Source organism: Cyrtonyx montezumae, unplaced genomic scaffold, assembly GCF_038088225.1.
Source record: "Cyrtonyx montezumae isolate F1298 unplaced genomic scaffold, pur_monq_1.0 scaffold_2, whole genome shotgun sequence".
NCBI lineage: Eukaryota > Metazoa > Chordata > Aves > Galliformes > Odontophoridae > Cyrtonyx > Cyrtonyx montezumae.
This window is the reverse complement of record NW_027071936.1, coordinates 43,173,013-43,285,971: the sequence shown is the minus strand read 5'-3', so window position 1 is coordinate 43,285,971 and position 112,959 is coordinate 43,173,013. Positions and strand designations below refer to the sequence as shown.

General features: G+C 37.1%; 3 protein-coding genes across 6 annotated transcripts; all 3 read left to right on the top strand.

Moving 5' to 3' along the window:
* The first annotated feature begins 20,584 nt into the window (after positions 1-20,584).
* Positions 20,585-26,333, top strand: EXOC1L (exocyst complex component 1 like). 2 transcript variants are annotated; one of them, XM_065736122.1, is made up of 4 exons: positions 20,585-20,705; positions 23,789-23,878; positions 24,099-24,226; positions 26,070-26,333. In XM_065736122.1, exons 1-4 carry the CDS (start codon positions 20,585-20,587, stop codon positions 26,331-26,333), a joined length of 603 nt encoding a protein of 200 aa, XP_065592194.1. The 2 variants fall into 2 exon arrangements, with proteins under 2 accessions (XP_065592194.1, XP_065592195.1); XM_065736123.1 differs by lacking the exon at positions 23,789-23,878.
* A 4,327-nt stretch (positions 26,334-30,660) lies between these two features.
* Positions 30,661-57,236, top strand: EXOC1 (exocyst complex component 1). Of its 2 annotated transcripts, XM_065737012.1 has the most exons (21): positions 32,812-32,926; positions 33,219-33,352; positions 33,932-34,062; positions 34,980-35,139; positions 36,037-36,057; positions 36,799-36,986; positions 37,349-37,576; positions 37,827-37,959; positions 38,150-38,259; positions 38,750-38,803; positions 42,829-42,978; positions 44,220-44,325; positions 47,559-47,603; positions 48,722-48,885; positions 50,226-50,336; positions 50,781-50,857; positions 51,352-51,580; positions 52,745-52,928; positions 54,343-54,542; positions 55,931-56,125; positions 56,696-57,236. In XM_065737012.1, exons 2-21 carry the CDS (start codon positions 33,229-33,231, stop codon positions 56,846-56,848), a joined length of 2,763 nt encoding a protein of 920 aa, XP_065593084.1. In that variant the 5' UTR covers positions 32,812-32,926; positions 33,219-33,228; the 3' UTR covers positions 56,849-57,236. The 2 variants fall into 2 exon arrangements, with proteins under 2 accessions (XP_065593085.1, XP_065593084.1); XM_065737013.1 differs by lacking the exons at positions 32,812-32,926; positions 36,037-36,057; positions 38,750-38,803; positions 47,559-47,603 and adding an exon at positions 30,661-30,691.
* Positions 57,237-59,658: 2,422 nt separating this feature from the next.
* Positions 59,659-88,257, top strand: CEP135 (centrosomal protein 135). 2 transcript variants are annotated; one of them, XM_065737010.1, is made up of 25 exons: positions 59,659-59,773; positions 60,964-61,154; positions 61,622-61,789; positions 63,490-63,631; positions 64,783-64,867; positions 65,779-65,907; positions 66,975-67,190; positions 67,768-67,833; positions 68,377-68,527; positions 69,492-69,685; positions 70,154-70,297; positions 70,815-70,958; positions 71,562-71,639; positions 71,800-71,951; positions 73,533-73,648; positions 73,718-73,872; positions 74,324-74,379; positions 75,117-75,285; positions 77,548-77,658; positions 79,448-79,633; positions 80,529-80,738; positions 81,687-81,889; positions 85,310-85,414; positions 85,762-85,908; positions 87,557-88,257. In XM_065737010.1, exons 1-25 carry the CDS (start codon positions 59,661-59,663, stop codon positions 87,576-87,578), a joined length of 3,453 nt encoding a protein of 1,150 aa, XP_065593082.1. In that variant the 5' UTR covers positions 59,659-59,660; the 3' UTR covers positions 87,579-88,257. The 2 variants fall into 2 exon arrangements, with proteins under 2 accessions (XP_065593082.1, XP_065593083.1); XM_065737011.1 differs by lacking the exons at positions 85,310-85,414; positions 85,762-85,908; positions 87,557-88,257 and adding an exon at positions 82,343-83,044.
* Positions 88,258-112,959: the final 24,702 nt, after the last annotated feature.

Sequence of the window (112,959 nt, the reverse complement as noted above, 5' to 3'; positions counted from 1 at the left end):
TGTTTAGCAAAAAAAAAAAAAAAAAAATCTGGAAAGACTCACATGTTTTCCAAGACATAAGAAACATGCCACTGTTACATTAAAATGACTAAAATTGTGAGAAGTGAATATCTCTGCTGGAATGAGAATGACGAGAAAGGTTGAGAAACTGCTATGCACCAATCCATGCCATAAACCCAGGTCCTTCTGCTCAAACATCCCTGGATGTACCAGCAGGGATAAAGCTGCTGTACTTTTTGGTGTGTCTTAAGCATTCTGGGCTACGTGATATAGTAGAGACCAAGCACTGGGTAGCAACTGTCCACAAACTAGATGTACCTCAGAAGGGCTTGTGAGAAATTAGTTTTCCCAGAGAACACCAACCACTTCCTATTACAGAAGGTGAAGCAGACATACAGGGCTAAAAGGCTTGTTAAGGATGACTGTATAATGGCAGGGTTCAAGTTGATGTTCCTGGATGTCCAGTCCACTTTCATTCTGTTTTGTTAATTTCCTGCCTTATTTCATTTGTAACCACTGCTGTAATGTTTTTACCTGTGGCACAGAACAATACTGAGCACTGACTGATGCAATAAAATACACCTGTAACTACATCTCTGCTCCTAGTTTTTATTAAAAAGCACCCAAGTAAGAGAAAGGGTTTTCACACATGATTTAGAGTTCGTTTGCAAGGATGCTGTAACCAGAGCATATGACTGGGTTTGAATCTTGCTGGTCAAAGTCTACAGTGGTCACACACTCTGGAGTTGGAAGAAGACCTATTCCAGATAGGAGGGGAACTGATCCTTGCTAGGAGACCACTGTACAGGAGTGTTAGTGATTCACATAGTATTAACCTGACTTGGTAGCTGACCTGCTGCACCCAGGCTGTGCTATGCAGCATGTATCCCTGGTGCAGGAAAGCCCCAGCCAGCTCATGACCTGCACACAGCTCCCTTATGGTAACAGTAATTTGCTTCTACTGCATGGCTTTGCATTCCTCCAGAAGTCCAGAAAGAAGTTGTCACGTGATCATCCTCTTTGAGAAAGATATTATCTTGTAAGACAGTCTCATAATAGATTGAATGAAACCAGGAAGGAAGAACTTCACACCACAGAGGGAATCTGCACAGTAAGCTGTAGGAAAATCCATCTGGTGTCCATCTGATGTTGCACAAGTGTGCGGTGGCCAACATCTGAAAGTGATTTACTCATGTTCTACAATCTCCTTTTTATTGAATACCATCCAACATCTATTTCATTTAACCATTTGTTGTCAGGTCAGTTTCTTACTGAGATCCAGAAAGAATGCTGCACCATTTATCTCCTACCTCTTCATGTGCTCTGATGCAGAACTGAGGAGTTATAAACAAGTTTGCATTGATTAGAATAAAATTACAAGTTGATGTGGATTTTTTGTCTCAACTTGTGTCAAGAACTCTTTAACACAAATTTTACCTCTGAAGCTGCTATCTAACTCATTGTACCTTCCACTGCCACTTTGTTCCAGCCAATGAGAGGGAGTTACCTGCCTAAAAAGGTATTGTGAAGAAAAATCCCAAGACTGCCCCAAATGCGAGGCACTAAGAAGTGCAAAAACATTGCCTTGAAAATACCTAGGACACATATGTCTGGAAATTGCTGCTCAACAACCCAATGAAGCAATAAGTGAAGCATCATGCTGCCTCCTGAATGCTGGAGCCAACTCATACCTTTAGAAGACCCTCAAGCCCCTCACACTTAGCTCACTTTTCCAGGTATAAACTTATTCAAATTAAATATATACCACAGGTAAAAGCACTGGGCAGAGTAATTAAAGGACAAAAACTGAGAATAAAAGAAAAAGCAAGTGGAAAGTCCTTCTCTACCTTTGCCTTGACAGCCTACATGCCTGGCAGCAAGGCATGCCTTTAGTAAGACAGAACCTTTACTTTAAATATGTGCCATCAGGTCTATTAGGGAAAGCATCAATAATTAAAGTTAATGCCTGGAAACTGGCAGCAACTACGGGCATGATGACTCAACCTCTTGGAGATCCATTCATTACATTCAACTACAAAAGCAAGAAGTTATAAAAAATGCATGAATAAATCCTTTAAGTATTAACACACTACTTCTTTAAATGTTTGTCCTGACCCAGGTGGCACTGCTCTGACTTTTTTCACTTAAATGACCTTAGATTATTGCAAATGTCTCTTGGGATTAAACAAATTACTCTCTGAAAATGTATTACTGAAGGTTCTCACTTTGTAAGAGAGACAGTACTCTCTGGTATCCTGTCTTCAAACTCATCACAAAATGTTTTATTTCAGAGCTAAGAATAAAATCTTAGATTTAAGTATTTTGAGATAGATATCTAATTTGTTAACTTCACATCTAGGCTGAGTAGAATGAAGTAAGAACAGCCCAAGAACGCAGAAGAGTCTCCTATTGGGTGCCTATAAATGTCACCAAGCTGAAGCTGGTAGACATGGTTTCGCAGTGGATCTTTCAGCCAGAGGTGCTAGCACTCAAAAATCTTCAACATTAAATCAACAGCAGTAATAAATAAAAACAATTTTATGGGTAAAAAAAAGTAATCAAAATAGTTACAGCTCTAATATATTACTCAATCCAAATTAAAAATTGAAATCTGGACATTGAAGGAAATACATGCTTTGGATTAGGAGGTATAAAACATAACTCTTACTTCTGAAACTTGATGCCATTCTTAAACTGCTACCAAGTTTCCTAAGTATCCAGTTCAGCTCACACATTGCTGCTGTTGTCCTAGATTTTATAGGCCACCTGCATATTATGCATCTCATGCTCAAGAATTCCTAACAGCCACTGTCATACCAGCAATATGCTGCAGGATATTTTTGTTTTCCATTATTCCCTCAATCACTACAAAACAGGTGGGTTTTTTGTAGCATGAATGTAATGGTTTGGATATGTAAATGCCATTTAAATCTTTCTCTGCAAAGTTACAAAGCTGAATCCTATGATACCTGGAGAAAGGCTCACCAGCTCCGCAAGCACCGAATTCTGTTTCCATTGAAACAAATGATGGCTGAAAAGTACCCAGCACATTCCTCCCTCTTAGAATCAGGTCATCAAGAAAATGCAGGGGGAATTCCTCTTAGCAGAGCATATAACCTAAGGGGTTCCTGTGGTGATTTAATAATCCACTTCTTCTGGTAACAGCAGAAAGAATTGCATCAGAGTTAATTTTAAGAAAGGCGAGTGTAGCAATATGCTGTCTAGCTCAAAGCCACTTGATGAAATTGCATTACTGCTTCCAGCAAACGGGGAAATGCTTAAAGAGCAGTTATTGTCAGAAGAGTGGCTATGTAAGAATGACATTTTTGTGTCCCATAACATTCATTTCATGTGCCAACTCGGGCACTTCCAACACCCTGCCCACAGCCCTCACACATCCTGGCTACACCTGCCCTGCAGCTGCCCCCTGCTCCATGCCATCACTGTGGCAGCTTTTCCTGCCAAGCAGCACAGCCCAGCCCAGCCCTGCATGTGCACCCATGGCCCAGCAGCAGCCATTGCACTATCAACACTGCCTGGACTGAAACCTGGGCACGGGGTGGGTGTGGAGCAATGCTAATTTGAGTGATGCATATGCATTTTGCTACATTTTCTAAACACAGTCCTATGAAGAGCAAAAAATTGTATTTGAGAACATATTTCAAGACTGACAATAAAATCATCTTTTTTTTTTTAATTTGTGACTCCCATTTTCAGTTGACATAAATACATTACATGCACATTTTCAAATGGAATGTGTATGCTTGCAATCAAAAATCTGACAACGTGTCTTTACCAGACTTCTATCAGTACTCTCACCAGAGAGAAGTACCCCTCACTTCACAGTCACGCCTTATTCATGTCACTTCTCTTTGACAGTATATATGTTTGTGAGCACCTTGAGAGCTCACTGAGGATTGTTACCACCGCCGTTGAACTCACTGGACTGGCTTCATCAAAACAAGGTCACATATCCCACTGGTTTTATGATTTCTTGCCTTCTTTTATTTGTTTGTTTTAATTTAAAAAAATAAGCTTTGTTAAATATGTACATTAACTACATTGCATATTTTCTGAGGGCCACTCTAAAAGTAATGCCTCCTATTTTATTATATTGGCCAACAACATTAAATGCAGGTGGTGCTAGTATTGCAGCAGAGGTGGAACCTTGCCACCAGTATCCCATTCTATTTTGTTGCTGTGTGACAGATGGCAGCAGAGGGGGAGTCTAAAAAATGCTGTCTGACATGGAAGTGAGTATGAGGGAAAGCTGTGACACTGAATTCCTGCATGTGGAAAAAATGTCACCCTCCGACATTCACTGATGCTTGGTGTGTGTTGATGGAGACCTAACAGTGGATGTGAGCACAGTGAGGTGGTGGGTAATGTGTTTCTGCAGTGGCAACAGTGACAGTGGGTCACATCTGCTGGCACATGTATTTATAAGCACTGTTTGGTGACTGTACTCTTTGTATCGGCTTTAGTTTCAATATAAATAAACAGGAGGCATCACTTTCAGAGCAACTTTCATAGATGCAGCCCAAGACAATTGCCTCTCAAACATGCCACTAATAAATTTGTGAAGAAAATTTACGATAGAGCAGAATAAAGACTACAGGCATGAAGAAACCAATCCCCAAATTGTTGCTACATATTTATTTATGAACCATATGAAGCTATATAGCATCATTTTATCTAGCATAATGATGCACATACTGTTTTCTCAAATGAAAAGTTTTGGTCAGCCTCGCTCATGAAAAGTGTAACAGAATTATATACAGAATAATCTGCTATGTTACATGAAAAGAGCAACTATATAATGATGGTAGGATATCAAACTTTGTATAATTTTGTTTCACAAAGCCTTAGTACGAAAGAACCCAAATTTGAAGACTGTAATTTGTATCTGCTGTTACTAGAAATGTTGAGAATTATATAGCAAAATACCTAAAAATAGAGAATTTACAGCAATTGCCACTGCTTTGGGATGTTGGAATCTTTCTTTTGATTGTAACTGTCATCACTAATATATTGCCCATGGTGTTCATTGCTGGTATTTATTCATGCAAGAATTGAGAAAAGAAAGCACTTACAAAAGCCTCCAAATCCCAAGAGCTGAGAAGGTTCTTAGATTTTTCTTCTGTATTCCATTACTCATTTTATGGTAAGTAGACAAATTCTCATGTAGTCTAAATGCCAATCTCTTTCTTTGTGAAAGAAACCACAAGCACTGCTGACTCTACGAAGTTAATACACACAAAGGTAGATGGGCATCTACCATGTGATAAGAAGATACCACTCCCTGTTTTGAGGGCATCTCCACAGTCAAAATGTACATAATGAAACTCATAAGGAGCAGAGAAAGGAGGCACATCCCTTTGAAATGGCTAAGCTACTCTGTCTAGGTATGGACATAGTAAACATCTTGATAATATAACAGAAAGTGGTATTGTGAAAGTATGTTATTTTATTCATACATTTGTCAGCACTATGAGAGCTACAAAGAAGATAGAAGATAGGCTTCAAGGTTCTGGAGGATTGCCACTCTCCCAGAATGGGACTCTTAGTACACAGATGCCTTCTAAGTACAGAATGAAATAACTATGTTGTTAGGAAGGGATAGAAATGTTAAGGAGATGGATTAGCTTCTCATTATAGTTAGTGTGAACTCATATCTTTTAGTTAGTTATTGAGACATATCTTCCAAACATAAAGATTTACTTTGTCTTTTGAGGAAACTGATTTCCACATGGAACAATATCTTGGCTTTTGAGCTACTCTGTGCCTCTCAAATTCAAAGTAGCTTCCTCCTGGAAGCTACAGTATTGTAAGTTGGGTAAAAGATTGTAGAGGCAATGAGCCCCTAGGCTCTTTCAGTGTTAACAGTGGTGTGCTGTATGAGAGCAGATGCCTACCCTCTTCACCTGTAAAAGAAATCTAGGTGAATTCTCTTGTCTTCCAGATTATTTTCTCATTCACACTACCCAGTTTTCCAAGGTATTAGATGTTTCTTTCCATGGATGATCACACAACGATTCTGACACTCAGATCATAGAACCAGAAATGCTACTCACCTTTGAAGTAGCTAATACTAAGGGAGTTGATCTGTAACAATATGATCCTTTATCTCAGAAGACTGGATGCTCTCTGCTAGTCATTCTTTTTACATGGTTAAATAGGATGATACTTTATCCTCATCTCCTTTGAGAAACTGTCTCAAACAGCCCTTTAAAATCAGAAATTAATCCAACAAATTTGAATCTTAGAGTAAAACACTGCAGAGTTTCTTCTGGTTGAGTAAAAATGATATTAACTGAAATTCAAATTCATTTTTTAAAAAAGGGGAAGAGAGAAGGAAAAATATAGTTTACTTGCATTGTGCCTCAAGGTCTGTACAGCTTTTCCATTATCTCTTCTCAAGCTTTTTCCCTGCCTGGATGTAGCTTATTCTTTCATTTCTGCATGTATATGTTTATTTCCTTCCCATATATGTTCATACACGTGAAAACTAACAGCACTGAAAAATGTGAACTATGTTGAATAAGCTGAAAATTTAAAACAGAAGCAACATACGTTGTGTTTCTATACAAATGATTACTTCCTTGGGATGCTGTAGTCTCCCAGCATATAAAACATGAAGTCTGTATATGCAATACTAACTCTTTGAACACATAAATATCCACTGAAACCAAGAGCAAATCTTTTGATAAGACTAAATAATAAAAGTGTCTAGGAAATGGCAGACATAACTCACATCAGCATCATTTCATCCATTGTCTTCACTAGTAGTGGAATATCTGGAATATCCTCCTTAGTGAAGAAAAGTCAGTGGATCAATTTTGTTACCTCTCCTCCTGCCTAAAATATTTATATATGGAACAACAATTACTATAGTACAAGAGATTATCATAGCACATTTAGTACTCTCATAGTTTTCTCAAGAACAAGAAACTGGATTTCTTGTTTTGTGTAAGTTCTCTTTTTAAAAAATCCACAAAACCATGAAAATCACGAAGACATTGCTAAAACATGCAGAATATTTTCTTTGACATTTACAAATTGAGTTGCATTATTGTAATGTAGCTTGGCCATTACTTGGAGCTTGATTTATCTTTGCATATATTAAATATTGACTTTTATTTGCTTAGTATTGACAGAAGAGTCCAATTCAAAATACTTAACCTTTTATACCCATCTAGAACCACTATTTGATTCCATTAAATAATTCTGTGAAGTCTTTCCTTGCCTTCCTGTGCATGTCATTAAACACACCAATAACCAAATGTACTTCTGGGCTATCACTGAATACCACAAAGTGTCCTACAGATACTCTGCAGTGTTCTAATAGGGTCAGTAAGTTCCCCCATTTCTCCATTGTCAATAGAGATGAATCAGGTTTCTTACTTCAAAGTTCCCTACAGAGAACATAATTGATTATCTCTGGTACCTGGCACGTCAATATATAAAAACTACAACTTTCATTTGAACAAGAATACGGTTGGTAAACAGCATCAGAAATTTACTTAGAGGGACTTCTGTGCTCAGGGACTCATCCTTTGATTGAAGATTAGGTGATTTAGAAATAGAGAAAGTATCATAGAATGGACAGTAAGCCTTGCTCCTTGTTTGTAATATATGTGTAAGAATTTATATAAAATCTTTTCCCTTACCACTAAAAAGATTTCCATGTCAAATTGTAGTGCAGTTGCCATACAAACTAGACCTTAGCTTGTCTGCTATAACACAGTCATTTATATATTTATATTCTGTTTCATAATACACAGAGTGCAAGGTATTGTGGAAGAGAACAGAGCACACAAGAGCCACCTCAAAGTACATTGTGATGACAGTGAAGTTGAACCCTACCTGCAGGCACTCACTGGCAGAAAAGAATGCAAACTTTTTTTTTTGGCACAGCAGCATTAAACTTCCACTATAATGTAAGAGTCAGTTGGTGTTCTATCATTCAGCACTTTTTTTTCCCCTTGTTAGATCAGCCACTGCTTAAGGAATTCAATTTGCTGCTATGCCCACTTCATTGCCTTCTGGCTCACAGTTTGCTACACCCAATCTAGACCATTTTATTGATAGTAAAGTGGTCAGAAGAGTATTTGTGTGTTCGAAAATCTAAATGGTCCTTAAGAGCAGCCTACCACTAACACTCCAGGTGCTGAGCTGGAAGCTACCACATCAGTGTGAGCCTTGTAGTGGACACATGAATACATTTGCAAGATTAAGAAAGGCTTGGTAGAACAGTACTTTTATGGTCAGTTCAGTGTACTGAAGGAAAAAATGGCTTGTGAAAACTCTTAACTTGGTGCATAATGGAAGTGATATTTAGTTTATCATTCATTTTTCTGATGAGTGAGATAGTCAGTGCTACAATCTCTTAAAGGATCAGTATTTGTCAAATGGCGTAGAACAAGCTCATGCTTACAGAAAAGATTTATCCTGTTTGTGCAACTAAACTGAAATTTGCTAACTCTAAAATGCCTGTTTACTTTGTATCCATTAAAAAAATGATTTAGATTTCTTTGGTCATCATTGTATAAGAAGATCAGGAGTTGGACTCGTTGTTCATTATGGGACCCTTCCAACTCAAGAAGTTCTATGATTCTACGATTCTAAGGTTACTCCTTTTAAATGAAGATATTAAAACATTAAATAGTGCAGAAAAATATCTTGTCCTGCATAACTGGGAGAAAATACTCCGTAACCCTCTGGAGACTGTCTTTGAATTAATTTGAAACACAAAACCCTCATGTATTCAAAAATAAATCTTCCATCTTGAATGTTCATTGCCCTAATTTCTAAGAACTGTTTTCATATGTGCTTAATCATATCATTTCACCTTTGCTTTTCATGTTTCCCCTCTGCAGAATGCTTTTCCCCAGTAAAACAGGAGCAAACACTCAACCTGCTTTGCTACTTCAATAAAAGTAGCTACAATTATCACAATGTACCAACATATTTTAGTTCTGCAGTATTTATGCTTGATAATATATACTGAAGCACCAAGTTTCCCCTGAGTACCCATATTGCCAGTGATCAATACTGTCATATTCTCTTCTCTCATACCACAACAAATACTGCCAAGTGCAGGTCCCTCAATATCAGGAAACTGGTCTCAGCTGGATCAGCACTCCTAAACTCAAGGCAGAAAAGACAGCTTCAAGTGAAACAGTCTGAAATGTCAGAGATATTATTAATGTTGCACACTGCAAGCAAAAACTCTTTCTTCTTCTAAATGATATTTGCATAAATGCCATGGTTATGAATATCAGTATTATCAGATAAATTATTTATCAGTAGAAATCTATTTTACTTACCTGCTTGCAGTCTTGTTGGCTACTTTGCTTAAAGCAACCATTCAGTAAATACTAAAGCTTTTCAAAATCGTTGTTCAGAAACAAACAATATGCAAATTTTATGTGGATTGTATCTCGCCTCTCCCTATGGGCATTTAAGGATTCTACAGCAGCTGTGGGGAAACATCTTAAATAAGAGCTTTGCTTCAGAAAAAATACTGAAATGTATCTTAATTTATAGAACAGATTATTTACAAAATACTGTGAAATACAGGTTGTGAAAGGCAAAGAGTGTCTTCTTCAACAGATAAAAACAACAAACACCTACAATCTTCCACAATGGGCATCTGCTTTACACAGTAGCAGATTTGTTATCTGCTTGGTCCACCGTACAGTTCAGGTCTGAAATGTGTTCACTGAACAACAAGTTGAAACGAACGGTTGAGACAATCTCCTTTTTTTCCCCCCTAATAGTGGAGGTAGTTGAACTCCTGTCTTAGACTAACTGAGGCATTATATTTTCAATTACCCTAACTTAAAATTTGTTTCCATAATCTGTGCTACTGACTTAACGTCACTGAGTTCTACAATAATTAATCATTTTAGATAGGACAAAGATCATCATTTTACAGTGCTATAAATTCTCACTAGGAGTTCAATAGCAATTATTTTGAGCTGTTTTCTCATGCATATATTCTGATGAAATATTCTGCAGGATTTTTTTATTTCAAGGGTACAGAAAAAGGTAAGAAGAATGTGAAATGATCTATCTAGACAGAGAGCAAAAGGTAGAAATAAATGGTCAGTTTTCAAAGGGAAAAACACTGCATCAGGTCCTTCAGGAATCTGCATTGTGACCTGAGCCGTCCAAAATAAGGTCAGATGAACTGGATAAAAGGGGATAAATAATGAGGTAGCAAAATGTATTGACAAAACAAACATTTTTCAAATTGGTCAAACCTGGAACTGAAGGTGAGTAACAAACAGGTGGAATTTTGCCTTACTGCTATGCTCGTTTGAGTAGCAGAAAAAGAAAATAAAGTTGAGAGAAACATGGCGATGTGTCAAGACTGATCACTTACACAAGAAGTGGTTAAAAAGATTAGGTCTTTCTGTTTAAAAATTAAATGATTTAGAGGCAGAATAAAAGCCTAGAAAATCCCAAACAGATTGGAATCGGAAAATAACTATTTCATATTTCTTATAATATAAGAACTAGGCTATATCCAAAGATATTATCAGACAGCAGGTTTAAAATGAACATGAGGGAATACTCTTTTTATCCAACATATTAACTGAATTACAGAACTCACTGCCACAGGATGCTATGGAGGACAAAAGTATAAATCACTTTAAAATGAAATTAGATCATTTCATTAAAGACAAGTCTAGTGGTGGCTACTGAACATAATGGACTGAACACAGTTTCAGTCTTAGAAAATCCCTAAGACACTGATTGCCAGGAGCCAGCTACAGCTTAGAGAAGGCCACTCTACATGGGAGTGTAATGTAGAAAATAATCTAACCTTTTGGATAATTTTTGTGATAATACTCTGTGTCACACAGAAAGCAGGATACTATAAATCAGAGGAAATCTCAGTTTTGGTCTAATCTGGCTGTTCTATCTTTTTGGTATCAGAGCTAGTGATACTATGTACTGTGCATTCTTACTATGTGGAATACATGGACGTTATAAATAATATCCATGTTACCTGTAAAATAATCACTGGTTTTGAATAATAGACCTCTTCCCAAATGCATGTGCTATATTTTAAATATGAGAACAGTTAATCCAGTGACATTATTCATATGTTTCAAAAATAAGCAGCTGGAGGGGACTGCAGCAAAGCAATGAAAAGCTAATACGCGCCAAGGAAGCAGGAGCACACGTGTTGCTGTGCGTACATTATTTAAAACATGTATTTATAATTTAAACCATTGTAATAATCTGAAACATTATAGCCTAGAAAACATGACATCTCCTCTTGTACAGAACACAAGCATGGAAGTGCTCACAATCACTATTCCCACATATCTATTTTTTTCATCTCTTGATTAACATTGCTGGAAACCATTGCAAAGCAGCTGCCCCCAGTGGGCACTGAGCAACTCAAAATTCATAAAAACAGGCTGCTAAAGACATAAGTGGTCCCCTGGAGGAAATATGCAGGGAAGTATTGCAGCCACTTGAAAATCTACACAAGAGCAAATGCACCCACGCAAGTAAAAGCAATAGTTTGGAGCTTTATCAGAGCTCTTCTCCAGAAGAAAATAAAACTGAGGTGTGGATTCTCTGGTGTCCAATAAGGCATTAATTACAATCACAACTTTTCCTGTGGTGAGGACATTCACAATAGCTCTCACAGGCTTGGTCTGATGTCTGAGCAGGGAATAGCTGCCACACATCCGGAGTGCAACTCTGCTATGAAATGAACCAGACGGCAGACAGAAGCTCTGTGGAAACTAAGTTTAATTAGTTCCAGAATTAATTAATTATTTAATTAGTTCGATGGAACAACTTGATTCTGAAATGTTTTAGGATCTGGCAGATACAGTGACACTTCATTATCCCGCTGCAATATGCTTCAATCGTGTAAGGGGAAAATGTTTTTGTTACTTTTACTCAGTGTTGTTTCCAGACTATTAAGAAAATGTTAAAAAAAACAACAACAAGTAAACAGAAAAAAAAGGCAGTCTCTAGCTTGGATTTACAGTCACTTTGAATGAATTTTCTAATCAAAATGACTAATTTGTGGAAATGTTGTACCTTCTGACTAATGTAAATGATGCCTTCTTTTTTTCCTCCTGAAGACTAATTCGGTCTTTTGTAGATTTTGCAAAAAGTGTGCTAGAATAAAAGATGTTGTTGAGCCTTCTGATTCAGCCATTCATCTCTGAAAATATTTTTAAATGTGACAAATTTGAATCACTGTGTATTCCAAGAGGTTAAGTAGCAGAAATTTTGTATTTATATCATTACTGTATTATGCATACAGGTTTTGCTACCAGTTTTTCTGTACCAATTACTCATATGGTCACAATACTTGGACTTTTTGATTCGATCTTTGCTTTTTAAAGGAATTTTGATTCAATCTTTGCTTCTTAAACAATAAAATATTAGTAATTTATTTACAAGTTTCATATAATGTGGTTGTATCAGTTTGCACACGTATTTTCAACTTGAAAGAACTATAGCACTTGTCTCCAAAAATTCCTTTAGATAACAGCTCTTCCAAAAATCTCACGTAAAATAGTGTTTTAAAAAGATATTGCCATAAATCCAGGTACAGCATATACTGCATATGATAGAAATAGAAATGTCATTGTCATTTAACAGTACAGCACCAGGAATTCACACTGCCAGTGTAGTCAAAATAAGCCTACGCTTGTTTTATAATTTTATATATAGAGGAGCAAGTGTAAAAGCACAGAATTTTTAATTTAATTTAATCCTTAATTTAAGATCTAATTTTACAATAGTAGAAAGGAAATCACTTGAGTTTGGCAATCATCAAGTCTGGAATAAAAACAACCTTTACCAGTGTTATTCTGTGTGACTGACTTTAGACAAAAAATCAGAGGGACATTAACCATGATATTAATGATAAATATGAATTTGAGCAAGTTAACATGCAACCTCAGTGAGGCATGTACACAGCAAAAATAAAAGCTAGAAAGCCTGTCAGTTTTTCAGACTAATGTGACTAAGAACTCTGCACTCATCCTTAACAGTGATATTTATTTTATCATACTTAAAATAAACACTACAGAACCAAAGTAACTATTTTAATTACAAGAAGAAGTTCAAGCTTCTTACAAAAAAGATGGCCTTCTTTGTTTCTAATTTAACTACTACAGATGTATGTATTCTAATGGAAGCAAAGTGATTGCAGCATAAACAACTTCCCTGCAGATGCTACATGAAAACATCAGTGTGTTTTTAAGACCTGTCATAATGAAAATAAATAAAAAAGAGTTCAAATATCTTTGCTGTAGAATTCAGAGTTGTAGACATAGCTAGCTGGTCATATGGTTCCTGAAGGGCAAATCGGGAAAATTTGTATCTCCACTGTTACAGCTACTTTTCTAATAGCAGCTTAAAATATGTTTGTTGAAATTGGCTTAAAGAGTGACTCTGCAGATTCATCTATTTTCACACAGCAAATGGTGCAGGTGCAACAGACATTTCAATTGAAAGAACTTGTGATTTTCTTCTCACAGATCACCAGGCCAGCAGTAGTCAACTGATTTGGTTCCATGCCTTCTGTGATATCCACTCACTGGCAAATATCAACACACCAAATCACGTGCAGACCTGCTCTCCATTTCTATGGAGCATGGATATTCCTGTCTTCATCCAGATCTTTACCAAGATGCTAATGAGAAGAAAAAAAAAAAGACATTGTGATGTCTGTCTACAGAAGGAGAGAAAAGGTCACTATGGAAAGCAATTATAGGAAAATGCTAACTATACATGTAAAGTAACATTAGTTCACTGAAAAATATTATTCAGACAGTCAAGACTCTTCTTTGTCATGAGAAGAGAAATGGGGATGGGTGAAGTTAGTGTGATCTGGGTTATGAACGGTATGGAAAGGACCTAAGGAGGTTGGGCTACACTTTTCCAATCTTTTTGCCATCATTTCTAGTTCTAGATCAAAATTCTGACAAGAAAATAAGTACCTTATAGTTTTTTTTTTTGTTTTTTTTTTTAATTTTATCATTAGCATGCAACTTTTTAAATTAAGGGGTGAAATGTAAGAATTAAATGAAGACTAACATAAATATTAAGGCACTCCCACGTCAAAAATCTCAGAACTTTTCCCTGGATGCCTATTCATTTCTCAGAGGAGCCAGAGAATCCTAAAGAAGTCAGGTGGGCAAGGCAAACTGCACTGGCAAGAGTTCTTCCATGGCTGCAATTTAATACGATAGATTTGAGACTTTATGAGACCATTGTAGAAGGTGTAGATGTGATTAAGAGCAGACCAATGGCCTAGATAGAATTGATCCTGCCTTAAAAAAGACAAATGACCTACTGTCCCTGTGAGATTTCTTTCAGATCCAAGTAGTTTCTTCCATGCTCAGAACTCCCATGAAACTGAACAATTCAGAACTGCCACTTGCCTTAATAATCACAAAATGTTTTGGCTCCACAGAGTTTAAGATCAGGTCGTGTAATCTGTAATTGCTAGGTCATTACATTTCTGTTAATCATCCTTAGACTGAAAATCTATAGCTTATAACTGACTAAAGTTACTCTTTTACAATGGCAGGCACCTCTGAAAGCATTTGGAGTTGTGTCCATCATTCCCTAAGATTTTCTGTAATGAATTAAATTCACTCTCAACAATGTTGTGTTGTATTTCTCCTCTAAATGTATTTGACATCAACCTTTTTGAGTAACTGACACAATAAGAACTTATAAATATCTATGTAGAATAAAATGCATTTTATGCCACACAGCTGTCAAATATGTGCTCATCTCCTAAATACAATATCTATACAAATTATGTAGCTGTACATATTCCCAGCTCCTTATGAATTTTTAAAAAATGGATTAGATATCCAGCAAAAGCTTATAGTGTTTTAAGAGTGCCTTGCATCACATTGGTGCATTGATTTTAAATATAAATCCACATTAATCTGAAGTAATTGACTATCTACATTAATAATAATGTTCAATTTTCATGAGGGAAGAGAATGGTTCATGTGCCAAGACAAATGAAATTTATTACTAGAGACAACAGAAGTTGAGATGAAAATCATTATTAAAAAGTATGAAGAGGCTTTTGAAAGAATATCTATTGAAGTTGCTCTGGGTAACTCTTCAAGAAAAACTGTGTTTATTAAAAAAAATACAAGTAAATGACAACATAAAAGTGCAGCTGGGTTGGCTTCATAGCCTAATTTGTTTCAAATGTATTTATCAATATACTTATTGACTTCTTGGTCAACACAATCCTCTACTGGGCTTTTTTCCTCTATATTCTTATAAAACATGCTGCCAAGAGTTACTGTTTTTAACACAGATGACAAAATCCTGCCTCCAGCTGTATGAAAACTAACAATTATTTGTACGCCTAGAGTGGCTGAAGATTATGTGTTTAATTTTCTTAACTACCTTTTTTTCTCTGCTATCTTGAGGATTTCACATCCACGAAGAAAACTGTATGATGCTGAATGGAGTATATGTGAATAGAAAAATGCTGAATCTATCATCCCAGGATTTTATGCTGTTAATTAAATGTCTCCAATTCATCACTCGATTATTATGTGCTTTCCTGAATGCAAATCAAAACTCTTACTGTATATGTTAACTTACTGAAGGTCCTCAGTTTTTAGCTCATAAATATGTAATATTCAACATGTGTAAATTTTTCACAGAATACCTTTGGATGTGCATTTTATTTTTCAACCCATGTTTTTAAATTTCATCCCTAAAACAGCATCTGTTTACTATTCTATGAAAACCTGGTTTAAAGGAAAGACACTGATGGAATTTTAGCATGCTGTTGTATTGTTTATCCAAATAACAGTCATGACTACATTTCCAGAATGATAAATTTGAAAAATTAGAGTTTTAGTTAAATAAAACCTCTAACTCCTTTTCCTTCTTTTCAAGAAAAGAGAATACTACTACTTTTTTTTTTAATTGAATAATTACACCACTAAAGAAAACAACTATATTTCAGTTTTAATGTTATTTATCAGAACTGATGAGATCTTAAGTCATCCTCTACTTGAGCATCCACATATCCTGAAGCTGGTATAGCACTCTTTTAATGGGATCACAAAAGTAATTCAGGAGAAAAGCAGTACACTTTAAACAACTGATATCTTTCCCAGTATGTATGTCTATGCTTCTACTTTAAAACCGAACTAGTGACCCTAGCTGTGCATCAGTGAATAGTACTCCAGCATGAAACAGTGTTACTGCTATTGCTTCTTACAGTTTTCTGTACAACTTAACTATTTTTATGCTTCGCTGTATGGAGATCCAAGTTTCCTGGCTATCAGAACATATGAATAAGTAGACATGGCTTGGATTCAGATCTTCCATGTGAACGTCAGTGGGAAAACAAGCCTGAGGAAAGTAAAACATTGAAAACAAGTGGGGAAAAAGTAAGGATCATTCAAAATTAATATATGTATTTTATATATATATATATATATATATTATTTTTTTTTTTAAGTCAGACTCGACTCAGAAATGTCCCTATACAATCAGGTAGGTCACTGTAGAACATCTTTCAAGATTTCCATTTTGTACTCTAAAACCTCACCTAAGATGTTAAATATGCAGTCTGGAGCCCTAAGGATGTGAAGAATACTTTTAGACAACGAACTAGGTGTTAACTGAGAAAACCACACCTGACTGAAACCTCAAACAGAAATAGCTATAGCAGTATAAATCCTAACCTAAATAAAGTGGTAAATAAGGCTTTTCAGCCTATATTTGCTTTCCTTCTTTTCTTTTGTTTGATAACATTGCCAAGTAAGGCAATGTTAACACTGCTCCAGTGAACTCTGCTGAACTCTGAACTCCAGTGAACACTGCTTTTTATAAGGGTGTGGTTGTTGCTGGGAATTTAAGATGTGAGAATAAATGTATATCCTCTGGAGTGCTTCATCGTGCAGAACACATCAAATTCTCACCTGTCTTGAGCAGAACAAGTGATATCTTTTTCATGCCTTATTCCACCTTGTTAACGTGCTTGTTTTTAATAAGAAAATGTCACCCTCAGCTCCTGAGTTGCCTTTCCTGGTAGGCAGACCTTCTGCCACTGATAACAGTAGGAATTCTTCTCCTTAGTAAAAGGTAGCAAATTGGTCTTTTCTACACTGATCTAGCCCTGTCATTATTTGCTTATTAAAATCATTTTCATATGTACTGGAAGTTTATTTGTTAAAAACAGTTGCAAACATCATTGGTAATCCTTCCATTTTTGAGGACAGAAAACATAGTGACTGTTGTGCTGCTCAACTAATGGCTACTTTGAAACCCACCAAAATTAAAGGAAATCTTATTACTGACCTAATGTGTTTTGGATCAAGCCCCAGGGCAATAATTTAGATGTATACACTAATGCACATCAGTAGATCCAAAGGAATATAAAGACTCATCATAAAAACTGTTTCTGAAGCTGTTGAATTTCTTTTTCCCAGAACAGTGTGTCTGAGAAATAACAAAGATTAAAAACTGTGAGATTTATCCTATTTTGATCTGCTACTACACCTATTAAAGTTAATGTCATGGACAAAGTAAGGAAAAATCTAAGATTGCATGGAAATGGCAGGGCACAGAAGGGAATTGGAATAAGTAATATTTGACAGAAAGGTCTAATAAATTCTCTGGAGAATATTTCATTTTGTAGAGAGGCCCTGTGTAGATCACATTTAGCCTGTGATGTGGGTGAACAGCTTTGACAAACATCTGCAATTGATCTACCTTGACAGTTATAAACAAATACAAGTTAAATTAGATTTAAGTTTGTTCATTGTGTTCATAACAAAAAGTTTAATTTATTCTATATGAGAATATGTGGGAAGAGCTCAGGTAGGGAGGATTGACAGGGGTGCTTGATACCCAGAGCAGTCCTGGACCACTACTAATGTGTCTTTACTGGGTAACTATTAGGCATCTGCTAACTGTTGGCTTTGAGTTATGAACTGTCAGGATTTTGACTTACAGTATGATAGTTAAGGTGGGACAGAAACCTCATAGCTCAACACATCTGCTTATCTTCTAGAAGACTTGCAGTGTGGCTTTTTCTACTCAGTAAATAATGACGCCAGCAAGGAGGCATATTAAGATGAAAGTTCTTAGTGACAGTTTCTGAGTAGTGTTATATTTGAGTCAAATGGGAAAGCTTTGATCTGTAGGATTTCCTATGGTAGTATGATTTGCGTATGCTTCCTCATACAAGCTGTACTCATCTGCTTTCAGCTAAACTCCAGTTTGTGTATGAGATACAAGAGATTGCATGAGTCAGATAAAAACATCCTTTAACTCCTTAAGAGTTATATGTTTCTGAATATGATAATGGGAAAAAAAGAAAAGAGAGAGAGAACAGAAAAAATAGCAGAAGAAAAGCAACAGGAAGAAACTGAACAAGGAAACAAAAACTATAGAAGAACATGTAAACAGACATTGCAGATGCTCTTTACCTTATGTAAGAATCATCCTACAAAATTTGTAATATGCTGGCAACCAGACATGGAGACATGAGAACTACCTTTGTGCATGCTGAAAAGGGAAGATTCTAAAGCCTACTGACCCCTACTTCCCTTCCACTCAAGTCAGTAAAATAGCAGAGAAATAGGAAGAAAAAGTTACTTTGTGAGTCACCTCCAAAACAGGACAGTCATTTCTCCCAATGTAATGCGAACACGGAAAAAAACCAACTATAAAGTGTACAGAAGATATGGAAAAAAAATGTTGATTGGCACTGTCCAAATGATTACAGCCACTCTCAGCTCACAAGAGCTGACCGGCTCTTGTGTTCTCATCAAGAACAGCGAATTGTGGATTTTCCTGCTTCTTATTAAAATATTCAACTTAAAATCATCATTGTAACATCTGTGTCTATACTCAGTGTGATCTCTTAGTGTCCTGGTGTAATATTTGAGAATGTATTAAAGCATACTGCAGAAGTAATTTAATCTCTATAATATTTTTTTGAAATACAATTTGATTTAAGAGAAGATGCAAAGAAAATAGTTACATCACAGCATAAGGTCTTGTAAGCACTTCTGCTTACACAAGAATGCAGGAGATAGAGCAACAGCTGTGCACTCTTCAGTACTGCTCAGTTAGCAGCTGCACAGCCCTGCCTCACCAACAGCCTGACAGCTTTCAGTAAAGAGCTGAAAAGCAGCACCTTGGTACCAGGCATGCACTGCTGACCAGAGCAGCTTGCAGAATATCCCCAAAGACAAAAATAATGTTAATGTATGAAACAAAAACAAACAAACAAACAAACAAACAAACAAAAACCAAAACACTCCTGTGCAAAACAACTTAGAGTTTGATCAAATTGTGAAATATTAAAACCTAAGTAAATGCTTCCCTGATAATCTGAGGAACATCCAGGAAGGGGAAGAGCAGAACTCCACACCACCACTGCCTCAGCTCTGTCCCCTCCAGGATGCCAGTGCCACATCACCCACCAGCAGTTTTGCTGCCATCAGCTGAACCTCTCACAAGGGAAAACTGATTAATAATTCTTCCAGAGCTGAAGACATTTTTCTAAAGGTATGTTTGCATCTCTACATCAGCTGCTTCAAAACTGCACAAGGACAACAAAGCACCTGAGATGCAACATGAGCTACAGAGTGAGGCAGAGCCAGGTTCCCATTGAGGCCTCTGGCACTTATTACCAGCACTGAGCCCTCTGGCTCTGATACTGGCAACACTGGTGGTGAGGAACCAAATTCTGCAAGCTTATGCTTTGTGATAACATACATCCCAAACCTAAAGCTTAGAGTAGCTTTACTTTCCCAAAGCAGGGATGAAAAATTAATCAATATATTCAAGAATCACAACTGTCTTTCCAAATACATGGGACCAAACAGAGTAAGAAATACAGAAGGCTAGGCTAGGTTATCCTCTCAAGTTGTAAAAACCTACATAGTTTAACTGCCTTCATGTCACTTCATGTCAGCAAAGCACCATGGATGTCTCTGGCACTGAACTATATTATTATATTGGTAAAACACATTATTATTATTTTCTTTTTTTTCACTCATTCAACTTCCACATGCATCCAGGAGTGAAAACACTAAAATAGACAATTGCAGATCCATAAATTAAGGAAAAAAATGTTCATCAGAATGCAACCCACTCACGCGAGGGCGGCAGACCTGCTATCATTTCCAAAAATGTTCCCACTGATGCACCCACCCTCTCACGCATGGCAACACACCTGGGTCCCCAGGCTGCACCCGCCCTCTGAGCACTCTCGTTGCACGGATGAGAATGCTTATGCCTGCTCACTTGCCGCTGGTAAGGAGCAGCACAAAGCGGTTTCGCCCCTAGCTGCGAACAGCTGCACCGCCGCTCTTCCAGAGGCTGTCCCGCGGCGGGAGGAGGAGGAGGAGGAGGGCGGAGGCGGGGCGGGGAGATGTGCTGCCCGGCCGCTCCCGAGCCGCGGCCTCGAGGCTCTCCCGGGGCTGCGGGCCGGCAGCGGAGCCCGCGGGGCTGCGCCCGGCGATGTCCCCGCGGTGGCAGCCTGGGCGGCCCGCGGCGCGCCGCTCGCTGCCGGGCGGGGGCCATGTCCTCGCTGGTGAAGGAGGACCTGGCCAAGAGGCTCTTCGGGCCGCGGCGGCTGCGGCTGCACGAGTTCATCGAGGTGGAGGGCTCGGGCACGGAGCGCTGCTACCTGTGCGCCGCAGGTACCGGGCTGCCCGCCGTGGGTGCGGGGCGAGGGGTGCGGGATGCCAGCGGGGAGACGCGAGGCTCTCCACACAGATGTTGGTAAATGTGCGGGACGTGGCAGCGCTCGGAGTGGTTGTTGGAAAGAGAAGTTCATCACTCTAGTAGGAATCTGGGTTGTTGGTTTTTTTTTGTAAAACAAAGCATAGCAATACGTCCAACTTGCAGCGAGCATTTGTCGTTTTCAGAGCTTTTGCGCTATCCCTTGTCATACTTTAAAGTCCTGCATTTAAGGAACAATTAACTGGGCTTGTGGCTTAAACGAATACGTCTGAATTAGTAAATAGCAAGAACTGTAATTAAAACAAGGTTGTGTGCCAGTTTAATTAATTCATTCATTACTAAATTTGATTTCAAGTGCATGTGTTTCTTCGTATGTTTAGAACATGGTCCCAGGGAAGCTTGTGTTGTGTTTTAAAGTATTACTTTAATAATACTGGAAGCTAATGGAAAAGAGAAAAACTCTCACTCATCCTGTGTTCAAGAAATGTTTAGATATTGCACCGAGGGACATGATTTAGTGGGAAATATTGGTGATAGCTGGGCAGTTGGACTGGGTGGTCTTGGAGGTCTTTTCCATAAGGAGTTAGGCTGAAGGGAATGCTTTTTGCAGTCTGTTTCCTCTGATGATCAAAACACACAGCAGATAGAAATCATTTCTGTACTTGAGATCTTCTTTGGCCAGTATGGGATGATGCCAACTGTATTCTGTGATCTTTATGTTTGTAAACATCTGGTGAATAATTTTCTTGTACAGATTAATGGAAATACTGAGCAAAATCTGTTCCCAGCACCCACATGATTTTAGTAGAAGAGATTTTGTACTTTAGAAATGAAAAAAAAAAGGCTTGCTTTTAAGAAATGGATTCCTGAGCATTGTAGATCTTCTAAATGTACAAAAATGCCAACCTGATTTATAGCCTGTGAAACAATATGGTAGAAGTGTGTTTAGATTTGTGTAGTAGAGCTAAACAGTTTGGTGTTAGTAAACTTCCAAAGAGGAGAAAAAACATTTGCTATCTATAAAGTTTTAACTAAAAATTTCTTCTTAAGGTAGAGAAGAACAAGCCATTAAGGAAAGCCTCTAATCAGCTTGACTGATTGATTGTCACTGAAGACATAAAGCAAAATGTATGTAGAGTATCCAATATTGACCTCTCTTAACATCTTCAAGGCATAGTCAAATGAGTAGTGAGTAGAGTAGCACTCTGATTCTGAACAATGTGTTGCATTCATCTTCCAGCAGTAATCTGTTGTGATTCTGTACTCTTTCTAAAATCTTATCCCCATAAGACATCCTCATTGTATTCCTTTGTATTTCAAATTAATGTAACAGAAAAAAACAGTCTAACTACACAAAGGCAAAATTTTAGAAGTTTATACCTTTTCAAATCTATATTAAAATAAACCATTGGCATGAATAACTGGAAATTATTTTTGTGCCATATGCCCCACCTTAGTTCCCTTCCTTTTTCACAAAAGTAAATCTAACTTTTTGTGTGAAGACAACAGAATCCTTCTGTTAAATGCTTTCTTTGTAAGCCCTAGAAGAATGCAAAGCTGAAGTGCAGCCATATTCAGGAACTTTCACAAGTCTGCACTGGTCTGCCTGAGAAGGATGGTAGGGCTATCATCAGATTATCCAGTGGAATAGAGAAAATCCAAAAAGGTCTTCAATCCATGGAAGACCTTAAGAGATGGTTTGTGCTCTTGAAGATATTGCATAACCTGCTGTGAGAAACTTTTTGAGAGTTTAATTAGTGAAATGGTAGATCTGAGCTCATGCTATATATAAAAAATAAAGTTGTCTTTAAATGTGTCAACTGAATTCAAGACCCAGTGATATAGCTAAAATGCAGGAAAAATAAAATTTTGTAGATGAAAATTGTTCACCCAGGTTTCACCACTGAGCAGAACATGCTCCTGGCTTCATTATTCTCATTAGAGCAGCTTCTTAACACATCTGCCTCTGCCCTTATTTTGAACAATTTCTCTACATACTTGAGTGATTGAGAAGTGGTAGTCTATGGGTCCCAAGGTGCCTAGGACATCTACTTCTATTTCTGAAAGGACTGAGGACTATTGGATTTAGATCTGTTTCCTTTTAACACGCTCTTCTCAGGACAGCAAACAAAATGGGAGAAATTGAAAGTGAGAAAAGAACTTTCTATGAGTAGCCTAGTAGATGTGTAAATGAAAACGTCGTAGCTTCTTCAGAGAAGGTAATACACCAGTGGTCCTTAGATTAAAAATCATTGAGCAACTACCACTGACAGACCCAGGGAAAAAAACAAACAAACAAAAAAAACTAGTGATGTGTATTTCCCAGCAGGCTGTTTGGGAAGACATGGGCTGAGAGAATTACAGCTAATTTAAACATTTTCCTCTATTTTAATTTGCAGTGGAAAGAAGCTACATAATCCTTTGATTGTCTTTATTTTGTAACCATTTTGTAAACAAGTCAGAAGCAAAAGATGTTTTAACAGAAATAAGATGAAGTCAGTTGAGTTTCAGGATGGATTTTCAACATTTCAGGAAGAACTTAGATAAGAAAGGATCCTGGTCCTTCATCTGCAGCATCACATTTTGATGTCAAGGGTGATGATTAGCACTTACCTCTGCTAGCCTACAAGGTGGTTTGGGGAAGTGCTCTGCCCAGCAGCTGCTGTGCTGGATGTGCAGAAGATGTTTCAGACCCCAGTGCTTTTCACACTAATTGTTTCATGTTACAGAATTCTGATCTTCCACACAGCACTCAATGTAATCAATTAATAATGGTAGTTATTACAAGGAATGTCTTCATGCTCTTTTTATTCTCATTTCCTGTCTCAGTCAGAAAATAGTAATTTCTACAAAGATAGCACTGGGCAATGTGAGGCTTTACAAAGTATTTTCAGTGTTACTTCTGTTAAGCTACTTAATTATACTTTTTATAGGGAAGTAAGTTTTGTTTAAAAAGTAATGGCTCTGTAAGAGAACTTCATCCTCAGAACAGAAAGTAATCATAGGAGCCTTGGTAGTAATTTGGCAATTCTGACTTTAGTACTCCAAAGGATTTGCCATCAAAGTAAGCAGGACATGTCCATTATCCACACAGTACCAGCGCTGGAGCTAGGCTTTCACTATAGTGTTGGTGAGCTTAAATGAGAGGTTTTATATGGATAGGATTGCATTTTCACAGGACAGGGAAGTTAAATACTTCATCTGTTTAACACAGAGAGGTTTCATAGGCTGAAAACATTAGCCTATTTTACTAACATCATCATTTGAATTATTACTAAAAATGAAGAATTTTATTATTAGAACTTTTGGGAAGTATTTTCTTGCATATCATAACTATTTTTGTATTGCAGTGACTAAAAATGAAGAAGTAGAAATATGTATGGTAAAACACTTTCGAGATCGAGAAGAGAAATATGAAGTAGTTGAAAAGTGGTTTTTAAAAGATCTGGAGATGATTGATGGAAAAGAAGCAGATACTGTAAGTGTTATGTATTATTAAATACACAGAATATACTTCTATTGTGTTGCAACTTGGAATACAAGTACCGAAATACAATTGAAGGACATTATCTGATTATTATTATTTTTTAAAGAAAACAACCTACATGTTTTTTTTAAGTTTATTGCATGTGAGAGGGTCTAGACTGCATTTATATTGCTTGGGGTGCAGGAAGAAAGAGAGATGTTCTTGTTTATTTCAATTTTTATCTCTCCTGTTGAGATCTGAGGGACAATCTGGATGTTTTATAATTTGTTCGTTGTGTAACTGGGAATAAAAATTCACAACATGCAATTCCTGGTGTAAATTTGAATTGATATGAGTGTATTTAAAAATGTGTTTTTGGAGACTCTATTCCTTCAATTTGAATTTAGGAACATGTTCTCTGTGCAACAAAGAGAATTTGTATCAATATGTAAAACATCATCTTTCACATAACTTAGATCTGGTTCACATTACTTGCATCAGTTAAATAACTGAATGAAACAGCCTTGGATAGCTATGACTGATATTCCTACTAAAATAAGTCATAATCTGTCCAATTTGATTACAGAAGGGTAAAACGAGGCTGCAAGACAATATACAATTTTACACAAAACACCAAAAGTGGAATTAAATTCTATTTTACAGAAGCTAGAAGAGTGCTTTGAAGATAATATCTTACTGTAGGTAAAGTGTTTTAACAGGCATCCATGCATATAAAATGTCATCCAGGAGAAAATGACTTTTTTACCTTCCATGTTTCAAATGTATATAAAATAGAATTCAGATTATACTGTCTTAATGACATAGAAATCAAGAGCCCACAGAAGGGGTTTCAGAGTCTTGATTCAAGGAAAATGACAGACTCCAGTTGTACTCATTCCATCCTGACAACTGTTCCCTTTTCAAAACAGTCTTCAATAGCTCCTGCATGGGCAGTCAGCCATGTTCTCTGCAGCTGTCTGCAGTCCCGTGTGTGCATTGCTCTCAACTCTAAAACTAGGAACCTATGAGACTGTGGAGGTGAGAACAGAGTATCCTCGAAATCACATGAACTCTGCATTTTAAGCCAGATTGGAAAAAAGCTAAAGCTAATAATATTTTATGTCCTCTCCAAGTTATCTTGCAGTTGGAGATGTTCCTATCCTTTTACCAGATGAGGCAGCCAGAGGATTAACTTTCTCCAATTTTTGTTTGTTTGTTTGTTTTTAACTAAAATACCCTTCAGAGTTGATTCAGCCTTCCACAGCTTGGATGATCAAAATCTTATTTTTGGTTACAGAAAAGCATACATGAGCCTCAAACTCCTCATTACAAGGTGATTAGCACTGACATAAATACACATCATATTGCTATTCGAATCTACAGAATTTAATAGAATTTAACTGTTGCTAGTATAAATTGTGCCAAGGAGCTTGAAAGCACACAAAATTACAATTTGGGCAGCAAGGGCAATCAATATTCTTCTTCTGACAGGCACATATAGTTATAGTCCAAGGCAAGTGTGTTTTAGGCATCATGACAAATTGGTTCATTTCAAAACAGCATTGTATAATCACTATAAAGTGCAATGTCTCCCTTGGACAAACTCTGGAAGTTTTACTCAAGCAAAACTCCTAATGGAAAAAAAGGGCAGCTAATTATAAACTGTTACTTTGTTAAATTTGACAAGACTCTTTGATAAGAATAGCAGAAATAGGCAAAGAACATAGCTAATACCTTTTGGAATCCAGGAAACTGAGAATTAAAAAAAAAGCATAAAAGTCGTTAAGCAGAAAACAAGAAATTGCTATTCTGATGTCTGAAATGCATGTAATAACTTTGTTCTCATTTTTTTTAGGATAATCCATATTTTGATATGCACTTCCACAAAGTCTACAGTATGGAGGCATACAGTTGTGCATCTAAATATACCTTTGCTCGAACGCTAAGCAATCTGAATGACACGTATCTTAAAAAGGACTTGAAGATTGTGAACTTTGATAGCACCTACCTAAATGATGATTCAATCTGGTCATCCAACAATAGAGATTGCTTAGTACTTATGAGAATATGCTTCTATGCTTCCAACCTTTTATGTCTCTCCTTATGTCCTTTGTCCTGAAGATGTATTTTATAACATTAAGGGAACTGGTTGACTTTTGGTAACCAGCATTTTGTAAATTATCTGATGAAAATTACAATAAGTGATATGTGGTACCTGCCTTTTAATTTTACCAAAGTCCAAAGTGGAACCTACTTTTTTGATATCCAATTGACCATTCATTTAAATCTTTTAGAAGGGCCTCGCTCTGTCAGATAGAAATATATGAGGCTTTCAACAGAAGGACAGTGATTCTTAAGTTCAGCAATGGCTGTTAATGTAAGTTAAGTTCAACATTTGCTTTATGTTTATAGAGGTATATATTATTTTTCATGAATAGCTAGAAATACTTTGAATATTTTAAAAGCATTAACAGATCATTTACATTCTAGAAGTAGAAAAATAAAGCAAACAAATGAATTCTGTACAAAAAGGATGCATGTTTCCATTTTTCAAATGTGTTGAAATACAGAACTCCTTTTAAGAGATCACACCAACATAAATACATGAATCAAATACTCATCCTGATGAATTGGAGTTTTGCATTTATGTACTATGGGACCAATTTTTTCACCTATGCACTTATAATGATTTTTCCTCCTGAATATCAAGTGCTCTCTTTAACCTTTCCATTATTCATGATATTGTCATAGAATCGTAAAATAAATGTTTTCAATCAGATACTTTTTATTTGAAGGACCTTTGAAAACTTTTTCTTCTTTTATATCACTAATGTCTCTTTCTTGCAACTTAACGTACATGAACAGACCTGGTTAGGGAACAGAAACTGTTTATGTCTCTTCTTTCCCTCAGGACCAAGAGTTAACAACATACTACTGGAGATCCTATGTAAACAGTAGTTTTTGACAGTTAGTTACACTTACTTCGTAGGCGAGTGATGGACTTCTCAAAAATCATAGGATTAGAATTATGAGATTTTCACTTGTGTCTAGCTATGTTAGCATATTCAGTGCACTACGTAAATGTGTAAAAGTACTTATGTTTGCGTTGAATGTGGGGTGGATTCTACTGAGTGGTTGGGAAGATCTCACCCATAACAGAAAATTAACAGCTGGACTTTTGACAGGATAATATTACAATAGAAATAGAGGATTAATTAAAGCTGTATTGACCAAGAGCTGAAGAGAAACAGTGTCAACAAGAAGCACACTGATATTGCTTGGTGTCAGCCAGATAAGCTAGCTGGCTGCTCCTCCCACAGTCAACAGAGAAAAAGCAATGCCATCCCAAAAGGTGATTCAGGGAAGCTTCTGGTCAGAACTTCCTTCAGGAGAACATTTGTTTTCTCTTCTGGCAGCCTAGAGAGTACAGAGAGACTAGCTCTAGACTAAGCCAGCTAGGCACCAAAGCTGATAAATGTAAATAGCTCCCAGATAATCACACACTGGTTGTCCTCTCTGAGTACCTGCCATCATGACCTTTTTGTGGAAGGATATCATGAGCTGGTCTTCACTGCTGCCTTTCGCATGGACTCCCACCTTTCAAAACATTTGTGCAAATGCACTTTAGATTTAAAATTGAAAAAAAAAGAAGTATAAGTGAGAGTATATTTGAAAAACTGTATAAAATGTACAGCTTTCTACTTTACTTTTTAAATGTTAACCTACTGCTTGTATATAGAAAGGCCGTATATTTGATTACCTTATCTTAAGAAGATACATATTTATCCGAGGCGAATGTAAATTCCATTCTAACACAAAACTTAAAAATTATGTATACCTTGATGGTTGTGAAGCAGTTTATAAGGATTAACACTCATTTTCAGCAGTTTTTGAGGCCTTATATCTTACATTTGTCACCTAACTATCGTTAAAGAGAAAGGTTGTATTTATAATTATTGGTTGTGAAATGCAGTTGTTCTTTTCAGAATGTCTTTGAGAGAACTCAGTCCAGCATTTGATCCATCCCTTCAGAAAGTTTTTGCCCAACATACAGGCTGTACAAAGACATTTTTCAATAGCAAATATAAAGCAGAATATCATTATATATTATGACACATTGTCTTGTTTGGACTGTATTATTGTAAAGTTAACAATGTTTTCTGTGAAGTCAACATACTCCTTGCCTACTAGGCACAAGGAATTATTTTATGGGTGACAGAATCTCGTTCGTATTGTAACAAAAAGTGTAGAATCTCTGAAAATAAACACCTCAGATCATTCTTTTGAAATAAAGTTGCAGGTGGTGACTTCTTCACCAATAGATGTCTGTACCATGTTAGAAAATGATTATACTGTAATGTTCAAACATATGTAATGTACTTGTGAAAATAGCATATATCTTTCTATTCTTGTACTGTGTAAACATTAAACTGTCTATGTTAAAAGACAAATAAGCCTGTATTTAATGTGGAATAATATGCAACTATGATCTGTTAGACATTTCTCCTAATATTTCAGATATTCTTCACTAAGTGATCAGACTCCACAAGAGGAAAGGACAAGGAGGAACACTGTCCATAGAAACTGTTTCACAGAGTATCGAAAGGAAATTTATTTTTAAAGTCTCTTGTAGACATAATCTAGGGCTTTTTACATTTACACAATTTCTTATAAGATGTCAAGGCACTGTGCAATTGCTAGACTGACCTGATCATGCTATGGAAGTTCTTTGTCCTCAACTGTCAGAGACTGTCTCTTTGTGGTTAGTACAGCACAGCTGCACCACAAGAAAAAAAGAATATGCTAAATTATAAATGGAAAAGACTTGACAGACTAAATAGCCCATCTTTCAATTAAGGTAAAATAGTTTTCTACATCACATTTCCTGACACTGGATGTACAGAATATAGTTTGAAATGTAATATCTGGGGATTCATTTGCTTCTCCAGGAAGTCTTAACCAAAATTGATTAGGAATAAACTTAGAGAAGTAAGGGATTATCACAGATGCATTTGTAGCATTCTTAGAAAAGGTTTCAAACAGTGAAGTGAACAAATTCTTGAGATCGTGGATATAATGTGGCATATATTCAGAACACAGGAATTATTATCAGCGAAATTAATTTGAGAGAAAATGAAAAATATAGCAGCCTGAAAATGAAGGAAAGCGATAGTGAGAAAATGAGATTTAATGCTCACTTAAGAGGCAGAGAGAGAATAAAGTCTGTCATATAAGACAGATAATGGTTTCTGTTCTAAGTGTATCTTTTTAACACTTGAACTAACATCAGAACTAAGAATACAGGGAAATGACATAAAAGAATTCAAGAATATTTTGTATGTATAATCTATTGGTCCTATATTTGTCTTTTTCTTCATACTTGAAAAATAAGATAGCTGCAGATCCATGCTACAAAAAAAAAAAAAAAAAAAAGCAAACAAATCTTCAAACAAACAAAAATTAAAATGAAAAAAGAAAAAGGCATGTTTAATATCATTCACATAACATTTTCTATATCAACAAAAAAATACACTGTTTAGGCTCCACTGGAGATCATGAACTTCAGACAATTTTTACCAAGATCCCCACAGGACTCTTTTCCTGTATGCTTATCTTACACTTGTAACTCATGTCTTCCAGCATCTTAGGTTAAATAACAGATACGAGCTGTTGCAGCTTTCTGCTCTTTCCTGTCCCCTGTTAACATGTATAAAACCAGCAAGTTACAGTCGAGAATCAAGGCAAACTTTTAAAAATCTTTTGGGAATTGAAGACCCCAGGAAGGGAAGTCCATTCTGGACTCTGTGTCCTGAGTTATTTCCCACTCCTCTCGTTCTTATTTGTACATAGGAGTCATATGTAAAGTGACAGACATCCTCGCAAAGAAACCCTGAAGTACAGCTTTCCTTCTCATTTTACCAATCCCTATACTTTCAGGCACGTTTGAATGGAGGTTGTGACGAGGTGGGAATCGGCCTCTTCAGATAATGGTGACAGGATGAGAGGCAACGATCTTAAGTTGCACCGGGGGGGGAAGGTCAGGTTGGATATTGGGAACATTCATAGAGTGGTGATGCATTGGAACGGGCTGCCCAGGGAGGCGTCACCGCCCCTGGAGGCGTTCGGGGAACGCGTGGACGTTGCATCTAGGCACGTGGTTAGCGGGCACGTGGGACTGGCTGCACTACACCTGAGAGGTCTTTCCCCTCCTTAACGATCTTGTGATCTCACGACGCTCACGGCGCGGCCCCGCCCCGCTGCGCTCGCTCCACTCACCCCCTCTGCGCGCCTCTCGGCCATTGCGGCCGTTACTCCCACGCGCCGGGAGGGGGCGCACAACTCAGCCGGGCACCCGTGCCGCGGGGTCACGTGGGCGGAAGCGGCGGCAGGGACGGGAGCGCTGCGAGTCACGTGGGCGGAAGCGGCGGGGAGGGCGGGACTGTCTGCGCAGCCGTTCCGGCCGGCTCCGGCGCTGCGGTGAGAGCGGGGCGGTTCCGTTGTCCCCCGTCTTTTCCCTGCGGCTTGGGGCGCACTCTCCTGGGCCGGGCCTCTCTGGTCAGCCCGGGGCGACTCGGCCGTGCCCGCGGGGAGTGGTGGCGGAGCGGGGAGGGTTGGGGCCTGGGCTGATTTGGTGTCTGATGTCTCGTAGAAGAGGCCTTGTTTGTAACAGCGCTAAAGAGAGAAAGATACAGCAGTGGCTAAAGAGGCGTATTAGAAGCTGGCTTGGTTACGGTTATCCTTGGGCGTTGTTTTGTGGAAGCTGCGTTATCTCCTGCTTAGTTCCGTGTTCCTCTGGGACAGCGATGCTTGTGTGTGAAGAATGCTGTGCTTGATGCCGTGAAGGTTTCGGTGGCAGTGGCTCAGGGTTAAGCTTGCAGCTTAATGGGCTGCAATGTCAGAGCACATCTTGGAGCTCGGTTTTAATGCATTCTGTTTTATGGAAAGGTGTGTACTGCAGTCTGTATGGCTGGTGTGAGTACTGAAACAGGAGGGTTTGCTGCAGCAGTCTTTGGTTGAGAACAGAAGGTAAAATCCTAAGTCAGGCGGAAAAAATGATGCTTCCAAAATGCATATGGTTGATTGTACTTTGTGTGTTCGTGTTTGGGCTCCTATTGACAAGTAAGAAAAGCATGACATGATGCAGTTTGGAAGCAGAAGCTTGGCGTGGTGCTTGATGGAGGAGAAAGTAACATAGGAATGTTATTGGCTAGCAGCTAACAAGAGTATTGCAGTGGCATAGGGGTGTCATGAATAGCATTAAGTCGAGTGCTGGCAGTACCAGTTTAGCTTGGTATATTGGCCTCTGTTTTCCCAAAGCCATTGGTTAATGATCTTTAGAATTGACAAATTCCCTGAGCTTTAAGATGTGGAGGGACAAAAAAGGCTGCAGGCGGTCCCTTTTCAGTTTCATTTGCCAAGGGAACCCTTTTTGGCTTGCTACATGTTTGTTACAAAACGAAACCTACGTATCTTAAACAGGAAAACATCTTAAAATGTAACTCTTCAGCCTTATGATGAAACAGTACATGCTGCACGCAGTGTGTGTTGTTCATATTCTTAGTATGCTAGAATTTTAGAGTGCAAGCAATATTGGAACTCTTTTGAAATAAAAGTGTTGAAACATTTTATGTTGCCTTTCTTACTCCACCTGAAGCAATCAGCATAATGTGAGGATCTGTTCTGAATCTGATGAATAGTATTAATTCCTTAATAATAAGTTCCAAAACAATATATTTTTCTTCTCCCTCAGATTCTCTAGATTCTTGTGGGGAAAAAAAGCATGCTTTGCTGGTTGTACTGGAGTCTGTTCCACTATTTCATGACTTTCTTGGGATTTTATTCCTGTTTAGTACATGGTTATTTAAGTGTCATAAAAGAACTTGCTAGAAGTACAGAGGCTTTCTTCTGAGCACGATGCATGCATACTTCTAGACATTGCTAGAGAAAATCAGAGCTACTAGTGAATGCTGTGTTTTTAAAGATTTTTTTTTTTAAAAGCAACCAAACAAAAGTTGTTGGTGCATCTCACACATCTGAACAGCTTGTTTTTCCTACATCTCCTAACCATTTTCCTTTTTCCCATTGCTGTTTTGGTAAGAGGGATTCATTTGTGTGATGGGGCAAGAAATGGGAGTGAACCCTTTGAACAGCCACTAGTGTCACCTTCTTTCTCTCCCCATCTCTTTCTGCCTCTTTTTGTGCCTCTCAGTGTGCCCCACATCAGCCAAAAAACCTGTTCTTAGGAGAAAAACTACAGAGCAAACTTTCTGCTGTTGTTAAGATGGTGAGCAGCAGCACACTTCACGTGGGCAGCCTGATGGTCTCAGTTTGTATGCAACTATATCGTTATTGTTAAGCTGTATCTGCGGTGCACCAGCAGGTGTAAAGAGCAGTCCTTCATCTCCTTGTACACTCTCCTGCATTCACTGCTGAGGCTGTGAGAATGAGTAAATGATGTCTGTTTGGTACCTTTCAGCAGAAGTCATGTTTCTTAGCATTTGAATAGAATGTAAGGTTGGAGGTAGCCACCTGATTCCTGGAAGAAATCTCTTGATTTCTTCCTTACATACACACACTTGTTTTCTTTTTGTCTTTATGGAATATCCTTTTGCTGCCTTGTCAGATTGAGGAACACCATAAATAAAAACCAAGGCATTTTCTATTTCTGAGCTTTGTTCATGTGCCAAAGAAAAAGTAGCAAACTATATAAAGGTAATAGGCTTGCTTTTTGACGTAGGTCTTCAAATGGAAATTTCTGTCAGAGTGATGCACATTATTCTTCATTGCTGTAACAATTCATTGACCCTATGTGAGGATAAAGGGGAACAAGAACCACCTGTTACATTTAATAGCATGCTCTGACAAGTGCACTGAAGCAGGACTTTGCAAAACATTAAAACCAAGACAAAGAAACCCAAAGCCCTGTTTCTAGACTTTAACAGAGACGTTGCATTAGGTGTGTTAAATGTGCTTGAATATCTTATGACTTCATAAAATCTTTCAGTTGAGAGAAAATGACTGCAATCAAGCATGCTTTACAGAGGGATATTTTCACTCCCAATGATGAACGCTTACTGAGCATTGTGAATGTATGCAAAGCAGGCAAAAAGAAGAGAAACTGCTTTTTGTGTGCCACGGGTACGTAGCAATACTGCACTGCATTGCTTGTCTTTGTCTTTTTTATTCAGCTGCATTTCTCTTGGTTTTATTTACAACGCATTGCAGTATAAATTCTCGCCCTGTGTAAATAAAGTGCCCTAGTTTCTAATGGAAGAAATCAATTGTAGCTTACACTTGTATTATTGCTTCTATTAAGAAAGGAGAAAAGCTTTGTACTTCCACTCCTAGATCTCTATATAGTTGGAATGAAAGGTTAAAAATTGTTTATGTGAAACTGGTGAGTTTTTGAAGCAGGCTTTATTTAGTGTTCAGAAGGGAGATCTGGTAGACTTCTAGGCTGATCAATGTAAATAAAGTGCAAAAAGGAGTGCTGATTAGAATTCAAGGCAGAGGGCTCTAGAAAAGCATAGGAACTGAACTTCAGAAATTGTATAGAGCATGAATGAGTTTTCAGTGGAGCTGTAGATATTGTGGAATAAACTTTCTTCCAGGAGCGTCAAATGTCTCCTACAAATAATTCTATTTGGAATTTGAAATACAGCAGAAGTGGATGCTAGTTTCTGCATTATGAAATTACTCTTGTACTTCACTTAACAGTGACAACAGAACGTCCAGTGCAAGTAAATGTGGTAAAAGTGAAAAAATCTGACAAGGGAGATTTCTACAAACGACAGACTGCGTGGGCGCTTCGAGACCTTGCTGTTGTTGATGCCAAAGATGCTGTTAAAGTACGTGTATCTTTTTTTGGGTTAGTGCTTGGCTCAGGACATCCTTTTCAAGTTAACTTCCTTGAAGCTGATTGCTCTAAAGCTTAATTTGATAACACCTTCATTTGGGATTAAGATAATGCATTCCTGTGGTTATTATACCTTCATTTTCTTCCAGGCTTCCCAAGAATATAACCCTGTTAAATCGAGTAAGTCTAGATATACCTGAACAGCAACACTATGAACATCTGCTCAGTTTACTACAGTGGTCTCTCAGTGGTTGTACAGTGTTTATGCTAAGAACCAATGCTCTTTTCTTTTTTCTGACTCATGCTGTTATGGAAACTACCATTCCATTCTTAGTTGCCCCTTAAATTATGACCACCTTCCTACTGACACTGGGCTACAGGAGCACAGAAACATTTTTAATGAGCAATATATAAATTTGCAGGTGAGCTCTTAAAGTCTCTAAATCATTAAGTTGGAAGCTTGTGGAAAGTGTATAGTTCTGACACATTAATAATCATGCTTTGCCTGCTCCCTAAGTCTCCTTGAGTTATGTTTTATGTATTGTCAGTAATTCCAGCTACCTTTTTTGGCACCAGAAGGCTAACAGAAGGCAATTAGTCATTTTGAGGACAGTGTTTCTGGACAGGCAATGCTGTCGAACTCTCACAAATCTTTGTACTGTGTTATTGTTACCTCATCGTTGTTTACCTCATTGTTACCTTGAGAAAATACTGTATTCATTACTTGTATTTTGTTGTTGGTTTTTTTTCCTTAGGTTATATCGGGGTGCAGTATTGGTGCATCAGCTCAAGGCTGGCATATGTTCAGTTTCATTTTATCTTATCATCTCAGTAATTAGATGAAGAAACAATCTGCAGCTCAGAGAATTGTTTGATTAATTGGCCAGTAACATATCTCGTCTTTTGCAGGAGAATCCTGAATTTGATTTGCATTTTGACAAAGTATACAAATGGGTTGCGAGCAGCGCAGTGGAAAAGAATACTTTCATTTCATGTATCTGGAAACTCAATCAGAGATATCTTAGAAAAAAAATCGACTTTATTAATGTTAGTTCACAACTTTTGGAAGGTAAATTTATGCGATTTCTATGATATCTGCATGTTAAATGCAAATTTTAATAATTACTAATATGAAGTGGATGTACTAAAAAAAAATCAAAACAAAGTCCTAACCCTAAATTCTTTCCTTTTCAGTTTTATTCTTTTATGGTTTTTAAGCTTTAACAAAAGCAAGAAGATTAGATAACAGGTTTTCCAGCAATTAATTAGATACCATGAATCTGTTAGCTGGGTCAAAATACTTGACTAATGAAATCCTAACATTGATGAGTTTATTGTATTCTGAGACATCATCATTCTGAACAAAATAAAATCAACCTGTGCGGGTTGGTAGTTGTAAGCACGTAAAAAATCTTTTCTTCCAGTTCTAACTTGCCTGGAATTATAAAAATGCTTTAAATTGTGATGCTTAAGTAGCATGCTGAAATTCAGGTGAAGTTTCTCATCCAGTTTCTAATTACACACTGAGACTCATATTAAATTTTGCTGGATCCTATTACAGCTGAGTGACTGGATTCTGGAAAGGCTTTGTATCATTTGCTTGTGTTGTATTTGGTATTTTTATATTCATGTTATCTTTTAATAGTTAAAGCTCTACTAACATCTAGTGAGTAGATGTATTTCGCATCGCTCCAGACAGAAGTGGTTAAGATGAAGATTGAGTTTAAGTTCTAGGCTGATTTGAGTAGAGGAATGTGAATTAGAAGTGTAAAACAGGACAGCATTTCTTTATTTTGGTGTTGTCAGAAACTTTTTTTTAAAGCTGATTGCTACCTTTTCAAGTTCTTGTGATATTAAAGCATTCAAACTTACTGCCACTTAGAAATACACACACTGTTCATGCTTTGCCTAGCTAACATTCTCTGCTTCCTTTCCCTCTGCTTTTCCATACCTTTTAATACTTCAGAACTGCCTAAAGTTGCAGAAGGTGCGTAACACCTTTTTCCTTTATTCTGCTATATAAGCTTTTTTTTCCTTGAATAATGTGCTTTTTCTCTTGCCCTCTTTGAAAACAGGGCTTTAAATAGCTTTTGAAGTCAGTAGAGATAAGAGATGCTTCAGATTGCCTGCATAGTTTCTGCCTGGACTACGTTAACATTGTATACATCATTTTGCAGTCATTAGTTGACTGTTCAAATTAAATGCTGCCATGAGAATTTTTTTCTTAGAAGGCATCATTATGTAACTTCACTTACTTCAGTACTGCTTTTCCTGCTGTTCAACTTATCTTTAGATAGAAATTGTCTTGATGCTAAGGATGTATTTAACGTAGTATATTTACCTTATGTTCAGTCTATTGAAAGAGTTGAATTTCCACCGGTCTTCTGCTAGCAATTCTAGAGTAATACTGTTACATATTCTGATGTTGATTGCCAGCATGAGAAGTGGATGAACAGAAACAATACGCCCTTTTGTACGTGCAGTAAGGGAAGCTGACTATTAGTATTTTACTTATGCTGCATCATTTGAAAAACGTTGCTATTGAGAACCAGTTCTGGAAATTTTAATGAAACTTGTGAAAGACTTTATAAAGTGTAGGTAGCAAGTGCTTGTTACAAAAGTGGTTTGATAGATTCATTTAAATGTAGTTGAACTTACATCAGTGCACTTAAAATACTTTTGACTTTTTGCTTTTGGTAACGTGTTTTACTTTCCTTCTCCACACAAGAATCAGTTCCAAGCGGAGAGAATCAAAGTGTGGCAGGAGGTGATGAAGAGGCAGTAGATGAATACCAGGAATTGAATGCAAGAGAAGAACAGGATATTGAAATAATGATGGAGGGGTGTGAATATGCTATCGCTAACGCTGAAGCCTTTGCAGAGAAGTTGTCAAGAGAGCTACAAGTTCTAGATGGGGTAAACATTTCTTCTGATGTACAGCGTGCAATCATGACGGACTCTTTTCATTGATACTATGTAGTGTTTTCTGAAAAGGTAGCTAACGTTCTGCTACGTATTTTTAAATACGTATCTTCTGCTCAGCCAAACTATTTCCTGTCATTGCTCACCTTCTAGGCCTTCTGAAATAAACTGCAGGGTTTCACATAAAGAATACAGAAGATAAAAAGGATATTCTCTCTATATATATTTCATGAAGGTGGAATAGGGAGAATAAACATTCATATTTGTGTCCATAGATGTAGATAGAAAACGGTATCAAAATGCTCTTGAGGTACAAAAACGTCTCTTGAAATCTTACGGTATAATTTTCTGTACAGGCAAATATCCAGTCAATTATGGCCTCAGAGAAACAGGTGAATATCTTGATGAAATTGCTGGATGAAGCCTTAAAGGAAGTTGACCAAATTGAGATAAAATTAAGCAGTTATGAAGAAATGCTTCAGAGCGTAAAAGAGCAAATGGATCAAATTTCAGAAAGTAATCACCTAATCCATCTCAGCTACACAAATAATGTGAAGCTACTGTCAGAGATAGAGTTCTTAGTGGTAAGTGTTTTTATGGTGTTTGCTGTGTCTGTTCGTGTTGGGTATAAATTTGTTCTAAGTTGCTACTCTCTTTGACATCTGAATGTGAAGATTCTTTAAAATAACGTCAGCTTATTTTTCTGCTTTATTATTGCACTCACTTCAGTAAGGTTTTATAATAGAGGAATTATATTTATCGTTCTTGGTTTAGGAGCATAGCAAGCTATAACCTGCTTTTGGCTTAAGGAAGGTACTATCTATTACTTTGCAGAATCACATGGATTTGGCTAAAGGTCACATAAAGGCCCTTCAGGAAGGGGATCTGACATCTTCTCGAGGCATTGAGGCTTGCACTAATGCAGCAGATGCTCTTCTGCAATGTATGAATGTAGCTCTTCGTCCAGGTAATGTTTTTGTTAGACTACAAGCTAACATAAAATTTATTGCAGTAGCACCTTTATTGTATGCGATTCTCCAACCCGTCACAGATGTTGTTTCCACACACAGAAGGAATTATCATCTATTATCCTTCTGGTTCCCACATACAACGTGTTACTGTATATTTTGTACTCTGTGAATTCTTTTTGTTTTTAGGACACGATATGCTTCATGCAGTCAAACAGCAACAGCAGCGATTTAGCGACTTGCGCGAGCAATTTGCACGGAGACTTGCCAGCCACTTGAACAGCGTATTTGTTCAGCAGGTACCATTTCCTAATATTTTATATGATATTTTCAATCCTGTACTTCTCCTGAAAAGGAAAACAACCTACAGTTGTGTGTATTTTGTGACCTAGCCACCTAACTGAATGGACTTCTGAGGTACTTTGTGCAGAGGTATTACTAAGCATGTTAAACTATGGAAATCTCTTACTTATAAAAATTCTCTGTAGTGGATTTGGTATCTGAATTAAGCAAGCTGTGTCTTATATAAAGATTTTTTTTAACTTAAGGCTTGAGTAATTGGAAAGAAAGCGTTGAGTTTCAAGGGTCATGGAGACTGCAAAGATCAGAGTACTTGTTCTCTGAACTTCAAGGGCTAAAAAAGAAGAAAGAAAATGCTTAAACCCAGATTTTTGCACCTTCACTTAGAATATTCAGAGATCACTGTTCTGATGTTTGTTTCCTAAGCGTGGATGTCTTTTCTGTCTTTTTCAATCTTTTTATCGCTTTGTTTTTTTTATCTCCAATTAGTTTACTCAGACCTTCCTTCAACTCTATAACAAGTCTTCCTATCTTTCAGTTCCAGTGAGTACATCAGGTTTGATACAAGCTTCTCCAGCTAATTTTTTTTGAGCTTGACTTACCCAACTAGCAGCTGAATCTTTGTATTTACAATAAGAAATCCTTCCTAATCCTAAATTGCAGAATATCAGACTTGCATCCTCTCTCAGTTCCAGTGTTTTCACCACCTCTTAAGCTTTGTTTATTTTCTTGTTAGGTAAACATTCCTCTGATCTCCTAAGTTTGCATACCCACATTTACTTTCAGAAAATTGTAGTATGTGTATAACTGTACAGATACTACAGTTATGTGAAACAGTATAAACAAAACGTTATCTCAGTTTTTCTACATATTAATGCAGCTGAACTTTTTGTTTTTATTATTATACCTCAGGCAGGAGATGGAATAGAGTTACGCTGGAAAATTGCATAAAATTACATGTGAGAGTACAGTCTGTTTTTTAATTATAGAAAAGTGTTTTCTGCATTTTATTCTGCTAATGAATTAGAGTTCTAGAGCATGTTAAATTTTTTATCTTTAGTTCTGTTCTTAAGAAAGTGCATTACATTTTTCCCATGACTTTTTGTATTTTGAATGGTAGTGCAGGCTGTCTGTCCTGGCCTTTAAATGATGATCAAGTAGAAATTATCCAATGTTAAGGCAATCACAAATGAAATCCGAATCTTAGATTTGCAAATGAAAGTGGCTTTTGAACAGTGTCTTTTCTGATGTTCTGTGCCAAGGATTTTATTACTAAAGGTGGTAGAGGATTACTATTTCAATGTAATGCTGTGCATATTAGATGAACTACTATAAAAAAGATTATAGCAGTGCTATTAAGAATGATTAACATTGCGAATTCACAGTTGTAAAAACAAATATAATTTAATTCTAGTACTAACTTTGCTCATATTGTCTACTGTCTAAACTTACCTTCTGTGAAGTTGTTGCCTGCTCTTTGTCATCAAGTGTTAATCAGCAGTTTAAAAAAAACACTGCTTCAAGGTTAGTCTGTAATAGTTAAATGTGATAGATGAGCCTCTGCATTAAGTTTTTGGAGGTGGAAAAAAAACAAATGTGTACCTTGTTGGAGGTATGGATTCAAGAGTTGCAGATGTAACAATTTTTATCTTCATTAAAATGATATTGTTCTGTTAATCTGATTAACAGATTGTCGCTATTTCTCAGTCCCATGGTTTTGAAACATCTAAGCAGAATATTTCAGCATGTGAAGAGTTGCATTATTTCTTTAGAATATTTATTTTAAAAAAAAGTACTAAAGGAAAGATCTAAGTAAAGACAAAAGTATCAAATTAAAATGGAAAAGGAAGATGTGAGGATGTCTAGGTAGCTGCTAGTACAAGCAGGATGTACTTCATTTCAGAACACAACAGATGAAGAAACAGTTCCACTGACATTTTGGCCTAAGTACATTCGTTTAGAAGGACAAATGTCTTTTTTATAAATTTGTAGTACGTACTTGAAGTTTATACCTACAGACTTATTGTTTATACTGAAAGTATAAACTCCATCTGATTTGACAAAGGAAACTGAGAAAGCCATCAGGTAGATTGTCTTAAATTTTAATGAATTTTAATATTAAAATGCATGCTGTTGCATACCAGAGAATAGAAGTGAGCATCATATATTTTTTCTATATCCAGTTTTCATAAAATTTTATTGAAGATCCTTGGAATATACTTGTTATTTGCATGCCCTGAAGGGATCACAGTATGAAGTAAGACCTCAGTATTCACACATTATATATTTAGTAGCTAACATGGCTAATGCTGATTCCAATTCCAAATCGTATGTTGAAGTATATACACTTCACAGAATTGGCTTTTTGCTGGAGTCTTAACTACAGGATTGTTTTCAGAAGGAATATTAGCTGTGGCTCTTCCCACTGTCTGTGAGAATAAATGAATGAAGTGTTCTGGTACTTGCTTCTTTGGGTGCCATTTGTATTTCGTTTTCTCAATTTACATAGGTAGGAGAAGAGAACTTAAAATTAGTCTACGTTTAGATTGGATATAAAAAAAAAAAAAAAAGCATTCCAGCTTTATTCAGAAATGAGATTGTTCAGATTGCCTTACTTAGTAAAGGTCAGTCTTGTACAGTGAATAACAAGACTTTATTTAATTTGAATAAATTTGTAACTGTATTGTAGAAGCCTTTAGGAATTTTTTTAACCAAAGATTCAAACTGATTAATGCCCACTGCAATGGGCATTCACAGAAGGGTGAACCAATGTTTTTTTAGTGCTGATTTTCTGATCAACTTAAAGAAAATTAAGAGCAATTTCTAAACTATACAAATTGTATTTTGTCAGCTCGTCATAGCCAAATTAGAACTGATCAGGAACGTTTTATTTTTTTTGGTTTTTTTTTTCTCTCAGGTAATAGTCATTCAAATCATTTTTAAAAATTAGGAGTAATTTGACTGACTTTCCTCAAATAACTGTCTATTTTACCAGAGGAGCTGAAAACAATTTAGGACTACTGGGACACAATGTGATGGAATCCATTGCTGTATTCATTACAAGCTGGGTAAAAATAACAATATTCTACAGAAAATGCTGAACTCATTTTGACATTAAGCCCTCTGTTCCATTAATATTGGGCAAGTGGTTGAGCTGTATAGCAGAATGCTTAGCTGTGGTGTCATCTTGTTTCTTGAATGTCCAGAAATCCTGTGAATTCAAATAAGTAAAAGCTAGAACAAGTCAAATCTTAGCTTGTTCAAGGAATGCATCTTCATTTGTAAGGTCTTATGTTTTTCAGGAAACACATCAGCAAGGAGGAGTATAAACTTAGTAATTTGCTCTTAAAATGATTGTTTTATACTGCATGTCCTAAACTGCTTAACTCTTGTAAATTGTGTGTGTGCATCAGAGACAATGATAAAATGTGTGTGAAAAGTTTTTAAGATGTGATTAAACTGGTTTTACCTGAACCTATTTCTAGAAGTGCATAAACTTACATCACGATCTCTTGACTATGGACTTGAAATGTCTTGCAGCATATGGAAAAAGACTTTTAAGAAGTAACTTCAGGATTGTTGCATTTTTATTTTTATAATTCTTAAATAATTACATTATCTTTTAGCTTTTAAATATATATATATATATATATTTATACATACATATATACAGTTGAATGCTTGGCACTAAATCTCCACTAAGGTGTACCTTGAATTCATGTGCAAAAAAAATAAATAATGCCCACCCAACTTTCCCTTAATGCAAAGTTATAAACAGCAAGAGCCTTACAAAGAACAAGCTTCGTAAGATGCATGCTGACAACCTGCCATGCTCAGTGTATTAATTTTGTATGTATTAATCTTTTCAGTCCAAGTCTGACATTTTTTCTATGTAAGATACATAGCTCACTCCAAAACTAGTGCTTCCTATTTATTTCCATGAAAACTATAACAGATACAAAGAGCACATTCTCAGCTACAAAACACTATTTTTCATAATAGGCACCATCATTTGCTTTGCATTCTCTGCATGATGAGCAAGACTGTGGTGCCACACTCGTGCACCAGAGGAGGGGACCTGCTGTTGCTGTCACTACTGATGAAACACACTACCCACTGCTTCACTGTGTTCACGTTCATTGTGTTCACATCTCTATAAATGTTCAGCAAGCATCTAGGAATGTCAGTGGGTGCCATTTTTTCCACATGGAGGAATTTGGTGTCACACCTTTGCTTCATATGCAGTTCCATGTCAGATGCCATTTTGTCAGACTCTCCCTCTGCTGCTGTCTGCACGTGGCAACAATATAGAATATTGCTGGGAAGCTTCGACTTCTACTGTCTTACTACTGACACTGCCTCTGATGTTGTGGACAAACAGAATGAAATAGGATATTAATTCACTAATTATATTCAAATATAATTCACTAATTCACTAAATACTCACTAGTATTTTGGTCTTTTTTCTGTTTCTCTGAATGGGATGCTGTCTTTTTCAAGTTTTTGAACCTCTGTAGTACATCTGTATTGTGCTTCTAGATTTATTTTAATACTTTCTCTTATTCAAGGGTCACGATCAGAGTTCTACTCTAGCTCAGCACTCTGTTGAGTTGACATTACCCAATCACCATCCATTTCACAGAGATTTGCTTCGCTATGCAAAACTCATGGAGTGGCTCAAGAACACAGATTATGGAAAATATGAAGGGTTAACAAAGGTATGTGAAGCGCTCTTTGATGCTATAGAATTTATGCAGTAGGCTGTCTTGAAATTAAAAAAAAATAAAAATCTGTGATCATGTTTGTACTCTTTTAGTATTCCTTCATGCTGATTTTGCTGTTCTCTTGTTTCTCTTTGGATTAAGAAATGTCATATTTGATATTTTTTCCCGAGATGCTATGTCTCTGTCCTGAGGTATGATTTGACATTAACCTTTGTATAAAGCAAATTTACCATTTTACAATCTAGTAAGATAAATAATTAAGCCAGTTTCTCATCAATATACTTATTCACCTTTAGGACATTTTCATCTCAATAGATTTTATTCATTTCATTTGACTATCAAAAACTTCAGAGGTTTATTGTAATGCAAAAAGCATTTTGTCTTTATGTATGTGTACCTGTTGACTGTATTGTGTAACACTGAGATGAAGAGGAAAAAGCTGTCTAGATAGAGGTCAGGGGAAGGTAGTTCCTTAACAGAACAAGTGTTCTTTTGGTTGAAGTACTGTCATTCTTAAAATTTCAATGCCAGAATATTTAAATCAGACTTCTAGAATCTTTTAAGTAGTTGTTCTTTTGCCTTCAATTTAAGGATGATGTTATATACATGGCTGACATCTTTATGGACTTCTTAAAAAATGAAAAAGTTAGAATGACTTTATGTATTATATACACTAAGTAACAAAATTCTGAAGGAAAAAAAATTGGATTTTATTTGTCCATGATTAAAAAATTACAGCCTTTGTACAAGAAAATCTAAACAGGAAACTTTCAAACTTATCTCAGTTGTTGTGCCAACTGTCTCAGTAAAACTGAAGCTTACTTTTGGCAATGTTACCAACATTTGAGTCTTTTAGTAAGCAGGCGCACCTTGCACTTCCTGAAGTTTTTCAGGTCTTTTGTTTTTGTGCTGAAGGTGTAATTAAGGAAGATGTTTAGGAGTGTCATCCTATGCTGAGACTGTGAGTAATGGAGCCAAATTCTCCCCCATTCTACTCTTGGATTAAATTCCATAATGCTCTCCCTCCTGTAATCCCGTTTGTATGTATCACACTGTAAATGTTTCTTTGCAGAGGAGCATTAGTGGTTTCTGGGACCACATGGCATACACTTGTATGGTCCAAAACAGTACAACCTGCTTTCATGCTGTTTTGTTTTATTTTAAGATCTAGGTAATTGTAATCAAAACATGTAAGTATATATTCCTGTTAACTAACTTTACATTTTTCATTTAAGAATTACATGGATTATTTATCACGTCTATATGAAAGGGAAATAAAAGATTTCTTTGAAGTTGCCAAGATCAAGATGACAGGCACAACTAAAGAAGGAAAAAAGTTTGGTAAGCTTCTAGGAGGCATATATCTTTCTTTAATTTTTATTCTTTACTTAGAAAATACTTTTTGTAGCATCTTGGGATGATTTTATAATGATCTAAAATTGTTCACTTTTTGCAAGGTAGAAGTTGGATGAAAAATATGATTGATGATATTTCTAGTTTCCCTAAGGCCAAAGAAGTACAACTGAATTCTTAGGAAATTGGGCAAGTTGAAAGGATAAGACATGATATCTCTCAAGTTTTAAATTTACACTCAAATTTTTAATAAATCATCAATTAGTTTTATTACCGTAACTATCTTATTTCATTACTGTAACAAATCCAAAAAATTAGTTCTGGCAGTTAAAGAAAGGCTGAGCAGCACATACGTGTTTATATATGTTTCTTCTGCTGTTATTAAGACTTTGGGTAGCTTTTGAAGAAGATATCTTTAGTGCTGATTCTACGTGAGCAAACTTGCATGAGATTTGCTATGTAGTCAAAAACTAGATCTCATGCTTAGTTAACTTTGTAGGCCTTCCTGTTTGAAGGAGTATGTGTTCTCATAGGAGTAAAATGTGTAGTGAATGGGAGTTTAAGCTTTAAACAAATAAAACTGAATAAGTAACAACAACAGTATAGAAGTATATATAAATTGACTGTATTGTGTTTTCAAGCACACAGGTTCGAAATATTGAAGATATTTATATATGTCATTGTTTGCCTGTTTTCAAACTCTGAATTCAAAAGTGAGGTGCAGCTTGAACTAGAAGTTATTTCAAGCCTATTTTGTGTTCTGTTGATGTTGGAGAACAGAGAAAAGTGAGAGTAAGGAAGCAGGATAGTGGTGGGCCTTTGATTAAGGGGAGAAGGTAACTGGGAAGCTGTTGGACATGGAGAACAAGTGGTGCTGTAATGTGTCAATTCCAAAAGCCTGAGTTATCTTACTGGAAGAACTGAACCCTTCTATAACTATAACCTAATATAAATTGGCTTTTAAAACATTATAACCTAGCATGTCATTTGTGATTTGTGTTTGTGATGAAATGGTTTTTGTAGCAGTTATATTCCTGATGTCTGTATATGTTGTGAAGCGTTCTTGCATTTAAGAAAGAGGTCTTTCAATTCACCAGTGCAAGAGCTGCACTTGAGAAGGCTTCTATTGCGTGTTTGTGCAAATTTCAAGCATGTTTGAACTTTGCACAGAATATTCTAGGAAGAAAGTAGCAAAGGATATTTTAACCTGCACTCTTGGTTGGATTTCTTTTGTAATGTTACATTTTCAGTCCTACAAAGCTGTCTGTGTGTTTGAGTTTTGCTGAAGACTTATTCACATGGAAAACTTTGGCCCAAGTGTGCAGTCCTCTGAATACTGGTAGGCACCAGTCACAAACTCAAAAAACAAGTGAGGATTCTCCCAGAATTCTAATGCTATGAATGGAAATTATGCCACTAAAGTAGATAGCATTGGCCATGTACTTGAGGCAACACATTCATTTGACAATGTATTAGACCAATAAAACTTCACTCCTCAGAACTAATCATGCTTTTATTGGTATCACTTGTTAAGATGGAAAAGCAAATTATCTATGTTTAAAAAGCTGTTATATTAATGTGTTTTACTGCATTTAAATATCAAGTTATGTACTTAGTTTGTAATTTAGTTTGTGTAATTTCAAAGCATTCCATGTTGAAGATAGTGATTGTAATGCTACTGGTTGTGCATTAATTCAAAATATATCACTTCGTATTAGCAAACTTTTAAAAAATAGTGTAGGTGTATAATGTTCCAGTTGTACTCAGATACTGAGGATGACCTGTTTCCAAGCTGTGTTGGTGTGTGTTCCTGCTTTTATTTATTTATTTTGCTTTGGGAGTAGCTCTTTGAATGCCTCAAACGCAGTGGGGATGCTGGGAGAATTCTGGCATTCTGTGCTAGTGCAAGGTTCTTTGTCTGCATTTCTATGGCAAAAAAAAAAAAAAATAATCTGAGTCATGAGCATTCACATTTGTCTTAAGTAGTCTTCTTTTTTCCCTTTTTCTAATGAAGCCAGGACTTTGATACCTAAATACCATAAAATCAAGTGTGGGAAAATGTGTTAATATTGTCATATGTTTACATTATGTGGCTTCTCAAAAGCTATTATGATGCCTCTTAATTGTCCTGGGCCTGATCTTTGCCTATAGGTTCTTCACATTCTGCAGTATAGTCCCATGCATTTGGAAACTGGGAACTGTGAAGAAAAGGGATTAACAAAAAACGCAAGATATAAAAACTTAAACTGGAATTAAATTCAAGTTTGACATTAGAATTGTCAGTGGTGTTGGCTACTTGAGAATATTTGTTATTTAAGACATGTTTGTGGCATTTAGAAGTATTTACTCATTCTATCACAGTAGGTTCTGTTGGCTGCTCCATTTTGAGGACTTACAGTATCCATCCTCATCAAAATCTTCTTAATACCACATGCTGCTTATAGTGTATGTATGCAAATGCCTTTTACTGGTTAGGGATTCTCTAGGTACTGCAGACGTAAGGAGATTATTGCAATGCCCATTTACTGTTAATTTCATCTTGAATTCCAGTTGAAACTGTTTTATTTGGCACAAACTATGACAATAACAAAAACTCTTGCAATTTTGAGTATAGTTACGCTGTTTTCATCCTCTTCAAATTTGAAGTCATTCGTTTTTGATGCGGCATGAATACAGATGTATCTCCTTGTAAACATCATGATTTGCTAATAGCACAAGTGGTTAACCAGTCCTACTGTCAATACAAATGGTTTTTGCAGTACTGTGTTTGTGGGTTTTTTTTAAATTGAAGAAGTAGAAAATTTCTGACTCAGTACAAAGCCACATACATTTAAATTCCTTTGTCTGATGTCAATATGATGATTGATCTTGAAAACTGAGTCCTTTTTGCAAAGTTTACTCTTATAAATAAATCCCTAATTCAATGAACTTCTCAATTTGGGACAACTTAAAGAATATTTTTAGCATTGTGTGTTTAAATACACCGCATAGACAAGAGTTTAATTCCTATAAATGTACTGTTTCCCATGTAGCTTAGATTCTCTCAATTTCTAGGATAGTATCTCTCCAACTAAATGTGTTTGCGATGTAGTTACTTGCTGCTTACAGTTCTCTGCATGTTTCTTTCCAGTTAGAGCTTAACTTGCATCTTGTGCATGGTTTGTGCAAACTGCATTTTAACTTGTCTTTGTCTTTGATGCTTGCAACCTAATCCATCCCAGCTACACTGCCTCGAAAAGAAAGTGCTGTCAAACAGGAAACTGAGAGTGAGTATAACTAGTTGCATTAGTTGGTATTGTCAGTGCATGTGTGTCAATGTCAAGATGTAGTGCTGCATCATGGAAAACCTACCTAACACTGAAGCATTCTGTTCAGAATGAAATAAGCATTAGCAGAGTCATTGTTTTTTCAAGGCAAAAATTAAGGATGGACAAGATTGCTCAAGGTAGAAGTAGGGAAGTATTGCAGGTAAAGGCAATGTCTCTTACTTTCCCATGCTAGTAGCTGATCTAAAAAAAGCGTTTGTGCCCAAGAGGTTGTCTTAGTTTCCAACTCTTTCAGCTTTTATTGGATGTACAGACTTTCATAAGCCCCTAAACCAGGAAAGTCATGTCAAGATACCAATATAGCAATTAAATGAAATGAGCAGGATTGCTTTCAAGTTCAGTTATGAGAAGTTTACATTTGGGTCAAACAGTGATGACTTCTTGTGTTTTTGTGTTTGTTGTTGTTTGTTTTGTTTTGTATTTGTTCCTGGCTTTTTCCATCCTGTTTCAACATTTCTGAAAACTTCAAACAACAACAGAAAAATGCACCTCACCTAAGGGGAAGCCCCAGAATATCAGGGAGAAATGTCTGAGCACTAATTTTGATCACAGGGATGGGAGTAACATCAGAGTAAAAGCAAAGTTCATCTGGGATTGTAGAACAGAAAACACAGCTATGTAGCCAAAAGGGTATTAAAGAAAAAAGATCAAGTTAAAAATGAAAAGTGACTGTAAGACCTTTGATTTTTATTTTTTCCCCTCTTTTGAATAAATTATTCTTTTTATGGCAGCATAGTACAAAGGTCATAACTGATCTTTGCTTTCCAGCTTTCAAGGACAGTTTCCTAGTATTCCTTTATTTGACTTTTATACCTTTTAGAGAGAGTCATTTTATACCTATTTCATAATTTACAATGTGGGAATAGATATCTAAACTGTACTAAACTTTCACTTACTTTGTAACGAGAAAATAACTGATTTATAAAAAGAGCATTTTTGGACTAGAATAGAGTTGTTTGATTTAAAACATACAAGATCATGAGTTGCTAGTAGTCCTATGTTTGGACATGAACCTAGTATTCTTTGCGTCTCTCTTTCATGATTTATTTATTTAACAGGTCTTCATGGAAGTTCTGGAAAGTTGACTGGATCTACTTCTAGCCTAAATAAACTCTCTGTTCAGAGTTCAGGAAATCGTAGGTCTCAGTCATCCTCGCTGTTGGATATGGGAAACATGTCTGCTTCTGATCTTGATGTGGCTGATAGAACAAAATTTGATAAGGTAAAGCACAAATGATGCAAAGCAATCCTGCTTATCTGTGTATTAGAACTGTCTTCCATATCCTTATCAATTATTAAAAAAGTATATATTTTTTGAACTGAGTCAGTGTGCATTTTTAAGCAAATAGGAATTCAGCTGTTTCTTTAATTGACTTTTTCTCAGTACAAGCGTTTATGAGTTCTGTTACATTTTGGCAGTAAGCAAAAGTGAAAGGTAAAAGGGCATAATCTTCTTTTAGCCAGGACTTGAGCACGATCCTAAAATCTTATACTGCTTTTACAGGAAGCTCATTGTCAGTTTTGAACTTTAACCAATTACAGTATGTTGTTCCTGGAATATCTTCAGTGTCTGTTTAAAAATATGTTGTTTTCAGCATCTGTTTTTCCATCATTATTTTTATTATTATTTTTATTTTTCCTGTCCCTGTCAAAGTGATAAAACTCACTTAGTGGAATTAACACCTCAGTGTGCGGGGGAAGGGAAGTAACAGTACTCATACTGAAAGAGAGATTATTAATTTTTTTTTAAATGAAAATACATTTTTTTTTCCTCCAACTCTCTTTAAATACTTTTTCTCTTCTGGAAGGAAATACTTTAAGTATGTAACATCTTTAAATAAAAATTATGACAACAGTAGCAGCAATTTTTCTAGAATTAAAAGGATAGGTTTTCTTAAAGCAATCTTGTATAAATGTTATGACTTTTTCCCACCCTTTGAAAAAATGCGAGCGAGGTTAATATAGACAGAGTTGTAAGCAATTGAGTTAAATTAGTGATTTTTTTCTATTACCTTTTTTAGGTGATTTCCTGAAGAGATTTATCATTGGCTTAACTTGTGTAAATTGTTCTCTTAATCCTTAAATATTCACAGAGAAATACTATGTTAAGTAAACACTATAGACTGGAAATATATCAAACACCTGAGAATTTCAGTAGCTCATACTAATTAACATTAATTATTTCCAAAATAGTACTTCATTTTAGAATAAACTTGATCATGGTGAATACTATTATTTCAGTGCAAGACCTGCTATTAGCTTCTGAAGCAATTTGTATCTAACTTGTTTTTCTTCACTGTAGCATTTTTATTTTTTTGTCTTCTTAGCAAACAGGGACCAAAAAAAAAGCACTGATTATTCACTCTCATCCATTTAAAATAAGAAAGGGAAGAACATTGTTTAAGATGCAGATAATAAGCTGTTTGCATTTCTATTAAGTTAAGATTGGCCTTCTAACATTGAAGATAAAAATAAAAGAAAGATTAAATAATGTTTAATAATGATCAAATATGGTATTTGTAACTATTATTCAGTGTTGATTAAAATATTTGATTTCTCTAGATTTTTGAGCAAGTATTAAGTGAACTAGAGCCCCTGTGTCTGGCAGAGCAGGACTTCATTAGTAAATTTTTCAAACTACAGCAACATCAGAACATCTCAGGAACAACAGCGGTATGACTCCCTTTCTTCAATGATAGAACTTAAAAATACCGAGCAAGTCTTGTAAGAGACCCATTGAAAAGTTAACTTTGGGATTTATCTGGCAACTAAGTGATCTGGGTGATGAGTAGTTTGTTTATTAGCTGGCACAATCTTTGAATTTTGGCTGACAGTACAAGTTATTTAAGATATGACAGCTTTTTTGCCATGGCCTTGTTTCCCTGTAAGCTCACACTAAGCATACAGTTTCATGTTATGTTGGAAGGTAATGGGGAGTAATTGTAGATAGTACTGGGGAACGTTACCAGAGATCTTCTTACCGGAACCATTTAAACCACTGTATTTAATTGGGGGGGGGAAGCTTATAATTCTGTTGCTTTCATCAGTCTTGCTTGTCAGTTGAACATAATTTGAGACAAACTTTCAGCTTCCTGTATATACTCTTTGTTCTTACAGAATGAAACAGAAGAAATTGATGGAGGAAATTTATCTCGTTCATACATTTCTGGTGCTCCACAGACAATATCATCTGAGTATGTGATGATGCTGTTTATTCTTTTTTTAAGCCTATGTCTGAATTTCTTTGGATTATAAAATCTATAACAAATTGTTCCCTTTTATTGAAAATGAATAGTGAACTCAAAATTTGTAAGTAGTCACTTTAATACATCAGCAAATATATATAAAAAAACCAACAAAACTTGTATACAGAATGATTGTTTCTGTCTACAGTAGAATAAATACGTAGCTGCAAATTGAAACTAGGCTCTATTATGTAAAATATACTTACCAAAATTCTGAATTTAAGTGTGTGGCAGCTTCTACACAGAAAATGTTTGGTTGGACTATTTCCTACCCGTGACTGTTGATTTTTACAGTGAGGCAGCTTTCTGAAAATCTCAAGACATGCTGGTTGCAAATGAGACTATTATATGCAATAAATTTATCCTAAAAACATGTATCAAAGAACATGTATAATGATCTAGAAAACTATCAGAGTAATATCTTTCTGATGTATTTTTCCTAGGAAGGACATGATCCGACAAATGATGACAAAAATATTTCGTTGCATTGAACCTGAGCTGAACAATCTTATAGCGCTAGGGGACAAGATTGATAGCTTTAACTCCCTTTATATGTTAGTTAAGATGAGCCATCACGTGTGGACTGCACAAAATGTGGATCCAGCTTCCTTTCTCAGCACAACACTTGGAAATGTTTTGGTGACTGTCAAAAGGAACTTTGATAAATGCATTGTAAGTTCTTTTGTTTTTTTGATTAAGCAACTATGCTATGTTAGGAAGCTCGCTCCTATTCAGTTTGATTATAGGATTTTGTAGTTAGGGCTATTTTGCTTTAATTTCAAGTGAAAATGAGCGTCTTCACTGCTACTATATTAGCCAAACTTTAAATAAATTGGCAGTTATTTCTCTCTTCCCTTTCCATACCAGTTTTCTTGAATATCCAGTTGTTTGTAAGAAGTAAAACCATTGCCCTCAAAATTTCAATTCTGTGAGCTAGCTGACTTTTGTAGTTGTTTTAAACTTTACTGATCAAGTAAAAATAATAGTGCTCTGGCTTTTTTGTTTTCCGGAAAAAAACAACCCTGAAACAACTTCATTGACTCAAGGGGAAGTCATAGTCTTTATAGTATACCAAATGGGTATCTATTCCACATGTTCAGGTATTTTTATCATTAAACAAAACAGATTTTTGTTAAACATTAAGATGTCTCTCCTACTGCCAAAAGATTTGCCAGCTTCAACCACCAAAGCAGTTTGTTATTAATACAGCATAGCTGTTTTATTAAACATGGCAAATTTTGTACAAAGTTTGTGTGACTGTTGCTTTTTTTTATTGTTGTAAGTGTAATTTGAGTCCAGGCCAGCATGTAACACTGATCATTCATTTTCAGAATAACGCTTGAGGTAGTTATAAGTTGTGGGGTTCTTTTTTTTTTGTTTGGTTGTTTTTTTTTTTTTTGTTTTTGTTTTTTAGCTTATGCTTTGAAATACATTTTCAACAGAAGATTAAAGAAGCTTTCTATGGCAAAGTGAATTGTTTGTTGAGTTGATGCTGAAAGGTGAAGTTGTGGAATGAAAGTCTTAAATATCAGTTGTTAATTGCTATGGTGGATAAGTTGTGGATAAGTTTTTGGGTTTTTTTCTTAATACTAAGTAAGCAAGCAAAGGTAAATATAAGCTGGAAGATCTTACCTTTCTTCCTTCACAGTTTTTACTTTTAACGCGTTTGTAAAGCTAGAAAGGAAAAGAACAGTAGATACAGTAATTAAAAGATAAAATGATCTCCCTGATTAAATAAACACTAGTTTTTCAGTATGTTTATTTTATTCTTTAACTAGTTATTGTATGGAGTTGTATTGTATAGAGACTAACTTTTGTATTTCTTTTTAATTCAAGAGCAATCAAATGAAACAGATGGATGAAGTAAAAATCTCAAAAAAAAGTAAAGTTGGGATCCTTCCGTTTGTTGCTGAATTTGAAGAGTTTGCAGCCCTCGCTGAATCAATTTTCAAAAACGCAGAACGACGAGGAGATCTGGATAAAGCATATACAAAACTTATCAGAGCTGTTTTTATCAGCGGTAGGTCTTCTCATTTGGTAATACTTACTAAAATTCATTCCTTCTATTTAGGTATAATTTCCTCCATTTAATTTATAATGGTAATTTTTTTAAGACTATATTGTAAGCCACATGGCCAGCATTGTGTTGATTTTTTTTTTTTTTTTAATATAGGGAAGCAAGTTGAAACATTTTGAGAAAATGTAATCTTTAAAAGCAAACTACAGATATTTCCTTTAGCACATATATGTAAAGTAACTTTTGTTTATGACTGGGGAAGTGGTTAAGGACTCAGGAAAGAGAGGGGAGATAACTGTAGTACTACACGAAGTCTGAAGTGGTATTCTGGCTTTTCTGCACCAGTGTAGCTTAAATGAGATGAGTCAGGGTGGAATCCCTGTCATTTGGATCTAATGCTGTTCAGCTTCTCAATGGTGTGTAGTCTCATTCAATCCTAATGTAGCCTTGAGTTCTGGCTATGAATTTGACTATTTCATGGTAGATGAGCTCCTTTGTGTCCTAGGCTATAGAACACAAATATATGTATATAAAGTGAGACAACCAAAATTGGCAGTAGTAGACTTTTTCTACTTGGTACTCCAGTGATCTAAGTGAAATGAATAGATGGTCTTTACTCATACCTTGGTGTCCAGGACTATGTGCTGTAAGTATTTTTTATCATGGGCTTCCAATTTGCAGCAAAATTATAGATGCGTGGGCATAGAGATTTAATTGCATTCTTGGTTGCAGCCATCCTCTCCTTGACCTGCCTGCATGCAGATGCAGTAAGGAGTCACTAAGTAGAATTTCTTACACCTGTTCTGTTTTATTTGGGAGGATTAAAAGTAAGAGACCTATGTGAAGGTCTGCCCATTTTTATTACCAAATTTGAAAAGTGACAATAATTCTGATCGCAAAACTAATAAAATAAGAAAAAAAATATTTGAGAGACTGGGAAGAAGATATTTAAAAAAAGAAAAACAAAAAACAAAAAAGCAAAACAGCAGGAGATAGGAGTTGCTATTGTGGCATTTTGTTAGCAATGGCATGAATGAGCATTTTCGTGAACAGTTCTGCCATGTGAAATTTATGAAGGATAATGAAAGCATGCTTGTAAGACTCCATAGAATGTTTTAGTAGTTTTTCATTTGCATAAATGTAGTTTCTATTTTGTATCTGATTATGTGATATATATGTATATTTATTGGTTTTTTTGCATACAGATTTCATTGTGTTAGAGCCTGTACATACCTCATGCCTCCTCTGAAGGCCCTCAAATATTTATTTAACTACTCTTATGACAATCATTCCTACACAGTTATCACTGTGATAAAATTCCTTTCTTTTTTCCTTTTTTTTCTGTTGAACAATCATGTTTTTCTGAACTTGGTTGTCCTTTGCAAGTTTTAAATAGTTTGTTACCCTTATCTTTCAGTTGAGAAAGTAGCTAATGAAAGCCAGAAAACACCCAGAGATGTGGTCATGATGGAGAATTTTCATCATATTTTTGCAACACTTTCTCGGTTGAAAATTTCTTGTCTCGAAGCTGAGAAAAAAGAAGCCAAACTGAAATATACTGAACATCTTCAGTCTTATGTAGTCTACTCACTTGGACAGCCTCTTGAGAAATTAAATGTAAGTATACTTCAATCTAGCAATATACTACCCTACACAGTTTAAAAGTACATATATAGCTATCTCTTATATGGTTAGTTTGTAATGTCTGATCTATTTATCAGTGCATATATCATAATCCCTGTCTTATTATTTTAGACCGAAGCATGGCTGCATAAAATGATCAACTTTTTCCATCACTTTTTTTTCTTTATTAATCACACAGTCAGCACTGTATATTGCTGTGAAAAATCCAGTTTTTTTCATCCACAGCTGTTACCTTGAAGAGTAGTCAGGAGCTTTGGACTGATCTCTCCCACCTTAACTGCAGTACCATTGCTCTAATTTCTGATTTATAAAACTGGAAGAAAAAATATTGGAAATTCCTGTATGTCCTAAGTTGAGTTGTGTATTCAACTTAATACTTTCCTTATTTTTTATTAGACTCGGGTCTGCCCTCTGTTTCCCATTTTTCAGTTGTTCTTTTCAATAAGCAGGACTCCAGGCTTTCGCTGCTTACAGCTGTTTATTTTCTGAATAGAAAGATGTATTCTCTTTTTGAAAATTAAGATGCTTATTATCTTTTCTAACTTCCTGTGCGTTGACCTGTCTCTGAACAACAGCTACCCTTGAGGACAAACATCAGCTCCTCTTCCTCTAGCCACACTTTTTATTGCTGAGTATTATGTTATATGCTAGAAGGGTACACTTAGGTCAGCTTCTCAGCTTTCCCAGCGGTGTCCTGTCCCAGCTTCTTGCCCATCACCAGTCTATTATGGAGAAGGCAAGAGGGGGACAGGATGTGTGTGGAAAGTCTTGATGCTGTGCAAGCACTCATAAGCTATAGCCACAAGTCCAAAGTCTACTGCCATATAGGCTGCTATGAAGAAAATGAATTCCATCCTGTCCAGAGCAACGCTTCAAATGATGTTACAGTTCTGCACGGACATTCATAAGCATATTTATTTCCATTTTTATTATGTTGATGCATGTGGTGAAGGATCTTGATAAGACAGGGCGATAGTGAACCAATATTGCTCTTGGGTAATTATGATTCAAGTAGAAATCTTCCAAGTCAAATGTTTTGTCTCTTTGTCTGAAAGATCCAATGCTTCCCCAAGCTGTGATCTCATTAACTGAGACATTTGAGACTGGCTCAGTATTAGTTAGAAGGTGGTGTTTAAAGCTTGACTGCTTCTATAAATGATTTATTTCTCTTTTACCTTATTATTTACTGAGTACTGCATTGTTGTGCCATTCTCCTACGTTTATGACTGAACACAACTTCTGTTAAAAAGAACAACTGTTGTGCATCCCCCATATTTTTGTTGAAGGTGCAGTTTGACAAGCATATATGTAGTTAATTATTTCATATTTAAGATAATCACTAATAGTATTATTGTTTTTAGCATTTTTTTGAAGGTGTTGAAGCTCGTGTGGCCCAAGGTATACGAGAAGAAGAAGTAAGCTATCAACTGGCTTTTAATAAACAAGAGCTTCGTAAAGTTATAAAGGAGTATCCTGGCAAAGAAGTCAAGAAGGGATTGGATAATCTTTACAAGAAGGTAGACAAACATCTCTGTGAAGAAGAAAACTTACTTCAGGTAAACTAAATCACGGCTTAAAAATCTCTTGTATGTTTGTAGAAAGGCCCTATTCTGCAAAACAAGATGGAAACAGAAAGAGCTAGATTTAAATGAACTGTTAACTTGGCACGTTTAGCTTGCACACTGCAGTAGAATATAGTTCAGCTAGACTTTTTCTGATGGTATATTATTCAGGTCTTCTGTTACATTCTGTAAACTTTCTGGCTGTTGTAAATGATGAGTTAAGTGTGCGTTAACAGCTTTTTAAAGTGTGAATATGAATACAGGTCTGGTTTGATTTGCTTTCTTTGAAGGAACCTCTTTAAGAGTGACTTCATTTTTATTTTCTACTTTGCCATACACTTAGTAGAAGCAATGGAAATATTAATGATCTTTAAGAAACTTAATGGGCAAAAAACTTCAAGAATTTTTAATGCAGTAGCTCACTTTACTGAACTTTGCTTTTGGCAAACTTTGGTTTTCATGTTGCCTTTAACTGAGAATAAATTAATCAGCTAATGTGTCCTGTCATTCACATTTAGTATACCGTACCACTTGTCATTTGCTGACATTTGCTTTTGTTGGCAGGTTGTGTGGCATTCAATGCAAGATGAGTTCATACGACAGTACAAGCACTTTGAAGGGCTGATAGCTCGCTGCTATCCTGGATCAGGAATTACTATGGAATTCACTATACAGGATATTTTAGACTACTGCTCCAGTATTGCACAATCTCATTAAGTTCTATAAAGGGACAGAGAAAATAGCAAAGTCTGTGCCTGTATTATAAGGGAATCAAACACTATAGACGATGTTTGTTTTTAAAAGGTATATTTCGGTATGTGTGTCTAGCTAACTGTTGTGTGTGTATATGCTTCAGTTGTCTTTCAGGGCAAAATTAAACATTTGGTCATTTATTGCTCTTCTACTGCATTGAAATACTGTTTGAAAGCATTAATTCTGTGAAACACTTTGTATACATTTTTCCCCTCCCCTAATGTTCAGATACTTTTATTTATAATCCCTCCTTTGCTAAAAGCAGCAAGCACTACCCATGTAGTACGTGAAAAGGGTACTACCCTCTCCACTAAGATTTTGCATCTTTAAAGTTATGCAAGCATTAAAGGCTGCCACATCTCTGCCCATCCTCGTTCCAGAAAGTATGGATGTGGAACTTAGCCCAGTGGGAATGCTGAATTCATGTTCTGTGATGTAATGTGAAGGTGGCTGTCATTCTCGATTAAAATCTGTTCATCGCATTCTTTACGTCTCTGTGGTGCGTTATTTCAGACAGGTGGCAATGCGGAGCTGCTTCTGCTGTGATCTCAACTGGTTTTTTTTTTATTTATTTTCCTTTCAGTAATTCAGTAAGTGTGATGTAGCACCGCTGAGAGCCCCGCTAAGCAGCAGGGAGGGCGTGCTTACGGAGTAGCGGACGTTCCCCTACTCCAGTCCGGGCAGCGTACATCAAGGCGGAGCCGGACCCGCCCGCAGCGTGAGGGCTGCCGGTCGCGCGACAAGGGGTGGGGCGTGGCGGCATGCGCGGGCGGTGATTGGCTGAGCTGGACTCCATTGTCGGTGCGTGCCACGTTGCCGTGGTGACGGGGCGGAAGTGGCTGCTGAGCCGCGCGCCATTTTCAAACGGGCGGCGGGTCCGCGGCTGGGGTCGGGGCTGGGGCCGGGGCCTGGTCTTACCGCGGGCTGCGGCGCTCCCGCCCCGTGCGCTCTGCTCGCGTGTTAGCACGGCGGCCTCTGCGCTCTTGTTTCCTCCCGGCTCTGCCGATGCCTTGGTGACGCGTCTCGGTAAGGCTGAGCCCGAGGGAGGGCGGGCAGCAAGGGGATAAAGCCGGGGGAGATGTGCTAGCAGCCGCTCGGGAGTTCGTGTGCTGCTGTGCGCTTACTCGGCCTGGTGCCCCGTTACAGAGCGCTCTGTGCATGCAGCTCGTGCTTTCTGTGTTTGTAACCGTGGTACTCACCAGAGGTACTGGGTCGTATTGAGCTCAGGTTGTGCTGAAGCTGAGCTGCCATTCTTATACGCATTTTGTATCTCCAAAAAACTTTCCTGACGGAGAGGTTGTTGAAGGCTTTTTGATGTGATAAGCTCAAGCAGCTAGCCTTAAGTTTAGGCTGTAAGGTTTGTGATGTGGTTATCTGTAAGAGAGAGGTCTGGAACTACTGGTTGTAATATCTTTCCAATGTCATTCTCCTGTGTGAAAGAGCATTCAAAGATTTTTGTCTTAAATGCTTCGGTGACTCTGGTAAGCAATGACCCCCAGCTCTTCTAGTTATTTTAATTTCTGTACATCATTTGGACCTACACCACAAATGACCTAACCCATTTCTTGGATTAATTTTGTTATCAAACTTGGCTCTAGAGAATATAAGATAATACTTTTTCTTGTTTGTGTAAAGCAGTAGTAATGAATGAGCATGGATTTCTCAGACTTAAGACTGAGAAAGATGTGACAGGGATTTATTCTGAAAGTTCTTTGTCTTTTAATCCTAGAGTACATTTAGGAACAGTACCTCACTTAAATGTCAGTTGCAGTGATGTAACAAGATCCTGTATCTTGGTCATACTGGAGCACAAACAAGCGTAGTTACTGCAGAAAAGCTTTATTCCCTTACCCACTGTAATGCAGTTTTGTTCTTGCTGTTACTGTGAAACTCTTTCAAGGTGATTAGTGGGAAAAAAAATTTTTCTTTCCAAAACATGAGCTCTTAAATTAAGGCTGATACAACTATATCAACTGTATAACTGTTAACAACTGTAATCAATCTTTTTAACTCATCCAGTTCTTAAGGAGATGGGCTCAAGAGTTATTATCTTACGTGGTGGATTTGTGAGACATGATCCTGATACAGTAGCACAATCAGTGTCATCCTAAATTCAACACAGAATGCTCAACGTTACTGTAGAAATATAAGCACTGCCTTGTAAATTCTAGAAGCAAATTTAAATATGAAAGCTAAAAAAGTATGTGTTGTTTTTTTTTCCTTTGAAAGTCTTTCATTTTGGATTGTGAAAGATGCCATGCTGATTAATGATTCAAAAACTGAGAATCTACTTTGTCCTCTCACAAAGGGATCTTTTCACAGTTCAGCTCTGTAAAGAAAACTCACATATTTCTGTACTCTTAAGATGGTAGACTCACTGAATGGTTTATGTTGGAAGGGGCCTGAAAGTTTGTACAGTTCAACCCACTTGTGTGCAGGGTTGTCACCCACTATATCAGACTCTCCATCCAACCAGGCCTTGAATGCTTTCTAATGTTAGGAAATGCTCAGAGATAAGCAGTTAATTGAGAAGGCAAATGTTAAAATAAAATAAAAATGTAAACGTTGAAAAATTTTTTGTTGCCTTATGATTCTGTTTTGTTTTACCTAAATTTTCAGAATATGCTTATGTACTTATTATGCAATAAATGACTTTTCCATTACTACTTTCTGTATTATTCCTGCTTTGAGGAACAGATGCTGTAGCAAAATATGTTTTGCGGGTGTCCTTTTTTTCCTTGAGCTTTACAAAAGCCACTTTGGAGCTGTGTTTACAATGACAACAGCAGCAGAGCGGAGATTCGTTAACCTGAGGAAACGTCTGGATCAGCTGGGTTATCGGCAGCCCTTAGGAGTGGAGAGTTTACCTTTGGTGGAAAAGCTTTTCAGGTACTCCGAAGGAGATTCTTAATTGAAACGAACAAACAGATTGTATTTAAAAACAACATTGTGTTTGAATAGTACGTATTGTTTGATTTCTTTATTTATTTTTCATGCAAGGAAAATGGCTAGAGATTATTTTCAAGCACATTTATTTCAAACCTAACATTTGGTTTCAGCATATGATGAAGTCAGATGGGTTTCTGTTATATGGACATCTTAAGATTTATTTCAAATCAATTATATCATTAAGATGGTTTCTAAGGGGCTACAATCGGGGAAATTCAGCTTTCTAACCTTGCCAGTTAGCCCAAAGCATTGCTGCTGATAATTGAAAGATAATTTATAGCTGGTTGTATAAATAATAGTCCCCATTGTCTCTGCTGTAACTGAACATAAAACATTCACAGCTCCATTTTTTGATATTCCATTTGGAGAAGTTTAAGTTTGCTGTCTTTGCTGTTTAGCAGGATAAAAGTAGAAGAAAAGCAAACTTTCTTGTCACCTTCTTTTTGTTTCTGACATTTCCTGGCTTTGATGCAATAGAAACACGATAAATTCCATAGTAATCCACTTACATGTGTCTAAACATGCAAATAAAGATGCAGTCTGTTCTGGTAATAGTTTCTAATACAGGCAGAAGAATCATATGTAGCAGATGTAGAGTTATCTGACAAGGTTGTCTCTTTCAGAGACTGATAAACAGATAGGTTTAGTCTCTCTATCAGTGACTTTAACGTTCACAGAAATGTTTGTAGCTACTTACCAGAACTCTCAGATATGGAGATTCTGATCACCATATAACAGTACTACTAACCTTCTGAGTCTTTAAATTCTTAACTATAGCTTTCTTCTGTGGTATGGAGTGCTATAGGGTATATAGCGTTTAGAGTTAAAAATAAATACATAATCTGGCCATTTTTTAATTTTTCACTTTGTGTAGAAAAGGGAGTTTTTGAATTATCAGTAGTAAATTTCTCCCTATCTTTATTTTGTATGTTTGTTCTTTCCTATATACTCTTTTTAAGTGAATGATTTCTGTCTTGCCATTTTTCTTACATTAACTTTCTCTTTGTCTTTCTTGGGACTTATATGTTCTACATTTACCATGGTCTGGTCCTGTTTCTAAGGTTTTACTTATTTAAAGCAACAGTTTAAAGGTTGATATCATTCTGATCATGTCTGGTCCTTGATTCTAGTGACCTTGTTCATACAACAGAGAGCCTGCGCAGTGCAAAGTTATCTGCTGGAAAAGCTGAAAAAGAGTGCAGCAATTATGATGCTATTATAGAACCGTATAAAACTGAGAACGCAAAACTCACCAGGGAAAATAATGAGCTGCATTTGGAAATATTAAAACTGAAAGAGCAATCTGATCATCGTATTAAAGGTACTATAAAAGTGGTGAGGATTTTTTTTGTTAAACGCTTCATTGACAGAAGTGTGAATGTATCTGCAGATTCATGTATCTGTAGTTTTACTTGTGATCATTAATTTTGGTGCCTTTAATTAAGGCTCGTGTGAAGATATTCCTTTCGTAATTAAAAGTCATCAGAAGTCCTGCAAGTCAATTTAAATTGAATGAAAAACTGTTAGAACTTTTTAACACATGCTTTCATGTTTTAAAATACTACTTTTCAATGTAAAATGAAGAAGTACTGTTGTTAAATTAGGTATAGTTTATATAAACATGTATACAAATATGTATTAGTGTTTATGTATACATCTGTATGGTATATAGCATAAACTTACCAATGGATATGTGAAAACTTTGTTATGAAAGAAGAATATAAGCATGATTTTTATACTTAAGTTAGTGAATAAAAAAGATAAAACTGCTTTTTCTCTCCCTTGAAGACTTGAAAGCTCGCTTAAGGAGGATTGAAAATGAAGCAGCTGACTTGAGATTCCTGAATAACCAATATGTGCATAAAATTAAACTGCTGGAAAAAGAGAGCAAAGCCAAGACTGAAAAAATTCAGCAGCTTCAGGAGAAGAATCTGCAAGCAGTGGTGCAAACTCCTGGTGAGTGAAAATAGTCATAGGTAATTTAACTTCTCTCTTGGGTATTTTTTTTTCTTCAGAAGATATATATATATATATAATTTCTGTATAGGAAGATAAATTACAAATTGTCAAATAACACTGTCTAATGAAATGACATTACCTTTTGAAACTTCGGGCTCTGAATTCAGTCTTCCTCTCTGTATGCAAGAAATTTCATCAGTGGTACTGTGGACAAATTTGAATGCAAACTTGAATTCATTAGAAGACTATCTAGTCTTATATATATATTTGAATGTTTTGACAGTTAACTGATGCTGTGTAAGTGAATAATTCTGCTATTTATTAACCAAGATGAAAAGGTAGCAAGAAGCAAAATATGTCTGCAGACAAATAGTCCAACCCTCTGAAAGTTTACAACATTCAAAGATTTTTTTTTATAACTTAAGATGTCAAGGATATCACTTCTTAGGTTAACTACTACTTCCTTTTTTTCATTTTTTTCATCTTGTTTCAAATTAAGGATAATAATGGAAAGTGTACTGTAAAATTAATTCTTTCCTTCAAAGTCATTTGATTTTACCTATCTTTTTGGCAACTGAGGGAAAAAATGATGTAGAGAGGTGAACTAAAAACCACTCCTTTTCATTCCTGTCTATATTCTATGTCCTTTGCTTCAAAGATGCTGTTACGCTTTTGTGTGTCTTCCTTCATACTTCACTAATGTCCATCACTCTTACAAGATTTTTCTATATTACAGCATCAAAAGCTTCATGTACTTATTTGCTTGATGAAAAATAAGTTTTCACTCTGTAAAATACTATATTTTGCTTTTTCTTTGATATAGCGCTACCGTGCAACAAATGACCTACTTTGCTTGATATGTTTATGGTATAAGTGATAGTAGAATAGAAGGGAAAGAAACATTTGTAAACATCACAGAAAATCAGGTCTTGAAATAACTCTTAAATTTGAAAACAAAATGTTTTTGTGGTGTTTTAACTTAGCTTTTTTAGTTGCTTTTTTTTAACTACTGGGGAACTACTTAACAATGCCAAATGACTGCCACTTCTATATCCTCTCTTTTGTTAGTGAATCTTCTCCCGTCCTTTGCTTCTTGATTTTCCTGCTTTCTATCTTGCTTTCTCTCTCTGTTGCTGAATGCACGTGTATTTTCTTCAAAGAGCTAAAGGCTTTATTTGTACTGTTATTATTAAAGACTCTTAATACTTATATATAGTGTTTAAACTGGAGAAGAGGGTAAATCAGTCACAGATTCAACAATTCAAGCTATTGACTACTTAGAGACTTAAGCACAGGAGCAAATTACTTGTACTAGACTTCACATAGTATTTTAAAACTGGAGTTTGGGAAAACTAGTACTAGCTGCAGAATATGTGGAAAATTTGATTAACTTGTTTCGCTGAGATTAAAATGATGCATTGTGACACTTCAGAAGCAGTGGAATAAATGCAGAATCACATTTTATATACAAGGTGAAGACTCTTTCACTTCGTGTAACAGCTATTTGACTCAGGCACTGAATGGGCTGCCCAGAGAGATGGTGGAGTCACCAACCCAGGAGATGTTCGAGGAACATTTAGACATTGTGTTGAGGGATGTGGTTGAGTGAGAACTGTTGGTGATAGGTGGACAGTTGGACTGGATGATCTTGTAGGCCTTTTCCAACCTTGGTAACTCATTTGACTGGGCTTTTTCAGGTGGCAGAAAAAGAAACATCCCATTCAGGCGTCAACGCATGCAGATAGACCAGCCTGTCCCTCCGTCAGGTGTCAGTGCCTATCCAGTGCCTCAGCCCGAGGACCCGTACATTGCAGACCTTCTTCAGGTGGCTGATAATCGGTAATCTAAAGGATATTTAAATGGTGGTTAGGTGTTAAAGATGTGCTGCTGTGATTTCAGCACCTCCTTCTGCCTTTCAAATTTGCCCGAGGAAAAAAGATCCATGGTATTTTGAGAAATCTATAGTTTCTAAATAAGATTTTACTTATTGATTGACCGTGCTGATTCTGTTGAAGTTGCAGTGATATTTAATATGCTACTTATTTCCTTAAGGGATTTCTATTAAGATTTCTGTATGGGTTTTACTCTTCCACTGAATTTTAAGTAGGGGATTCTAGAAAAAAACTAAATGTAACATTTTGTACAGGAGCAAACTGATTTTTGTGCTTATGGTGGAAGGCTAGTATATTCTTAATACTGTTTTTGGCTTGGGAACCTACATTATGAAAAGTTCAAGAAAATTTTTTCTTATTCTGTGTATGTCTGTAAGTGGATTTACTTGACAAGGTCTTGTTAGCAAGGAAGCTGTAGGGGTGGCCTCTGTGAGAGGAAATCAAGGGCTGCCCTGTGCCAGACACAGCTGGCTTCAGCTGATTCCAAAATGAACACACTGAATAGGAGGATATGCTCTGAAGGAGATTGAAATCTATGGAAAGAAAGCCACTGTAGAACAGACTCCTGTTGGGACCTGTAGCCCATGGAGAGGAGCCCACAGTGGGGCAAATTTTCTGTCAGAATCTATGATCAGTGAGGCTCCCATGCTGGAGCTGTCTGTTGTAGGTGGACTGAACCCCTTGGAAAGGATGCATGCTAGAGCAGTTTTTAAATAACAGTGTCCTGATTCTGGCTGGGATAGAATTGATTTTCTTCCTAGTTGTTATTATGGTACTGTATTATGGATTTAGGATGAAAATAATGTTGGTAACATCAGTGTTTTAGTTGTTGCTAGCAAATGAATCTTCTTCGAGTCTTTATCCCACTGTCCTGTTGAGGAGATGAAGTGAGAGAGAGTCTGAGTGAGGGTCTATCAGATCAGCCTGCGACAGGATCTCAAACAATAACTTCTGTATTAATACTTTGTATCAGCAAAACTCTTCTCTTTTGGGTAAAATATTTCCATTCAGGAGAAAAGAGAAAATACCAGTACTGAATTTTTGTGCATGTATGGCTAATTTAGAACTCTACAGAAACAGTATATTGCTACATTTCAGGATACAAGAACTTCAGTTGGAAGTAACAGAGTTACAGGAAAAACTAGAGCTATCTGAAAATGGAAAGAAAAATTATAGCAAGCAGGTATGTTTACATTTATTTGGCTGCTTTGGTTATTTTTATTATTATTTTTATTTTTCTGTAACAGCACTTGCAATAGCATTGATGATAATATTGTTTCTATTTTCATTAAATCCTTGTTATGAAACCATCATAGGTGTTATAAAATACAGTTATTGTAATTCTCTCTTTCCTGTACATTGTTTTGAATTTGTAAATTTGGAGACAGCAGCAACATTGGAATGCTTCCCCGCCGCTTTTGCTTATAGATTTTTCTACTCACAAGTTACATTAAATAAACTATAGTTGATGCTTGCAAGCTGAATTTTTGTACCTCGGGTTTTTTAGTGCAGAAGCATCCATTGGTTAAAATTAATCTTATCTATGGGGTAGGTTAGGATAATTTCATTGTTTGAACTGGTTATATTTCATTTTTATTTTTCAGAGGTTAATTCGTGGACAGCAGATCTTACAGTTCTTTAATTAGATTGGATCAAAGAAAATACACAATATAAATACACATGTAAAATTGTAAAATTCTGGGAATTGCATCAAGTGTTTGTATCTTGTTATATCTTTTAATACCTGAGAAGTAGTGGACCCAACCACAACCTCTTTTTTTTTTCACTGACACATTGGTGAATTAAATCCTTTGGTTTCTCTCCAAGAGTGTATATAATCTGTTAGGACTTGAGTTCCAGCTTCTTGGTTTTTTTATCTTTCTATCTTTCCCCATAAATATTGTTCATTTAGTTTTATTCCAGGGAAATTACTTGGTTAAAAAAAAACACCTAGAATTCAAGAAAATTGAATATTAAGTTTAAAAATTTAATTGTTAGAAACATCTCTTCTTACTGAGTGTTAGAGAGGAGCATATCAGGATAAAGGTACTGTTAAATGCTGTAGAAGATGATGGAAGTTTTCTTTCTTCAAAGGTTGAGCTTAGAGACAAGGAAATAGAGCGCCTAATGCTAGCATTGGATGGTGGTCGTTCTCATGAAGTTATATCCCTGGAATCAAGAAGTAAAAGTAATGAGAAACTTATTGAACAATTAAATTTGCAGGTAATAAATTAATTACTGTTGATTAGTCAAAACAAAAAATACTAGCAATTAAAAAAAACAATCCTCAAACAACTTAAAGATCTTTAAAAAGAAAAAAATTGCTGTTAGATGAAAATATGGTATGAACTGTGACTTGGAAGCAGTACTTCTGTTTTCAGTGATCCTGAATCAGTGAGTTGTGGTGAAGATAAATTGATTATACAGAGAGTGAGCCATACTATACTATATTTTCAAAGCTACATAAAACAGATTTGGGGTCATCAAAGCTACTTACTCAAGCTTGGTGCCAGTCTATTGCTTTTATTCCCTGACAATAAATGGATTGATGCTTATATAGCATCATTTATGACTATGGAAAGACTCAGACTGTCTTCTGTGCCTAGAACTGATCTTCTTTCTGGAGTTATGCGGAAATGGAAGTGCAGCGCCTTTGATAGGTTGTTTTCCAAGATATTTCAGGCTTTGATTTCCCCATATAGTGTAATTTATGTTCTTTTTTCTTACTCTCTTAACTAGACTTGCATGGAATAGCATAACAGTAAAAGTAATGTCTCTAGAGCAGGATTACTGGAATGTTGTGTTTAAGATGCTGATACTTTGAAGGTTAGATAGATCCTGGGAATGTAATCTGTAAAGCTTCCTTTTCTATGAAAGTAATAGTGAATCTAAACCTAGCAAAGATACTGGAAAGGTCGATAGAATAAACTGTCTTCAAATCTTGTGAAATCTGAGTAAACATTGAGTGCACCAGGTGTACTACACTAATGCCCGAGATAGGTCTCTATGCATGTATCTGCCTTTCAGTGCTTGAATTTTAGGACAAACCTCAGATTTCTGAGCCTATGTAAAGAACAATGTTATAATTAATTCCTTCACCATGCACACTTGTAAAATGATATTTTAGCATGTTGATAAGTATTCTTTTCTAAGAACAGAAAATATAGCCATTATTAACAGGATATTGCTTTTAATATATAGATACTGAGATAGCAGACACTCTAATTTTCTGAAATATACTACCTAGTTAAATGATATAAATTAATGTTTTAATGAAAAATATCTTTTAGGTTGAGTACCTTCAGCAGTCAAACAAAGAACTTGAAAGTCGCATACAAGACCTCTTGGACTCAAAAAAAAATGTGACTAGTGAAGTAGTGCACTTAAGCAATAAGAATGAAGAGCTCTGTCAAGAACTCAATGAAATAGACCATTTGGCACAGCAGTTGGAAAGACACAAGGAAATTGCACTTGAAACTGCAGATAAAGAAATAGGAGAAGCAAAGGTAATCACTAGCGTTTTACAAGTAGGGTCTTCTAAACTCTTAGGTGACATTTCTCTAGCTTGCAACAATTCTGGCTATTTTAGCTGCAACAGGATACCTAAAGGAAGACTGAAAACATTTTTTCTGATTTACTTAGAGGTATATGGAATTTCTTACTAAAAGATTAATTACAGCTATTTTGTCTTATTGCTATGTTAGGTGAGATAATTCAGTTAAGAGTCAGTTTGTCTTCTTTTTTCTGTTAGCTCAGTATAAAACAAAATTCAGAGCTGCTTAGAACTATTTATAGCTAATAGGTGATTGCAACGGTGAGGAGTGTAGGGGTAGTTTTTTTGTTTGGAGTCATGGAGTGATTAATTTAGTTGTTTTGTTCAAAATGTGTGTGTATGGTACAAGCTTTATGCACTGTTGGCTAATAGGAGCTTTAATGAGTGTGGGAACCTAAAATTTTGTGGATTACAACTAACAGATTATACTTTGTTTCTTAAAAAAATCTGATTTCCTGAACAATTCCTTTGTTATAAAAATTGTTCTGAATATGTAACTTCTTAAAAGTGAAGTTTGTTTTGGTTGACAGAAGGAAATTGAAAGAAAGGACAGTGAAATACAGGATCTTGAAGAAACAGTAACAAGGCTTAAGTCAGTGAGTATAAATTCTTCCAATTTAAATCTTCCTTGTAGTAATTTTATCATACTGTCATTCACATTTCTTTGATTCATAAAAAAAATATTAGTGCGTTATTATTTTGTTAAAAAATGAAACTTCTGTAGTATCTCAAAGTGCTATCAAACTAATGTAATGTGTGTAAGAACTGAAGAAACTAGGTTTTTTTAATAGAAATCAGGTTGTTGCGAAAATAAGCTGAAAGAAATCTCTGTAGGAAGCATACTTACTATCCTTATCATACATTTTGTTATTATTATTATTTTTGCTATCAGAAGTTGTAATTGCCATGGCAAAATCATTTTTACTAAAATTTAATAATGATATCCAAGAAGGTTTTAATATAGGATCTACTTCGTCTCGTAGTATATGAATAATTAAACATTACTTTCCTAGTCAGAAACAAAGCATAATAGCCCAGATGAAAGATGTCAGTATGACCCACTCCTTAAAGAGTACCTAACTTTTCTCCATGTGTTTCTATTGGAACTTCTAAATTTTTTGTAATATTTGTTACTTCAGGAGTTGTGCTCATGTCGTCGACAGAACGAGAGATTAAGTGAAGAACTCTTTGGCAAAGCCAATGATAAAGAGAATCTTGAAGTACTGTTAAACCAGCTTGAACAAGAGAAACAAAGGCTGACAGAAAAAGCAGAGAACTTTGAAATAAAAGGTAAATGGTGAAATGTAGATTCCTGTAAATTTTCGTCCTTTAATTTTTGAAATAGAATGTCTTATATGTTTAAGATACAGTTAATAACACTGAGAGACTAAAAACACTAATATATAAATGAAAAAGAAGCTACTACTGAAGACTTACAGACGTAAGTGAAATATATTATCACAAAGGAATGTTTGACTGTTCAACTTTCACAGCTGAATTGTAGTCCCATGGGGCATCCTAATAATAATAAGGCAATTTCTTACAAAGTAATTTCTTTTATCCCAAACTGTTTTCATTCTGAGCGAGTGACTTCAGACTGTTTAAGACCTTTGTCCAGACCTTGAAAACCTCCAAAGGCAGAGATTTCTCAGTCTTACTAGGCAGCTAATTCCAACGTTTGTTTATGCTCAGTGTAGAAATGTTTTCTTTCTGTTGCTTGTAAAAATAGCTTAATAGATTGCTTGCCTGTAGCAGTTCATCACTTTTTTTTCTTGTTTACCCACATCTGTGAAGAGACTGGTTCCATCTTACCTATAAACTCCTCTTGGTTTTGTCAGGATGCTCTTAGGGCCCTCATGAATTGTCTCTTTTCTAGGCTGAACAAACATGGTTCCCTCAACTGTTTCTCATAGAGCAAGTATTGTGCTTCTAGACTAGTTTGGAGCCCCTTCGCTGCGTTCACCCAAGTTTATCAAGATCTTTCTTGTACTACAGGGAACAAAACTGGGTATTGTAAATGTGAACAAATGAGCCCTAAGTAAAAGAAAATAACCGCATCCCTCAGTCTGCATCTCCACTGACATGGTCCACTCTACTGCTGGGCTTCAACTGACTCCAAAGCACTCTGCTGATTCATGTTTAGTCAGAAGCTGATTCATGTTTAGACCCTTGCATTGTTTTCAGCAGATCCTGTCCCCAGGCAGTTGCTGGTTGTTGGATGTTTCTGATGAAATTGTTATTTCTTTTTCTGCAGAACGAGAACTTGTCCTAGAAATAGAAAGAATGAGATTAGAATATGGTATAGCTCTAGGAGACAAATCTCCATCTCGTCTAGATGCATTTGTCAAAACTTTAGAAGATGACAGAGATTATTATAGAAGAGAATTAGAGTATCTTCAGAAAATGGTTAAACGAAGACCTAGCCCAAGTCGTTGGACTGCAGAGAAGGTAATGTCCCTATTGGCAATACAGCCTGGAAAAATAATGGAGTTACTGTAGATGAATTTAAAGAGCTATCAAATATATTTTCAGTTACAATAAATGTTTTGTAGCTTTTTTAAATTGCATTCTTAGGAAAAAAAATAAATAACTGAGTACAGCTTCAGTGAACTTGCTTTTTATTTTCTTATTCACATTTTACACTAACATTTATTTATATATTGATCAATTTGTGTAAAATAAATAGAATTATATCTTAGAGAAACAAAGTTTGAAATACTATTGTTAGGTACTTTGCTTTTTCTCTTAAACAGTTATTTCTTGTGATTAAGTCATATCAATAATGCCACATTTCTTTGAATTAATACATAGGTTTTTTTATATATATTCTAATAGCGTGAGTTTGTTCTTTCTTGTAATATTTAAATATCCAATTATTAGTATATTTTAAGCTCAATTTTATTAATCACTTTGCAGAGTGAAGATCTGAGATTGATCACTAGAGAAAGAGATGAGCTGCAGTCCATGTTAGACGGATTTGAAAAACGTACGATAGAAATTCAATCCAATGTCAAGCTACTGACTGCAGAAAGAGACAGGTTAAATATTCTTTATGAGCAGGTAAGATCTTTATAATTGACATCAAAATAATCAATTCAAACGTACTTTACTATTGCTTGTTTAAAAAGAAAAAACTTCACCTTATAATAGAACATGAGGTACAGACCTACTAGAAAATACAAAGAATAATAAAATACATACTTTTTTATTTGCTAATGAAATTGTGTGTTCTGACATTTATGTATTAACTTCAAAGTCATACTAATGTTCTACTGGCATTTGGCAATGATCAGCAAAAAATCAAAAGAAATGTTTGTGGAAGTTGGGTAAAGATACAGGCTAGGTAGAAGTTGTAACTAAGTGTGAGAAAGCAAAGTGAATTTAGTCTATACTTGGGATGGCAGAAGAATGGCAATCATGGTCATGTGTGATTTAAATAGTGTTTTTGTTATTCAGGGAAAAATAGGACTATGATAGCACTTTTATTATGATAACAGCACTGCAACTTTCTTTTTGTCAGTGTATATATTGTATTAATTGCAATCCACATATGCTAACAAGTAGTAACTTTTTGAAGTCTCAGAGTGAAATAAACAGACTGAGAAGAGAAGCAAAACATAATTTATTTTCTCAAAGTCATGTGGGAGAAGATAAAGACATTGTACTAACCGATTTCAGAAGACTGATGGCAGAAAAGGAAAGTCTAAAAGAGAAGTTAAAGGTGAGACTTTTTTAGTTGCATTGCTTACAGTGAGAAAAGGCTTTTGAAATCATGTTTGTATCTGACTATCAGTCACTTCCACTTTTCAGTAACTTCTAACCTTGTCTGATTTCAAATTCACTTTGCAGAAATGGATGAGTTTTATCCTGGTAAACTCAGTTCCTAGGTAGAGGTGGGCAGTAGAGGAAAGGGCTTGAAGTGTCAGGACAAGTATGGAATCACTTTGATTGTAGTCTGGATATCACAGAATATTTTAGTGTATGCACCGCTTTGAAGGTGGCTTTTCTAACACAAAACTATATGTGCTACATCCTTGTGACCTTTCTATTGCCTTGTACATCTGTAATGTTTCTGCAACAACTCACAAATATAAATTAAATTGGAACCAAATATAAATATGCATTGTAATTAACCAAACTCTAAAATTATTATGTTTAAAATCTAGTGTGGATATATATAACTGTAGCGGTGTATTTTCAGCTATTACTCTGTAGATTTCTATAAAACTAGGGTCATGCATCTGCGAAGTAGAGAAGGTTTTCTTAAACTATGCTTACTGAAAACCCATATCTTATTACATATAAACCAATGCTTTTACCTCAGGTTCACCAAGAAGCAGCTAACCTTGAACAATCAAAGATGCAGCATGATATTTCAGAACTGGAAAATAATATTCAACAAGTAAGTCCATTTTTAACAAACAAGTCTTTATGCTAGAATAGGATTAGATATTTTTTCCAGCAATTAAATTTTTTTAGCTGTTTTCAGTTAGATTTACTTAAAAGCCAAGTTGTGGTAGTTTTCTTCAACAGTAACGTCGTTGTTTTTTTCTTAATTGCAGTTTGAGTTGGAAAGGTGTGAACTAAAGAGTACAATCTCTATCCTGAAAGAAAGAATAAAGTCTTTGGAAAATGAATTAAAATTGAAGTCCAGTAAGCTTACCCAGACATCTGATGATTCTTCTCAATTTAAAGCTGAGCTTTGCTCGCTTCAGTAAGTCTAATACAAAATATGATCATCTTTCAAATGACGCTAACATAATTTTACTTTACAAACTTATAGCAGAGATAAGTTCTTAGGAAGGATCTTGGGATAATAATTAAAAAAAAAGCCACAAGAAAAATCACTTGGTACTGTTTTTGTCGTAAGGAAATGTAAGTATGAGTAAGGAAAACACTGGTGTAGCTTTTCATGCCAAACTCCTCCTGGATGTATATAATGACTTCAATTATTGATGCTTTTAATGGCAAATAGTGAATGAAAAATTTATCCTAATAGAACTGTTTTTTCCAATAACCATGTTTTCTGATTACAAATGTAGCAGAACAGGAAGTTCTAAAAGGTCTTAGAAATGCTGTTTGCTAAATGAAGACAGTTATGTGCAAACTGTAGGAGTAGGACCAAATCGTGCTAGTTTTACAGAGGTGTAAATAATACTGAAGATTTTATGCTAAGCATCATTAATACTTGACAGTTGAGTAGTTCATGGAGAGCCATTCTGTAATGGCATCTTGTTTGAGCTGCTTTTCTTGTGTCAGCCTCTTTCATTTACTAGTACTATCCAAAGCATACTACAGTTTCGCATGTTGGCATCTTATGATCCAGGGGAATTCAGTTTGCTCAGAAGTGCAGGGTTAAGTATACTGATGTATTTTTGAGGCCTGCTTAAACTTGCAGGATCACTACTGGTCTTTAAAATTGTTTCAGAGCTCCCATCAGGTATTTAATTCTGAAGGAATAAGAAAAGGCCTTACAGAATGTGGAAATAGAAATTTGAATAGATCTGGGCAGATGTTTGAAAATCCTGCATTTGATTTAGATAGAAATGAGAGCCTTGGAAATAAGGTTGTGCTGTAGATCTAATGTTTTGGATGTTTTGCAAGTGAAAAAAGTGTCTGTCTCCACACAACATACCCTCCCCCCCAAGAAAATACATAAGGCAAAACAGTACTATTTTGTACTGTATAACTGTAAAGAGCTGAAACTCAGAAGCAATCCTCAGAGTTTATCTAATAGTCCAAATTGCTCAAAAGCTATTTATTGGTGAAATCATTAGTGTATTTGTTTGTAGAATTGTGGCATAATTCATAGAGCAGAAATATCTTGTGGACTCCTTACAATTTTAGCAGAAAGCATCAATGCTTATGAAAAGCAGGAGATAAGGAAAAGGGCTGGAGTCATTTTAGCACTTGGTTCCACATAGTAGTTGCTCTGTGTAGAGCTCCTTTTTATCCTGTGAAGTTTCATCCTAAATAGTGTGAAAGTAACCTTTACCTGCAGCTATGCTGTATTCTGGAGTGAAAAAATGAAAAGTTTTTCTAGTAAGAAAAATCAGAGGATGTGAACGTTTCTGCTTACCAAAGTTCTGTTGCTCTGTTTTAGAATGGTGTTAAGGTGGACTTGCTGCAGGGGTCCAAAGCAAGCAAGTGTATTGGTCTTTAATTGCTATGATTCAGTCCCACCATGAGGTTACGCTGGAACTGTTCCAGTATTTTAAGCACCTTGAGAGACACAAGTTGAAGACTCCATGTTACAGTTCCAAAATGTTTTTCAACTGTACACTTGATTTTCCAGCCTCTTAAATGAACAAATTCAGAGAACTGTGGAAGACTTACAGCACCGATTGTCTGTCAAAAAGGATGAACTACAGTCAGCTCAAGAAGAAATTGTAAAGCTGGAGGAGAAAATAGGTGATCACTAGTTATTTTGACCTTTGTTTCCTCTTTTGAAGTCAAGAGTACTTACTGTTATATTTATAGATAGGTTAAACCAGAGGAGCACTTCACAGGATGAGACAGTCAATGTGCTTAGAAAAACAATTACTGTTTTGGACAAAGAAAAGGACCATCTTCAAGAAACTGTAGATGAAAAAACAGAAAGAATTGCATGCTTAGATGACAACTTGACTAACAAGGTATGTGTAGCAAAAGTACTACTCTGCCCTCTTGTATCAGGATTTTTAAAGCTGTTAAGTTTCAGGGAGACATTTTGCCTTGAAGACAAAGCCTGGGTAGAGTTCTAGGCACCACATGACTTCCATGCTTTAGACCTAGGCAATACAAATAATTTGCCAACTCATTATTGAGTTTTAATTATTATTGTTAATGTGTTTCCTAGACTTTTCAAGGAAATAAAAATATTTTTTCCTCTTTGCACTCTGAGGTATATATTGAGATCCCATCTTTTTTTGATGACAAAACAAACCTTTTTTAAAAAAGAAAGGGAACTTGGAAATGTGAACGTGCAAAGATGCAATTACTTATTGATGAGTGTTAAAAAAAGGTTTAAATATAAAGCTTTTTAACTTGAGCTATCCTCAAGTGTTGCAATAATACCTAGTACAAGTTTTGCTTTTGTTTTCATAGGAAAAGACAATTACTCACTTACGGCTAACTGTCTCTGAGCTGGAGTCATCAATGGAGTAAGTAAAAACATTCTTCAGACTGTTCCTCCAGTGATTTTGTTTTCTCCAATAAATGGTCCCTTCAGTGGTCTTAAAGTAAAAATGGATGGCAATTTTAACTACTTCGGTGAAAAGGATTTAATTCTGTTTAAGGCAAATAAAGGAATATATATGCTATGGAGTAAAATACATATAACTTTTGAAGAGACTCCACCTGCAATTAAATTGAAGGGTGCTAGGTTACTTTCAAGAGAGCAATTATAAATTTACAATTTGTCTACTCTTATTTTTCCAAATTGTTAACATTTCTTAATTCTCAGTTAAGAACTGGCTTTTTAGTATTCTAAATACTCCATTAGGTATTATTATATTAATGCAGTTAAAATTCAAGAGCTGTTCTCTCATGTTTGAGACGTTCATTATTCATGCTTAAGGTACAGTTGTTGTCATCAATAAAATATAGTTGTTTAGGTTTTAGCTGTTTCATCTGATCTTTCCATCTTGCCTCTTTTTAAGCATCACTTTTATTATTTGTACATCTTAGTGCCACACTTAGCTTGTGTTTATGTTTAGCTTATATTTGTTCGTCAGTCTTCAGAGAGCAAGAATTGTACCATTTAAAAAGAAAAGAAGGAAACAACAGCAAAAAACTTTTTGCATATGTAAAATCCACATTTGATAATTTTCAACAGTATGCAGTACAGTGTGAGTGGGGGCATCCTAAATAAGGTTTTCAAAAATCTCTCACTCAATAGTCAGCTAAAGGACATGCTGAGCAGCAGAGACCGTGAGATATCTAGCTTACGTCGCCAGCTTGATGCATCCCACACAGAGATTGCAGAAACAGGAAGACTAAAGGAAATAGCTCTGAAAGAAAATAGACGACTACAAGATGACCTAGCTACAATGACCAGAGAAAACCAGGTATGAAGGTAGTATGTACTACTGAAGAATTTAATTGCTTATTGCTTGCTTGTTGTACATGACAACTACTACTGCATCTTGAGTTTTGATGTAGTTTAATTTATTATTGGCATTTTGTGAGTGCTGGTATTTTAACAGTTACTGGGCAGAAACTGTAAAAGCAGTGAATTTAGGGATTTCTAAACATAGTCACTACAATGGGAGATAAAAGTTTAAAACAAGCCTTCCATTTAGTCGATCTTCCCCAGATGAAAAAAGAAATCTAAATAAGATAAATTGAGGACATAATTGCTTTTCTTAATATGAAATTTTGCTACTTGGTTATATCACTTTGTGGTTGCTAATTATTGCCTTAAAAAAAAAGAAAAGAAAAGATATTTATGATCAGATTATAAGTGGGAAAAAACAAAAGATCGTTAGTTCATCAGAATGCATTTTAATGCATAGTAATTTTTTTTTAATTTTATCCCTCAGCTTCCATGAAGCATTGGGTGTAGTTGGTGACTTATGCCACATTTTGAAATCAGAGTGTTTTGGAATGTAGATATTAATGTTTTTTTTCTAGGAACATTGGTGGTGGTGGCTGTAAAGAGGCATTGGCTGATGCTTAGTGTCCAGTTCTAGCAAAGTCAGTTTCCATTTTCTTGTGTTGCTCTGCAAGAGTTCTGCTTCCACTGATTAATTAGGAAAGGTGAATTTTGGAGGAGAAAATACAAGAGGGTTTAAAGGTTACAAGTTAGATTAAAGAAAACTTATTTTATGATATGATAGTCTTGAATAGTCTGAATTTGTTTCCTGATTTCAGGAATGGATAAGGATGCACAGTTGATAGAAACAGTAAAGGTTCCCTTTCCATTGTGTCAGAATAGTGTAGGGTTTTTAGGTGGTGAATTCAAAGATGCCTAAAGAAGCATTCTTATTGAAACACGCTGTCTTGTTAATCCCTCATTTAAAGTGTTGAGGAATAATTAGCTGTTTTGTGGACTGGTTGATTTCTCCTCACCGAAAGTCTCTCAGTTCCAAGTACATGAGGTAGATGTCACCATGCAATAGAATGTGTGTATGAACAATTGCTAACAAAAATAGTCAGTGTTTTCAGTGTCAGTAAAATTGTTTTATCAGGTTAAACATAGAAAATCTAGTTAGTATGCAGATTTGCTTTACAGAGCTTGCATAAAGTTTTGTTGCAACCCTTCACTGTCTGTTCAATTTGTATAACAATACAGGTATTGCTGCTCATCGTAAGATTCAAAGACTTTGTACAATTTTGTTGCTGAGATGCAAATGCTTGTGTGAAATTACTGTAAATGCCTTGCCTGTTAAATCATATGTTTCCGTTCAATCAACTCTTCTGAGTCTGAAGCTAAAATGTAAATTACAGAAAGATGTTTTAAGTGATATGTTACACTGAATCATTCCTGTGTTACACTATCAAGATATATGGGTATGTTATTGAAATCAGAAATGCCTCCACAGGTATCTAATAGGATGAAGTGTTAAATATCAAACTACAATGACTAAAGCTTTCCCAGGGAGCTGTGGAAAAGCAACCTGAATTCAGCATACTGGAAGTAAGGCACACAGTAGAAAGGCAGCCATTAATATTAATGTACCATGAAAAGAAACACTTTTGATAGTCAGGAGAGAAGGTAGTTGACTTTTTAGCACTCCTAGCTTGAGGGCACAGAGCTGAACCTCAGAGAGTGCCAGAGTTAGCAGTTCCAACATCTCAAATGAATTCCATGGAGCGTATTTGATGTTTAAATATGGTCTTAATGATACTTTTAGTTCATTTACCTTGCAATTTGACTTTAAAGTAATGTTCTGTTATTATAAAGTTGTTTGGGTTTTTTTTGTACTGATTTGGTGATTTGGCACACAAAACCTTCCTTTACCAGGAATGGTGAATCTCATGACTAAAAAAAAATTCCCAGCTCTCAGATATCAAGTTTTACAAACAGTGTCACCAGAGAAGCTGTAGATTTCATGAATTGATATGATATTCGTTGTTCACCATTGTTCTTATATAATTGTGATTCTTAATAATTGTGATTATCCTTGCCTGGAAAACATTTTGATATAGCTAAGGTAATAAGGGGATGTTTTTAAACCCAACAAATCCAAAGGATTTTGACTAAGCTACTTAAAATTGAGTAAGAATAAAATTTAGGGTGAATGTAATTACTTTGATTGTCTTATATGGTGATATATAGTGATTAATTTCCTGTAATGCACTATTTTGCCTTTATATAATTATTTTAGGCTGTCAGTTCTGAGCTTGAAGATGCCATACGTGAAAAGGAAGAAATGAAAACTAGAGTTCATAATTATATAACTGAAGTTTCCAGATTTGAGAGTCTGATATCTTCAAAGGTAAAGATACCAAAAACAGCAATGAGTGCCTACAGATTGTAAATTCATTAGGTTCAGAATGCAGCACGGTCTTGTTAGGATATTGTAAACAAATTAAGAAATGTGGAATTTTGTGTCCTGTTCTCTCCTTACCTACTATCTCTCCTTTTTTACTTCTTCCCCCTGCGTTTTTAGGTTAGTAGTTAAATTAAATTCTGGTGCATCACAATTTCATTGGTGTTTCAGTTCTCCATGACACTGGTGAATGACAAACAAATATTTGAATGTTGTTGTACCTTTTGAGTTTTGTGTGCCTTAATAAGGCAACAAGTAAAATATCTATTACTATATTATAATTATAGCCAGCAAACAAGCATGAATTATAGTTTTCCATATTTGAAAAAAAAATGTTAAAAGAAATTTTATATGTAGTTCCTCTGTTTAAAAAAAGAAAAAAGCATATTGAAATGTTTTCTCTATGATTGATAAGATTTCAGTCTTTTTGCTGTCTTATCAAAACAGTGTTCTTGCCAAATGCATTTTATTCTGATACTTTGATTCAAAAGTGTGAAGTGTGTGAACTAAATGTTACATGTATTTAAAATAAGTAGACTTCCTGTCTTGATTCTGTATGAATCAATAATGAATGAGTAGTCAAGACAACATGAACTGGTAAATTTATATGACATTGGCTATAAAAGAATGAGTTTTGATCTGATTTCAATTTGCGTAGATGAATGTATGTAAATCCAAACACAACAACTATAAATGGAAGCACAGAGGAAAAATAAAGATCAGTAGCTTTGAACCTTCAATTTTAAACTCTTGTAGCTTAGTTGATAAGACTGTTTATATGTCATTATGTCCAAAGCTACTAACATGGTTGCTGCTTTGGTGAATGGGAATCCAATCATTCAAGTCAGGTACCAAGAAGCTGTAGAATTTAATTCACCAATTATGAAAGGCTAGTTTCAGGGATTTGTGACAACATGTGAATGTTGTCTGTGGAGACAAGAACTTATTTTTCTGCACAGTTGCTTAATCATGAGTTTCTGCATCCTAATGCCCCTGTTTCTGTCTGTACCTTCCAAATTGTGCCAGAAATACAGAAGAAATTTGCCAACAATAGCTTTCCTTAGTAGATAAATCTGATTCATACTAGCAGCATGTCCATCCTGCTGTGCGCTGAATGAACAGTAGAAAAAAGGGATGGAGCTAAATAAAGAAAAAAATTAAGCACTGTCTTATATTGTATGTTTGCATTTGGGCAAAATTAAAATTCACAAGCAGCAGTTATTCTGTCACTGCATATCTTGTAAGCCCTGAAGTTTGCAATTTTGTAATTTCATTGTAGGCTGCTTATGCCCAAAAGGGTTATCAGTCTTTCAAGCATTGTTGTAATATATGCATTAATGCAATTAATACAATAGGGAAAAGGGCCAAAAATGGACTTCTGGTGGAATTTCTTGGATAAACTGCTTGGGTAAGTACATCCCTGTAATGTGACCCTTGACAACACAAAGACAATCTAAAGAACCCCTAATCTGGGAGCCTTAAAACTTAACTAGTAACAGCTAAATGTCAATACTTCTATTTAATAAAACTCTGTGTCATCAGCATTTATTTGTCATTTGGTCTTGTGGAAGGAATAATATCCTCTAGTAATTGACAAGTTATAAGGAGGAAGAAGATGGAGGATGTTTCTACTTTCTGATGAAAAATATATAGGGAGTATTTCATAGGTGTGAAAGAAGGCCAAGCACCCTGAAGGTATGCTGATGATTGTAGAATGTTTTACTTTTTTACCTAGGAGAAAGAAAACCAAGAATTGTTAGAGAAGTTCCGAATGCTCCACACACAGGCTGAAGACTGGGAAATCAAGGCTCATCAAGCTGAAGGGGAAAGCAGCTCAATACGACTTGAACTCCTTTCTGTAGATACAGATCGGAGACATCTTCGAGAGAGAGTAGAACTTCTGGAGAAAGAGATTCAAGAGGTAATAACCTGGACAGTGTAATTCTATCAAGAAAGTGAGATGTCAACGTACTTTCTTCATTCTTGAACATAAATTAATTCCTATATATTACTGCTTTAGCTTTGGATGTTGAGTTTTTGAAACGGTAACTGATTCTGGTTAGATTTTCTTTCTCTAACCTTCCTTTCCTAGCTTACCAAAATTAGAATCTCAACATGTATTTTAAGATCTCTTCTGTTGATGGTCATTGTTATTGTCTCTGTAATAAACTTCTCTTTAGTTGCTTCAAAATATTTCCTTCTATCTTTGTGACTATTGTGTGAGCTTAAATTTCTTTGAAGCTTTGAATGAAGTATTTGAAGCATTGGTTGCTAAGTTAAATGCACAAATCTGGTAGTGTTCATAGGCAGTAGTCCAAATCCAGAATCAGGATTACATAGTACAGTAACTGAAACCAGTGGTTTTAAAATAATGAGGTTTATATTCTAGAAACACTAACTTCATGGAAATCGAGGAAGTTTTGGAGTATATAAATAGTTTTGGACTGACTGTATTTTGTTTCATGCTTTTAATTAGCCAAAAGCAGAATAAGAGACTTAATAACGTAAGAGGACAAAGGAAATCAATTGTATTTTGAAGTTCAAAACTTTTCTGAAGCTGCATTCCAGCCTCCTTCCACTCCTGTATGATACATGTATAATTCTTTGAGGTGGTGATTTAAAAATGCAGAGGTGGTTTATCAGTTGTTCTTAGCTGTGATTTAGGAAGAGAAAAGAAAATATAATCGCAAGTTAATTTTTTTTTATGGAAAATTAATTTTTAAAGGCCTGAGGGAATATTAAATAAACATGTGCTAATCAGCAGGTAACCATTAGTATTTAACACTGAAAAGGTACCCATATTTGTTTTTGTATAGCATATGATTGCACATCAAGCTTATGAATCTCAGCTCTCCTCCATTACAAAAGCTATGTCTAAATTGGAAGAGGACATTAAGCGTGAACATCAGGATAAGTCCTCTGTGATGGCTGACCTGACTTCTATGAGAGAACTCTGTGTTAAACTTGAAGCTAGTAAAGACCTTCTATCTCGACAGCTTGCAGCCAAAAGCATGGATTATGAAAGGGTAAGCAGCAAAAGCAAATGTAACTTTTTTTTGTTAATAAATTATTTTCCTTTTAGTGTTTTGTTTTTAATGTTTTTTGAAGAAAAAGAATACATTACTTCAGAGAGCAAAGTATGTTAATTTAGATCAAATGGTTTTCATCTGTATGTATGTGTGTGCATTGTCTTGTGAGATTTGCAATGTGCAAATCTATCTGTTTTTATGTACAGAAAGCTGGAGTTTCATTCATTACAAAATGTAACAAAATAGTTTTTGTTAAGTGCAAAGGCAAATGATATTTCTGTAGTGTATTGTAATTTATTCTAATTCACAACTTTTCCACGAGGTGAATAGTGTACTTGTTATTTGTATATGAAGGACTTTCCTGATTTGTTTTTTCAATTAAACTGAAATCTTAGATGCAGCTGAAAAGGGTTAAGTATATTGAGAAGTCTAAACCCTTCTAAATACCCATAACATTTGAACTCATTTTTTTACAACTGGTTATTACACAAATGTTTACTTAGTGATTATACTGGGTTTTCTCCTGCTAGATTATTCAAGAGCTTGAGAACAGTAGGTCTCGACCCCACAGAAATTGTTTATATTGGTAAAATTGATGACAAAAGAACAAACAATTCTACAGTTTCAGCAAAAATTAGGGAACTAATTGAGCCAAAATAGTAAAATATCAAGTATAGTATGAACTGTTTTTGTACGTGTGCAAATGTCTACACTATTCAAGTGCCTACACACTCAATAATACAGTTCCCAGTAACATTTTTTGGCAGATATTTGAAAATCTCTTAAGTGTAGTTTTAAACAATTTTTTGTTTTAATATGTTTCTTGAGCTTAGTTTTCACTTTTATGAAACTTTCAATCAGTTTGTTTTTTACAGCTCTTCAGGAAAGAGCTGTGTGTGTGTTTGTATACCAGTGTATTAATTATGAATAAAATTTGTGCCCTAGGTTCTAGGTGAATTAGAAGATATTAAATCAGAAGCAGAGTTGCTGAAAAAGCAATTATCCAGTGAGAGGCTTACAATTCAGAATCTTGAAACATTGCTGGCTACCAGTAGAGATAAAGAATTTCAAAACCATTTAACGTCTCATGAAAAAGATTCAGAAATTCAGTTACTGAAAGACAAGCTAACACTCGCTGAAGGGAAACTGTAAGTCTTTCATATGTGTTATGTGTGTTACAAAGAGACTTTTTATATTCTGGTGCTCTCAGTCAAATTCTTGACATTCAGTGTAGCTGAGTAGATTTTGCAGATAGACTTTTTGGTCAATTCACTAACAATTGGCATTGTTTAGTGAAAATTTCTCTTTGGATCTTTCATATCACTTTAATAGTAGACTTTAGCGCTAGCAGTGAATTCAAATGAGAGTTCTAAAATAAAGATCTAAAAGGAAGGTACATCTTGCTGAGTTTGTTTTCACAGTCTTGAGAATAAGCAGACATTTCTCTCACTGTTCACACTGTATACTTTTGTATAATGTTTGCTATACTGTCTCTGCTGGTCGTCATTCTTTCTCACATCAGAGTCTTTCCATGTCAAAAACAGGTAGGTTATACATTTCTTGGAATTTATTTGTCTCATATAACTCTCCCATCTTTTCAGTGCAATCACTAAAATCCTTTCCTCTGAGATCAAGGGAAGTGATCCTTCCCCTCTACTCAGCACTGGTTGAGGCCCCACCTGGAGCTCTGTGTCCAGTTTTGGGCTCCCCAGTACAAGAGTGATGTGGACTTAATGGATTGAGCCCAATGAAGGGCCATGAAGATGATTAAGGAACTGGAGCATCTCTTCTATGAGTAAAAGGCTGAGAGAGCTCAAACAGTTTGTCTTGGAGAAGAGAAGGTTCTGGGGAGGATGTTATCAATGTATGTAAATAACTGAACAGGAGAGAAGACAAAGACAACGTCGGTTCTGTGGTGCACAGTTACAGGGACAATGGGCAGTGAGCACCAACGGGACACAAGATTCCTTCTAAGCAAGCACATTTTGACTATACTGGTGTAATGGTTTTATGATTTTTGTTGTCGGTATTCCACATCATAACATCATGTAGAGCACTGGGAGTTAGAGTTAATGCTCCAGTCCCGTGCATTGAGCACTGACACTGGCTGCACAGAGAGGTTGCCACCTGGACATGGCTGTGGACAAACTGCTGCAGGTGTCCCTGCTTTAGCAAGAGGGCTGAAGAGATGACCTCTTAGAGGCCACTTCCTTACTACTCTGTGATTCCGTGATGTATTGTTCATTTTAAATATAAATGGAACTGAAACCAGTACCTACAGTGAATGTGGACAGCACTTTCATTATAACTTTACATAAAATTTCAGTAAACTTAAGTTTTGAAGTTTTGATTTTAAGTCTCATCATGACATGGTAACACCATTTACCCTCCTGGGGAAACACTAGCCAGTGATTGCAATGGTAACTTTGCACTGAATAGCAAGATGGTGAAATAGCTGCTGAATGTAGATGAAGCCTGAAGTCAAACTAAATTTCAGAAGAGAATAAAAGTAGAACTAATACACTAAGTTAACAAACACTGATATAGAGTGAGAAGGGAAACATACGGAAAGTAGGACAGATAATGCTTCCCTATTGTAAGTAGGATATAACATGCCTGAACTGTCAAAAGCTATCTGTGATGACACAATGTGCAAGAACATCACTTTGGATTGATGCGTGTAAGGGCTTACTACTGAAAACTGATGCCATACCTTAAATAACAGTGATCACAGTAAAGGTATAGATGGTGACGCTACCGATCACTTCTGTGCATCTCGTTGCTTCATGTTTTAGATTTGCTGGATTTTGTTTACTTGAGAAAAAAGAATTTTAATCACATATGAAGAGTATGAACTAATGGAATGTCCTGACTGTGAAATAAAACAAGAAAATTACAAAACAAGGAAAGATTGAGGTTTTCGTTTAACATAAATCTAGCATGCAAAAATTAGAAAACTTCATAGGATTTCTTTCAAGAAATTTCTTCTGAATGCATTTTAAAGTTCATTTCTTCTTTATTTGAAATGTCAATGCTCCATTTATATCAAAGGTTTTTTTGTCTTAACAGGCTCATGTTCAGGTATAAGAATTAGTTGCATATACTTCTGTTTTCTACTACTGAGTTTGTAGTACTTGGAATCTAAGGACAAGCTTTAAATGCTAATAGCTGTGTTTTGAAATATGTGAGTTGCACTTGTGAAAAATTCAGAGGATTTGTCAGCTAGAACAGAAATTTTGCTCAAGTTGTGTTTGAATATTTTTGAACATTATTGGCATTTTTGGCACTATTGTGCCCATTCTTCCACTCTGTTTATACGGTACTGACACAACCTCTAACTTCAGAAGGACTCTCAAAATTAAGTATAGCTTGAAGCTCGTTAGTGCCATAATATTTAACTCTGTGAAGAGTGAGTAGTTGTATTACTCAAAATGCTGTTTTCTTAGTAATGGGGTAAATGAGTTATTGAGACCGCTGTCATCATGTGCTAAATAAACAATATGTACAACAGCTAAACTACTTGATGCTAGCTGGATGTATTCACTGTGAAAAATATTGCATCATCATGTGATTTTATTATATAATTCCTGTGCATAGGGGTTCCAAAATTCTGTGGTTCTTAATATTTTTAAATTTTTGAATGACTTACCTCATCATCTTCATTTTGTTTTACTGTCATTTACATGTACTAACCTCAGAATTCACAAAACTCTTTGCTTTCATTCTTAATCTTACAATAATGATTTTGGGCTCTGAGTTCTTACCTTCATCCTGAAAATATAGGCCAGTTTCTGAAGGACTTTGAATAACATATCATCAAAGGCAATCCTTGTGCCTTCTGCAGCTATTTACATCTCGCTAGATCAAAATTATGGTAGGAATTTTATTGATGAACACGAAAGACAGGAAAAAATTGAATTGTCGAAAGTTGCATTCTGCTGAGAAACATTTTTAATTAGGTCACTTAAGGTTTTCGAGGGGGCTTTTCTTTTTGATTCTTGTAGTTGAAACAATTGGCCCCAAACTCAGGAGTGTACTTGACAAACCTTCAGGTTTTGCTGGTCTGAGCTTGCATTAATACCAGTTTTATTTAGATGTTGTTTAGTTTTCCTTTCTGGACTGATACACGTTTTTCTGGAGTCATATCTGTTACATTTGTAGTTTTTGTGAATGGCTACTATTTTTTCTTTTTTTTTAATGTACACTTAAAAACGATTTAATACTGCCACAGAAGACAGTAAATCAATAAAATAATTACATTATTATTTTGTCTGCTTTTATAGAACATGTCTCTGCTTACCTTTGCCTGAAAAAGAATGTAATATGTTTCAGTAAAGATGTAATGAGAGACTTTCCAGCTTCTCAACTTTCTCAACTTAGGTTCTTCCACAAACGTGCTATTGAGTTGTCTTGGCTCTCCCTGCTTCTAATCTGTCTCTTTGATTTGGTCTGTGTGAAACATCGTGTTGAATGTTTATTTTTGTTCCGTTGACTTGCTCTAATTCCTCTGAGCTTCTAGCTATCAGTGTTCAAAGAAAACTTTGTTGCTTCTGATGTGTTTTTTTTAGAAGCAGTCAAAATAGAGAGCTTTCCATACTTCGAAGTAAAGTTGTGCAACTGCAGACTGACCATGATGTTTTAAAAAGACAACTAACGACTGAAAGATTTGAACGGTAAGAGGCTGCTTTTTTCATACTGAGGTGGTTCTCTTTCTCATTTTTACAACTGTTGCTTTTTTTTTTTTTTTTTTTTAACTTTTATGGAAAATTGTGTTCCTGTTGTCATGCAAAATCTGATTTTCTCATAATCTGATCTAAGACTAATAATTGATGACTACTTAATTAAAAAGAATAATTTCTGATTTCCTTCCTAAACTTTGTCAGTTTACTATTGCATTTAAAAATAAAATCCATAAATGTGAGAAGAAAATTGAGAAACGTTACAAGAAAACAAGACTGCAAACTTGTAAAAATCATCAAAATTAAAAATAAAGCATGGTTTATGTTCTCTCTGTGGGTAGAGAGCGTGCAATTCAGGAAATGCGTCGACATGGTCTCTCTGCTTCATCATTACATGCTTCACCTCCACTCAGTTCTACATTAAAGTCTCCCTCACATTCTCCAGACCGTGCAGTTGTAAGGACAACTGATCAAGCAGCAGATGAAAAGTAAGTGATTTGATTTTTACACTTTGTTTCCATCTAAGTTATATTTAAATGGTTTCTAAATCGTACTTGTTTAATTATACAAAGTTCTTCAACACTTCAGGTGGTGCTGCTTCTTTTGTTGTCTTCTACTGTAAAATATTGATTGGAAAAAATAGATGCAAAGTGCTCTCCCAAGACTATATAATGGAGTTTTATTAATGGTCTTGGCATCAGCTGACAGCTCCTAAATATATATTGCCAGTTTATTACTGTTAATATTTATCTCCAAATGACAAATGATTCATATTAAGAGAAATACAATGAAATTCAAGAGACACTCCATAGGAAAAAGTCCAACAAGAACATACTTGATCCCAACATGTTAGATAAAATAGTATATGAAAGTGCATAAAAATTATTACTGTATTTTGCATTATTAGTGCTTAAAGTCTATAAATGTCAAGAACATGGTCATCAGAATCCATAAAAAAGGTCTTAATCAGTTTGTTCATTTTCACTGTCATTTTTATTCTTCCAGAGAGTATTGTTTTAGATGATGTCTGTTACATGTTATATGTTGACTTCATGTCCTGTAGTTTCCATACTGTGTAACCTGCAGTGAAGAATGGAAAGACAGGGAGAGAGAAGCAGTGATTGTTTTAGGAAACAGTGTATTAAGCAGTAACAGCTTATGAATGTAACTATCTGCTAGCTCCAAGAAGCAGAATTCCAAACTGATGAGAGTCCTTAGACTTACTTTTATTAATAAAACATAGATTTCCTGAGAACTAAGGTCATTGTGGCCTGATCCACATCACCAGCAACTTTTCTTCTGCAACTTTTTTTGACAATGGAAATGGGAAGCAAAAATAAAATATTTACAAGGAGGATAAAACAGCAGTTATGGTTTTTTTTGGTTTTTTTTTTTTGCTTTTGCTTTCCTTGTGAGCCATTAGGCAAACCTTGTGTTACGTATCAAATCAACATTTTGCCCAAGTAGTCTGTGGATCATTTTTGTATTATTCTTAGGATAATGATAGGTAATATATTTCTAAGAATGAATGTAATTAGTAGAATACCATGCTTATTCTTTCTTGCTTTATAGTTGAATGCAATATAGGCCAGTTGCTATACTTGAATACCATGTACTGAGATATTTTATCCTACTACTTATCCAACTTAGTTTTTACAATGAGAACTCATTACCACATCGTATCAGCAAATAGCCCAATTTTACAAAGTATGAAAGAAAGTATTTCTTAATTCATACACTAATTTACTGTCTTCCCTTATAAATGTATTTGTGGATTATTAAATTAGAATAATCTCAGCGTGTCTATCATCATCTTTCAGCCTATGTACTTATTCCTTCCTGGCAACTTAACACAGTAAAGTGTACTTTGTAATTATATTGCTCTGTAACTGTATTTCTGAGATCTTTAATCCTCTCAAGAAATTGTCTTTCTCCTCAGCTCACATTTACTTCGTTAAGTACTTGAGCAATAAGTCAGTGAAGTGAACAGAGAGTTTTAGATAATATGCTAATGTTTGATATTTAGGAATAATAGAAGAGACCATGAGGAGGCTAATTATTATTACCACTTTTAATCTTAATTTTCATTAGTAAAACATAGTAGCATTATTTTAAAATTTCTTCTCTCTCCCCTAGAAATGTGAGCTTCAAGAAGTAACCAGTACTTGAGCAATCAAACATAACGTTATTGTGTTATAAGGACTTAACTGAAAATTATGAAGGATGACTTGTATTCTACCTCTGTTTTCTTCAAGTCAGTGAATACTTTTGAAATCTCTTGAAAACCTGTGAAGTAATCAACTCTGCAAGATTCTACCCTCCCAGCTGTCTGGGATGACTAGATTTTTGTGGGTTGTTTGGATGGGGTTGGTACCAAGGTAGTTTAGGTTTTGTGACTTCTCCAAACATAATTATATGAAAGAAACAAGTACATGATATGATAATCTCCTGTTTTCTGTTATTATTTTATTTCTAGCTGCTTCTCTTATGTGGTTACAGAAGTTTGGTCATTTTATTGTGAGCTAACAGGATAATAACATACATGATTGTCTTAGAAGTGCTGAGCCAGTGTATGTTTTATACTGATGATATCCTGTGTGTCTGGATTTTTAACAAGTGTTTCCTCAATACTTAAAATATTGTGAAGAATGTCTATATATTTTGTGAATGTATTTTGCTTACTGAATGTTTTTCTTAATAAAAAAATCAGTTATTATTTTGTTTTTATCATGTACTATTCATCTCCTTTTGCTTAACATTAATGTAAAATTGCATTTTTTAATATTATCCCAATATTAAAGTGAAAACTGCTATTTTAAAACATGCATTGAAATATATTAAATATTATAAAACTAATAAAAATATATATTCAGATTTCTGAATCATATCAGGAGATTAAAAATGTTTTTTTTAAGAGCATAACATCTGGAATTCTTCATACAGCTCAAGCTGTTAGAGAGGTGAGGCAGATCTTTATATTATGATGCGTTAGATAACAGTAGTGAGAGCCAATGTTTAAAATATCTAGTCTGTTTAGCAGAAGAGCTACAAATTTAGACTACGAACTATGCTGTCAGCATTTTACTATATTTTCTTAATGTCCATCTATGCAGGAAATTATATATCAAATATTGCTCTGCTCCAGAATGTGTGGCAATTCAGGTTGATGTGGTATGTATTCACAGGTGTGCATAGAACTGGAAGAGGGGGAGTTGACTTGTGCATCTTTCCATTGACCAACATGTGGAGCTTTGATTGCCTGATGTTTTGAATAATAATTTAAAAGCACATGATATTGAAAGCATCCCTGAAGTGTGAGTGAACAACATTAAATAACAGGGAATAAATTTTATGCCTTTAAAATTTGTCTATTTTGCACTAACATTGCTGCAGTTGTAAATTATACATAATATCATGTTAATTGGAAATGCTGTCTCATGTAATCATAGGTTAGTCCTAATTGCCAGCTATATACATGTTTTATTTTTACATATTGTATTTTGTAAGTTGTGTTTTTTAATGTGTCTTCGTATGTGTTATATTTTACTAATTAAAAACAACTTAGAACACATTCAGAAGTGCCTGAAAATGCTTGTATCAGATTAGGCTTCTGAGCCATTGGATATTCAGACACTTTCTGCTACTATTATTTTGTACACATTTTTGTAAGTAATTACAGTAAAAGAAATGTATGGATTATACAATTTTGCATTAAAATCAAATATTTTAGAAATCAAATATTTTTGAAGGTACAAAACAAGCCAAAATTTGTAGATTTAAATCAGTGAACTCTCATTTATGAAAGAAATCAAATGTAAGTCAGGGGCATGATCAGCTCTGCTGGGTTCCGTTCAAAGAAGCTTCTGTGCTGTTCTCAACTGCTGAAAGACCAGAAGACCATGGAAGCCTCGTGACCTATTTTAATCATCATCTGGGGTGAGTAGTAAGCAGAGTAGGGCAGACATTAAATTTTACTTAAGCTGTTTTCTGCAGATGGAAATGGAGGAAAAAATGTTGGAAAAATAAAAAAGGTTAGAGGCTGTAATTTACTGGGGCTGCTTATTCTACAAAACAAGGAAAGTGTATTGTCAGAAGTTTAGAGAATGAAAGGATGTTTTTTATATGAACTTAGAAAACCTGAAGTGCTTGATTAAACATTGTGTTTTTTGAGAGCTTCTTAATTTTTTGTCCCCTACATTACTGTAGTGGAACTGCTAAGTCATGGCTTAAAGCAGTGATGGAGCACCTGGTGGGAAGGCAGGGCCAACCCAGGGAGCTCAGGTGCACGCAATGTTACCTGAGTGACTGGAAGGAGTGGAGCCAGGATCCACCCCTTCCCAGACCTCATTTAAGGGTTGACAGTGGGAGTGAGGGTACCTTGTTGGAGATCCCTGCCTACCTGAGGTCTCCCAAAGGTAAGCAGCTTTTTCCTATTTAATTTATTTATTTATTTATTTATTGCATTTACTGCTGCTGCATTTGGGCTTGTCCTCATTTGTTGCAGCTGAAGACTTTGCCACCCTGCTATTATTGCTGTACTTTCCATCATGTTATAGTGTTATTAGTGTATCTCTAAAATTTGATCTAACAATGTTGAAGAACAACTATAAAGTTCATTTGGAAAATGCATTTTTATTTTTTGTTACCCTGAATCTGAAAACACTGATATTTCTATGTGATGCTAATTAAAATGGGGTAAGATTAAGGTTTCCATCTTCTTGTATAAAATGCTTCATGAAAAAGTGGTGCATGTGTGGGAAGGTATGACCCTAGCATTGGTGCTGGGATCAGGCCTGGGCTCCCAGTGCATCTGCACCCAGCCTAGGGCCTGCTAAGGACTAGAGACTAAGGTGCAGCAGAGTCTCGGTTTACACTGGGTCACTAATTCCTGCAGTATGATACCTTCTGCAAGACCTCTTGGTACTTCAAGAGGACTTAGGGCCACCAGCAATGAGCCTCTAAAATGATGAAGTAGTTGGAATATCTTTCACGTAAAAAGAGACTGACTGAGCTGGTGATGATCAGCCTGGGAAGGAAGACGCTCTGGAGGAATTGTCTATAAATACCAAATGGGTGATGAGACAGTTTTAGTGATCCAAGGAAAGGGCAAAGGTCAATGGGCAATGGGAACAAACTGGAACTCAAGTTCCATATGAACATGAAAGAGAAAGACATTGAGGGTGACAGAGAGTACAGGGGTGTGTTACCTAAAGTGGTTTTGAAGTCTCCTTCCCTGGAGATATTCAGAACCCACCTAGAAGCTTTTAGATGGGGCAGGAATTAAACTGTTTATATTAACTACAATAGCATGATGGTAAAGGGAGAGGGTGGAGAGTCAGTGTGAATGCCTGTGGCTCTTTCTGTTAGTTTCAGTAGTGTTGTGTGTTATTGTAATACAAACAGAAATGAGTGTCATTGTGGTTATTGCCATTGGTAAACAAAGCTCTGAAGGAAGTTTTGCACTGAGTCTTTAATGATGTTGACGACCGATTGTTTTGTTTGATGTGTGGGTTACTGGACTAAAGCTGCATGTGCAGTCTGTCTATAACCATTTTATTTGCATAAATGGAACTTAATGAGTGGTGTACTCCCCATATCTCGACAATCTCCTTGCTTTTCTGTGGTGCGTTTGTGCCACCTAGTGGATGTCTGTCTTTTCTCATGGTCATAGCACAACCTCAGACTCGGGTTAGTCTATGGAAACTTGATACATCCAATAAATTGAGTGGAAAAAAAATGTTTAGAAAGCCATGTGATTCTGCAACCATTGCTTTGCTACAGAGGTTTACAGCTACAATTTTTTTGCAGAAAGTAAGAAAAAGTAAGTAAATAACATTTCAGCTCTCTGTTCTCCATGAAATCAAAAACACTGACTTTATCAACAATAAAAACTCATACAAGTGAGCAAGTTGACAGATCTGGAGGCTGAATTTAATTATGTTCTAGTGCCTACTGCTGAAGTTCTGTACCTATCCCACCCAAATCTATCTAAAATGGTTAAGTGCTGTACCAGCAGCGAAGCAAGACGGCAAAAAACCTGAATTCCTCAAAGAAGTGCTGCAAAATTCAGCTCTGGTTGTTGAGGTTGGTTTGTAGCCACGTATTTTGGATACAAATATATATGTGCAACTGCTAATGTAAAGAGAGCACTCAATGTCAGCCTTCAAAATAATGTATCTGATACAGAGGCTTTGTGCTGTCTTTGTGCTGTGTATGCTATGAATGTAGTTATGAAGGGAATTACAGAACACTGCAGATGAAAAAGTGAGTTAACGTTTATTCCAGATCGTAAAGTTTTCATTTTTTTAATCTGCTTCCCACCTGCCCCCTTCTCCCCAAGTAACACTTCTAACTTTGGAATTTGCTGATCTGCAGATCATTAATTTACCTCTACTCACTCCTTAATGTCTAGAACTATATTCTTCCTTTAAATTATCCCATCACTGAACATAGAAGAATGTGTGTGATGGCTCTTTGGTACAGCCCAGCATGGGTGTTACTTTTCTGTAAGATCCTGTACCCTTCGACAACAGCAGAAGGGGCACTTTTGTCTGGGCTAGAAAGTTAAGGAACAAGCTGCGGCTCCAAAGCAGTATGTCCATCTTCTGCCTCCATATAGGACCTCACAAACCCTACATCAGAGTGGTGTCCACATGCACCCTGGACTGCAGCAGCCTGCCCACCGCCCTCTGGTGGGTGCAGAACCTTTCCCCTCTGTTCCCTCGGCTCCTGTTGCTGTAACCAGAGGGCGGAGATCACTTTCTCGTGGAGCTGTTGGCTGCTGCGAGGCCTCCCTTCAGCCTCCACAGCATCTGTTTTTGCCGTGTGCTCCTTGTGAAGCTTAGGACACCAGCAGTAGTAAAAAAAAATAAGATCAGACAACGGTTAGCGTCAGGCAAGCCCTGCGCTCGGACTTGGGTCTCACTACGGGACGCGAACAACTCAGCAGGCAGAGCACGGGGTGCCCGTGGTGCTCGGGCAGCACCACGGTGCTGTTAAGCCGCCTCACCCCTTTCCCCGCGCCCAGCAGCCCGCCGCGCTGCCCTGAGGCGGCTCCCGTGCCCGGGCGGTGCGGAGCAGCCCGGCGCCGCTCCTCCCCTCGCAGGGCGTGCCGTGCCGCTCCGCTCCGGGCAGGTGCTGGCGCTGGCTCCTGGCGCCCTGCTGCCCGCTGCTGTGGGCGGTGTCGCGTCGCGCTGGAAGGCGGCACGTGGTGCCGCGCCCCGAAACGCGGAGGGACGGCGGCGGTGTGTGCGGCGGGAGCACGGCACCTCGGTAAGTAGCTGCCTGCAGCCGCGACCGCCTTTGTGCCACGGCGGAGGCGAGCGGGGGTTTCGGGCGGTGCTGCCGGCGGGTTCCGCATCTCTCGCATACCACCCGGCCGCCCTTTGTTACCGTCTCGCGACGCGTCCGCGTGCTTCGGGCTCCGCTTGGAAGGCAGAACCCGTCGCGAGGGGATGGCTCGCTCTCAGAGCGGCACCGCTTTGTCTGAGCGCCGCGAGGCGTTTGTCAGGCGCTGCCATCGCGCTCCGGTGGGCGACGAAAGCCGCCGCTTTTCGGCTGTGCGGGATGCGGGCTGCTCCGCCCCTCCCCGGGAGCCCCTTCCCCAGGTGAGCCGGGCTGGGGCTGTTTCGCATGGGAAACCGTCCTCTTGCCGTTGGGAGACGCGGGTTTTAGAGAGCGAGCTGCGCTCCTTTCCTTCGGTATGTCATTCACGGGGTGTTAACGTCGGTAAACGACAAGCCCGCGTCTTTCCGGCTGCGGTCCGCTTGTAGTTCTGCCGACGCTCTGTCGTTTCGGGGTAACCCGCCCCGCTTGAAGCGTACGGTACCGGCGGTGGACAGAGCGACCTGGAAACCACAGCCGTGCGCCTGAAAAATTAATGCTCCCACAATGGTGGCACGGAAAGCGATCCGCCGCTGCGGGGACGGGGAGGGGACAGCGAGCCGCGGCCCTGCCAGGCGTTACTGAGAGCCGCTGCACACCCAAACGTTTGTGTACCGGCCCCGAATAGCGTGCAGCCGTTGTGCAGGAAGAGCTCTTCCCCTGGAAACAGAGCCGTTTGCGCTGCCCAATGGCAGCCCAGCCCTTTGTGGCAGGTGCTCCGTTTTAGCGGATTGAAGACAATACGTTGGGGTCAGAACTGATTTTTCTTGTTTTAATTTTGATGGCTGAAGAAATTCCCATCGCCAGAATAATTCCGAGCACACTGTGCATCGATGGTTGGGTCTGCATCGGAACACAAATCTGTAGGCACGTATGTTATCGTGAGAGCCTGTAACAAAGCCACTGATATGTTTGAATGCAGTAGTTCTGCGTGTAACTTGCTTCATGTGGTTTCAATCCAGGTCGGCAACTCACTGTATTCATGAAACCAGCTCTTCCCCGGCTGGTATTGGTTCATAGGTTTGGAGGTTGTGTTTGGGTTGGGATATTTCATTCCAACAATGATCCTGAATGGAACGCTGCGTGTTCATTGAAACTTTACAGGAAAGTGATTGGTATGTTTTATTTATGTCACCATGTGTTGATAATTATGAGAATTACCTGAAAATCTTAATAAATACGGCACCTAATAATGAGATTGCTCCCACTTGCCACTGGGGCTTTCTTCTCCAATAGGAAAATGTATCTCAAGGCATCCCCTCCTCAAATCAATCCTTTCAAATACCCAGTAGGACATTTTAGAGAGTATTGATTCACGCTTGTGAGCAAGGTTTTTTTATTGCATGTGCTAGGCAATGTCATTTATAAGAGCGCAGTAATGGCAGACACAGGTGATCCAAGCCAGGAATGTCTTGCAGTGTTCTGTGATAAGACATCAACTTTGCTCGTTCTTTATTTCTTAAAGTTTGTTTCTTACAGGTGATTTTAGTTTGTTGTCTTGTGAAGTTATACAGGTGATAGTAAGGTTGAGCTGATAATCCATTTGGTAAAATAAACTTTTTTTTATTATTTTTTTATTTTATTTTTAGCATCCATATGCAGCAAACTTAAACAGAAAAGGTTTAATTTCAAAAGGAGCCATTACTTTGGCAGTATCGTTTCATTTTAATTGCAGACAGTAAAAAGCTGGATTTTTAGTTTCCCAGCTCTGATTACAGCAGTGAGAATGCTGAAGTTCTGAGGTTTTCTCCTGCTTGGCTACACAGTCATTCTGAGTACTGCTTTACCAGTTATCTCAGTCACTGAAAATTGATATATGCTCGGGTGCAACGGAGCTCAGCCTTATTTCAGTATGTACTGACTGTAGATGTCAGGGAAGGTCTTTTGAGATTTGAAATACCTGACATAATAAGCAGTGGGTAAAACATGATCAGTTCATGGACATGAATGCATTTTGTTGTTTGTTGTTTACATGGAATTTTTGTGTAGACAGCATCTGCTCAAATGTCTGCAACGTGACTGTTTTTCCTCACGAACTAGGACAAGATTTTTTTATTATTTTTTTTTCAGATTCTGAATGATTATATTTGAAAATAGCTGACACTGATAGGAGGAATTTTTCTTCTTCCTCACACAAAATCAGTGCATGGCCTTTGTTCTGTAAAGGCTCAAGTAAGAGAAATACTGCAAATACAGACAAGCCTACCACTGGCATTTAGAAAAGTACAGTCAATTCCTTTGGCATCAACAGCCTCAGGGCAGTGCGGTTGCGTGGAACTGCCTTTAGTGTGGTATAGATGGGGAGCTGCTCTGACCACATATATGCTTTTATTGATCCTATGTGTTTGAGTAGGATTTAATAAAGCGGTTTGAAATGCATGTTGGAATAGAATTCATTGGTTTCACATAATGTGATAGAATGCCACATAATGTTGCAGCATGAGCTGTAATCACATTAGTGCTACTGCTGGACGGGACAAATTCTGTTTTTTATCTGTTCAGTCTGAGTTGTATAAGAAGCTTGTTTGTTTCTGTAGTGATGCTGTGAGTTCTGTCTTTAGGAAACAATGATTGCTGTGTCGACCTTGCACTTATTGTTTCATACTGCTTCCCGGAGGCACTCCTCTCGCTTCTCTGCCTTGCATATTACACAGTTTCTTTGTTTAAGAACAAAAATACATTTTGTTAGAAACATACAACATTTGCACTTAGTTTACTTTCAGCATTTACGTTAATGATGTCCTACAAAAGAATAAAATTGGCTTGTTACGTATTGATTTTAATTAATAATATTCAAGAGCCAGTATGTTATGTGGGATGAATCACAGTGATTTGTTTAATTAAGTTTTAGGGGAAGAAAAATGTAAGGATCTTGCTGTGTATTATCCTCGGTAAATGGCTTATGGTGCAGTTGTACCATACGTGTGAAGTGAATATAATTCGAATGCTACAATAAATGTGCGTTCTAACTCCATGCATTTTTTAAAGACAGTTTAATTTCCCCTTTGTGTGGATGCTGCTTGCCAAATTACAGAAATACAAGTTTCGTATCTTGAGGAAGCCCATTTAAGAACATACTCTCAGCTGATCATGTTCATGGAGTCAGGTGTTGTAGCTAAGCCACTGTAATTATCACCTTTCTTCTGATCGCTTTCAGCTGTGATAAGTAACTCTTAGAGACTGAAATCTTTAAAGTCAAGCACCTCACACCCTAAAATGCTTTGAAATTGCCAACACTATCGTTCTAGTGATAACAACTATCTAGTCTAATTTTCTTCAACCGTGTTTCCTTCAGAAAACCTATTTATTCAGATCATGTTCATATAAAAGCTTTCCTGGTGCCCTAGTGCTCAGATGTGCAAAATGCAGTGTGCACACTATTGACCTGCTTGCACATCTTTTGTCATTGCTCAGCTTATTCTGAAGGCCAGCAGTCAGAGCTGGGCAGCTCAATGAACCTGGCAATGGGCAGTGAGGCTGCTGTGTTGGTGTGCTGCCCAGGGATGAGATTTGCTGTGAACTGGAGATTTGGAGGGGGTGGGATGAGAAGAATTGTACTGGATTCTATAGGGTACTTGCATGTGGCTCTTCAAAGCGAGTTGATTTTGTTCAAAGTAACATGCAGTCTTTCCCTGTGATCTTCATTAAATTAATGTGTGAAACTATTTAGCAGAGAAAAATGAAGATGTGATCTCTGGAGCAGTTTGGCACAGTGTAGAAGGGAAAGAAAAATACTGATTGAAGCCCTTGTAGATCTGTGGGTGTATGTTGGTGTGCATGTGATATACTTTGGTTGTGGGACCGTCTGCCAACAAAACTGTCGCCCATCTAGTGAAGCCCAGTTGCTGTAAAACTTTGTCAGGTCTTAATTATGTGAGCTGTAGGTACTGACCTTGTTTCAAAGGTCTGCATTTTTACTATCTTCATGATATCCTGCACAAGTTTTTGGTCTTATGTCTTCAGAATATTGCACTTTTCTCACATTTATCTGTAAAAACTTTATTAAATAAATTGAGAATAATAAATTGTGTTTCTTATTAATACTGAGTTCTACAGAGCATTTGTAGAGGTGACTTCAAGGTGCTTAGTGAATCTACAGTTGGCATGTAGTTGGAGAGGGACTGTGAATATTCTGTAGATGGAATTAATTTGTTCGATAGGACAGAGATACTGTGGTTATAATCAACAAGGATTAGGTGGTAGTTCTTCAGAAGATCTGTGGTTTGCGATGAGCTGTGTTGCTAAATAAGCAAAGTCATACTACTGTGGTAAAGACAAGCCTGGAACTGCGTCATGCAAGTAGGAGACCTGCACAAAGGATGTGAGAAGTTATACTTCCAGCCTTGCAATAATCCTCATCACCTATATAATTGTATCCAGTTGGAGTGAATGCTTCAAGAAAGATGCAGACACATCAGAGAGAATCTAGAGGAGAGAAATTAAAACAATAGGAGAGTTAGAAAACACAAAGAAAGGTTGAAAGAAATGAGTGATAGGGTGAGCATGATATGATAGCCTTCAAATGTCACAGAGCTGCTGTGAAGCAGTGTTCTCCACACCTGTGCTGGTCCAGGTGATAATGTAACAGGTTCAGCATTAGTGAAACTGAGCAAAGGGATTATCACTGAATTGGGGTTTTTAGGATTTTAGAAGCAACTGTTGGACTATTAGTTGGGAACAGTGTAAATGTATTTGATTATTTTAGGAGCAAGCAGATGGATAGATTAATCTTTGAGGTCTCCCCTTGCCTTCTGAAACCCCAATGCTTTGCTTCCTGGTGTTGACCATGTTGTGACTTGTCCCCTCACAAATAGTTATTGGACAGATTATCTGTATGTGTTGTTCTCCAAAGACAGCAGGTATGTGAGCACAGATGCTCCAAACTTATAATCTCTCTTTTAGGGTCAAATCTGACATCCAGTCCTTTCTGCCCAGGCACCAGCTGAGGAGCCACTACAAAAAAGGAAAGCGAGAGGGACTGAAGTGCTTTGGGAGGAAGCTAACTTGAGATCTGGGTGGCAGAGGGGAAGAGACAGAAATTGGAAAGCATTGGTACAAATTTCATAAGAAAAAGGACTGTGTGATAAGTAGGGTAGTACATGAACACAAGACATCAAGAAAGGGAAAGGGGAACTTAGGCTTTGGGGCAGAGGACAAGAACCTTGGCAAGGAATAAAAGAAAGTGCAGGGACTCAAGTTTCCTCATAAGGATTCAGACTCCTTGTATGTATTTATTTTAACTTGACCAATGTTACTGATTTTTGTTTTACCCACCTAACCCAAGTGGTACTGGGGATCTGCCCAGCAAAAAGATAGGACACAAGGGCAACGAACTGAAATGCTAGAGGTTTCATCTGAATATGAGGGAGAACTTCTTCACTGCGTGGGTGATGAAGCACTGGCACAGGCTGCCCCGAAGGCTGTGGAGACTCCTTGGAGATCTTTGGAAACTGCCTGAATGTAGTTCTGGGTGTCCCTGTGGGAGCAGAGTTGGGACCAGATAGACCCAGAGGACCCTGCCTACCTCTGCCATCTTGTGTGTGTCTGTGTGCGTGCTCTCAATGGGAACTGGAGCTGTGTGCTGACAGAAGCTGTGGTCTCTGGCATCTGCATCATTTGTTGCAGAAGCAGGAAGACATCTGAAGAAATTGAGTTAGAAGGCGGCTTAATTAAAGCATTTTCATTCACTTGGATGATAAGCTTAGCTAAAGGCACTGAAAACTAACGAAGGCTTGCTATTGCAATTCTGACTTTTTCAAACATTTGTGTGGGGTTATCTTGTTTCTTTTTCTTATTTTTTTTTTTAAACTTCAGCAAGTAATGGAGATAGAATCTGGTCTTTATCTGCATCACTAATTCTCATCTAGCATAATATGAAGTGTAGTTATTTCTTCCCTAACCCTACAAATGACGTGAAACAGAGCAGTTTCTTATGACAAGAAGATCAAAAAAGCTATAGCTTCCTATTTCTGCTTTTAGTGGCAAATAATGCACTTTTCATACCTTTCTTCAGAAGAAATCATGTCATCAACTTTCACAGAGCTGTTAGAGAATAATAAGTTGTTAAGAAAAGGAAAAATAAGCCATATATTTTTCTTTCTTTCAAAGATCCTGTTCCAAGCCTGTAGATATTCAGCAGTAGCCTGTGTTGGCCAGTCTGGGGGGGCTGTGATGAGGCACAGTGTTCTGCTCCCAGCCCAGAAGCTTTGGCACTCACTGCTTGTGTTTGGAGGAATGAATGGCACCATCATCTTGTACATGGGGGTTTGGTATTATTTCTAACCACCCTGTTCCATCTCTCCCTGCTGCCAGTGCAAGGGTGGATTGTACTAAGCAATTCTGCTCTATTTTTCCTGGCAATTAATCTTTCAAGCGCCCACACAGCCTGCTGAACACTGTCACGAGTTACTAGGTTCTGTATCCTGATGCCAGGACCTGATATTTAATAAACTTCGTGCTTTGGGTGATTGTGTTTCCTGAGATGGAGGGCCTGCTGGCTGCCCAGTTTGCATTACAGGCTGCTGTGGAGGAGCAGCACTACTGACATAGTGGCGGTGGTCAAAGGGTGATAGTGGGATGAGGTTTATGGAGACTGTGTAGTAGCTTTTGTCATCTCTACCAGCGCAGTTGAAAAGCACAAAGTAGGTAACCTTTGGAGCATCTCAATGCTCTGACAAACTTTCCTTAAAGTCTTCCTCAGGAGCCCTTCCAACCAGAGGCTACAAATCAGGGATATTAAATTTAAATCTATTTTTTCACTTAAATCTATTTTTTTCAACATTTAGATTTTTTTTTTTATGGAGCTATTTTATGTTCTCAAAAGGAGCAAAAGAGAAGGTGAAGGTCCATTAGTAATTCCAAAGGACTGTTGAATGCTTTGGCTTGTTAGACTGAATAGTGACAGTGGCTGGGTCCTGTTCTGCACAGTGTTATTTGCAGACTACATTTACAAGTTGTAGTTTACTCTGCTTTGAGAAATCACTTTTAGTTTGGCATAGATTCAAAACCAGGACAGGCTGTTTCAACTCTAGGGTGTTCTGAGATTCTCTTCTCGGTTATTTGGGGCAACAGTTGTCCACTTCTGGGAGAGCAAGGTGGCTCTTTAGACTTACAACAGTCACTGCTCAGAGAAGGACAGTTCCTCTGAGGAGGAGCAGAGCTTTCTGTAGCTTACTCTGCAAAGCTTTGATCTCTTGGATGTCATGCTGAATGTAGTGAAAGGCTCACCTAACTGTGTGTTGCAAGACAGAATGTGAAAGTATTGTCCTGGATGTGTGAATTGGCAGATGACCCAGAGATGTCTCTGGGTCATCTATACTGATGTGAATGACTGCATATGTAGGTAAACCTTGTAACACACACACAGACTTTGTACTGTTACGTTTGGCTTATACTGTTTTAAATCTTGAAGACCCTTGTGACAGATTGATCACAATTTAATGGTTACATTTGATTTTATTTTATTTTTTTTTTATATGAGAAGTCCTATGCAACACTTCAGTGGAAATGCCTCTTTGTGTCTGACCCACATCCAGGGAGGGGTTGTGCTGCCTTGTTAAAAGGAGAGCTCATTGTGCTGCTGTAGGATCACTGTGGGAGTACCTTCTACACATATATGCTGGGGTTGCACTGTTCAGAAGGGATGCCAGGAAGTTCTGTTTCCTAACAACGTGTAATGGAATAATGGTGGAACAGTCAACCTCTACTGCCATACCACCGACGTCTGCCTCTGATGTGGGTCAACATAATAAAATAGGAGGTGTCACTTTCAGAGCAGCTCTTGTACAGCAGCAGGTCTGTTAAACACACTGTACCATCACAAACAGACCTATAGAAGGATGGACATGCTTTGGAGCTGGGAAGGTCTCTAGTAGTATCTCTTTTCAAGCTGCTGTCTGGTGACCTTCATGCGTGCCATTCTGTATGTGTTTGCTTTTGTTCTTAGTGCTCCGTGGATGGAGCTCGTGTTGAATTCTGCATCTGCAGGGACAGTGATGCCAGCTTTGCACTTCTCAGCAGTTAACTGCAATTACCCACAGTCTCTTATCACTTTGGCTTGACTTTAACCTGTCAGTCTGCAAACAAAGAGGCTACCTGGAGTTCTGTGCGTCCTTTGCTGACTGTGAGCGTAACTTTCTAAGTCCTCCTGGTAACATTGTTAGGACTGCACATGGTTGGGTATCGCTCAACAATAGGGAGGCAGTTTGGTCAAAATAATCTTTAACATTTGAAGGTGAAACTCTTTTTTTACAAATAGCTACAAAATTTCTTTTCTCCTTGGGAAGAATAACCTGTACGCTTGCAGCACTACAGGTTAGGGGCCGGCAAGCTGGGGAGGAGCTCTGCGGGGAAGAACCTGGAGGTTTGTGATGGACAACGGGATGGCTGTGAGCCAGCACTGCACCCTGGTGGCCAAGAAGGCCAGTGGTATCCTAGGGTGCGTTAAAAAGAGAGTGGCCCACAGGTCGAAGGAGGTGATTGTCACCCTGTACTCTGCTCTGGTTGGGACTCTGTGTCCACTTCTGGGTTCCCCAGTTCAAAACAGACAGGGAACTTATGGCGACAGTCCATCAGAGGGCCACAAGATGATGAGGGGCCTGAAGCATCTCCGACCTGGGGCTGCTCAGCCTGGGGGAGTCTGAGAGGGGATCTTATCAATGCTTATAAATATTTAAAGGGTGGGTGTAAAGTAGTTGGGGCTAGGCTCTTTTCAGTGGTGCCCAGCAACAGGACAAGGGGCACTGGGCTCAAACTGGAACACATAAAGTTCCATATGAACGTAAAAGACTTTGAGGGTGACCAAGTACAGGAACAGGCTATGTGAAGGGTAAGCAAGTAACTAGTGTGGCTGTTTTCTTGGGCAAGTAACAAGGTGAAGACGTTTCTTTAATTAATGAAAGACGTATTTCAATATATTTTATCTAATAACCTCTCGGTACGTGGAGATGAGATAGTTTTGTCTCCATAAAAATGTGTAGACGAAAAGACCAGTGGCTGTTTTCAGGCCTTTCATTGGGTGACAGAATGAGTACACTGTTTGCTGGAACTTTATAATTATATGGAGTTTGTAAATGAAGTAAGTGAACTCTTCATTTAATGCTCAGAGGCTACCATCCAAAAACATTTCAGCAATGGTTGCCTTTTAAATTTCTGTAAAATACTACAGGAGAGTCTCCGCAATGTAGGATGCACAGATACAGGTGACTGCAAACATCTGCAGCTACCTGGTGTCAGGCCCTAAATTCTCTATAAACACATTTACTACAAACATGCAAAATGTATGTAGTTCACAGTAAGTAATATGACAGCTGTCTTTCTTTCTTAAATGGAAAAAAAAATCAGATGTACATATAATGAATGAGTTATGCTCTTGTCCTTGCATGCAATTCTGGTCTAGGTGCATGCGGTTTGACCCGTTTCCCTGATACATTTCCTGAGAACAAGTGAAGCACAGCTGAGCTTGAGAGAATGTTGCTGCTGGAGCAGCTCCACTGGTCACTGGGTTTTATCCTTGCTGTAAAATGCTTTGTTAAGCTCATGAAAGATTAAGAGGAGAAGCAGCGGTTTGCCACGCATATATATTTGGTTTCTTGTCAGCAGCGTATGCTGTCCTCCCTTTGCCCTCGTACTTTGGCCTTTCTCCAAGTTGGTGCAATTTTTGCAACTTGTGCCTAATGTTGTTGTTTTTTTTTTTCCTTTTCTGATAATGGAATGATTTTGCTAAGGTGTGGTAAGCGTGGCATGATTCTTTCTGTTTTCATGCAATGTTATCTGGCATAGAATTTTCTTGAAAAATAATTGCTGTTCATGTTTTTATCAACTGCAAACTTTACCAATATTCTGCATTTTTTGGGGAGGACTCCAGTGTCATGATATTCAACCTCATTTAATAAGTTTTGTAAAGTTCATTTATCAGTAAACAAAAGTGCCTCATTTGCCTTGCAAACAGTATCTTCAAAAAAAAAAAAAAAAAAAAAGAATTAATTAAGGAACTAACATTCTTCACCAGCCCCAAATTCTTCCACAGGATCCTGCCCACTAGCACACTGTATTGCCAGTGTGTCCATCTGCTCAGTGCCGAGGGACAGGGACTGATGTAAAACCCAATCATTCCTCTAGCGGAGGGAACGCTGGGACTGGCTCTGTGGGACCCAGTGTGTTGTAGTGTGGCTGCCCCTGTGCAGGCTGCGTGGTGTGCCTGGGGCCATCACAAGCACTTGTCTGCTCACAGTGGATATTTCATCTTTCTTTTTTATAAACCGTATCTGAAGGGGGAATGCAGAGCTGGTTCACAGCTGGAGATGTTTGCGCTACATAGATTATCTGTTCTTCTTCTCATAAGAATACAGTAAAAGATAGTATAATAAAGTATAATGAATACCTAAGGCAATTTGAGCTCTAATTGGTTACCTTTCTGGTACCTGAATACCTCTGCTATTTCTTAATGCATTAATAACATACTTAATATACTGGTACCACAACTGCTTAATATTTTAACAAGAAATAGTGTGCAGGATAATGCATGCCACAATGGTTTGACGTTTGTAACTCTAGCATGTTATATCTAATAACACTGTAGTAGAGAAGAGTGTTTTCCTTTAGGAACATTTTTTTTCCTATAAATTCTGATGTCTGCCAGGGGGCAACTAACTATAAGTCTGTTTCAATAGTTCATGTGTTGTGACAGTTCTCATGTTCATAAAGCCAATTACAACCAATCCTTGGCATAATGTTTTTATACATGAAAGGCATTCTCTGGTCAGCACTGTCTATTTAAGATGCAGGCCAGGCTTCAACAGCCTCATATTGTTGCCAGAATAACATATAACAGATTTGCTTAACAAGGACATTGTTCAGCATTGCATTATGTGAATAGTATCCTCATCAGCGATGCTATTACTGTCTGGTAAAATAAATAAACATAAAGTAATGTATAGGATTCTGTGTATTTAGGTGTGTCTGTTTCTCAAATCTGTTTCATAGAATTATGGAGTCACCAAGGTTGGAAAAGACCTGCAAAATCATCCAGTCCAACCATCCATCACCAATAGCTCTCTGTATGAAAACCTTTCCTGCTAAGGTTCCTAAACATTACTGAAAAATCAAGTGAATTCTAGATATTCAGATTTCCTCCCACCCCCCTTTTTTTTTTCTCTGAAAGAAACAGATGGTTTGTTTGCTCTTTGCTTCTCTTCCTACATCTATGTCTGTTTTTAACTATGAACAGTTAAACATAGCATTAGTGTCATGCCAGTCAATGTCATAATGTAAAATAAAAAACAGTATATATGAACATCACCCCAAGAAATCTAAACTAGAGTTTCACTTTTTGCAATGGGGAGGGAGTAGTTCAACCTTTGAGATTCTCTCCATTTTCAGTGGAGTGTGAACTGCAGCTGCTCTCCAAGTTGGCAGGGCACATGAAAAAGCTACAGTTCAAAAAACTATGTCACTGCTTAGGAGCCTTCCTCAGGTCCTGTGCTTGTTTACTGCTGTAATCACCTTGCAAAGGGACAATGCATTTTCCAGCTCGGTGCTGGCTGGCTACCCCTGAGTGTGGGTGACTGTGAACAGCCATTTGCACTGAGGAATATAAGCCTACATGTCCTTTTTGCAGTTAACCTGCTCTGGGTTGCAGGCATGTGGGCATTTCCTCATCATGGGGGATTTTTTCTGCAACTGGCAATTGCTGAAGAGCTGCAAAGAGTAATGCTACCCCCAAGTCTATCTCCTTTTGAAAAAGGATTTTTAGGAAGGTTGGTGACAGCTGGATCTGAGAAGATATTTTAAACCTGACTTAATTGAAAGGCATCATGAATATTGTTCATTTTTGTTTTAGTTCATCCTTTTTAAGTTTTTCGTAAATGATTTAGGTTAAATCAAAATTAAAGTCCATCTGCTATTTATTGCATTTTTCCTATTCATGAAGACAAAGCTTATCTATGTGTAGAGAAGCAGTACAAAGTGATTTAATGCCCAGTGTGGGATGGAAAATGACTTGGGACATTAAGCTGGCAGAGGAGGAATACCGGGTTGGCTATGACCAAAGACTTCCCAAAGGCAAAACCATGGGTCAAATGCTTTTGTGGTAGTGTTGACTTTCACACCTGGTGTAACTTCAGACTGAGCAATTCACTGTGTTCCTCTGCTTGGTTGTCTGTGCGATACATGCAGCATTGTTTCATCTGCTTATTTGACAGTATAGTTGTTATGTTGTTTGGTGCTTTTGCTTCTGGACTGAACCAAGGAATATTTTAGAGGTGTATAACTGGAGTTCACAGGGATTACATTTCTCTTGAGCACATAAATAAAACCAGAGATTATGAAGATGTCCTCGTATCATTCATGATATGCATGTACGTTCCAGTCCGTGTTTGTGCACAGGTATTGTACTTGTGCTCTGAGGCAGCAGGGCCAGTGGTAGCAGTGAGGCTGTAGATCCATTATGCCAGGCCAGCAAGCAGCAAGTTCTTCCACTCAGCATGGAAGATAAGGAGGTTTGGCAGCAGTAATTCGTTTTCTCGAAGAGAGATCAGATCCTTGCTAGCACCTGCAAGAATTTATGGCTTAGTTATGACAGCTCAAAAGAGATGTTAAATTTGCTGTCTAAAATAAATCAGAGGTCACAGTGATATGCCTAGGAGCAAGGTCGGTTTTAGTTGTGTGGACTTCGGACTGACTTTTTTGAAGAGGAAACAGAAGAAGAGCCAAGGCTCCAGATAAACTCTTCTTTCACCATTCTGAAGGATTCATGAGCTGGGCAAACAGATCTGGATTAAGGCAGAAACCCCAGAGCACAATTTTGGGCTTTCAGTTCAGAAGAGCATCAGGATTTGTGAAAACAAATCCCTTGCTGACTTATTCATTAATTTGCATGTGGAAGCAGGCATCTCCTCTTTGTATCTTCATTACAGCAGATGCATTTTCTTCCCTGTACAAAATTCTGTGATATTTTAAGGAACGATGAGCTTTGCCTTGGACTCTTAACACAAACAGCAGTGGTTTATTTATTTTTATTTCCCTCAAGAATTTCCAGTTACGGGAAGAGTAATGAAAATATTGTGTTTTAGCTTGATACCTAAATACTTCGCTCTGCTCTGAGATGGGTTGTGATGGGTGCCGTGGCTGCCAGGTTAAGGGGATGTTTTTTGCTGGTGTGGAGCCCCCAGTGGCGCAGGACTGGGGAAACTCTGATTTGCATTTTCTAATACATGAGGCAACCCTCTCATTTATGTCATGAATAAGACAAAGGTATAAGAAGAAAATAATGCAAGACAGCAAATGAGCAGAGTTGTATAATATTGGCTGAGTGTAGCAAATGAAGAGCTTTCAGAACAGCAGGGAGAATCAGTAGACTTTGTACCTTGAAAGTCACTATTGGTTTCACGTGGCATTTCTCATATTTCAGTGGTTTGCTGTGTGCTACAGATTAGACATGATGAACTACAAAATTTGGCAGTGAATCTGTGACCCAGCTGTCCAAGGTAGATTTGCCATCAGGCAGCTCCAGTTTGCTGTGCCTGCTTTCCATCATATCAATTTGGTTATTTGCAAATGGAGTTGACAATATGTAATGTCAGAAAACAGTTTCTGTGCTGAAAGATGCTATTGCTACACCTGACAACAGAGTAAGTTGCTCTGGGTCACAAGATTCTGCACTGCGTGACAAGCTGGGATCCATCTCAGTGTATTCAGTTACCCCAAGGAACAGTCACTGTGCCATTTATCCATGCTGCTCTCAGGAGCAGGGTACTAGTGCAAGCATCAAGCACGTCTGATGTGGAAGTGCTCGTTCTGCTCACGGTGGACAGGTAGATTGGTCAAACCTTGTGTTTGCCTAATAGCTCTATAAAAGGGTGTTTAGCCTGTTTATCAGTGTTTTCAGTTTTCTATCTGGATAAGCAAGAGACAATTTTCAACCATTCTATTTTAACTGTTATAGTCACATATAGATGAAGAAGCTGAAATGGCTGCTCTTCCAAAGAAGAACTGTTTAAGAAGGAAGCGTGCTGGCTGTTTTGCTGTGGATCTGACAATACAGTCCAGCTGGAAATGCATTCCTCTGTCATGGAAAGGCAGTGTCCTCAAGTTAGAGTTAATACATATTTATCACAGTCTATGTAGCTAAAGTCATTTTTCAGGAATTAGGTGTTTCAAGAATAAATGTAACAGGGCTTTACGTAGCCTTGGTTGCAGTATGGCTCCTTTGTGTGCGTGTAGTCATGTTTTAAGAGTGGGGTGAGGATGTGAGTAGGAAAAGTTAGCTTTGGCTAAAGAAGGGATGCTGGAGCAGGCAAGGCTTGCAGTTACTCTCCTAAACCACCGAAACTCCTATAAACTAATGCATGCATGATATTAGAGACCAAGCCCAGATGGTTTACTCCATGGCCACATACACAGGTTTTTAGCTGATGGAATACAGTACAGGACATTTTCCCTGTCGCTGTTACAGGGAAGTTCCCTCCTCCTTCCAGGGAGATGAACATCCACTTGCCCCCTCGGTGGGGAATTGGCTGGGCTGCAACACGTTGCTACCCTCTGCCCCCAGGACGGGGACTGCAGAACCTGATTCACAGCAGCCCATTGCCAGGGGCTGACAGCATTCAACAACTGCATCCACTGCCAGGAGCAGAACACTCAGTGGCTGATGCCTGGAGAGGAGGCAGGAGAGTTCCACCATCAAGTCTTCTGTAGCATATTTATATGAAGAAAAAAGAAATCTAAACTGGGTCCCTTGGGTTGTGTGTCACATGGAGGTGTGTAATGAAAAGCTGGTAGCTGACAGAAACATTTTTTTCCTTTTTGCTTGAGTATACTCACATCTAGATAGCATAGACATGAGAGTGAGGAATGCCTTCTGCAGCTATGACGCAGCTGACAGTTTCATAATGCTGTGCTCCTTCTTTGCACAGAGTGCAGGATACCCCCTCAAATGAGAAGGTCCTTGGAAATTATTTGTTTTGTTTGTAGCTTGGGCAGATCTGATATTTTTAACATTACTGTCTAGTCTAGCTGGAGGCTAGACCAAGGCTAAAAAAGCTGTGATGAGTTTCCAGTGGTCTATTTAGAGCAGAGATACAAGTGACATTCCTATTGCTGGCCATGGGGGAAAGCAGTTGCTGATGCTTTCAGGGAGAAAATCAGATCATAAAGAGATATACAGATCAAATTTCTCTGAATTTTATTTTCTAAACCTTAGCATTTCTGCAATTCTTAAACTGGTCTGTGAATACATTTCCCCAGTTACATTGTGAATTGTGTGGTGTGTTTGTTTTAAGCACCAGATTTATAAACAAGAAGCATTCAGAGCAGCAGAACAGATAAGACAACACAAAGGGATTGTAGAATAAGTAAAGCTGGGTAAAGGAAAAAAAAAGATCTAAGGGGGAGGGGTCATTTTTGCTGCAAATATATACCATATTGTATAATAGAGCTCTCTTCAGATGAAGCACTATTCACATTATGAATAGCCTTTTCAAGTGAATGTGGCTCACTGGCATGAGCACTGAGAGCTGCTATGGCTGTCAGCATCTGTTCTTTTATGCCTGAAACAATTTTTACATCAACCATCAGAGGCCAAAAGGATTTTTAACCATGGCGTGGCACTACTTTGTAATTTTCCTAATACAGTCAGTCTGGAAAGATTTTCATTAAGACAGTAAAGTGAGTGCAGTTGTTTGTATGAATCCAGCTTGACAAAGCTCTTCCTCTGCACCACTGTTAGCATAGAAAGCATTTATTTTGTGGAATGACAGACAGTTTTTATGTAAATAGTGGGCAGTTCCTTCAGGTGTTTGATTCTTAATGAAACTACTTTCTCACCCTAAAAACTGATATTCTGAATAACTGCCTTTCTGTGATTGCCATTTAAAATCCAGCATCCTATTAACTCTGTTTTAAAGGAAAAGCCTTCTTTGGTATGTGATTTTCAACAGGCACCCCCATCTCTTGTGCTTTGTTCTGGCGTCTGTGTGAGGTTCCACATGGAAGTGTCACTGTTGTGCTCAGGAGGCAGCTCTGCAAGTGCAGCTCAGCTGAGGACACGTGGTTCCTCTTCATGGCTTTGCTCTGGCTGCTGGCCCCCAGCAAGGAGAGATGCAGCCCTACCAGACGCTGGCATCCCTCCATAGGGATGGGAGGCTGTGTGCTGAAAGCATTCACAGCAGTTGTATGGGCATTTGTGCTGTGGTCCTTGCCAGCTGTGAGTTGTGGACATGCAGACGTGGAGCAGGTGGTGGCATGGTGACAAGGAAGGATGCAAGAATCATCACCCAAAGCAAGAAAAGTCATTTCATAGTATTTTATTAACCATGCACCTTTTCATTGGCAGAGTATTTAGCAGCATCAAGTGGCAGTGTAAGAAAGCAGTGCCATTGTTTACTAATTTTATTATTGCCTTTACTACTATTTTTATTGACTTATTTGTTTTAGCAGAGCAAGTGGGCTTTAAATCTTCCACGGCAGTTACCTCCTGCACTTTCCTTTAGTCCCAGCTTACTCAGTGCTGACTGTGTTAAAGTGATTTCTAATGGCGTTTTAGCCAGAAGAAAAATGGACTGCTCAGCATCCTGCCTTTAGCCCTGTTCTATTGCATCTGCTTTCTATTTTGAAGAATGTTAATCCTTTATTACAAGGATTAATAATCCTCTTAAAAACAAAACAAGAAAAAAAAACCCAACAACAACAAAATGGTGTTATGTAAGTGATAAATGGTGAACCCTTAGTATGCTATCATGGGTGGGAATATTTCATCATGAATACTTTGTCCACTTATTCACCAATAAAAGGGACTCAGATCACCTTGCTGAATATTACAGCATGTTCCCTCCTTGCTCATAAGTAGTGATTTGTTTCTATTGGCATTAATGTGTCTGCAGGGGGTAAATTTTCAAAAAAATGTTTGCTAAGTTCAGTATTTGTCTAGATCCAAAACTGAAATGCTAATGCTCTTGAAACTTTTTTTTTTTCCTTGAGGCATGGCAGGATGTACTAACTCCAGGTAACACTGCATATGGCAGACTTCTTAAATGCATGATAAGATAATTCTTCTTGTAGAAATACCTTGCTTCTTCATCTTATTAACTGTGGTATCAGAATGATGCTCTTCCAGTGTAATAAACTACTGAAAATTTGTGAAGGGTTTAAATCTCCTTAAGGTATGCAGATATGCAACAGAAGTATGGAGTTTGCATCTTGCTTTGTGCTGATCGTGCATCCTGACCTGACCTTGTGTTTGGTTAGTGTATAATGCAGCCTCATGCACACACAAACAATCTCAAGTAGGAAAACCTTTATTTGAAGAAGTGCTATGTGGTATTTTGATCTTTTAGATTAGAAAAAGGGGATTGTTTTTGATTCTGTAGGGATACATGTCTTTTGAGGATTCATGCATTTGTTACCATCTTGTTGAAAGTCATATCTGACTTTGTCTCCAAACGTGAAATGTAATTATTAGAGTGATGGGTCCTCACCACTATAATAACTATACACAGGACATCATGCTACCTGGTAGCATCACACTGATAGTTTCAATTACCTGCAACAGCAATCATGATTCACATCTGCGCTGTGTAGGATGCAGAGCAAATCTGGAGGCTCACAGGTTTAGAGATTTAGTGATGCTGGACTAGATGCAGGGGAATCCATCTGTTTGTAATTTGAAATATTTAAAGTTGCAGCGCTGTTCCCTGTTCTGAAAGTGGAGGCTTACAGTAGTAATGGTTATAGGAAGGTCAGTTAATTGTCCAGAAGTTCCTTTTTCCTGAATGTGACAATCTGTAGGATTTTGGAATATAGTCCTGATTTGAAGATTGCAAACATTTGCTCATGAGCATTTAACACCTCATTGCTTTTCCCCAAATGTCTCTTTAATGAAAGAATGATGACTCAGGAGGGAGATGCAGTTTCTGCTGGGCTAGCTAAGCTGGTGGTTTTCATAATCTAATTATGGTTAAGTTGTTAGATTAATTGGAGTCATTAGCAAAGCTCACCTGCAGAGCTTGCTTGGTGACAGGCTTTGGATGGACTTTTTTCCTTCTCACTTGATCCAAGTTCTCAACTTTTCTGGAAGTTGGAGCCTGTTTTCTTTTCCCTTCCTAGCAGTGGGAAACCCCAGCAAACCCTGATTCTCATTTTAGATAGAGAGGGTCCCATTCAGTCCTATCTCATAGCGCTGGCAGACCGGGCTAAGCTAACACAGCAATTCTAACCCACTAGATCCAAACCTCTGCCACTACCTACTGGACTAGCCTTTTTATTTAGATGTAATTCTTGTATTAATTTATTGTAGCTTGAGTAGCAGTCACCCCTAGAAGTCATTTTCCAGTTGGAAGTGGCATAAGGTCTTTATATGCTCTTACACAGCACATCTATCCCTGGGATGTTTAAGTCACTGGGGGAGGCAGCAGTATCCCACGCCTTGGGATCACCATGTCAGGCTAAATGGTGCTGCCTATGTGGATATTCATCACATTTAATACATGAAGGGCTCCTCTTTTCTGGCAGCCATAAGGCTTCAGAAATGCAGGCTGAAGTGATGGACCCATCCTATGTCTGCCTTTGGGTATGGATGAAGAGCTGCCAAGCCCTCACTTGAGTGAGGCTTGGCTGACTGAGAAGTGCATCTGGGCACAGCCAACATTCAGCCCACAAAATGAGCCATTAGTGTCCGTGGGTCCTGGGCTCCTCATTGCTGTGCTCACAAGAATGGTCTCTCAAGGCTCAGGGTTTCTCATCTCAGTGTGCTGCCCTGTCTGTGGTGTGCCAGGAACTCAGTATATTGCGAAGAACATCAGGCTTAGATCATTCAAGCTTGTCCTCTACATTGAAGCAGATTTGCCACCTAAGTGTGTCTCTTCTGCATTCACGTGCTGTCTAAACCCACCATGGCACAATGCTGTGTGATGAGTGCAGCATCAGTCAAAAAGAGCAAGCAGAAAAGCACTTTTTTCCCCACCATTGAACTTCTGCATTAAGAGCCTTACCTCACCCTGAGCTTAACACATTTTGTATGCTCCTCTAGAGTTAAATGCCATATTTTCAGAGATGTAGAAATGGATGCCAAATTCCACTTTACAGTGGTTTAAACATTAGTCAGACAAGTATCAGTACTTCTGCCTGCACCACTTGGTCCACTCTGCGCCTCCTTGGCAGCCAGAGCTGCAGAGCTGGCCATTAGTTTGGTTTGCTGTGCTTTCCCTGAACTTCATTCTTCTCCATTGCTTCTTAAACAATGGACAAAACTTCAACATTTTCTAGTCTGTCAATTTCCAGCACTCACAGGTATTCTGGAAAGCAGGCATAATGCCTTGCAAGGGCTGCAGATTGCCATGTTTCACAATATATTTGTTGCACTAGAGGGTTTTTTTTGTTTTGTTTTGTTTTTTTACAAGTTTCCCAAAGCTTTGCAGAAAAGGATGCCGAGGGCACTTCGTGGAACTGTTATCTGTGTGAAAAGTTCTGTACTTAAATGCTTTGGTTGTAACTTTCCTGCTTAATTATTCAGTAAGAACACAAGACTTGCATTTCTTCTTCCCAATGCCAAGGGAACTGAAATGAAACCTCTACTTGAAAAAAACTAGGAATGTATTTTTCAGGGAACAATACCAGTATTTTCATCCAGAAGATAATGAGCCGCTTATTTCTTTTCAGCAGTACAGGTAAAATGAATGTTAGACAAATACGAAAATTAAAATAAAACCTGGCACCATTAATATTTAAAGAAAGAAGTAGACTTAGCCATGTGTCTCTCAGTCATTTTTAATGGCAGGGATTTGGTATTTCTTTGATCACAACTCGGCTGTTCAAAGCATTCAGCTGGCCTTTAACGTGTGTATTCTCCTGTGGAAATTTCTGGATTTGCTCAGTCAACAAGTTATAAATCTTGTTATTGGGATCTAACAAACTTCAGTCATTTTCCAGTCAGTTTTTTGATGATTCTGCGAAATGTCTTTATTGATGCATTGCTCATATTTAACTTATCAGTATCACCAGTCAGTGTATAATTTGCATACTACTTGTAGAGAAATGAATGAGTTTCTTACTAAAGTCTCTTGCATTAGATAAAATCAATGCAAAATCACCTCCTCAAAATCTACAGCTCCTAAGGTGAATAAAAATTTGCATTAATGGGAAATTGTGTCATTTAAGTTTCTCAT

Excerpts from the sequence above, each read along its gene's own strand:
- EXOC1L (XM_065736122.1), top strand. The coding sequence starts at position 20,585 with ATGTCCTCGCTGGTGAAGGAGGACCTGGCCAAGAGGCTCTTCGGGCCG. Across the intron at positions 23,879-24,098 it reads AGGCTTTCACTATAGTGTTG|TGACTAAAAATGAAGAAGTA; the intron begins GTGAGCTTAAAT and ends TTTGTATTGCAG. Across the intron at positions 24,227-26,069 it reads ATGGAAAAGAAGCAGATACT|GATAATCCATATTTTGATAT; the intron begins GTAAGTGTTATG and ends CATTTTTTTTAG.
- EXOC1 (XM_065737012.1), top strand. The coding sequence starts at position 33,229 with ATGACTGCAATCAAGCATGCTTTACAGAGGGATATTTTCACTCCCAAT. Across the intron at positions 44,326-47,558 it reads TAAAGAAGGAAAAAAGTTTG|CTACACTGCCTCGAAAAGAA; the intron begins GTAAGCTTCTAG and ends AATCCATCCCAG. Across the intron at positions 54,543-55,930 it reads AGCCTCTTGAGAAATTAAAT|CATTTTTTTGAAGGTGTTGA; the intron begins GTAAGTATACTT and ends TATTGTTTTTAG.
- CEP135 (XM_065737010.1), top strand. The coding sequence starts at position 59,661 with ATGACAACAGCAGCAGAGCGGAGATTCGTTAACCTGAGGAAACGTCTG. Across the intron at positions 70,298-70,814 it reads TAAATATTCTTTATGAGCAG|TCTCAGAGTGAAATAAACAG; the intron begins GTAAGATCTTTA and ends AACTTTTTGAAG. Across the intron at positions 81,890-85,309 it reads ACACTCGCTGAAGGGAAACT|AAGCAGTCAAAATAGAGAGC; the intron begins GTAAGTCTTTCA and ends TGTTTTTTTTAG.